Source organism: Aquila chrysaetos, chromosome 7, assembly GCF_900496995.4.
Source record: "Aquila chrysaetos chrysaetos chromosome 7, bAquChr1.4, whole genome shotgun sequence".
NCBI classification, from domain to species: domain Eukaryota; kingdom Metazoa; phylum Chordata; class Aves; order Accipitriformes; family Accipitridae; genus Aquila; species Aquila chrysaetos.
Window position 1 is genome coordinate 30,389,162 of NC_044010.1, and position 121,896 is coordinate 30,511,057.

A 121,896-nucleotide genomic window follows, 5' to 3' on the forward strand; every position below is an offset into this window, starting at 1 on the left:
ATTGCTGCTCTGACAAATGCATTTATCTCCATTTGGATAGCCTGCAAAGCTACACATGCATGGGAGAGCCCTACTGTATCTACGTACCCAGGCACTGGCAGTACTCCTGCACAGAGAGCTACTGCATCACTAATGTGCTTCAAAGCTTGAAGAGACAGTGACTACCTGCAAAGTGGTGTCATAGAATCATAGACTCATAGAATGGTTTGGGTTGGAAAGGACCTTAAAGATCATCTAGTTCCAACATCCCTGCCATGGGAAGGGACACCTTCCACTCAACCAGGTTGCTCAAAGCCCCATCCAACCTGACCTTGAACACTTTCAGGAATGGGGCATCCACAACTTCTCTGGGCAACCTGTTCCGGTGCCTCACCACCCTCATTGTAAAAAATTTCTTCCTTATGTCCAATCTAAACCTACCCTCTTTCAGTTTAAAGCTATTACCCCTTGTCCTATCACTATATGCCCTTGTAAAAAGTCCCTCTCCAGCTTTCGTGTAGGCCCCCTTTATGTACTGGAAGGCTGCTGTAAGGTCCTCCTGGAGCCTTCTCTTCTCCAGGCTGAACAGCCCCAACTCTTTCAGCCTGTCTTCATAGGAGAGGTGCTCCAGCCCTCTGATCACCTTCATGGCCCTCCCCTGGACTCGCTCCAACAGGTCCATGTCCTTCTTATGTTGGGGGCCCCAGAGCTGAATGCAGTACTCCAGGTGGGGTCTCATGAGAGCAGAGTAGAAGGGGAGAATCACCTCCCTCGACCTGCTGGTCACATCCTGCCCAGGGATGTCCCTGTCCAGGGAGTGGGAAGGCACAGTGGCTCAGGTCAGATTTTCTGGGCTGCCCAGGAGGGCACCAGCAGGACGACCCTGGAGGGTCTGCGTGAAACATGCTCCCACAGGGACAACAGCAGGGAACACCGGGATGGCAGGCTGCTTACCTTGTCACAGCTTCTTAGCTGCACCATCAGCCCCAGACTTGCAGGGACTGCATGATACACTCCCACGCTTGGCTCTCGCAGCACCTCCCGCAAGTTGGAGGTTTCACCATATCTCCTTGCCCCACAGAGGATCGGGGAGGTCGCAGCCTTTCCAAAACAAGAGCTGCACCAATACTGCTGTACAGCTATTATGCATCCACCTGAGCTACCTGTAACCAAGATCCTCTTGGATCTAGAGAAGCCCATCTGTGGTAGCAAGGGGCCACGAAGGAGCTAAAAAGTAGATGAGCCTCTCGTGGGCTAAGCCGCGCATCTGCCGGAGGGGACTGTTAGTTACAGTGCCAGCTCTGCCTCGTGTGGCCCCAAAACCTGTCCCATCTTCAGACTGTACCCACCCTGCTGCGCAATGCAGCCACATGTCTCTGGAGTAGCCACAGTCTCAGAGCGGGAAGAGCGGGTCCCTCACCCCTCTCCCATTGCCACCCGCAGGTATTGTGCTTGGAAAGATCTTTTCCCGCCGGCGCGGGCCTCCCACACGCTCAGCTCATAAAACTCCCTCTCCACTCCTCCACCCTCCCATCAACTTCAACTGCTGCAGTCACATGCTTCAGGGAGGCATCACAGCTTTCCCAGGTGATGCAAGTAATGGTGAAATAAATGCAGTAAAAACTTGATTAAAAAGAGCCAACTCCTGTCAAAACAGGTCCTGAGCTCTGAACAGACACTAGACTGCAGAGGGGTTTATATGAGAAAAGAAAAACACTAGCTTTTGCTTTTTCTGCTACAAAAATATATGAATAACCACACTTATACTAAGCATATAAGCACACATGTGGAAAGGCTTGCAGTAAAGTATGATTAAGACCCTCAGCATTGCTAAAGCAGAGCAATGGCAAGCAGATGTTTTGTAGGGCCATTTGGAACATCAATATGATGGCAGCAGGGAGTTGCACAGTCACTGAGACTCTTAAAAGCCCCTTTGTGCCTCGATTCTATATCCCTGTAAGTTTTGTCCCATTCACTCCTGAATGTAAAGGAGATCATGAAATGCAGACATACACCTTGACTTGTCCAATCCTGCACATTAGGTCAATATTATAGTCCAGAAACAGCCCCATGCATAGCTTCTGGGATGGGCAGTCTCTGCATGAACTGAAATAAATTAATTAAAGTGACAGCTTGGCAAAAGGGTCAGGGAAATTATGCTAAGTTAGTTTCCATAGTAGTGGCTGCTCAAGTACTGAAAGCTGAGAAATTTGAACCAAATACACCAAAACCAGCTACTGTTGAAAAAAAAACAATAATAGAGTGCAGGCAAGAGGAATAGGTATGTTGCTCAGGGTCTATGTTCTTGGCATTTGAGCTGAACTTTGAGTGGTTACACGCCAGACAAGGCACAGAAATTTAACCCAGTCTGTCAAGTCGTACCATTTGCTCCCAACCCATACTTTACTTCAAGGTCCCTGCCCAGTGCTAGCGGGGAGCTCCACCTCCCAGATTGCGTGGGCTACCCCAGCATGGACCAGCTGTACAGGGACATGTTGGGAACACTGTGTACCAGCAAGCTTCCTTTCAAAGCCCCTGCTGTCCTTGCAGCCTGGAAGGGCAGCCTGTCACCTGCAATGCAACTCCCAGGTCACTCTGCAGGGCCAGAGCAAAACCCTCTGATGTCAGGTAGACAGAGTGCCCGGGTGTACAGACCCCCTGTCTTTCTTTCCTGCGTATTTTTTTAGACTTTCTTGTGAGAGGAGAAACACTACATTCTTAAAACAATAAGTTTTGCACCTCTAGGGGCAGAAACTCTCTTTTCGACAGGCATGTAATCTCTTTCCAGCCAGATGTTATGAGTCAAAAATATTTCCCTTTTGGGTGTTCTTTTCTACTCCCTTTCTGTGGCACAGTAAAAAAATGACCACAATAACTTTCTGCCTCTGCTTTTGCTGGTCCCTGGTAAAAGGTATGCAGCTGGCTGAGATTCTGACTAGTTAATCACAGCAAGTGAGGCTTTAACCTTTAGATATCTGAGAAGGGGCCACCCGTAACAGATATAAGGCTTGAATTTATGGTCATGTTACAATTGAGAGCTTATGGCACTTTTTCCCACTGTTTTTGTGTGTTACTGCTCTGTTGAAATCATGCTACATAAAAACTGTCAAAAGACTTGCAGAAAATGGACAGGAAAAGGAAAAACAATTGCATTTTTAAAGTCTAAATTACTTAAGAAAACAAATCAGAAGATTCCAGTAATAACTGAAACCTTGGGTCAAAGGAACTTTAAAACATCAAGATAAATGTCAAGCATTCTCCCCCCAAAGTTAGAACACTTAGAGCAGGTGACTATTTTTTTCCAAGCAATAAAATCATAGAAAAATGTAGTTCTAGGTTAACCAAAGCTATTCACAACTTCAGGTCAAAGTATCATACATTGTTTCAGTTTAAAAAAAAAAAAAAAGTCAAAAAAGAGCATTCAGAGAATTTAAAATGTTTCAGCTTCTATTTTCACAATGGCATTTTCAGCTTCTTATTTCACAATGACATTTTCATTTCAAATTGACCTTAAAAAAGGTTTTCAAAAAAGGGATAAAACATTTGGATCATCCTCAGGCAATTCCGTCCTTTGTCCTCCCTTTCTTTACTTCCAAGGATCTAAATTAAACCCCCAAACCATTATTCCTTTAGCTGCATAGTTTTTAAAGGAGAAAGAAATCTTCCCAGAATTGGAAATCTTCTGCATACCAGCCACTTCATATTTTTTTCCTGAGTTACAGAAGTGATCAATACAGTAACAGTTCCCTTCGGACCATGGACAGACCTAGTAAGTGCCAAACTCATTTACTCCAGAATACTTGCAGCAAATGCCAAGGATGTCCTCATTAATATTCCACAACAGTTTTAGGATCAACAGTAGCATGCATAATAGTATTTAATGACAGCAGGGCTTATTATCAGAATGATTTGGCCTCATCTGGCCTCTTCTGGCAAAATAATGTGCATAATAAGGTATGTTAATGTTAGGCTCTTTGGCAGGTCTTAGAGATGAGACAGTACAGCTGGCAGGATGAAATAGGAGCAGCTGGAAGAGGAAGACTTGGTTTCTACATATTAAAACATTTGACATTTGGTATCTGAAGGGAACATTGTTTGTTTAGAGCTAATAAATAACTCTCCAATGATGACAACCTGCAATGACAGCTTTTATTATGGTCTGGTTAATCCTCAAATTCAGCTTTGTCCTATTAGACCATCTGCCGTTAATTTTTTTTTTTTTTTTTTGCTTTGTTAAGTGTCATGCACTTGAAAAGTTGTAGCCATGCAAATATGGAACGTATGTCTTGGAGTCATTGCTTGCACAGGGAGGGGAACTAGCAGCAAAGCTCAGAGGAGAAGATGCAGAAATGAGCGCACAGGACATCCAAGTGGGGAAGCAGGGATTTTGCCATAGATCGTCTAATGTTCCCGCCCAAGATGACAGTTGATGGATGCTGGCTTGTGTGCAGGTCTGGTTGAATGCACTTTTCTTCAAGCATTCACATTTCTAGGCATGGGACTTTTTTTCCCACTGAATGAACGTGGCCTGTTTCTGCCAGAGAAATTATAAGCCTCTCTCTCTACAAATACCAAATACGTCAGCACCAACGATTTCTTCAAAGCCTGAGGTGATAAGCAGGCAAGGCCATACATATTCCTTGCAGACACATCTGGTCACCATGGATGTGTTGTTACTATGTCTCTCACAGTCCTCATGATGTCTGATGTCACTTATTTTTGGTACATTGTCAGATCTAATAACTCTGCCTGAAAGACAATCATTTTCACAGATAACCTGCAAAGATGCCAAATGTCTGGTAAATCCAGACAAAACACCATAGTTCATGTTCAAATTGACTACAACACATGCACAGTGTATTGCATGCATCTTGGAAGTGATAGACTGATTGCAAACATGCTGAAGAGATGATTTCCAGGTACACAAACAGAACCAACAAGGAATGACTGCAACTCTCAGAGCAGAACATGTACTAAAGAAAAGAAAGAGCAATAAGAAAATTAAGAAAAGAGGAAAGTGGTCTGGAATGCACGACAGCTATAGCATGTCAGGAGGTGTTTGTCAACTTGTTAGTAGTTAAGATAAAGGCTTGCTTGGCAGCATGATGAGTTAGATGCACTCTTGTCTCAGAAACTTAACTTGCCAGGTTAGGAAGGAGGAATAGTAGTGCAGGGGAGTTTGGAAAGGAAGCTGGTTGTGCACAACTCTGGAAGTTGCCCATTTCATAAAGCAGCCCATTTCATAGAACAGGTGTAAACACTGCGGAAGGTAAAAAAGGAAAAACAAAAAAGAAAGACTTTAGGTCCCACTTAAAAATAACAGTTTGCTGAAGAGATTGCTTTGCCCAGAACTATGCAGACCATGATCTCTGCATTCAAAACCTTGGCTCCAGTATGGTGACAGGACTGACCTGTTTCCTTTATTCTCTGGGCCCATATTTTCTCATCTCACTGAAAAAAGCAACACCATGGATGCCCTCTCTGAGCCCCACAAGGGAGCTGCTGAAGTGCAGCCATCCTGGAAGTGGATGCTATCCACATCCTCAGGGCACTGTGGTGTGCTTAAAGGTGGCAGTTTTCTGGTTTTCAGGGACCTTGAGACAGGCCAGAGGCAGCCAAAGCCTTGAAGACCATGTCCCACAGCACATCTTCATAGTCCTATGGTGCCTCAGACACCTCAGCAGATCTCTCAGTGTTTTCCTGGCTCATGCTTCTGAACTATGTAGTTTGCACTTTAAACTTCCACTGGATCTCTGCTTTGGGAACCAGTGCTCTGCTCCAGCTTTGCTGGATCTCTGCTTTGAGAACCGGCGTTCTGCTCCCTGCCTGCGCTATAGATTTCCAGCATAACCTTGAGTGAAGTCTTCAACTTCTTTGTTCAACAGGGTTCCTACCTGTAAAATGGGAGTAACAACCTTTCCTGTCCCAGACAAGTTCTGTGAGGTTAACGTCCCTCACATTAGTAAGCACCTCTCTGCAGGGCATTTGGCATGTAGGATGTACTACAGAAACAAATGTTTTAGGCCAAAAAAGAGGGATTTATAGTGCTGTAGATAGTATATACTTTAAAAATATTCTTTAGCTTCCCTTAGGGAAGAAATTAAAAACTTCCAAATGAATGGTTCAGCCTTCATCTGTGTGGGTTTCCTTTTGTTGTTTAATGAGTAAGAACCCAAGGAAGAGCTGAATGCCCTTTTCAGATAGTGTTTCATGTAGCAGCATGTTTTTTCACCTGTTAATTGATTTCCATCACATTACTCACATTGTGAGGTACGCATCACAGCAGCCTTCTCTGAATATTAAGTGCAATGTATAAAAACAGGTCTGCCTACTGATTGTGCACTTAATCATATCTAATAATGCTTAAATATAACCACAGAGAGTAATTAGAATCAAGAGTTAACATCTTACTACTGATTTCACAGCATCTTTTTCTGTGAAGTTTCCTTTGAGATACTGAATGAAATGAATCAAGCAGAATATTTTAACACAGTGCTGCTTTATGAGTAGCATAGAATGACCAGCAGCTCTAAACCTATTCAGAAACAGGGTCTAATTAGGCCACTTACATTAGTCAGGCAAAATCAATGTTTACATTAAAAAAGCCTTCAAGTGAACGCAGCAGAGCAAAAAAATATTAACTTTTTTCCACTGGGGCAGATTAGATGGGGATGTCTGCCAGGTTATCTATTATATGCATTTCCATCAGGGCTGAGAAGTTGCAGAGCCAGCCCAACTCGGTGGCATCTGACCCACATCAGCGCTGTTCAGCCCAAGAGGAGACAGGCTGCGAAGAAACAGATCATGCACAGGAAGGCACTTACATCTCCTAGTGTATGGTTTCCTGATAGCACACAGTAGTCATCACACTAGGAGGACAGCAAACAAATGATACTTGTGCTATACCACTCCATTCTGAGCAGGCTGATGACTCTCCTGAGGAGCCTAGCTCAGAGGCAGTCTGGATCTGCTTCAATATAGAAGGAAAAAGCACACCGAAGCAGTCTGGTTGGTTGTCTTTTGCTGCGTCCTGTCTCCGGTGTCAGTCCCGCAGGGCTTCCCCAGCCACATGGAACCAGGAGAGCTCCCAGACCCTGAGTACGGTGTGGGGGAGAAGGTGCCAAGGGTCTGGAGATAACCTCCCCCATCACATATTTTAAAGTGAGAGTAATAGGGGAGTTGTCCTAGCATGCAGGAAGGACCCCAAGCACGGCCTCCAGCACTGTGTGCTGGGGAGGTTTGATGTCTGGGAAACACCATTATTCCAGCCTCTAGGACCAACTCAGTAATTCCTTTAAACTCAGGAAAATCTCCCTTTCTATGTGCAAGAGGGTCCACTGTTTCCCACCTCCGCTCTGACTTGGTAAGCTCATGGGGGGAAGAAGCTGGCACTGTGGTGAAGGCATTACCCTGTGTCCAGTGTACTCAGGGACATCATCTGGGACATTGGGCAGCTACCTGAATCTTTTTTCCTTTGGGTTCCTCTTTGTAAACCAGGCATGAGACTTTCTTCTGTCCAAAGATGGTTTAATTCAATAAAACTTGTGAGGACCTCAGCCAGCAGAGTTATAGCTGCTGAGAGACACACTTAAAAATGCATCAGCCCAGAGGTCAAACATATTTCTGCTGTTATGTCCATGTTTTTGTAGCCTGCTTTAAACCAACTATCCCAGCTTCCACAAGAGTGTGCAAACAGCGTCACTGCAAATCCTGCCTATAGCACTGGGCCGTTGCCCAGCTGTCCAAGCCATTCCACAGTCCATGGTGTCATGGCCACACTCTTACCAGCTCCCACGCTTGCTACTTTAAAGCTCGTTTGGATCTGTCTTTATAGGCAGTTGCTGCACCTCTGCCTGGAGTGTGGCCTTACCCTTCCAGATGGTGTTACTCTGGGACACTGGGTTTCTAGCCCAGCACTAGTGGCTTCAGCAGCACACAGCTTGCTGGTGCTGTCTGAGGTAGCTTCCTCTGCTCTAAAATACCTCTTATTAAAGTGCTGATAAATTGTGTGACAAACGCTAAGAGAAATTCAGGACACTGAAGGTTTTTTCACACTACTCATGACATGATCATTACAGAAACATACGTAGAAAAAAGCCTTATACTAGATAGTCTTGGCTTTTTTTACACTAGATGAGCCACAGATGTCCTTTGCAGAGTAAGTTATAAAATACATGTAAACATTTGTCACTGTGTGGGGTTTTTTTAATGTCTCACTCCTGTCTTTCAGTGGGATTTTGATTTGACTTCTCAGGAAAAGCAATGAAAAGCCTTAATTAAAATTTTGCTGCTCCCTGGACATCTGTTCTTGAGTGTTATATAAAATATTACACATCGTTATAAATACACATTCATATTTTATTTTAAACACATTAGTAATTGGGATTTTATAGGGCCATAGTGATTTATTAGGCATAGGATTGCAGCAATAGAGGCATATATGCACACATGTATGCACACTCTTCTATATAGATATCGACATAGATATATGCATGTGTAAAATTTTGTGATGTCAACAAAATTCTGGGAAAGCAGTCAACTTCCACATTTACAGTGCGTGCTTTGCGTCTGATGTTCATGCTAGACTCACCATTGCTCTTGCCACTGCAAAAATGACTCACATATCCTATAAATGAAGGGTATTCAGGGACAGGAATAACCCACAGCATTTTTCATCCTTTTTGTTGCTCTGTAAATGGCTATCTGCTACAAGCCATGCTATTTAATGAAAAGCAATTCCTGAGGATGCATTTGTAACCTCTAGGCAGTCAAGACCATCAATGGAGAACTTTACAATCAATGCTCCAATACTTAGAAATGATGCAAAGAAGGCTGTGAAGGCTCATTAGTCATTTATTCGCCTGCTCTAGATGATCCAATAGATGGGATTATTTCTTTTCCAGAAACTTTTGAAAGAACTTGCAATGAGTTTAAAAATAAAAACGTGCCTTCAGTTATGAACCTACTTACCATTACAGCCCTGATCCATTTCCAGAGTAAGTCTAAGGAATCTCAAACTTTCTGAAGCTTCTCTATGATCCCTGCACATCATATGAAAAATGCATTGCTCATTAATAGCAACTTGTTCTTGGAAACTGCTCCCAGTGTCGTTCACTCCCATTTAATCATCAGCTAGAAAGTCTAGAAGCAGAGGCTCTTGAACATGCTGCCTCAGAAGTGCTACTGCATTTCCAAGGCTGCACAGAGTACTGCTTTTGGCAGCAAAGGAGACAACGTGTGGGCAGTTTCTCTTTCGACAAACCTGAGCACTCCAGACCAAAAGCTGAAGGTGATGAACAGGCCAGAACAGTTCTAGCAGAAGAAAAATCTCAGTATTTCTTCCAATGTCACATCAGCCTACATGGAACAAGTGTAGCAAGTCAACCGCTACATGGCTTCTGTCAGATTAGTTGCTTGTTCAACTTGGGACTTTCCCTGAACTCCCATCTCTCTTCATTGTCATTCTTTTTCCCTTCTGCACCATCTTCAGAGCTTTCTGTCACATTGGCCTCTCCCAACCTGTGCAGATGCACAGAGTTTGCCAGCTCAACAGCCCGAGCTCAAAATGGAAACTGTGTGATGTTGTCGACTCACTGAATAAGGAACATTTTGTCTGAAACAAGCAGTTTCAGTGAGCTCATTATCCAGCCCAGTGCACAGGACACAGGGAAGAACCTGGGTTAGCTTCATGGCACATTGCCGTGGAGCTGGTGTCCTTGTGGGCTTGCAGCCTGGAAATCCACAACAACTAACAGGAAAATCATAACATCTTCAGTACCTCCTGGACCATAGCTGCAGGCATTCACACCTCTGGGGGTGAGCTGGGATTCTCCGGAGCTCTCTGAAAAACCCTCGTGCCTTAAGTTTTTCATTTCATCTCATAGGACTGTGAGCCGCTGGGCAGACTTTGTTTGGGACTGTTGTTTTGAAATTAAACTTCCTTGGAATTCCACAGATTGGAAAATTGGTAATATTTCTGAATTTGATCTGGTTTGGGGTCAAAGCCAACTTTAAAAAAAATTCCATAGCTCAGACATCCTGCTTTCTAGGCAGTTTAAGCATCTGTGATGAACAAAAATAGTAATTACACTTGCTGCTTAGGACAGGAAAAGACTTCCTCTTTACAATGAATATAACCTACCAACCAAAAAACCAACAAAGGGCCAAGTTTAGGATTTCAATTTGAATGTTAGCTTGGGCACATGCGATACAAGCCCTAGACCATTGGATTGTGTCCACCGTGCTGCCCTGCACTGCACACATAATATATGAAGCTCATTGACATTGCACTTGGCTGTTGCACAGTTAATGCAGTTTATGTCCATCCAGTTCTGAACTACATAAAGCTGCGGTTTCCAGAGCAGGGATTTGCAGCCAACAAAGCTGTATCAAGCTGCCCACAGACTTGGGAAGTGCATGAGCCCTGGGGCAGTCTTAAGTAGGAGTTTGACATGGATGCATGAAAGTCCGTAAGATATGTTGGCCGATGGTCTGAGGGACACACTGGACTATTGCATGTGTCTAATGCTGGATTTATCTACAGCAGAACGAAGCTTCACAGAATGTTTGCTCTTCCCCTTTGGTGGTCAACAGTGGGAAATCACATGTGCCTGTTGAGTTACTGCCTCTAGCTAACATGTGCCTCTGCACTGGCAGTATCAACAGAGGCCCTCTATTTAGTGTTATATTATATATTATTTCACAATTGCATACGAATTTTTTTCCTGTCCTCATTTCGCAAATACTTTTGTAAGTCAGAGACAAGAAAAGGGTCAGAAGAGGAAAGATCTGCCCCACAAAGGTACCTTAAGGAATTTCAGGGTGCTTCATAAAGTTCCCCAGCCATGTGAGAGAGATTTCTAATGATTCCTTATAGCTAAATGTCTTACCTGGGTTTTGCAGCTCAACATCATATCTGTACATGATGGAATTTGGAAGCCTCCAATTTATTAATGCGGCTTTTAGGAAAACGTGGGGCTGAGGCCTCAGAGCTGACATCAGTTTTGCTTATCATATCACTCTGGTTTAATTTGTATTACACAACCAGTGAGAAAAATCCATCCTAATAACACCCTGTCTCGGGAAACAGGTGTCTCTGGACATGATGTCATTCACAAGGGAGTTATTACAGTTTGCATCAGATATAGGAGATGCCTTGCTCCATGAAAAGGGATTAAAACATGAGTGAGCCTCCCTTTTTCGTGCCTGGGAAATGACTCCTGGAACCAGTGAAACCGCCTGAGCTGGTTTGCTGCACTCAGCTTAGCGATCTGAACAGTCCAAGGGGTGTGGGGTCACTCTTGACAGAGCAACCGAAACCTCAGACCACGTATTAGTTCTGGTGAATTAACACAGGCTCTCCTGACGGTCTGGCCGTGGATTTCCCTGTCCTTCTCCAAAGCTTAAGAGAAGCCCATGCTGTCTGTTGTGGTGACGAAAGCCAACTCACACACCCCATACGTAATGCCTTTGGGTATTGTAGCCTCCTTCTTTCTTGGCTGCTTCCCCAGCCTCTGAGCTTGCTCCCACTGAGTCTGTCCAAAACACAGCTGCCTCCCTGGTGTGCTTGGGCTTGCCTGCCCTTGGCCTTTTCCTCTCCACCTCCCAGTCTGTCCTTGCTAACAGCAGTGAGGCTGGGGAGGAGGCCTCACCCCTGCGAAGACTCGCCCTGCTCCCAGGAGCCATTTTAGACCATATGGAGTTATAATTTTAACAAGTGCTCAAGCCTTTGGGAGGATCGCTTGCCATGGCCCTTCCCTAGTCCCACCATGGAAACGGTGCTTGTGCCCAGTGCCAGACTGGGAGCACTGGATTCACTGCCACTGTGTCACCTGGACCCCCCCTCCAATGCATGGTACCACCAGCCTTGGGTTTGGAGACAGATGGCCACCCTCACGGGCCTGATGCAACCAAAACCCAGCCAGTGCACCACGGGGATGTAACTTTCCACTCATTTTCTCACCCGAGGCATCAAGGAGCCGTCCCTAAGCCCTAAAGCAGAGCAAAGCAGCCACCGGCCGGCAGGAAGAGCCGCAGGAGGCTGGCCGGACCCTGGCAGCGGGAGAGGCGGTAAGGATGTGCGCACCCACCCCCTGGGGAAGAACACAGCTTGTTTCAGGCAGAAGTGGACTTGGCAAGCCTGACCTACATTTTGGATGGCTCTGGTGCAGTCGACTGGAAACTCAGTGGCAACTCCAGATAAACTAAAAACGGGGCAGGCTTTTGTTGGATTATGGAAATGATTAGCGTGAAACATGATTCTGTGTCCTACTTAATTGCATTAATTGAATGTTCCCACATCATGTTTTGTATTCAACATGCTGCTGGATGTTGTATGGAAAACAGCCACACAGAGGGGAGCTGTATGTTTAGCCTAGCAGGAAGAGAAAGATTGAGATTTTTTTGACTGTGAAAGCTTAAGAATATACCTGGAATGAGCCTGTACATTGGATGTTTCCACTAAAATGAGAAACAGGGAAAGAGTGAAAAGTGCCACTATTTGCATTTTCATTGTTAGGTTCCAGAGTTAACTGCCACATACACTTAAACATGAGATTTAGGCCCAGGACTCGGACTCGTTATAGGGCTGTTTGCAGATTCGGACAAGCCTTGATGACAGATTGTTTACTGAGTTTCTCTGAGCCACATTTCAAGATTTTCTTTACAACTCTATTAGCTAAAAATTAGAGCTGGTTAAAAACTGGCATTTTGCACATTCCCACACAAATGCTCTAAATTTTCCTACTCTCCTTCAGTTTTGTAAGACTTAGAAGGTAATTTTGTCAAGAAGGATATTTGTGATGCTAGAGTTACTATAGTCATTTCAACTTGAATAGCCAGTAGCTGTTTGGGGCTAGTTTGGGTATTTTATGTGCACCATCTTCCTTATGAATGTGCCCATCAAGCTTGCAACTGGGCAGTTGTTTTAAATCTTCCATCAAGCTCTGCACAGACAAATATGTATGCACTTGTAAGGGAGAAATAATTTTTCCTGACAAGCACAATGACTAGCTACTCAACACAAGCTCTTTGTTGTCTGACTGAAAGGTCAAGTCAACAAGTTCAAGCCAGTATGACTGCTCCAGTCAATGCACAGTGCTCCACTGAATGATTTCCTAAATTAACCCATAATTATTTAAAATTGATGGATCTGAAAAGCAGTTCTATTGTAATATCTTTAACTTTACCAATTGCAAGGCTGATACTTGGATGTCAATTTTCACGCTCCTACCACAGGAAAATGGTGAACCATGAGCATCACACTCTGTTTCTGTGAACTAATGAGGGTTACTAAGCACATGGACAATGTGCCGCACAGGGGTCCTTAGCTGGACATCTGAAGTTATGAGGACAGAAAAGCTGAAACCAAGTTTCTGGAAGGAACTTGGGTGCCTGAGTTTTGGCTGTGGCTAAACATGGCGAGTTGGGCTGGTGGCTACCTGTGAAGGTGACTATGCAGTGAAGTCAGAGGGGTGCAAGCGTTGGCCCATCTATGCCTGCTCCAGAACAGGTCCTGAGTGGGTCACAGCATGCTTTGCCCCTGGGAGGCACAGCTGGAACAGAGCTGGCAGGGACATTGCAAAGCACATTGCTGCATAACCAGCAAATACCTTTTAACTGCAGCCTCTCTCTGACTAGGGAAAGCACGCTCTGGAGCAGAGCATGCTAAACTCCAGTGCTAGCCCTCAGAGAGGAATCGAAACTCTCCTTCCCTGTTGCTGCTCTCTCTGCAGACTCCCAGACTCTCATTTTTACTGCTTTTTTAAGTAGTTACAATTTTTTTTTTTTTTAAAGGGGCTCCCTGTTCCCTCTCCTTCAGCCCATCTCCTGGCTCATGAGCTGCTATTCTCATCACACAATGTAAAAAGTTCCAACATGGCAAGATGGTTTAAGCGTCAGTACCATGTAACTAAGGTCAAAAGCCAGATGCTGTGTAGCAATGGGGTGATACTGCTAGAGTGTTTGCTGTTGTGTCAGGACAGGATACCATCCCCCAAAACCAGGTGTATTGACCCTACTAGAGGCATTAGGACAGATCTCAGCAGTTCAACCAAATGAAATGCTGAAGCAACATGTGGATATTGGCCAGACTAGAGAGTTTACAACTGGCACAAAGCTAGGAAGAGCACTGGCTGTCATGCCAGTTGCCTTTGGTACAAGGACTATGCTGACAAAAGGGGGTGTTTCCAGGCAGCAAGTGATGTCTATACGTAAGGTTACTACATTGCACATCTATACCTTCTAATCTACATCAGGACCAATGCTGACAAGTTACCCACCAAAGGGTGATCGTTGCCCTTAGCTGGGAAATTTCCATTCCCTCTTGGCAAGCTCTGAGGTGCTCTGGTCGGAAGAGGAAATGCGTTCTGCAGGGATAATGGCAGCCTGTTAGATTTTTGTGTCTTCAAGCCCGTGCTTTGATTAGCTTTCTCCTTGCCTGTTCAAGATGGCAGTCTACAATTCTGTATCTAAACCCAGAAATAATATAACCATTACTGGCACTGTCTACATGTACCCAGGAGAACTGCATTGCTGTTTCCTCCTGGAATTGTTTGAATTGAAACATTCGTACTTTTAGATACACTTCAAGATCATCTTTTATAATAGTTCCTCATCTTGGAAATTACAATCTATTTCCACATCGTTCATGAGGAAGGCAATAGATCATCTGCAAAAATGTATCCTTGAGTTGTGTGTTTCCTTTCCTGGATTGCTTGCTCATTTTCTTCAAAAAGAGCAAAACACAGTCATGCTCTGCTCATATCACCTGCCAGATGCCACTGAGCACTCCTTGCTGTGCTGGCTCATCTTCCTCAGACGTTGTGTTTGGTCATAAAACATTGTCCTCCAGAGAAGGTAGCTGATGATGGTCAGCCAGATGCTCTCCTGCTGGACATGTCATCATCATGTTACCCACAAGAAGTTGTGTGAAATGATTAAGCCTCTCCTAGCAGCTGTGTGCCACTGAAAATCGTTCTATTGTCATATTGGATTTGACATGTTTTACGTATGAAGAAGTCAATGTTATGAAACTTAGGTGCACAGCATGAGTTTTATAAGCCATTGTTTGTGCCTCTAAATAACAACATGATTTTCAGAGGGGTCTGTCCTTTTCAGCTTTCATTGCTCCCCTCCTGTTCCTGCCCAGGAGCCCAAAGGGTTTCTCTTACTCCATAAGGATCAAGGCTAAAGGACAGAGCCTATGTGGGAAGGACTTCAGAGACCGGGGCAGACAGGTTTGCCAGAGACACCTCCTAAGCAACTTAGGGCAGAATTTGACCAAAGAGGTGAGACCATTAAGTTGATCTGCTGAGAGATCAGTGCCCAGCAAAAAGATGGAGACCTTCTCTCCAATTCAGAAAAGACTTCCCCATAACAGGGTCAAGGCACCTGCAGGCAGCACTGTTCACAAGAAATTCAGCAAGAATTCAACATGAGCAAATTGCTCCTTCTTTGGACACAGCTAGCTCCTTCCTGTGTCCTTGCCAACACCCCAGATTCGCAGCCAGAAGGATGTCATCTGTCAGAGCTGATCTTGTTTGCAACGCCTCAGGCTTTAGATAAAGGGGAAGGGATGGACACAGACCTCAAGGAGCATCCTGGAAGGGAAAGAGCAGAAGAGCTTCAAGTGCTGGGTAGCCTGAAGTCTGTGATCTCAAGAGGCACCCGGCTATTCCCAGGGTTAGTTGTCTCTCTTTAAAAATCAGTGGTGTTTTCTACTTCTTCCTGCCCCCAGTCCTTCCGAGAGAAAAGCCCCCTGCACAGTGCTGAGTGGAGGTGGACACCAGCCGCTCCAACACAAAGATTTCAAAAGGATGGGATGCTGACAGCCTGAAAGGAAAAACAAAACCCGTGGGACGTTTCCTCCTCACCCGTGAAAAGGTATTTGGGACTCACAGAGTCTCTTTTCTCTCCTCTTTGTCTGCAGCTGAAGAGGGGCTGGGGCTCAGCCCGTGAGTTCCTTTGCTGGGGAAGGCAGCTCATAATTGCTTTTCCAGCTGGATTGCTCGGCAGCATCCCCTGCTCTCCCCAGGCACCCTATGTATGAGGAGCCTTTACGGAGGCTTTCAGGGCTCTTTTGTTTACATGCCCTGGGCACAGAGGCACTTAGAGAAGGGCCAGGGCATAGACATAGTCCTGCTAGGTCTCTAACAGAAACCTGTGAAAAATTTCAGGTGCCCTTGCAAAGCTGGTGTCATTCCTGTTTAGATACCACTGCGGATGGGCTTAAATTCCCAGACAGGGCTCACACACCACTGCGGTCCTTAGGGTCAGGTCATGGATTTTGGGAGAAAGTACAGTATTTGCTTTGAGGAAGAGCTTTAATATTCAAATTAATTACGATATAGTGTGACAGGAAGGAGAGGTGTGCGGTAGGAGAAAAGGGGAGGAAGGCTTTTACCGGCAGACAGCGGTTTCCTCTGCTGCTGTGCCCAGTACGGAGGACACACAGAGAGGTTTCCCCCAGAAAGCCATAAATGAAGTACTGCTGTGGGGGCTGTTGAGGATTGTCTCCAAAGAGAAATGGAATATTTTCCTTATGGTGAACCACAAGAGAATGTTACTACATCCTGCTCCTTGCATGGTGTATAAATAGAAGGAGGAAAGGAATGACTAGTTAACTGTTTGACCTCAGTTTGGGGGAAAAAACCTCCCAAGAAACCTCAGGAACTCACCTCATTAAGCATACAGGAAAATGTCACAGATCTGGCACCTTAATTATATGCTAATGACATCCTACCAGGAAGAAAAGCTTCAGATGTCTGAAAGAAAAATATATGACTGAAAAGGGTTGTGTATGCTCACAGAGCATTTTCTGACTATTCCCTCTTTCTTTTAGCATTTGAAAAACAAAACAAAACAAAAAAGCAAACTGAAGAACTAGGTGAACCCTTGACATTTGTGTTTGATTTTCAGCCCCTGGGCATGAACTGAAAACAAAACAAATCATGCTGCAGAGAGGTTTGTCAAATGTGCAGGCTTTCAATGACCCTTCTGTTCATAATATTTTTCTGATTCATTTTTAGCTAAGATTGCAAATGGTCTTTACCCATCACCTGGTGAACTTGTCTGCAAAACACTTATTATTTTCCTATAAATTTAGTTGCTTCACATGGGAAAAAAAAATCTCAGCTAGTATAAATATGTAGCAAAATTAATGAAGGTATACCCAGATATGCAATCCAAGTATCTGGTATGATTTTTGTTGACTTACTGGTTTGTTCAAATTATTATTTCCCAAGGACTTCACATTACACCTGAATGCTTAGAGAACCCTCTACTGATAGCAGAAGCTAATGATGACATCTATTTGGACAGTTTTTCTGACTCATAGTTACATCCATTCACATGCGGCGCATTTATTGGCACTGAAATTATACTGTATTTGATTGTTGAATATTCTTCTGCAAAGCTTTTGGCTTGGGATCTTGGTTCACATGCCATTTCAAGCCTCAGTTTGACTGGTACTGAAAACTAGGCCTGAACCTGCTGATGAGGAAGCCCGTAACTCATCTGCTGGACCCCAAAGAGGTGGGAGGCAGCCTGATGTGCCCAAGTCTTTCCTTCAAGAAACCTTTGCAAGCTGGAGATACTTCACAGAGCTCTGGGGGGGACCTAGGGCAGGGTCCTCACCTCATGGAGCTCACTGTGGGAATGGAGGGGCCTCCACTTGTTTCAAGGTCTGCAAAAATGGTACTGCGCAGACATCAAATGCAAGCGGAGTCAAAGCTGTTTGCATATGCAATAATTGCAAAAACAAAAAGAAAGGGGTATCTCCAATCAATGTCTAGAAATAATTAGGAAAAAAGAAAAAAAAACCCAGCTCTGGAAGAACTACTGAACATTCATGGACAAAAAACATGAATAAAAGCCTCCATCATTATAAAAGCAATTCCAAAAATAATGGTAGAAAACTTGCCTTTGTCTGCACCAAGCAGAAAAAACGCTTGAGCCCAGAATGGCAGCTCCATCCTAGCTAGCAGGGGCTCACACGGCAAACGCTGGGCCTGCCTGCACGGGAAAACTAACAAAAATGGTGATGGAAGAACAGATACTGTTATAAAAGAATTAGTGCATTTCCAGAGAGATGTCACTATTCTGGAATAAAATCATTTCTATTCAACAAGAGTCCTCACCCAAAGTGGTTATTCCAGGATAGCTGTGTGGGACAGCTAATGTGACACTTGCTATTCCAGTTATTTTCTCCAAATGGGCAAGTCTTTACTTACAAGACTAGTCCTGCTGACTTCCCAGGGACATTTCATACATGGAAATGCTGCAGACTTGAGATCACTACCTTGCTTGTTACAAAACCATGAAACTATTTGGGGTTTGCTCCCATTTTGTTCCCCTTTTCTCCTCTGGGATGGCTATTTTTGCCTTTCTTTAGTATGGGGTCTATAATTCTCAGCAAAGGCTATGTGATAATCCCTTTAGGTTTTATTTAACATTTGGGAAATAGTCCTGATACTTGTACAATAAATAGGGGTTTGTTTTCTCCTGGAGGACATAAATTGCGTTTACTAGATTTAATTTATTAATTGAATGAAAAAAGTTCTGTTTAAATTATACTAAAAATATTAGCCTTGCATCTGTCACAAGGACTAGCAGTCATGGGATGCAACAGCATGGTTTCCAAGAGACATGAAAAGGAGACAGCTGAAGCTAACAAGACGTTTTCTTCATTGCTAAAGGATGTGCTGATGTGCTGTTTACTTCAATATAACCAGGCCATATGGGCTAGCCAAAAGTGAAACCCCATCAAAGCTATTTGAGGTGCGTTAGCTTTACTTTGAGATAGTCTTGCCAAGATTAGCCTCATCCTCCTGCCATCAGGGTTAACTTTAGCAGGTTTGTTTAAAGATAAAACAGAAGGACTGGGTTCCTCTTTGATACCTCTCAGGGGTGTTAGCTTTTCTCTGGCAAAAAAGATTCCCCTTTTGTATCCTCCCATTTTTCAGTCTGGGAGCACATTATGGCAGTACCTGAGCAGAGCTGCACAGTTTGGCGTGAGCAACCTCAGCAGTTCCCCTCCACCTAAGCGAGTACGTCCCAGCCCTCCTCCACCATCTTCCTCCTCCCTTCCTGCCCCAGGCCATTCTCTCTGGTTGCTGCCCTTCAGGTAGCCCTGGCACTCAGCTGAGCTGAGCTGGTCAGGCAGTCATCAGATTCAAACTCACCAGTACAGCAGAAGAGAGCAAAGCAGCAAGCTTTTTTTCCCAAGTTCATGACCCAGTTAAGTGACTCGCTCACCTGCCAAAGTGAGTGCAAAGGAGAGGAAGGATGACATGGCAGGGAGCAGGTGGAGAAGGAAGCCAAGACAAGGAAAGGAAACTCTTTGCCTGGCTGAGCTGGGCTGACCCCATCGCCTCTCGTACTTGGGAGTCCCTGCAACGCTCGGGAGTGGTGGATCCCAGCACCGCCTGCTCTTAGGTGTGCCATCCTCTGCTCTATGTCACTTCTCGCTACCCCTGCTCCACGTCTGTTCCTTGTGTTGGGGGTGGGATACAAATGCCTCTTGCAGTTCTACGCAGAGCCAGGCAGTTTCATATCTAGAGGTGCATTCCTCTCCTAATTTATAGCTAAGCAGCTCAAGGACAGGTAAAATAGGCAGATAGGTGTTTTTGTGGTGAGGATACATGGTGCTAGCAGCCCTGTTGCCTCAACCAAGCACACCAAAGATTAAGCTGACAATTAGACAATTGCTCTGTGAAATTCATGACCGGTCATGTATTATCAGCCTTTTTAAAAGAAAAATTGCTATGTGTTATTAACACCTGACAGACAGGTGTCATAGCAAGTTTCTCCACCTGGGCAAGCTTTTGAGGACAGGTTCTTCTGCCACCTTCATACCAGAGGAGGGGATGTGGCCCTCACTCCCTATAGGCATTATTTGATGTTCCTTTTGCCTATTAATAGGGAAGATACTGTACATATAGAGCCATCCCACCCATAGCATGGCTGTCTCCAGCTGAGGCTAACCTGACTGCTTCCAGCATGAGCTAAGAGCAATTGCTGTGCATAGGATCTATATTAATACTAAGAGAGAAAAAGTGCCTGCATGTGTCTGTGGGTGCATGGGGAAGCATGTGTATGCTTGTGGACATCTATGGCTGCGCATGCAACCGTGTCTGCACACAAGTGTTTACAGGCTTGTACGTGCAAAACAGAGAGAGAGAAACAGACTGTATGTTTGAAGCAGCTGGAGCCTGAGTGAGTGAGTGAAAACGAACAACAGGAGCAATCAAGACGGACAAATGGGGTCAGGGAAGTTCTCCCAAAGCCTCTGCTGAACACTTCAGCTCACACAGCAGCACTAAACGCACCGCTTTTCACTCACCTCTGCTTGATGGAACTGCTAACTCTTTCCAGATGAATGTTGTTTATTTAGCTTATTGATTAAACCAGCTGCTGCAGCTAACAGGAACCTCACATCTTCCAGAAAGACAGATATGAAACTTTAAAACTGGTGACTGTTCCCCTCCGCCCCCTTTCAAGAGGGTGTAACTGCTCTTTGTGAAGAGGGCCGACTTGCATTACACGAGGCTGCACAGCTACAGAGCTACAAGCCTGAAGAGGAAATGAAAGCAAGTTCAGCTTGAAGGAAATTTCTAGAGCTTGGGTGGCTGTTTCTTTTTTTTTTTTAATACAAAATTACTAATTTCCTTTAGAATGAAAACTGAGATGGCATCGGAAAATACAGTCAATAAATCAGCTTGATTTATAAAAATCTTTAGACTACCTTGCCACACCGATAAGTGATGTGATGCACTAGACAAAAGGCTTTGGACTTGAATGGGGAGAACAGGGAATTTCTTTTCTGCTGTTGCAGCACTGCCTGTGTTGGAAACACCGCTCTCAGTGACCATAAGAAGTTGCCTGCAGACTGACTTCCCAGCGTGTTCATCGCTGGAGCAGCTGGTGAGCACTCCAGAGCTGAGGTACCATCCACTCATGGCGTAAAGCTGTCTTCTTCTATCTCTGCTTCCCAAGTGGGGAACAAAGAGTGATTTGGACAAGCCAACAGTGCAACCTGGCAATGTACCTGGAAACAGGCCTCAGCTTACCTCCCTGTGTGGTGCCCTAGGCACAAAGCCACCTTTCTTCACTGTTAGCCATGCCTGTGGCCCTTGCTTTTTCGGTGGGAGGTGGCATGGTTTCTTTCTTTAAGGAAGCTGTTGACACATTTGTGCACCTGGATCAGTCAAGTCTGATGCAAAACTGCATTGCTTCTGTTTTCACTGAACTCAAAGGCCACTCACAGCCTTAGGTGGCACTCGGGGGGAGATGGTGGGGCAGCAAGCATTGCACAGCTGCCTCCTGGCCTGATCTGCCTCACAGCTGCACCCATCCAAACCGCAATCTCATTGTTGGCAGGTCAAAGATTGTGTACTGGCTCTAGCAAAGTAAACTGCAAAGTTTTCCTTGATTTTACCAGGAGAAATCAGAGGCTCAGTTCACTCAGTCTGCCGTTCCCTTCTGCTTAGGACATGCTGGTCTTACAGCATCCCTCTGGCATGTGCAAGCAAGGTCTTTGGTTCCCAACCTTCAAATGCCTTCATCTGCCTTTGCAGCATACTTGAAAACCTCTGGAGCACAAAGAGGCAAAAGGATGAGTATTATTATCAGACTGCTGAGTCTGAATAATGGCTCTGGAGCCATAAAGCTGCATAAGTACCTCACGCCCTGACATCTGTAAGGTGAAGCTGGACAGAATCTAAACCGAACTGCCAAGAACGTAATTTCTTATTAAGCCCCATCCACAAGACAATGAGAGTACATCCAGCCAAGGTAATCAGTTAGACATTAGGACACCCACCATAAAACCAAACATACAGTATAAAAGCTACAGAGTGATGTCCCTGATCCCCACTCCCTTTGCTGATGCTGCAGTAGCTCCAGCTGCTCCGTGTCCCCCATCAAACCCGTGCCAGATGAGAGCTGTCATGTGCTGCAGTTCCTCTGAGGCTATATGAGTCCAGAATGTATAATGATTTAATTCTGCCCACTTTTCCCTCAGTAGGACACTGTATATCACTTTCCTCACAAAGCTTATAGCTCTCAGTTACCTTGGAGATTCTTACCCCTTTCTGAAACTTGACTGAAATGCCCATCAAAAGTTCCTGCAGGGAGAGACAAATCAACAGGCAGACAGGCAAGCCCATCTCCATAAGTAAAAAAAAAAAAAGAAAATCACACATGAAGACTGGCACAGTGCACATGAAACACATTCAAATGCCAGCTTGTAGGAGACTCAAAGCCATGTGACGAGGCAGTGCCACCGGCTTTCCTGCGCACCACTCCAATGCTTGGTGAGGGAGCTCCCTGTGAAGCAGCCACCCCTTGCTTGTTACACTTCCAGAGGCAGGCACTGGGGTTGCTGCGGACAAATGTCGAACAGCCTGGAAGGAAATTTCCTTCTTGTTCCCTACTGATAGGGAGCTAACCTCAGAGAGCATCCAACCGAAAGCTATACATTTTGAACGTGCTCCCTTCTGCTAAGAAAACATCCAAGGGAGGACATCTTTCCTGCAGCTTGGAGAAATTCCAGCAGCCTGATAAAGCATGACAGCTGTGATATACAAAAAATCCCAGAGGAAAAGATAGCTCACAGTCATCTCCCTGCTGACTGACACGTGGCAGTGAGCATTGCACATTTCCTCGGGCTCCTACACTTCAGTATATTTCTTCTCCAAGATTTCTTACCACACAAAGCAGAGACACAGCAAACAACTATTTTGCTGTGAGATGCCAATTTATCTGTAATACATCTAATTGAAACTCTCACTGTCCTCATTTCTTTTTCTCCAGGAAGGAAGGAAGGGAGTTACGACTGTGCTAGAAACCAGTGTGCATGAAATGATTGAGTTAGTGAGCATTTTCAAAGTTCACTTCAGCAAAAGACTCAGTGTTTGTTCTTCCTTCCCCTGCCACCACTGGCAATATTCCCACTAGTTTCAATGGAAGCAGGAGGAGAGCTTCAGAGCTGACACCTCAAATGACACTGACCTAAGTTAGCAGAAAGAGAAAATAGAAATAGCCTGAATGGTAAGCAAGACTTACCCATCTTGGTTAAAGTGAGCAAAAGACACAGGTTAACTGAAACACAGCGAAGCAGAGAGAAGTAAATGAATGCACTGCACTTTTCAATGCTGTTGAAAATCAGGTAAGTTTTATTCAAGTTTCACGCAGGATATTTGAAAATTTTGGCACTTTGCAGATTGTCCTTCTGCAGTGTGCTCATGACTAGGCACACACACACAGGCAGCCAAGAACACCAACAAATATAGGTAAGATTTCTCTTCTCCCCATTTAGTACCTCCACACGTTGCAACTTTTTCAAGTCCCATCCTCAGCATAAAAGACTGAAAGGCACAGAACAACTTAAAAATAACCTCTCGGCCATGCCAACCAGGATGCTTCTCCATCACCATTTTCTCTGTCAGGCAGCTTTTACCAGGACAGAGCACAAGTGATGGGGACAATGAACAGGGCTGGGTTTTCCCTTATCTTTTTACATGGAGGCTCCACCAAGCCCTCTTGAAAGAAACAAGCCAAACCAGTAGCACAGTAGTGCAAGAAGAAACCAGGTTTGCACGCAATTCTTGAACCCTCCTGCATACCCTAACACAAGCTATGCATGGTTTTGGATGAAATCTCCCTCACAAAGCTGTTCTTTTCTTTCTTTCCTTTTCCTTTTTTTGAAAGTCATGAAGGATGAGAGCTGGCAGTGGTACCCAATCTGCCCTCAGTTCCTTCTGTGTGTCCTTTCCACCCTTCCAAAAGACTTCTGAAGAGAAAACAGAGTGCAGATATGTACTACTCCCATCTTGTGCTTTGTGACTGAAGTATGACTTGGAACTTGTTCATTTAGAAATAGGAGATGGATGAAGAAATGATGGAATGAAAGACAAGCTCTTTTCCACTCCCACAGGAAAATGCCCTCTTTGGTCTCTGAAAATCACTTTTCCGATATAGCATCCTGAGGCTTGAAACCACAGCAGATTTTGCTTATGTTACTCTATTCTTTTCTTGTTAAAATAAGGGGGAAATATTCTTGTTGGCTTTAGTGGAGCCAGGCCCTTGGCTGGCTGTTGTGAACCAGCACAGTTCCTATATGGGCAGACTGATTGCCCTAAAACTGCAGCTCCCAAGGACTGGGGTGCATTACAGAGGCAGCAGGTGAGAGGCACACTTATTAAAGGCCATATTGTTAATGCAAATGAAGGCAGATGGCATCTCCACTGCAGGGAACACAAACCTCTGAAGAGCTTCTGAACATCCTGTGAGTTTTAATGACCCATTCAAAGCTTTAGTGGGTTTGCCCTTCAGTCACAATTCAATAGCTTTAAACGTGCAGGAAGCCTACTGTCTATAAGGGAGAGTATTTCTTAGGTCTTTACTAAATAATAATTCAAGGTGTCTTGCTTTCTTTTTTCTGCAGTAAGTATGATTTTTGCAAGACAGAAATCCAGGAGGAAGATAATGGACTTCACCAGAATCCGTATAGGATTTGAAGCACTTATGTGACTCCTGTGTAAAAGTACTTTTTTTCAGGCAGTAACCCTATCCACGTGTGTATTTTGACCAGTATCAATGTCATCATCTGTGGGAAGGTAGCCTCAAGATGTCCCAGCCAGGATCAGGGTTTCATTCTCCTGCACTTTGGTGACAGCCAGCTGGAGAGCTGTAGCAAATGAAAAGGAGGTAACGGAGAGGAAGGATGGTGAGAAGCATGGATGATTGCATAGGAAAGCATAGGCACAACCTTGTGAAAAGACTTTCTAAACAATACAGTAGTTTAAAACCAACACACAAACCTAGTAGCCACCCCACCCCCACAGTGGGTTTTTGTTATTTGAACATTGAATGTCCATACAAACTCCCTTGAGGAAGGGAGCATGAGAAGAAACACACACAAAGCTGTGGTATAACCTCCTTAACCAGTACAAGGCACAGCAGGCTCCGTTATCAGTCTCCAGAGATCAGATGCTTCTCAGAAATTACACCAACTTCAATTCTCCTCCCTCCAGATACAACAGCCAGCTGTGGGGTCCAGGCTTCCAAACTACGTGAAGCCTTTTACTGACAGGCTTACCATGGTATTTTCTGGGTTTTCAAAGATAACATTCACTTCCTCCAGGCAGAGCAGAAAAACAAAACAAAACAAAAAAACAATCTTCAAGGAGATGTGATCATCCCCCAGAAAATCCTGTCATATGTCACCAGGGCAGACAGGTAATACTCTTAAGGGTAAAACAGGCAGTAATTTAAGAATTACTAGGGCTCCTACTGCAAATGATCTGAAGTATACTTGAGAAACAAAGGAGGAAGCAGAAACTAGGAGATGCCTTTTGGATTAGCAGTGAATAAAAATCTCACCAGCAGGAAAAGCATCATTAACAACTGAGGCAGTGCTAGCTCCATGCCAGTTCATGGTGAGATGCTGAAGTTGAGGCACTAGTCCCACGGGAGCTAGCTGGCACTGGGTAGCTTACCGACTCTAATAGATTCAGTGTCTCCTGCCCTGGTGGTGGCAGCTACTTGCTTAGCCGGATGATCAAGATGTAAAAAAAATTCTGGGAAACAGTATCTTTTTTCTGGCATTTAAGATATTTGGGGCGGGGGGGGGTCTGAGCTATCTGGATTAGATAACAACCCCATCTCAGTCTTGTTAATGCTGCTCTCTGCTGTGTTGGACAACCGTGCTCTGTGTCCTGTCAGGGTGCTATCTTTCTGTGTTTCCTGATCAAATTTACAAACACTACGTTGTTTAATAAACTTCTAAAGTGGTATTTCCTCCTGCCAGTGTGGAAATTGATCTGCCTCACCTGGATGACAGACCCTCATAGCCTTGAATTATTTGGGGCCCTGTGGACCCATTCCTTGCTGACTCAAAGGCTTTTCCTCTCAGCCTGATGTTACCTTCTGTTAGAAGTTGTGTTTTATCCCTGTAGGTGCTGGATTTGACAACAGCAAGTGCCAAGGGGTTTCTTTAGCTTGGGCCAGTAACTCTCTGCAAGGGCAGAGTAATCCGAAGGACATCACTGTAGCATGTTGCAAACCTTGCAGCCACTCTGCGACTGTGCTGGACCTCTGACCCCTAGCAGATGCCTACCCTTTGCCACCCGGGAAGCACCGGGATGGCTCTGCACGCTTTGGCAGACCACATCCTGCAGGAAGGCAGCTCCTGCAAACACTATGACCACAGCTGGTCCTGGCAGGAGCCTGGGTTTCTTTGCGTCAGAGACATTGTTGAGAATTGATACACTGGAAACACCCACCCTCCACCGCCATATCCAAGGTGTTTCCCAGTGGCTGTGCATGAGGTTTGGACTAGTGCACCATCAAAGCAAATAGTCCGCATCTGGGTAAAAGGCAGCAAAGGACTGCTATGATGGTGGTGAAGCTAGAGAAGAGTTGGGTCCCCATTAAGCAGTGCGAGGCAGAAGCACGTCCAGCATCCCAGACATGGTGTGGACATAAACCAGGGACAGAGGCAGTACCCAGACAGGAATGATGCTGGTGACAGTGGCCTGAGGAGGCCACAGCTCTTGGTAGCCAGGAGGTCACTGAGGGCCTACAAAGCACCTGGACAGCAGAGGGTAGACCTGATCCATCCCTAACAGCCCAGCTGTGGGAAGAAGGAGGCACGATAGGAGGCAAGCTCCTAAACAGCTCCCTGCCTTTATCCTGACACAACAGGATTACATTTTGACATCTGGCCAGGCTTGTGACTGGCCAATGGCTGTGATTGTTTACCCCTGAAGTTAATCTTTTTTAAAAAAAAACATTTTTAAATGCCAAGGAGTCATGTTTGGCCAGAAGCTGGACTATATTTAAAATATCTATTGAAGCTGACTTGTTATGCAGACTAATGTTCATACTGTATTATCTGACTTCTGTGCTGACGTGGTGTCCAGTCATGAGGCACCATGCCCATGGTTTCTCCTGTACATGTCCTAGGATCAGACAAGCCTGACCATTTCAAAAGGAAATTACCTGGCCCAACACCACGTCAGTGCACATTATCATGTAAACATGAGGCAGTTAAATATCCTAGTTTTCAGTGGAAATCAATAACAGTAGGTAAAAAATCTATCCCAGAAAAAATCTGACAAGTTTTTGGAAAGTAACATGGGATATACACGCACACTGTGCAAGTTTTTATAGCTCAGCCACTGCTGCAGTAGCCAGGGCAGAGGAGAGAACAAAAATGATAGTTTGGGAAAAATCTTTTTTTGCCTTTCTACAAAATGATGAATTCCAGATTGAATTTTACAGTTTCAGTGATGATTTCCCATGCACATTACTGCATTCAGTTGCACCATCCATCTTGGTTTAAGGAAGACATGAATGCTTGTGCCTAATATTGAGTCAGTAAGTGCCATCAGCAATTCAGTCATCCTGGTGTGATCTGAATCCGGAGTTTCACAGCTGGATACCATGGATTCAGCAAAGAGCCTGGTGACAGCAGAGAAGGCTCAGTGAGGTGGGAGAGGACTGTGGGCCATCTGAAGCACACTCACTCCTCCAGGCAGCTCTGAGCGCCTGTTATTTTTGCACGACTGGCTCACTGCTGCCCTGGCTTTTCCTGAACCCTACATGCTCAAAAGAGCCTTTGCGAAGTCTGTGGTAAGCAAATCACAAGCATGAGGGATCAGAGGGGCGCGCTGTGAGCTGCAATGCCGCATGGTGGGAACTCTTCTTCTGCAACCAGAGCCTCTCTAATGAGTGAGTGGTGGTGTCGGTCCTTCGCAGCTGGGACTGACATCCCAGGGAAGAGGTGCCAGCATGGAGGTCAGTGCCATAGCAATGTGTGTGATGGACCCCAGTTTGTTACAATCTCTGGCTGCAGCTCAGAGTCAAACTTTGGGCTGGTGAGTGTCCCCACATGGAGCGACATGACAGGGGCAGCACAGCCAGGGCTGCAGCTGTATGACACTGCCTATTCTTCTGTTTTGAATTCTGCAACAACACATAAGTGAGCGTGTGGGCAGAAAAGGCAGCCAGACTGGGGAAGAACACAACAGCAGCTCCCCGATGGAGCAGGGACCGAACAAATGAACTCACCACCACCACAGTGGGAGTCTGGCACCACTGGCGTTCGGAGGGAGAGAAGAGCCTCCGTGGACTTTTCTAGTAGCTACAAGTCCTGCTTGCAATTCCCCTGCAGGGGACTTTTGCAGCCACACAAGCCTCTCTGTGTTGAGGCCTCCTCTAGCTAAAGCTCAGGCATTGTGGTCCAGGCGACACAGGGTGCAAGGTGCAGGGTGGTGACAGGAGCACGTGCCATTGAGGGATGGAAACTCCTAGGAGGTGGCTCCTCCCTTGCTCGCCTTGTGGTAGTAGGTGCCACCCAGCCTCTGGCACGCGGGACCTCACAGCAAGAGAGACATGGCAGCACTGTGTCTCTGGGGTATGGGCATGGGGTGAGCAGAGCATGGGCAGTGGGTGGATCGGCTGCTCAGACCTTGAAGACTGACAGTCTTGCACCATACATGCGTCCACATGCTTTCCTTCTGGCTGACCCGCTAACGTTAATGGAGGAGCTTCAAAGTGGTTAGCGAGGACTCTCCCTTGCCAAATGAGCACCTAGATTTTTTTTGACTCAGGACAGCTAGTAAAGACAATCAGTAGTTTAAACCTGACTGGCCAACGTTTTACCAAGGAAAAGTGCCCTGAAGGGAAACTGGTCCCACCATCTTTTGGTGGGTTATTCAGCATGGCTTCCTTCTGCTGAATAAAGCTGTTGGGACTAACTAGCACTGCAGTCAAAACTCCATCCAGATAAGAAAAGTGGTTTGCAATTGTGTCCCTGAGCCCTGGCTCCAGCTACCCAGCTTTCACCGTGCCTAAGGGGCTGGGTTAGTACCCCAGCAAGGGGGCTAATGAGACACTGGGCTAGATGAAATAAGCAGCCTGAAGTTTAACAGCAGCATCATGAATGGGGATTTTCACAGCTAAGCCAATCCAGCCCTCTATTTATTGGGGTTGGGGAGGAGGTGCTTTAAGAAAAGACTTCTGATAGCAGCAACCAGGAAGAACTTGTGTGTTTGCAAACTGCTTCCAAGCCTTGCTAATTCCTGCTTAAATATGAAGCTTTGCAAGCTGAAACGTCCTTTCTCATCAGCTGCTTTCAGAAAAGCTCTGCTGGCCTGATATAATGCAGAGCTTTGCTTATGCAAGACTTCAACAACAGCCTTTAAAAAACAGCAGTAGTTTCAGAGAACCATCAGTTTTCAGGGGTTCACCTTAAATCTAGCATTCTTCCCTGGGTGCCTGCTACCACAGCTCAAAAGAGCATGCAGGAATTGGTGATTTGAAAAAAAGAATATGCAGAAAACAATTGAAGTGTGAACAATGAAGAGCCTCTTGTTACTCACGCAGGAATCACTGCATGAAGTCACTCTGTCCCAGGATATTTTTAAATACATATTAAGTGGGTAGATGTTTTGGTTCTTTTAGGAACTGTTTGAGATTTGCCAGCAGTGTTAATTAGCTAGTGGTGAACAGTGTGCAGTTTGTCATTCAAAATTTAGGCAGTGGGCCCCTTTTCTAGAGTATCACAGTGCCACTGAAAACTAGATTATGGTCTATTTATAAAATCCTTAAAAGGGTAAGTTTTCATGTTTTCAACCTTACCTTACTTTGCTTTGTAAAGATAAGCTAAATGGGTTTAGTTTCTGTCAAATCATGGAAATTTGCTCCTCAATATGGATTAAATGAATGCTTGCTACATTTTATTGCTTCTATAACATCTCATATATCAGAAACAAAAGACAGATGTGAGCCCCAATCTACTCTCAAGATTAGAAAAATCTGTCTTGTTCAGGTTTTGGGGTTTTTTTTTCATAGAAAGCATCACAGGAATAATAGCACATCCTCCCCAAGGAAGTAACAGATGAGAGTCCTACGGACTCCTTTGTGGCTCCGTCTTAACAGTTTTGAGTCTAAATGGTATTTATTCAACAAGCCCACACCTCCTACCTCGAAGTAACAAAGCAGGACAGCTGGCAGTCTCCAACTAGGCTGCAAATTCATCGTGACGAGCAAATAGGTGAAGAAAGAAAGGCAAAAAACCCCAAGCACTACATAGCGAGAAACCAAAGTCCTGAGTGAGCAGAATGAGCTGGAGAGGAAAATCCTAATTGTCCCTGCTAAGCAGCAATGAAATCTCTTATGGAGATGTGCCCTCTCCCGGCCTCACCAGGAAAGCGTGAAGGGACCACAGGCAGGTTGGGAGCCTGTAATATTAGCAAGCAAAGACATGAAATGCTTATCAGCCTGGCAATTACATATTAACAAGTCGTTTGGGTCAAGATTTAAATAAATAGAGGGGCTGCCCAAAGTTCAGCTCTCAGATGGCCGTTTAAGCACTGGTTTTTCACAAGGGCCAGAGCACCTGAGCCTAAAGCAGGCTTCAGCTCCCTAGGTTGCATTTGGACAAATGCCAGCAGCTTGCAAGTCACACCTCCTATTTGGATGCTTGAAGATGGTTATCTGAACTCAGCTTTCATCCCCGGTTTTGTTGGTTTGGTTTGGGGGGGTTTTGGGAGGGAGGGGGTTGGGGGGGGGGTTGTTATTGCTGCTTTTGTTTGTTTGTGGTTTTAAATTGGGGCCCGGGGTGGGGGGAAAGCTTTACCAGAACGGGGCCCAGGGAAGACTGCCCATACACAAGCCCTGCCGGGTGGAGCGAACCCTGGCTGCAAGCCCCGAGCTTCTCGGGGGCTGCTCTGAACCATGCCACCCCCCCCCAGCTCCAGCCCAGGGCCCACACAGCAATCCACAGCCAGCTGGGAACAGTGCCTATCTTACAGATTTCCAGCCATGGAGCACCCTTTATTTGAGCACATGGGAGCATAGGAGTTGGCTTACTGACTCTGTTAGAAGTCATACACTTCACTTCCAATATGATTTTAGCCTAGCCTGCAGTCCAAAGCACTGACCCCTCCTGTGCTGCTAGACTGAGGGTCCCTGCATTAACAGATCTCATCCCTCAGGGATGAACTGGCATACAACACTTAAATTTCCACTCCCTGGATAAGCTAAACAGTTCAAATGGTTAAAAATCTTTAATGAAATAAAGCATATTTTGTTATCCTTAAGAGATTCTCCCACCTTCTTCAGTATCACCACCCTCCTCAAACCATGAACATCAAGCAGGAACATGGTCTTCCAGGAGCAGCCTCCCTGTCCTAGCCTCCACTAGAGTTAGTGCTCACTATTTAATTCTTGCATCTGAGACACTGTGAGAAACACATCTGTGCCTGATCCTCTCATAGAAAATTCTTACTGGAGAAGAAAACTGCATGGAAAATAATTTTGAAATGTTTAAAGTGAAGTGGTTCTACTAATGGAGTGGATTCATGTGATGTTGTATAATGTCATAATGCCATTTTGATAGTCTAGCATAGCTATAAAGAAGTCAGAAAAGCTAAATGCATTTCTAGTTTTTAATTCCTTATTATTTGAAACTTCTATTTGCCGTGCTGAGAGATTTGGGAAGAGTTTTCTCTCAGTTTACAAAAGATTTAGAACAAATCTTTTCTGTCATCCCAGTAAAAGCACTACCCCTGAGGGGTTAGGGGGGAAATGTAGCTTTCACACCAGCAGAGAGTGAAAACAAGGGGATCTTTCCTGATTTATGTCCCCAGCACTTTTGTCCTAGCAGTAAACACAAAGCTTTGTACTATAAAATTACATAGGTTTAGTCTCCAGGGTGACTTGGCTGAGCTTGGAGTTCTTGTTAATTTAAAAGAAAACACGATTGTGTTTCTGTGCTCATTTTCAAGCTGACAACAATACTCCACTCCTCTTGTCACATGGTAGGAAGCCATGGGAGACATATGGAGAGAATTGCTGGGATGGTGTCACGCTGCTTGGCATTGCAGAAATGAGCCTTATTTCTATCATAGCCCCATAGCACAGTCAAAACAGCGTGGCCATTGCTGCTAGCAGGCCGCAGCCCTTTTATTGTCATGGCAATAACAGGCTTAAGGGTTTGAGAAATATGGTTGGTGCTTGTCTGGTCTTGAACTTCTTTAGCTTGGTGTTAGCTGTATCAGCCCATTGTCAATAGTCAGTTGACTGTATGTCAATAGTCAGTTGACTGTAGTCCTATTTGTTTTAGCTATAATGGCAGAACTGCCTAGCAGTTTAATTTGTTTTCAGCTTTAGATTAGTTTTGTGTAACTCCAATTATTACCCCAAACCATTATACCATATATGATCAAGGATTTTGCTAGCCTGTTAACATTACTGAATTTGTAGACCAATTGGAAAGATGTGTTAGCAGTCAGCTGCTTGGAAACATGCACAAATAGTATCAAGCTGTCCCAAGAAACCACCCACTACCAACATCAGTACATCACCTGGTGAAGAACCTGGACACTGAAATAGTTGCACCATCCCATCTGAGGAAAGAAAGACCCTCCACCACAGACCACAGGCACATAGGTGAACATCACAGCAGAAGAGGGGGAGATGGTAGAAAGTCTACATAATAGTTTTAATTGTATTATTAATGAGAATTAGCAATAATTGGAAAATCTGGACAATAAGTGCTGATATCATTGTAACTAGACTAATAATAGCTGCTTGCTAAAGCAATTAATTACATTAACAATACATTGCAATTCTTTGCTCCATATAAGAGGAGCAAAGTGTTCAATCCAAGTGTAACATTATCAGTTCATATAGATCATATGGCTATTGAGTAAAAAAAAAAATAAAATATCTATTAGTACTTAGCTCCTTTTGTTATTTTCTTCCTGTTATTTTTTTCACTGAGAATTTTCATTGACTATTTTTCATTTACTTTCTCTTTTCAATTATGGAATATATTTTCTGGAATCCCTTCCTGCCCTGAAGACTTACGAGAGGGTTTTCAAAGGATCTGTTGCCTTGTGCATATAGAGGACTTAACATGCATCTGCACTACAATGCCTGCTCAGGTGTTTCCTGCCCCTGCCCCCCCCCCCAAACACATCTTGTGAGAATAGAAGTTATTTTATTCCAGAAACAATCTGCTGTGTCAGTTTACCCTCCAGTAGCCATATCTGTCAGTTTGCATATGTACACAAGGCCTAAAGGAATCTGATGTTCAGATCTCTCTGGAACTAAACCAATTCAGGTGCTTTGCTCCTTTTGGAGTCATATCTATTTTCTTCATGCTTACTCCCACAGTATCATGCTTTCCTGTCAGGATAGTATGTGCCAGTTTTCTCCACCTTCTGTTCCTTCTACTCTGGCACATTTTCTCCAGTTCAGGCTTTTCTTCAGTTTTTCCTTGATCCTATCAGCTGAAAAAGAAAGGAAAGAGGCATTAATAGAGGTGGTTTTCCAGCTAGTGCATTCTCAAAGCCTAAATGTGGATAAACTACAGGGCATTAGGGGACACCAGGGGTTCCTGCCAAGTGGTTCATGCCACTTTACACATCTACCTCAGGTCTCTAAATGAGGAGGCCACCTTTAGTCAGGGAAAAAGCCTCTCTCCTTGTCTGTAGAGGACACAGGAACCCTAACTTCCTGATCTAGAAACCTCAGTCAAGGGGTGTTCTCCTTTCTCATGAGCATTCATAGTACAGCCATGAGAGTGTTTCCACCTTCACCTTGGTGTCCCGCCCCCCGCCGCAATTCCCTTCTCCCTGCAGGTGAAATCTGTCCCACCTTGAGTAGCAGGGTTGTTTTTACACTTTCACTTCTTCCCTTTCCTTGTGAATTGTCAGCTATCTTGCTTGCTTGGTCTCTTTCCAGGAAGCCTCAGCTGTATCCATGGCACTTTAAGCTTAACAGCAGCAATGATTGTTTGCAGCCCACTGCTAGTGCTATCTGCTGGACCTCTGCTCTACTGCACCTTGCCGTGTAGTGCACACTTAAATGTTTCCCTACACTTTTTCCAAGCCTTTTTTAGAGCAGAAATCACATCCAGACAAGAACATTAATTTTTGCTCCTTTCCTACTCATTACCGCTATTATTTTTATTACCAAAACAGAAGTTGAACAGCCAGGAGAGTTTTGAGACCCTCATCTCTTAGACCTCTCCTGAAACCAAGAATTGTCATATGGATTAGCCAGGAGCTACCACTCTTAGCAAAGAACATTGCCTGTTTGGGACATGTTCCCAGGAAGGTCTGTCCAGCCTCAGCTGCAGTGCCAAGTTTGGAAAACTAACAAACGCGACCTCTACCTAACTTAAGAATCTTAGCCTAACCTGAAATTTTAGTGCAATAAAAAAAAAAAACAAAAAACCAAACCACAATCTGTGGCTCTATCGCCTTGGCAACTTTGAAATCCTAACCTCAGCAGCTCGATCAGTGTCACCTGTAACAAAGATAAAGACACCTGGAAAGGTCACCAGATGCCAAACTCAGCATGGAGCTTGCTAACCATCCTTGTCGGACACTCTGCTTTCTAATGCAAAAAGGAGAGATTGTTCTCACGCTGGTTCCCTCGGGTTTCCTAGACCTTTATGGACAAGTACGTCTGTGCTGCTAAATGTTTTACAGCCCGTTCATTAATACGTCTACTGTCAACACAACTGTCATGCACAGCTTTCCCCCAACTTGAGAAGATTTAGGACCACAGTAGGCTAGATTTTGCCCACATGGAACATGAAGCATAGCACATATTTATCCTCCCCACACATACCATTCACAGGGCTATTGTCAAAGCTGACATGTTGCTATTTTACAAGGTAGTTACCCCCAGTGGAAGCTTTGACCAATGTCCTTTGAAGTCATACAAGCATTTCCAGCAAAGATCAGTTTGGGAAAGAAAGCTGTTAGGGACAGTTTTCAGGCACAGATACCTATGCTAGTACAGACAAAATTTATAAGAAAGGAGACAAATCACTGCTTTTTCAACCAGAAATGCTCTTTTTTTCTCTAACAGTAGCCAGGATGTCAGCAGGCCCTGGGTGGGAAGGTTCCTGTCAGCATTACCTGGGGCTAAAGCCACAGTGAAGGGGGGGGGTGGGGTGCTTAAGTTAAATAGTTACAGAATATAACCAGTATTTCAGACACATTGACACTCTAGCAAACAGTACTCTACAGCCATAATGTTGCCTCAGGCCTTCAAAAGACTGATTAACAAATAAGGCCCCGGTGATAGCTTAAAGAAAAAAACAACAAAAAAACACTACAACATGAGAAGTGTGCTATGCTTGCTATTCAAGGACTGTTTATGTGTACTCAGGGTAAATTTACCTAGTTTAAGATTTTGCTTACAATAGAGGATGCTGAAGGGGTGTTTGGATAATAGTCAAGGCATCAGATAATGGACCTTTCAGAGTCTCAGACTTTCTAAACAAAGGGTTGGCAAGAGAACAAAGACCCTGGTATCCTCAGATGATGCATGACCATAGAAGGATAAAAGAAGGAGGCCTATTCTTCTCCAAACGACCACCGAAGACCGCAAGAGACCCCCACGCAGGCGTAGAAGTCTCTTGGATGCTTGCTCAACATAACGAATATGCAATAGTTAGGCGGAACATAGGTACGAGGTAGGCATGGTGTTTTAACTGCAGTGTGTAAGTATGGACTGAAAACATCAGTAGGTGCGCTCGATTTGTGGAAATCTTCCACCTTGCACCCTGCGCAGAATAAAGCAATGTCTTCTCTTTAAACATACTTCATGTGTTTCGGGAGTTACTTTCTGACCAGGTAACAATAAGAGGAACACTAGGACTAAAATATAGCTCACCTGTCTATTCCCTATCCCCTCTTCAAAAACAGCTTATAACAACTCCAGTCTCATCTAAGCCAATTCCCAGTTTTCATCTTTCCTAAGCATATACAGAGCTTTTTGCATACCTGTAACAGCTTTTGTGTGTTTGCCACTTTTCTTCAATCAACAATTCCATGATGTGTTTATTAATAAGCTACAGAGAATACGTGCAACATTATCCATCCTTAAATACATTGTGTGTGGAATGTATTGTCTTCCCCATACTCTTTCCTTTCGCACTAGTGGGTTCTGTACATGTGAAGTTTTGCTTGTTATTCTTATCAGTGTCTTGGGGTCATTTTCAAGTTACAGAAAAGTGTTTTAAAATTTGAATCGGGAGATATTGAAGCCTTGATTTTTATCCTCCAAAGACATGTATTTTATGTATTTTATACCACCTTCTCTCTCTCTAGAGGGCATAATTAGAGTGAGCTACAAAGTACTGTTGTACTTGAACTAAACTCCTGCCATTATTAACTGCATACAAAGTTAAAGAACTCACCAGAAGAACTGGTATTTTTCACCCTCCCAGCACATAATGCACAAAGTGCCTAGGACAAGTATAAGGAAGTGTACCACAGAGCATGCCGATTCCCCCAAAGGAGAATTAAACTTCCTACTTATCCTGCATTCAAGGATAGAAACTGAGAAACTGGGTATAGAAGGAACTGTCACCCAGTAATACGTACTGCTTATTAAGAAAGGAGCAATACCTTTTACACATGACCATATACTGTACATCCTGCTGGCACACTAAAACTTTGCTACTGTATTTGGTTAAGGAACAACTACAGCTTTCCTTAATATTTAAAAATTGTTTAAGTATACCATAATACATATTTATATGTTTAAACAGAAACATTATCTATTATATTACCTTTAGCCCAGTTAACTACTCAAGATACTAGCTCCTAATAGAGCTTCACAGTAAAAAACTATTTCAGATTCTTAGAACAATATACATAGCCAAATACACACATTTCCCCATGTAGATATAAATATATCCACATCCACATGAAATTTATTCTAAATTTAGACTGTTCATTGCACACCTTAACAGAGCAGCAGCTGGCAACCCTTGAGAGTGTGGGAACACTATTTTAAGAGAGTCTGTTGTGTTAACATATTTGAGATCCCACCTACAATATGCTAAAAGACATTGTTCTAAATATACACTGATGCCAAATGCAGGTATTCGATTAAGAAAAGATACAGAAGACCATAACGCTAAATCAAGGAGAAAAATGCTTACTCAATACGCACTTGTAAAACCTGTAACCTGTCTATGCTCCATTGCAGGAACACATACTGTAACCCAGATTCTTTGTAGTCATTTCTGCCTATGAGTTCAGGGACATACTGGTGGGATTATGGTTTTTGGGTTCCTTCTTCAGCAGGTATTTGTCCCATAGTAGCTAGAAAAGAGGAATAGTTATGGAATTCACATGCTTATCTTAAGATAAGAAATCATTTCTTGTTTTGACTACTTGCTTACATATATACACTTACTTTCATTACACATAGTAGCACTATATAGGACATGGGTTGATAAAGATTAGGTTATTCAATCTCCCACCTCTTACATACCAATAATTTGGCTAGGGAAGCATCAGAAAAACAAACAAGTTTATCTTTGCACCTTTGTGTTTTGCTACTACTTTGTAGCAGATGTAAAAGATTATGCTGTCTTGTCTCAGTCTTTGGTTAAAAAAATTGAACACATTCACCTCTGCAAAAAAGTCTACAGAGATCCTTATGGGCTTGTGTCCCTGCTCCCATAGTTGCCCTTAATAGAAAAAGAAATTCACATGTTAAAAAAACACATATATATCTGGAAAAAGCATTATGTCTGAAAAGCTAGGCCTATCAAGCCATCAACTGTCAACATTCCCAACAAAAGCATACTCTGTATATAACGAAAAACATCAACCAACCTTCAATTAAAGGGCAGAGTTCATGGCTCTCTTCAGACATCCAGGATGAAGTCTATTATGTTGCTTACCAAGCATTCAAACACTTGTTAGAGAAGAAACTGCCTCAAAAATTACACTGGAGTAATTTGATTGTAAAGATTACTGATTATAACAATTCTTTTGGCAGGTATGCAAGTAACAATGTTTTAGTTACTTGAACATGAAAGAATACAACACCCATCACTACAGGCTAAACTTGAGTACTACATCAAAACAAAGCAGTAAATAGAGAAAAGGTAGAGGGACAAGCTTTTAGAAGAGAAGCAGTGCCTACCAATGGGGGAGAACAGTGGGAAATTCATTCTATGTTTTTGGAGAAAGCTTAAAAACTTGCAGTAGTAAAATAAAGTAGACTTGGGTAAAAAATCCTTTTCAAATTTATTCTTCCTCTAGACTACAACTGCTTGCTTTTGTTTTATTGAAAAAATAATTACTTGGAACATGCACACTATATAAGACACCCTCACAGTTAAACACACATATCAAAGACAAATAACATCTGCATTAAAACAACAAAATACTGACAAATGTTCTTAATCAGCATTTTGAATTCATTGCGTAAATATACATCAAGCTTTGCTTAAAGGTGTGCTGCTACCAGCCTTGTTTGTTTTCTTCCCCTTGAAGCTGTAAAACGTATTACCTTCAACACTGCATGGAAAGCCATTTTACCTGTTTTTGAAGCCTTCTTTTACACTGCATTTTAGCCTTGAGCTTTCAAAAAAAACAACAAACCAAACCACAGCCAACAAACCACCCCGTACAGTTATTGTGCCATTCCCATCTCTGAGCATGGGTCAAGCAAAGGCTGCGGAGACAAGAAAAATGACACGTTGTTCCTTCAGACATCACAAAGATTTTATTTTTTTTTATTGGTTTAGGAAGGAGATGCACACCCAATTCAGTAGATACTGAATAGCAGGGAAGTCAGGAGATAAATGCTTTGCTTTAGAGATAAAAATTAAAATAAATATTTATACATAAACCAAAAGTCTACAGAAACTTAAATTTTATTTCTGTCTGGGGTATCCTTTTAACAGAAAGGAGAACTCTGTGTCTACAGTGAAGACTCATAGTCAGCATTCTTCTACCACACCATGAGCCACCAATGTCTTTCAGCACTTTGCATAGCTTTTGCAGTGTTCCCACAAATTCCAGAGGATTACAAGGACAAGTGCCACACACATCATTTGCCTGCAGTTAAACTTCCAGCATGTAATTTCTTTCAGACTTTATTGTGAAGAGAAGCCATACTTGATTCAACAGCAGTCAGTCTTGTTTCCAGAGCCTTTAATACAGTGTCTGCCTGTAAACAGGGAAAGACACTCAGTTATAAACAGAACTTGACAATACAAAGAGCAAGTGTAGATGTTGCAAGTGCTCAAATTTGATCTTGCATCAATCCTATTTGATTCTATCCCTGCTACTTTCATAGTTTGAAAGTTCACTTAACTCTAATGTTAACTCTCTACACTTTCTCAAATCTGTAATTGTCTCTAGTCTCTTGGTGTCAGATCCACACATTCAGCTTTTGCCAGACAACCATCAGCTGACTTTATGACACTATTTGCTCCCAACTATCCCAACTTGTAATCAAAATTTTTCAGTAGAGCAAAATGTCTATTATGTAATATTTCAATACAAATTTACAGCAAAAGCATTAAGTCAGTTTACATGAAAGACAGAAGGGACATGACTAAAACAAAGTTAAGTGAAAATCTGGAGAAGTGAATCAGAACTAATTAGATACGAAATTTCTAATTACTGACAAACATAGATAAGAATCTAAAGCTGTGCTTGATAAAACACAGAATGCTAATTACCATTAAAATTGAAGGAAAAGTTACTGAAATCTTGCATAACACCAGATATTAATAGCATGAAGTATTACAGCATATGTTAAACCCCACAGAATAGATCTGGATGAAATAAGGATATTAAGATTTCATACAGGTGATTTAAACAAAGAATGATATAAGGCTAAATCTTACCCTTTGTAGCACGTCTTCCAAGACAGCTCGACTTTCAAGAGTTAAAGGTTCCTCATCAGTAAGAGCTTGCTTTTCTGAGGATCCTAGAATGTAACTGATATACTACAGTTTAGATCATACACTTTTCACTCTGAAGGCAAAAAAACAAGTGTAGGACTCATCCGTTATTCTCAATGATTATGAGATTATTATTAATACACTAACAAAGTGGAAGCATGATTCCAGTGACAACAACAACAAAAAAATCTGTTTGGTAATCTTGTAAACAAACTATATGGTAGAACGAAGAGTTTTAAGTACAGAACTACCAACACACCACTGCTTTATGAAAATTAGAACTTCAAGAGACGGTCAGGAATTCTGGTGCTACAGGATATGGTGAAAAATTATGCAGACTTTGAGAACAGTGTAGCACTAGCTGGGAAAACCAGCCATCACTATTACTACACGGTAAAATGCCATTTTGTTACCATGTTAGTATTTCAGATAATTTTACTGCCATGGAAAAAGCAAAGTATCATAGCTGCGGAGAGGAAAAAAAACCCCAAAACTGTCCAGACCCGGAAGGTGAACATACATATAGATACAGCAAAATAAACTGGAACTTAACAAAAAGCAGAAACATTAAAACTAGCCCAGACAGAAATAAAGGTAACCTATCACTGTTTACTAGAGTAATGCTTGGATAAAAGCACTCTAGTGTGGAGACTATGACTGCAGGCTCATTTTATGTTGTCTAAAGCAGAGCACATACGTAGTCTTTTCTGATCAAACGAGAAGGAGCCCTCCTGTGTTGTGTACCTAGTGTTATTTTCCTGGGTGGCACGCAATTTCTTGCACAAAAGGCATCCCCAGTGTTTTCTTTTTTCTAGGATTTGCCCAACATTACACAGGTGATGTTTCTCACACTTCAGCACTACGATGCTAACAACAGTAGTACAAAAAAACATGCTGGAACAAAGCAGCAGAAACGGCTACCTCTAGACGTGCCACAAATGTTAACAGGAGCATCCCTCAGTAAGATGCTTGGTGGGTGAAGCTCAGCTGGCAGGCTTACCAATAGAAATTCTGCCTTTACCTTTCAATTGAGTCAACATTGAAACAGAACAAATCCCTCTTGTAGTCGAGATGCTTTGGGGTGCATCTATAGATGTTGCCAAGTGTCATTGAGCAGCCAGAGCAGAATAATGTTTCAATGATGCTGTAAGTAAGATATGTAACATTTATTCATAAGAAAAGAAAAAGAAACACCTCTCCCCATCCCCTATTCAAAAAAAAATAAAAATCGTCCATTATGATTTTTTATAGAGCATTTGCTCCTGCTTTGCATCACGTAATTACGAGCCCTCCTCTTTCTGCCCGCGTTCCCAGCGGCCGGCTGCCCTCAGCAAGACTCATACACAAGCCTTTTGTCCAGACGGCCCGAAAAAAGTGTTCCGGGCCCAGGCTCCCCGGCCCTGCTCGGGAGAACACCGGGCACCCCGGCCCGCCCCCCGGCAGCACCCGACGGGCCGCTTATCAGGCTTTTCCTCAGCGCCTTCCCCGGGGCCCCTCGGCTCCCTCAGGAGCGGGAGGGAAGGGCCCAGGCGGGGCAGCAGCGGGGCTCCGGGGCCGGGCCTCACCATCCGCACTCGCCGGGCAGCTTGGAGAGCTTCCGCTCCTCGTCCACCGAGACGCTGGCGGCCGCACCTGCGCACAGGGGGGGAAGGCGGGGAGGGAGGTGACCAACGGCCGCCGCGCGCGGCGCGGCGCGGCGGGCGGGGGCGGCGCGCGCAGGACTCACTGCGCAGCAGGATGCAGCCCGACTCCTCGTCGTTGGTCACCCAGCTCAGCGTGTCGCCCACCGGCCGCTTGCAGCCGGCGCAGAGGAACACCATGGGCAGCAGGTCTGCGTTCTCCGCGCCCCCCTGCCGCTGCTCCGCCGGAGGCAGCGGCGGCACCCGCCTGCCGCCCGCATCCAGCCGCGACAGGGAGGAGTCCAGCTCCGCCACCAGGCCCGACGGCAGATGGAGCGCGCCCGCCATCGTCTTCAAACCTCCCGCGCCGGAAGCGGCAGTGATGCCCGCCCGCTTCAAGAGCGGCGCCACCCCGCGCGCGCCGCGCCCCCTCCCTCGCCCGCTGGGGCGGGGACGCGCCGCGCCGCCCGCGGCCACGCCCCTGCCCCTCCCCCCGCGCACGCGGAGGGCCCGCCCCCAGCCGTTAACGGCTGCGGCAGGGGCGGCCGGTCGTGCCTCGGTCCCGTGGGCCTCGGCAGCGCCTGCGGGAGCGCGCCGGGGGGGCTCGGGTGCTGTGGTGGCGGGGAGGCGCGGGAAGGGAAGATGGCGACACGTGTGTTGAAAGCTGCCTCTAACCGGCCTGGCGCTTTTTGTGCTGCGATTGCATACCTCGCTCCCGGTTCTAAGTGCCGCCTCGCCGCGCTGCCTGCCCGGGCGGTGTCCCAGGACGCGTGCCTTGCGCCCTGCCTTTCCTATGTGAGCCTGAACGAGTAGCCCGGGCCTCCCCAGCTGCGACGTACCCTGGGGGCTGTCGGGGCGCAGTCGAAAGCGGGCGGAGGGTCTGTCTCACATTTAGCGTGAGCAGTTTCGGTTCCGTGAAGCAGGTAGGCGCGTGTTTGCCTAGGCACAGGACTGTCGTGGGCCAAGCGCCTTCCACCGGTCTGCCTTTGCTTTGGGAGCCTGCCTTTCCATCCATTGCCTTCAGGGCGGAGGGAGTGAAGGAGTAGCAAAGCAAAATATATGGTTACTCCAGTACGCCCTGTATGTATGAAGGATTTTGTCAAGTGTTACCTACTTCTTTATGTCAAGAGAAGGTCAGAAATGTCTTTCAGCCCAGCTGTTCTCAGTAGCTCCAGAGCGCGCTGTGTTGCTGCAAGTTTCTGAGAGGGAAAGGTTTGTGACCCAGCTGGCACTTGTCCACCCCATTCTTAGGTTACTTGACATCCATCTCATTTTAAAATATGCTGAGGAATAATGTAATTGCCCACCAGGAAGCAAGGATTACATTTTAAGGGCTGCTGTTATGTATCTGTCAGACATTAATATTCATTACTGCTAGATGTTTTTTAGTACCAAGGCAGTCCTTGAGCTGCGGAACCCCAGAGTGATTTACATAGGCATCAGTTATGCAATCTCTTTCTGAGGGCGCTGAAGTACAATGAAAAAAAGTATTCGGTTGGAGTTCTGTGCTGGTTTAAAATGCACTACTGAAATGGCTAACAGAACAAACTCCTCTGAGTATTTTTGGTCGTATGAATATTATTGGGATTATATAGATCCAATTCCAGTAGATGGAAGCAAGTTGAAGGTTAATAAATGTAAGTATTGTAGAGTAGTAGGTGCTAATCCAGTACAGGAAAAATGTTGCATAGCTTGTCTCTCCAACTTATTTTTTGTTTTCCTTGCGATAGAGACCATGCCGGGTTATATGTGCATGGTTTGTACGGATGGGTGCCTGCCTGCCAAAGTGACTGTGCTCTAATAGCAGTTATTACTAATAGCAGTTATTACTAATACTGAAACTCTTTGCTTTATCTTAAAATATTTGAAACTAGAAGACTGCTGATACTAACTCTGATCTAGAAGGACAGATTCTTTTTTAGCCATTTGCTAAGTGGAAACCTAATGACTTGCAAATCTGTAGTTTGGGGTGTTAGTTACCTGTATGCTACTATCAGAGAAGTTGACTGAATGAGCAGAGTTTTTCATAAGACTATCGTGTTTTCATCTTGGGACGTAAGGCTTACATTACAACTGATAAACATCCAAAACCTTAGTAAAAGAAGAAGCATATGTTTCCACTAGCCAGGAACAACAAGCTGAAAACATACTCTATTACCTTGCCTCCTTTGATTTAGTGCTACTGAACTGTAAGATAAAGTAATAATATACATTATTGTCAAAATACTTTATTGCTGTGGAAGCTAATTCTGCTGGGTTTAGAAGTTTATTTTCAAAGTATATAATACGAAATAGTATTCACCAAATTTACCCTGCAACAGTTAATTCCGTTTCACACTTGGTTTTGCACAATGAGATAGCGATGTCTTTTTATGGTTACTTAAAGTGGCAAGTAATTATTTTTTTCCTAATGTAACTGCATTGGTTAGGTTTTGGTAAGATAAAATGACAAGCTATATCATGAGGGATTAACTTAACTACGTATAGTTGGATGGATTGACAAAGATCGAGGGAGAATGGGTAGGCATGTTTGAGTCACTTAGGCTATAGGCAGCATTTTCCCTCAATTTCTGCCAAGTCTCTACCTATGGTTGTATCCTCATTTGAGTGACAAAGCTATGGGCTTTACTGGTTACTATTTAGTTTACTGAAGACAACTACAACTGTTCAGATACGGTTTCAGAGACTAAAATTGCTTTCCCCAAGGTTATTATAGTGATGTGGTCAGCAAGGAAAATGTGATAGTCTTTGAAAATATTTCATGTCTCTCTAATTAACAGTGCAAGAAACTGTCTTTCTAATAGTGAAGATTGAACTGGACAATGCTAGGAGCTTCGTGTCCTTCGCTTGCCTTGTGAGAGCAGGAATAAGAAAAGGGAGCAGAAACTCTTATTCTGCGCTGCCTCTAGAAAAGCTTTTCTGTCCACTCTGATGAGCCTAGGGCTTATTGCCTCCAAACTTAGAGCATCATGCCTTAAAGAAGGTAGTGTAAATATCTACATCCTTTGATATATAAAATCTTGCTCCGCAATACTGTAGGGCAACATTTGGTGCTGCTGGGATCAGGCAGGTTATGAGCAGCTTCTCTAATTCTCTTAATTTTAAAGTTAGGGCAGATAATTACCCCCAAATTCACCAGGGAAACCCCAAACTGCTGAGTTAAGCTAGCTGTAAGTCCCTGGCATGTGGCTGGCTTAGCAAAAAACAAAAATCAGGAATCTAACCTTTTCCCTTTTTTCTCATTAATAACATCTTTCTAACATTTGGGTTGCCTGATACATAGTAGAGGTGGAGTTTGTGTTACAGCATTTCCCTCCATGGCAATTTATAGGATATTCCTCTTTACCCAGCTGTGTGTTTTCTTGAAACTTGTAGAAATTGTGCTTCTGAGAGAAGATGTTCATCCTCTGTTAAATTTAATTTCAATTTGTTGATAGTTTCATGGAGGAAATTACCACACACACCTGAGTGAGTGCTTATGATTGATCTCATAAGCCCTATTTCCATTAAAAAGCAGAGTAAACTTAATGATTTTTTTTTTTTTAATTTGTTCTCTTCCCCTAGAGAAGTCTGCTATGTTTCAGGTCTTCTTATATTGTAAGGAGATGATTTATGCAATCATACTTTGTGTTTATGCATCTCATCTGCTCCTACAGTAACTCCAACTTGATCTAGTTACAAAGGAGTGGAGGCCTCAAAGATAGAAAATATCTGCAAGTTCCTACAGCTGCTGACTAGATAATAGAGGAAGAACATTGTGAGTGAAGACCTTTACTGACAAAAAGGCTGCAGGGTGAGGTCATGCCCTGTTGGACACAAAAGGAAATCACCTTTGGGCTCAGCTTTGGGAAACAAATCTGCAGGAAAACAGGCTTCTGTATCTTAGCTGCTCAGCTCCCAGGCGAAGAAGGAGAAAGATGCAAGTGTAGGGTTTGGGATGTACTTTTTTTTCCGCTCAGCAGCTTAATGTTAAGGCAATTTGAGTTCCCTGGGGCAGCAGTTTATGTAAGATATTTCTAGGCAGCTTGTCAAAATGGAGTTCTGCTCCATGATTTGTGTCTTTTAAAGAGCCCACATTGTACCGATTTCTAAACTAAAAATGTTGGGTTTGGTTTTCTGATAGCCAGGGAAGTGAAACTGTTTTTCATTTTTTTTTTTTTTTTTTTTTTTCTCCTTCCTCTAAAAATAGACATTTTTCCATGTCAGCAGTCCAGGAGGAATGGAGACTGCATCATCTTGGTACTTTTATTTTTCCTTCTCCAAATACCAGTGAGAGAACAGTGAGTTACAAGTTATAAAGAAAACACCAAGGGAAATAATTCCACAGTTGGTTAGTTTTTTCCTTGTTTTGAATAAAAGCAGTAGTCAAGCAATGAATATACTTTGTAGGGTTTCCTGTCTTTGCATAACATTTACAGTCTTATACCTTCAAAAGCCACTGTTGGGATTATTGCCTTCATGTGCTTGGAAGTATATAGATGAAATAAGTTCAGCAAGTCCTTGCCCTTTGTGCTGAAGATGAAATGTGATAATTTCCCCTCAGATAGCCACAAACATTCCAAGTTTGGCAAAATGTAGGATACCTCCAGGATCACAATAACTGCTGTATTGATGTTCCAGAGGGCGTCTACTGATTGACTGCAGTGGGACCTGAGCGTTTGTTTAGGTGCATTGCTGAATCAGCCCAAATGAATCATGTGGTTGTCATAACCCCTGGGATGGGATTATAGCTCCCTAATTCAATTTTGCCTCTGTTGTTTGTTTTTTTTTTTTTTTAATTTAATGTAAAACAGAGACCTGAATCTCTGTACTTTCTTTCCTCTGTTATGTGGCCTATCCCTGAAGCACTGTGAGACTGTGTTTGTCTCATGAAAATGAATCTAAATCCAGCTATAAAGTCATGGTCTTGCTTTCTATTAATAGCATTGTGCAGCTCTCTCCCTTTTGTATAAAAATAATAAAAGCTTAATTGGCCCATGAACTAATAGGCTATTTAAAAACACATGCACGCACACAAAAGGTGACTAAAATTTAGCAGTAGAAAAGCTTTTTATAGATTGTTAAAATATGTTATCCCAGTTTAAAAAAAAATCCTAATTGCAGGACTTTAAAAACAGGAAGTTTCTGTTTATCCCTCAAGAGTCCAAACTCCCCCTGAGACCTGGAGCAAATTTGATTAGCTTCAGTGAATTCCATGAATCGTATTAAAGCTGCTTTTAACAGATGAAACCAAAACAGCTCTGATAGGGAATTCTATAAATCCAAATTCTTCATTTCTGTCCCAATGGCTTTGAACACTTCAAAACTTTGAGTTTTTCAAAATATCCCTGGACCATGAGCTTGCTTTTTTTTTTTTTTTTTTTTTTAACAGAAGTCCCCTATTCTGCCTTGAGGAGTTGGGGTTGGCCAGTAGCACCCCATCGCTTTTTCCCATAATAAGAAAGAGGGGGAAGAGCAGGTCAGAATATTGGCCCTCACGTGCTAATTTACCATCCTCTGAATTAAAGCTCAGTAAAACTTTTTTTAACAGAAGGAGAATAAAATAAGCTGACCCTCCACATTCTTATGTCTCAGTAGCCCAGCCAAAACTCAGCTTGCTTATAAGACTCTGGCTGGGTCCGTTCTAGTTTTAGGTTTAAAAGGAGCTGCGATAATTCCCCCTAATCTCTTTGTGGCTCTGATGACAACACGTTCTGAACTTTTTCACAAAGAAACACCTAATCAAACATATTGGACCTGTTTCAAAGAACACAATGTTTTCTGTCCTTTCAGATGGAAGATTTATTTTATCTTGATCAATATTTGTCTCTGAAGTCAGTGACCCTTCTTTTTCACCTCAGTCTGAGTAGCTGGTTATGAATTCAGGGCATTTCTCGACTTATGCCCTGCAGAACACCCGACCTTTTCAAGGCTTTAACTTGGACATTCACCACCACCACACTGATCCCAGGAAGGAGCATTTTTGAAACTGACCAAATGTGCTACTGGGGCAGGAGCAGATTCATCCCATCTAACAGCCTGTAACTGAGGCAGTCATTTCAGCAGCGCTGTAGCTTTCATTCATTAAAGATCAACTCACTTTTCTCCCCCAACCCGCTCATACTCCCATTAGCAGTGGTCACCCAGATCAGGGATCAGTTCATCTTTTTTTCTTTTATTGGTTTAAAAAAAAAAAAAAGTTTGCAGCTGAATCAGGGATAACAGCAGTGGCAGGGTCTTAGGCTGGTTTAAACCAATTGTGAGCCCATACTTCAGTGCTAGGAATCCACTTACTTGTTCCTTAAAGAAGCTGCTTAGTCCTGATAAAGTAGGCTGCATTTTGAACTATTTTCTGTTGATTACAGAAGTATTGTAGCTGAACAGGGGAAGGTTCACATTCTCTTCCACTGGACTGATGTGCTGTAAGGGTCACAGGCACTTTTCAACAAGCTTTCCTTGGTATTTCTCTTTGTAGAAAATGTTTTGAAGGCTAGAATTCCCTCCCTAAAAGCATCATCTTAAAGATCATGGATTGTACTTTTTCACCCAAGAGAAGGATTTGGCTATACACTGAGTGGTAATGGCTCAGTCTTGAGTACTGGATTGTTTACCGCACTGTGATTTTGTATCCCCTGCAAAGAGCTGAAACTGTGAAAACCATCAGTGGTCAGTATTACATTTTAAATATATGCATAGTACTAGTCACCATCACACTTACTAGATTTTTTTCCCCAACCTCTCCCCCAGCCCTGGCCGTGCCCTGTTACAATAAACTGCTAGGAGGCTCTTAAGACTTATAACAAATTGGCACGCAGATTGCTCTCTCTCAAGGGTTTAATTAAATTGAATTAATTAAATGACACACCTTTCTTAGAGATTGTAAATTATATTGCTGTGTTTTATATTTGCAATGGTATCAGTGACAGAATTACTGTGTTGTGTCCACAGATTCTATTGTCATAGCCTTTTGGGTTGGACTTGCTGCGTTTGTGATGTTTCTTTTCCTTATTTTACTGTATATGTCCCGCTCTGGATCAACTCCAGTAAAGTAAGTACAACCAGAGGTAAAGTAAGTATAGATCAGTGTGATAAAATAATCTGGATGAAACATTCATTCACTGCTTCAAGTGATCCAGCAATTACAACATTTATAATTGCACACAAAGATGACACTTTTTATGTTATTATTCAGTTTGAGTGTCTCTCAACCCACGGCTATTCGCTGTTTGTATTAATCACCTGGATAAAAATAAATCCATAACTGATGAGGTTTTCAGGTGACAGAAAGATGGGGGAACAGTAAACCACGAGGATAGGCAGAGCAGTCTGGACTGCTTGGTGTGTTGGCAAACAACATGCATTTTACTTGTGCCAGCTATTCAGGTTGCATACTATGGAAGTAGGAGAGTCTGTTTTACATGCAGAATGGGAAAGTACCTCTTGTAAACCACACCTGAGAAGGAAGTAGGAATCATGGTGGTAAAGCAGGTGAACACCAGCTCCCAAAGCAATTCTGTAAGCCTTGATCAAATTAAGAGAAAATTTATTCGTGAGATCAGGAAGATAATAGTATGTGCGCCATTGCTTATATCATCCCAAGAATGTTGTACTTGCGTTAGAATGTGCTCTTTAAAAGGGGTTTTAAAGAACTTGGGAAGAATAGGGAAAAAACTGATTTGAGTTCCAGAAACACATCCTACAGTAAGAGACATCAAATCAATTAGTTTCTCAAGGAGCAGTGGCTCAGAGATGCTCCTTGTGAACTGTCTGCATCTTTTAGAACACTGGTGTCCAATTCAGGAGCCCCATGATAACTATCAAATGGTAAAGTACTGTACTAAAATGCAATGGCTGGAAGCTGATGCTACACAAACTCAGATGTACCACATATTTTCTGTGAGGGTAATGATTCACTGGAACAATTTAGAGTAGAATATTAAATGGGTTGTGATTAATTCTTTTACTTGATGACTGAACATCTGAAAAACATGCATTTGTATTCATTAAAAAATTACTGTGAGGAGCCTGTGGTCTATCATTCCCTGGCCTGTTATGCGGAAGGTTAGGCAAGCTTCTTTCTTGCCTAAAATAAGTGTATGACTCAGTCCCTAAACACTTTTAAGTTCTTGTAGGTTAAATTAACTCAGTGAAATTACTGGTTTATAATTGGCTGAAGGTCTGGGCAAATTTTCTTCTTCCTTTTTTTTTTTTCCAAATCCTGGCAGGAGTATGACAATACCTTCCTTCCCAAAGATGCCCCATATCTGAACTTCTGTCCTTCAGCATAGTAAGCCCACAGTAAAACTACAAATACACTTAGAGAGAGTATTAGTCAGTTGGAAGCGTGGCTGTGAAATGACTTGAAATACCTGCCAACCATGGATGTATAGCATTCACAGTACCAGTCAGTTTAGGAGTGAGACAACATGGTCAAACTGGGTTTTCTGTTGGGGCAGAATCTCCTGGAATTAGCCTCAGGCCATTTCAGTAGGGATTAAAGTTTACAGGTGTGATTCTGTCACTCTTGCCCGAGTACCTTAATTTAAATTTCAGTAGAGTACTGTTGAGCATTAGGGAGACAGAGTTGGGTCTGAGCTAGCGAGTAGCCCAGTAAAGCATAACAGCATCTTCAGGCTCAGAGTGTGTGCAGCGTATCTAGCTCTAGCTCTACAGACAGATCGCAGAGCCCCACATTTGTGTCATCCAGACTGTTTTCACAGCTGGGGTTGATGAAACTGGGAAATATCCTCCAGTGGTGGACAAATGGGATAGCTAATCTATCCTAGTAGGGTGTTTCCACCTGAAACCTCCATGACTGAAAAAAGAGGCTGCATAAATAGCTCACTGTTGACAGGCATGTCCCTAGTCTCCTAAAATTACAGACCCTGTCCTGTGAAAGGTAGCTGTAGTGGATGTGCCTGATGGAGATGCAGTGCCTGCTGATGTGCAGCACCCACATGTTGTATGGGAATGTAGTTCTAACACTGCCTGTGATTTTGAACTTTGTCTAAGGACAGGTTTCTGTTTGCAGCTTTCTACATTTGGTTTACTTTGTTTGCTGCTAGTTTTTCTGGCAAACACATTTTATGCAAACAAGGATGCATTTGCCCACTGCTCCTCCTAATCTGATCAGGACACAGAAAATTCAGCTCAGCAGATTAGGCAGAGGTTCAAGATTAGGTCACAAACAAGCAGAGGGAAATGAGTGTAATATGGCAATAAAAAGGAGCACTAATATTGTAATTTATTGGCACCCTAAGGTCTCTGGCATGCTCACAAAAGGTAACAACAACAATAAAAAAGGCAACTTGCCCAAATAAACCACAGAGCAGGAGGCAAGCTAACAATACAAGAAACACATGGAAATGGACATAAAATTACAGGATAACAGAGGCATGTTCACATTAATTTACTGTTCCTAAAAAACTGGCAGGAGTCTATATACCTGAAAATATCAGAGTGTTTGGAAGACTTAAAAGTATTACTTTTAAAAAATTTTTTACTTTTGCATCATGTTACTGAGTGAAATACTTGGCTTAAAAATATCCATATTTATCCCTAAGATGTTCAATTTTGCCCATCAAAAGAGCTGTTGTGAACAAGGCAAGTCTAGGAATGTTTCATGGAGAGCCCAGGAATCATTAATGGAAAGCAGTATTGGATGAGATTTGCTTAGGCTTTGAAATCATTCTGTCTTATAATTTTTCTAGGTTTGAAATATACTGTAAGAAAAGAATTTTAGGACTGAAGAGACTATTCAATGTTGTCCCCCCCCACACCAACTTGCCCTTTTTGTTTGAGTTCCATTTGTTTTTTAACCCACACTCCAATTACACTTCTCCCAATTCCAGCAATAAAACAAAGTGAGGTGCCTGAAAGAAGTTCTTCCTGTTAACTTCCACCATCCTCCCCTATCATCTTCTTTGTTATGTAATCTATCCATTACCCTTGGCATGACAATCATCTAATTTCTGTACTGAAATCTCCTGTCTCGTTTCTCATGATAATTCTGATACGTTAACCCAACAAACGTACGTACACGTCACTGGTCAAGGCTGGAGAACTTTTATCGTCACTGTTTTTGTGCTCATCCATCTCTCTGTCAAGCCCTGGGGCATATAGGGCAGCGTGTACTCTTCCAGCTTGCTCAACCGCCTGGTGAAACAAGCATGCTTTCAGGTCTGGCAGTTCATGAGAGCGTACCTTCTTGCTTCAGTTGACTGTCGAGCAAACCCTCACTGGCGCATCAGCTGTCCTTATTGTCAGCTGGATCTCTGTGGGGTCCTTGAAGGTTACATTTTGGCCTTGTATAACATGCAGTGATTATATCTCTTCCAACACTGCGTACACAAAGGTCTTATTATTTTGGCAAGGGGATGCCATCTACCACAGTATAGTCTGCTGATTTTTATCTGCATATCTGCACAGAAAAGAAGTCAGTGTCAAAGTGTCTTCTGAAAGGCATATGCAACAACTAGATCTACTTATGCCACAGCATAATCCTTAGACACTGAGAAGTCCTGGACCTGAATCCATGATCTGATTGCACCACACTCTTCTCTGCAATACAAAGTAGTTTGGTGCCAAGTCAGATGAGTGAGTTTGGGAGAGGGGGGAGGGTTGATGCTTGCAAGAGAGCTGCAGCACGGAATCCATGTCCCAGTCCCTTTTGTCACCATTATGCTATCCCTACAGAAATAAATAAAAGTTTTGGGGCATGGGACCAATTATTTCAAACCCAGTAGCATGCCAAGGCAGTTGATTACCACAGTGCTGTAATCAAGAGCCAGTATTAACATTTGCTTCAACTATGTTTCTTACCATCCAAAATTATACAGAAAAATAAGGGTTAGTGGCTGGACACAGTTCCTGGTCAAGGCTGAAACTTCATGCAGTGGAAGAGGGACAGGGAAAGTTCCTTCCTGGACCGCTCAAGAGGACACACTGGTTTCCCATGCATTTCACTGGAGGCTCTGCATTCCTGACAGCTGTGACTGAAACCACTGTGGACATCCAAAATCTTCTGGCTATCACTTTCCTACCAGACAGTGTAATGGAGGAAAAAAAAAAAATTAGGTACCCAGAAAGTTGGAAGATGTGCATGTCTCATCCCTTGTCCACATTTCTTGCTGTCACAGTAACCTTAGAGAGGCTCAATCAAAGGGACTCTGGACCCCTTGGCAGCATGAGCCTTGCTGGCTTCAGGCAGATTTCTTGCAATAAAAAACCCAATTCAGAGCTTAGATATTTTTTGCCCCTGACTACCACCAACTTTTACCCAACATTTCTGGGGCATATGTTAACATAGTTTGAGGATACCACTTGCCAGACAGAGATGTGTGAGTTGGCTTGAAAACACTTGTTCTGCAGCCAGATTTCTTCTCAGTTTGCAGGTGAGAGTTTCCTTCATGGACAGACATATAACCACTGATTTGGTGGACAGACTGTACAATGTCCACGTACTTTTTCAATTTTTTGCTCCATTCAGATCAATTGCAACAGCTGCTTCATTCCTGGAACTGGGGAACTAATTTGGATATTTGACAGCTCAGGGGTTTTGGTCCCTAGGACAGAAAAAAAATCTATAGCCATATCCTAGATCTCACATGAGGGCAGATAGTTTTCAGAGAGTTTTTGTTTTTTCAGCTTACCTTCAAGATTGTCGTATTTGTTAGTGAACAACATAACCACCATATATATATATATTACAATAACAAAAAAGCACCTATTCACAAAGGCAGTGAATCTGATACTCAAGGCACTGTATTCCTCCAGATGACAGTATGACATGTAATAGCTCTACCTGGGCATGCTACCTTGTCTTTGGGGAGAGGAAGTCCTCTAATACTATAGTAAGAAGATCCTCATGAGAAGTACTTCTCTGACTAAGCAGACTATGCTCCTGTTCTCTACTTTCTTAAGACAGCTGCTCCTGTTCTCTACTTTCTTCAGCTCTCTCTTTCCTATCACAGTTGACTGTTTCCTGAAATCAAGGTAATTTGTCTCTCTATAAACTCACTTAAGATATACTCAACTGCAGTCTCTACCTACTATCTCACTAGTGGTAATCACATGTTCTCACACCCAGCTACCTTGAAATTCATAGCCAGGATTGGCAAAGAGCTCAGAAACAACCTGGTTTCTCAGCGGTACTTAAATCTCATGGTCAGGACACCCACAGGATCAGTATTTGAGGTCGACATGACTTGTCTGCATAGATTACAGCATCATTCCTTGTGTCAGAAGAAGCTGATACAGCTAAGTCTTTACAGCTGGCTTCTCATACAGTGTTCCTATGGCTCTATCCCAGTTTCTCCCCAAAACAGTTTCTGAATTTAATCTCAAAGAGCAGATAATAAATCTTGGTATTCTGAAGCCTCTGGTTTCAAGGGATAAGGCTGTCTTTCACACCTCCATCATTAGGAGATCTTTCTTTTTTTAAGTTGACAGAACCAGCTCCCTTTCATGTGAACAGCTGTCAGACCCACAGGAGCAGAAGCTGTCAAAATGGTTAGCTATGAATTGTCAAAGCCTGTTAACAAGACTTCAGTCACCAGAGCTGAAATTACAGTGTCTTCACAGGAAAGTGTTCTCACTCCTGTCATCTAAAGAAACATTCTCCATACCTTTTAGCAGGTATCATGCCACAGGAGAGAGGCCTGGGATTGGTATTACACTTGGTAGAGTGGCACTGAGGTTGTTCAGAGATAACTGATCTCCAAGTGAAAACTAATGGGCTGGGGTTTTATTTTGCGACAGCCACTGTGTGAATGTACGTGTGAACTCAAAGCCAGGAATAGAGATTGCTTACCAGTAGTCAGTGTCCCTCCAGAAATCCCATGCACTGAGACTCTGCAGTTGAGAAGACACCATTTGCTGAACGTGAGGTCAGAACATGCCCTCTGTGGCTGCTGCCCAGACATTCTCCAAGTCTGGTGCCACCAGGCGAACATCCATCCAGGTGGGCTGTGCAGCGGACTGCACTGCTCAGGTACTGGGAAGCAGGCTGGCTGTGCTAGCATTAAGGTGCTCTCCGTTGCTTTCTGAAGTTCTTCCTAGTTCTTGCCCTTTCTCCTACAAACTGAAATGATGGGGCTTTTTGTTTTCAAACTGTTAAATAGTTTTAAATTACACAAAAAGGCTTCCATCTAATAGTGACCAGACAGCCATTTACAAGTGACACTCAAAAGAGTGAAGTAATTCTTGAGCCATGCATTCAAATAGCATCCTATGACAACCATATTATCAAATCCAACATTATCTCCTCAGAGGGTGCAGAATGCCCAGTCCAGGCTGTCCTGAGATTAATGTCAGCTCACTCTCAAGAGACACACACCAAACCACAGACAACTGATGCACTGGAGGAGATCTGAGAGTGCTGCCCACTGAGGGCAGGGATGCAGGCTCCCGAAGTCTCTGCCCAGGTGCTATACCTTTGCAGAGGAGAACAAGTTCTTATATTTAAGTTGGTCAGTATTTCTGATTTCTCTGCCTAGTTAAATCACAATGCCTTGGCATTGCATCTTGGCTTAGCTGACAAACTTCAATAAAATTAGGGCTAAACATTTATTTACATAAAATATTCTGGTTGTTCATTAATGAAGAATACCAAAAAGTGATCATTGTGGATAGACAGTGTGATAAATATATGAAATTTTGGAATCACAGTATCACCTACTCCAAGCTTTTAAATATGTCTGTCCCCAGAAATCCATAAATACAAAATATTAGCTCTACTTTTTTTTTAATATCTCAAGCTTTTCTGTGTGCCACAATTCACTGTCTTTAGGGAGAATAATTCACGAAAAATCTGCAGTTCTCAGTGAAAAATATTATTGCCAGGGTCGAGGCTTTAAATTTAATATATAGTTTGACTAGGTCCATCTTAACTAGCTGTCCAGTCTGTGCTATATGACTGTTTGCTCGCCTTTGTATAACTGTATCTTTATCTGCATCTTTCATTCAGAGTGACTTTACATTTATTTCCAGATCACTGATGAAAATGCTGAACAGGATCGGGTGCTTATGGAGCCCTGCTGGAAACAGACACAGTCAGAGATCTTTCTCCAGTTACTTTTTCAGAAGCCTAACTCACATAACACCTGTTTAATGGGACTTGTGTATAGTTCTTTTTAAAGAAGGCAGTATGGAAAACTAAGTCAAATGCCTTATTGCAGTTTAAATAGCTACATATACGCAGCTACCTTTATCCTCAAATTGTGTTCCCCTCAAAAAACAACATCAGACACTTTTCACCATACCTGTCTTTCTATAAAGCCATACTGTCTGGAATTAGTTTCTCTGTCCTTTGAAATACTTTTTCACTTGTATCTTATCTTAGCTTTAATTCCATGATTTTGCCTGGGGCTGAGGTCAGTTGCACTGCCTTATAGTGTCCTGGCTTGACCAGTTCGCTCTCTTTGAGTACTGGGACATTATGGCTCTTCCAGCTGCCTCAAACTTCCCTGCTGTTACAGGGATGGTTAACGATTAACAAGAGCCAGCCAGAGTTCTCCTCAGACAGTCTCCAGGTCTCTGGGATGCAAGTTCTCCAGCTGATTTTAAAATACGGATAGCTAGCTGATGGTATTTAGCTACTTAATGGACTGGAAAGAAAACATCCTGTTTTGGTAAGAGTATTTTTGTCTTGCTTCTGTCAAACAGAGAGAAGAGCGATGTCTTGAATATGCCCGCATCATAGCAAAGAAAACCCCAAATCTGCCTGCCTGTGGTGGGCCTGTTGCTGAGACTTTTGGGGTTTGTTTCGGTTTTTTGAATTACCAGTAAGCAAAATCCCTGTTGCATTAAGTCTTGTCAGGCACAGATATTTTAAGCTTTCATTAGCAATTAATCAATATAAATTTGAAGTTATAAAGTTTATATTTCCCTTCCTCCAAAGTATAAAAAATAATTGTTTTCCTTTTCATCCCATTTACTTTATCTTGTTTTTTAGATTTTGGTTGTTATGTTTGTCTAGCCACTGAAACACCAGCTTTTAGTCAAAGATATCTTTTTTCTCATCTCTGAAGCCATGGCTCCAGGACATTAATAAGACTTTTCAAAAATTTTCCATTTTCATTCTCACTTTTGTGTTACGTTTTTCTTCCCAACGAAATTTTCCTCCCCACCATTGAAGCCCTAAGGATATAGTAGTAGTTGGGATCTTGTGTTCGGCCATACTGAATAGAACTTACCACTTCTAGGCCAGGACTCGCCTGCTATTTATTTTTTAAGGGTGAAGTTTAGGAAGCTGCTGGAAAGAGGGCTCAGGGAGGAGAAGGCAGAGTGCGCTCTGCTGTTCTCATATCATCGCCCCCTCCACCCCACCACTAACTTGTTTTTGTGGCAGAATCATACATCTTTGTATTGTTACTGTTTGTACACTGGCAATTTCCTGCTACCCTAGTCCTACCCACTCCTTTTTAGGTCTGTCCCATTTTCTTGCTTGGATCCCCACCAGCCCTTAGAGCTGTGTATTGCCTTTTCCCAACGCCAGTTCCAGGGAATCCCTCCCAAATACCACACATCCTTCTTGTTCTTGTCTCCAGTGACACCCATTCACAGTTATGCAAAGCTCTTATCCCTCTTCCCTTTCCCATGAGCAGCCATGACAGTTCCCTTCACCCTCTGGTACAGAGCAAGTCATAGCAAAGTTTCTAGTTTCCTCTTTAAAAATCCAGCTAAAGAACCAAGCTTAAGGGCTGGACTGATGGTCCCATCTTGAGGGGGAAAGGGGGAGTCACCACATATCAGCCACAGCTCACACTTTCACTGTTGGTCATACTCCATTTCCAGGTAAGGACATGATTCTCATGGTGGATAAAGAGGTCTGAAATCAAAAGCATCTCTCATGCTGCATTCAATGTCTTTTGTGTTAGAAGAACCATCTTCTTTATTTTTTAAAACTTTGATAATATACTTCCTTATGAAACTGCTGCTATCTGTCTTCCAAACAGATGTCCCTGATAACTGTACGGTTTTTTTTCTCTCCACACATTACAGACAAGTGATTGTAGGGAACCAGATAGAAGAAAGCAGTTCCAACGGTAAACAGCCTCACTGTGATGATCTCAGTAGTCCATACTCAGATGTGGTTGCTTCTCAAACACCTACCTCCCTTTCAGATGAAACTGGCATTCATGAAAGGATTTGAGCCTGGGTTAAAACTGGAACAGGTTAAACAAAACCAGCAGTACAGTTCTCCTGACTGCAGAGAAAAGCTCAGTGCTGTGACTGCCTATTAAACACTGATACCAAAACCCTTCAGGAGAAGAAGAAAAAGAAAAATGTCTTTCAACAAAGGACAAACCTGAAAAATCCTGGATGCATAAGAGGAAGTCTTAATGGCCATATTTGAGCAACGGTGCTGGAGTTGCCTGATCAACATTTTAGATCAACATTTTGGATCCTGATGATGATGACTGTAAAATTTCTCTCTTCTTTAAGTAAGGATTCAGATTCGAACTTCTCTCCCAGTTACATGGTGCAAAGGGTGTGCTGCTGGTTGAGTGGTTCTCATTAAGACCCATTTGGTGGAGAGCAGATTTACTCCTCCAGCAGAAAGTCTATACCAGTTTCACCCCAAGTCCTGTAAAGAGTTCTGCCTTGGTCACCTGAATGCCCACTGAGTCCTGTTATCCTTGGGGGTGTCTCTGCAGCATCACTTTTCACTGGGTTGTCTTGCTGTGAAAGAAAGCAGAATCCCGTTGATCTTACTGAACAGGCAGCATAACCAATATTGTTTATATATCATGAGAGCCATAAGTCATCTGCTTCTGTCTCTGTCCTCAGGTCACACTCATCAGCTGCATCTTAGTAACACCTCCATTCGGACATCCTCTGAAAAATGAGCAACAATGTCAAGTGCAACATCAACAATAAAACTTGGATTTTAGAAGGGTTATAACTTGCTTCACTAACTTAAAGCTTAGCGGTTCCCTCAAGGATAGAATATGCTTTTTATTTACTTTTCTATTGCAAACAGTATTTGGGTTACTTAAAATTTACTAAAACACTGTTTACCTAGAACAGCCTTTAAAAAGGTTATGGCAGCACTAATTATCTCAAGTGAGTGTCTTACTGAATAAAGTAATTAGCTTTACCTACTGCCCAGAAATACCATTTTGCTACCAATAACCAATTACTTTTTGCTTCCATTTTGGAATGGTAGATGGAAAAGAAACTGTTAATATTGACCAATCTTGAAATGGTATCTCCCAGCTACCCAGGCATTAGAAAAAGAGAAGTATGTTTACCATATTTGGTATCGAAGGAAAATGCTGGCAAAACCACAAAAGCAACATCACACTTCTGCACAAGTTGCCTGCTTTCAGCTGGGGCTGCAAATAGTTTGACAGAAGCCACAGGAGGGTCACAGCAGCTTTTCGGTGAGGTGGAGAGGACGGGATAAGCTCAGCTGGAGCAAAGTCAGAAGGGCCACTCGCACTCCCTCCCCCTTCAGCGCCCTCTGCTCTCTCCACCTCTCCTCACCCATGGAGCTCCACCAAACCCAGGCAGAACCAGGCGAAGGTCCACGAGAGGGTGCGGAGCCCTTAGAGCTCCAGTAAGCATGAAGCTGGGACTGCAGAGTCGGGCTGAGGAAGGCAGCGAGGGCTGGAATAGATAAAAGAGTGCATAGCTAGTTGCTGGGCTGAGGACAACACAAAACTCGCTTGAAACTTGAGGAGAAGCTTAGAAATTCAATGTCCCCAAGCAGGCAGCAAAAACTCCTACAGTGAAGCACTGCCAGAGCAGCCTTATGCTGTGTACAGGGAGTGTAGGCTATGATGTTACCAGAATGGGCGGGTTGGGCTGTGTTAAAAAAGCCTTAAACACAAGAGACAGACCAAACCACCAGGCATGTGTTTGTATTATAGGGTTGTTTTTTTTAATCTTCCAATTTTTTAATCTCTGAGATAAACACTTTGGCAGTTTGCTTTTTGAGCAAACTGACTACTACTGGTGTTGGGCTTGGAAACCTGTCAAGGTGTAAAGTCTGTTGAGTCAGACTGAGTCATGGGCAGATGGAGAAAATGAGGGAAAGGCTGCAGGAACTGAAGGTGCAGCATGGACAGAGATATATCACACATTTCCATCCATCAACTCAGATGGCCACAACAGCCTTCCCCTCCCCTCACACACCCTTACCTTTTGCTAGAGCTGAGGTAGTTCTCACAGGACACATGAATCAACTCCCTTGTTGGTACCAGCTTTCCTGCTGCAAATTGGGACAGTTACCTTTAACCCCACTGCAATCACACAGTATCATCAAAGAGAGTCTGAAGAGGACCCGACCATCTAGACCCATTTTCCGCCTCAAGGATGCAGCAACTGCCCTTCGATCATTCCTGCCACATCTGTCTACCCTGAGCTAGAACATCTCTGCTGCAACAGTTCTGCACTGCCTGCCAGCGCAGTCTGCTCCAGCATCCTCCTCCCTGACTCATGACAGACTCATATCACCCCATTTTTCAAGAACCAATTCTCTACAAATGGATTGCAAGGGGATTTCTGAAAGATGTCAGTCCTCCCATGTGTAACAACTGGTGTTCTTTCATTAGTTGCACTGGAACATGACTCAAAGTACGTAACCACTGACAAGACTTTTTATTTTCCCTTTCAAATTACCTGGAAATGGAAGGCATATATTATGACATATATAAACAGTAATAATATGCAAAATGCAAGCCTATCTTATAGCACCTAACTTGGGAGAGCAGTGGGGGAGAGAGAAATGCATTTCCTTCTGTGACATTTCCATATGTACCCATTTCAAGGCCCTTCCAGTGCTTTGCTCTCCACAGTGGGCACTTTATTTCCCCTTCCCCCAGAGTCCTCCATTAACAGAGGCCTCCCCTGTGTGGTCTGCAGCATTCACAGATGGTTGAAGTGCTGCACCCACCAGTCAACAAAGTGTGACCCACATCAGCTCATGCTGCTGATTTGAAGACATAGTTGACTTCTATAAAAATGTCACCCCAAACCACTACCCCCACAAAAGCCACATCATTCTGCCCAGTCGCTCACGCTGTGTGAAGTCCTCTCCTGCTAACCTGTCAGATGTCCTCATCCGAGCACTGGCACCAGCAGCCCACCGCTGAGACCCATTTAAAATCCTGAGGACCCCCACCTGCAACTCAGACTGTACATGGTCTATACACCAGGTACAACAGGAAGCAATATGTTCTTCTGGGCTGTTGACTTCACTGAGTTTTTGTGAATTTTGAGTAAAAGGCCTAAAAGGCCTGTCCTGACAATGACTTCTGTGAGGGCAGCCCAGACCACTGGGCCCGCTGCAGTGCGCTCTGGAGCTTCATCCACATGGCTCTCATCACACCACCATCAAAGTGAGTAACTTGTGTTAAATTGTAGAAACTCCTTGTATTAAAATGTAGGCCCATATATGGAGCAAGTTTTCCATTTCCAAATGCTCTCCACAATTTATTTTAATCGAGCTTAATTTCTTAAAATAATTACTCTCCATCTATATAATTTATTAAAATGCATTTTGAATATGTTGGCAGTAATTCACACATGCAAATCATTCGACTCCTAACCATCTATGGCTTTTAGAGATACTTGACCACTATTTCCAGGAGGACTTCACAATAATCTTTTAATTGCCACATTACTAGAATATACTGAAGCTCAGAGACGGTGAGAGATTAAGCCTTATTTTTAAAAGTTCCCACATGCACAGCTGTATTCTCTTCACTGATAAGCACATCTGAGCTACTTATCTTTTACATGACAGGCTAGTAGCTTTAAATTGTCAGTTTATTTGCATTCATTCTTTTTCTGTTTCCAAAACTACCATTTTAAAAAAAACAAATGTGTATGAACAATCCTCTCCTCCAACCTTGAGTATTTTGGTAATAGCAGTATTGGAGATACTAACAAAACATTACAGGCTAGGGAGAAAGTACTCACTGTTGGGCCTTTCTGAATACTTAAGGCCATCAGAAAATCATCATCTGAGTACAAACCCTTAGGGTGGATTCATGTGGTCAGGATTTAGATGCATTACTGTAAGGAAAGCATACCAACATGCATGACGCCCTAGTTGTAGTCATGGTCTCCTGATACTACTTTCCGCTTCTATAGCACTGTGTATCTCATTAGCTAAAGTCCACTATAGGCTTGAAAGTTATCTTCTTTATTTTAGCAGTGACAAAACTGCATTCAGAAATCACTACTTCCATCCACAGAGAGAAATACCAACGTGTGCAAATAGCTGCTTAAGCATAAGTAATTTAGCATGCCTGTTTTCATCTGCTGTACCTATTTCTAGAATCAGATCTCACTCAAGAATCACTCTTCCAACTGGTTGCGCTTCAACACACGAATTCTGCTCCTGCAGGTACCACAGTTACACAACTTATTTTTTTAAGCAAACATGGCCAAAGGGCATGTGAAAGGCCATTATTGCCAGGCATGCAAGTGCACACCCAAAAACATTTTGGGCTTGCAACTTGTTGGAGCGTGTGCAACAACTGGGTCGTGGCATTTAGGATTTGGGTTTTGTTACTTTATTAAGGGATCGCAAGGGATCACACTACACCACATTACATATTGGGGTGGATTGGCCTTGGCTGGCTGCCAGATGCCTACCCAGCCACTCATTCACTCCCCCTCAGCAGGACAGGGGGGAAAATGGGATGAAAAAGTTTGTGGGTCAAGATTAAGATAGGGCGATTGCTTACCAGTTACCGTCATGGGCAAAACAGACTCAACTTGGGGAAAATTAATTTAATTTATTGCCAATTAAGATAGATTTGTGTAGAGAAAATACGTTTCTGCATTACTGTCCTTAGGTTGGTTGAATGGTTTTACCTCATTTCTTTAATTCTCTCAAGCAAATCATACTATAAACCACTGTTAGATGTGCTCAGTCCCTCAAGAGCTGCAAAACTCCTTCCCTATGTGTCATGAGTATTTTCTTTTCCAGTTAGATGAGATGGAAAGACATCTTCTGTTTTGGAACTCCTTTGGTTTCATTTTGCCTGGTTTTTTTTTTTTAAATTAAGTAAAATAAGTTTTTTTCATCACAAAGCAGATTTTCTGATGTCAGACCCTAGGGGTTTTATATGACACAAAATTTAGCCTCTAATGGGCTTGCAGCTTTTTCAAGAAATATTTGTTATTTTTAAATCAAGTCTTGATATAGATATTATGGCTTCTTTAGGACAAGAATACTTACATGTAGAAGCAATCCTCATTATTTGCATCTCATGTTTTTTTCTTTTAAAAAAAAACCAACAACAAATTAAATAAACATCACCAGGAGTATGCATTTCTGATTTTTCCGTGTACAGAATCTGTACAAAGTACCTAGGCACAGCATATATTCATGAGTCAATTTAATAAATCCTGTTTTACATTTCAAAGGTTCAAGCAGGCTCTGCATATTTGCATATCTGGAATGGTATGTTAAACTGCCCTTGAGGCCACATTCAAGAAATATTTATCAGATTTCACAGAGAATTTCCAATAAAAAACATGTATAATCAATGAGCAGCAAGTCATTTGGGTTTTAGTTCCATCTCTCATTTTTTCAGAGCGGAGAGAAAATGGGCCTTTGTTGCAAGTCCCAGCAGTGGTGATGGTCAGGGCTAATTTTAATTAAAAAAAAAAAAAAAGGCAAACCAAAAAGTAGAATAAAAACAGACCAGCTCCAATATAAATGCTTTCAAAAGCCATTTAATTTAAAGCCACCATGATTTCAGTGTTCAGTCTTCTATTCATACTGGTTTTGGTATTATATATCATGAAAGAAACTGGGTTCTTCAAGAAATAGTAGGTCATCGTGGCTAAACCTCTGACTACTCATTCTTTGCACTTATACCACATTGTGGTGAAGCTCTGCAGCCTTTTTTCTCCATCTTGTATTGGGGAGAGGATAGATTTTAACTACATGGGGACTGAAATACAGTCCAGAGGCAATGCACTAATCAGTCTTTTTTGGTTCTTCATAAAGTTAAAAATGCCTATAATAAAAATGATATAAATAACATTGTGTCCCATACTGTTCAAGAAAAGGGAAATGAGAGCTTTAATATTCCAGTGAGAGATGACGAATGCAATTTTCCCTCTCTGAGTTTGCACACAGTAATAAAATATTGATCTTTATGACAAAACAAGTTAGATTTGTATGGAGAACAGCTCAGGAGGGCTTCATGGCTGGCACCAACAATGGCAGAGTGTATAACATTAAGGATTAAGTGTCAGTTCACTGAATTAATGCCCCAATGTAGCCAAGTAAAGGGTTTTGCAAAGAGGCGTGATAGTTTCTTCTCCTTGTTTATGAGTTTCCAAGTCATCATCATTTAATTTATCATCTGTACTACTGCAGATCAATTTGACATGGGTTATTAACATATCTGGCTCCTGTGCTCCAAGCCATATGTCCCCAATGTAAACAGAAGTCAGGAATACACAAACAGCTGTGGAAGAAAAATTAGAGAAAAATCAGAAGAGATATTCTTTTATTTCCACATAGTAATACAAAACCAAACCATTTTACCTCCAGATCTATGTTTTAAAATAGTTTCCTAACTCTTTTCCTATATGGAAAATTTGTGGGGTTTTTGCCCATGCCAAGCCAATGAATCTCCTCACATTAAGGAAAGAAAACAGTTTCTTGTTAGCACAACCTTCTGACCTCTTTAAATATAAAAGGTTGAAATCTGACCTGTGGATTTTGCTATCGAATTCTAACATTCAATAGCACATGGATCAGAACCCGTACCCACACGGACTCATTTGCTGCAGACTATTTTTCCCCTTGGAATTGTGTTTTTTATTCCTCACTGACCTCCATTTTAGTCCTTGAAAGGATAGTTTCTTTGAGGGAGTATGACTGTTGTACTATCAGAAACCCCCTATTGTGTGACCCTATTCTGTGCTAGCAACCCCTGTGCCCATACCACCAAAGACATAGCTTTTACTCTGTGAAGTTATGAGCACCAACGGACATGGGCAAACTTGAAACTGTTTTGATGAATTAAAAAAAACCATGGAACTACCTACTTTCTACCATTACTGCCTTGTAACGTGAGTGAAAAGGAAAAGACAAGTTACCTTTCTTGTTTGCATCCTCTTCCGTCATTGCTGACAGGCACAACGTTTTCACAAGTTCATGAAAGCCATTGTTCGTTAGGCCCTGAGCATCCATTAGGCGAAGCATGATTGAACTGAATAAAGAGAGCTCTTTGAAGAGTCCAGCTGTTCCACAGCTGGCCTCACAGATCTGGGTGTAAAACTTGAAGATGTTGTTCCTCAATGTCTCATCCCTGAGGATCTCCTGCACTGCCACTGGGTGTGGCAAGATGCAATTCTGTAGCCACCGCAGAGTTAATGAAACATTTTGCATATTGAGGCTGTGCTCAGCCATGGACTTTATGAGCCATTTAGTTACTATGTAAGTGGATGCACAGGTAAGACTGACTGTTTCATCCATGAAGTCAGCAGATTTGAGGGGCTCCCCTTGATGTTTGGCAGGCAGCATTGGGAAAACAGGCTCCCAATGAGCAAATACAGAGTTCAGATGATCTCTGCATTTCTCCAGCTCAGAGACTTCCAGGTCTGCAGCGCTGTCATCTTCTCTTTCTATCTCATTCTTTTTCCGAATGTGATGATATGCATGAGAAGAGGCTTGAGATTTGTTCTTTTCTTTAATATTTTCTGTGAGAAGAAAACCACCACCAAAACAAACATCAGATACTCCAAAGGATTTTCTTGGTAGAAAATTATGCAAGAAAGATGATATCATGTGTTGTTTCAGTTGCTAAAAGGCTAAGTACTAGCTTCATTTAGCAGCCTAATTGAGCCTATACAATTCAGAGCAAATGGGCTACAGGCAGCTCCCAGTGACTCACAGGCTGAAACACTTTTCTGAACTGGATGGCCTAACTTTGAGGTGAGCAATAATGCCACCCAGCCCCTGGCTCACAGCCCAGCGAAGCCAAGGCAGTATTTCAGAGGTCCACAAGATGCAGTTTTTGCCAGTAAGGCTACATTATTTATACCACCTCATGAGAAATGCTCAAGATGCTATTTTTTGGGCTAGCAAAGGCACAGCACATGCCTGCCTATGGAAGGAGGTATCTGCACAGCTACGTTGCTCTTGAAAGGCGAAGGCTGAAGCAGCGAAGTCTGCCTTCCTCCAGCACAGCCGCATCCCGGCTGAGTGTCTGGCTGGCGGGGTGCTGTCAACCAAGGGCACACGAATTTTTCACACCCCAAGGGAAGAGATAGGCAGCCGAACTTTGTGACACAGGGCTGCCCTCCGTTAGATGCTGCCTGTGTCACGGGGAGCAGCAAAGCTCCCAAACAGCAACAGCACTTTGCCACCACCATACCACACAGCATTTTATGGCAATCTGCTTTTGAGGAGTCATTGAGAAAATCATCAGAAATTTCAATTATGTTGCACTCTGCAGCTTCGAATGAACTAAATGCATTTCAGCATTTTTTTCCTGGGGGCTGTGGGGGATGGGGACAACTTTTGAAATGTAACCTCAGAAACAAAATTTCAGATAAGGATCCATTTTTGTAACTCCCTTATAAGCTCCTGATGCTTGGAGCAACAGGGTTTTTTAAAACCACATATATAGTAAGTTACAGAAGTCATCATAGTAACTCTCTAAAAATCCTCAGAAAGACACTAAAAGGGTGTGGAAAAACTTTAGAAAAACTAAAGCTTTTATAGTATCCCTTAAATACAGTGATACTTTAATAATCAGTTTAACTGATACAGAACATTTAAAGAAACCTATAGAAGTTGTAATGTGCGCCAAAAGCAGTTGCTGTATTTGCACGAAACCAGCATTGTTTAACACCTCCCACTACAAAGTTCCTTCTATATTTTATTCACAGAGATAACAAGAGAGAAGTCATACAAGTCCAAATGTATTTTTGCTTTCTTCCAACACTGATGACAATAAGAAAAATCAGCTATTTCATTTTTGATTGCTTTACTGCTAGTTTTTACTCATATTTCACTTTCAGATCCCCCATCTATACTCAGAATGGTTCAAATATTTGAGCAGAAAGCCTGCAAGCACCGGTTTTTTTAAATTTCATTTAAGAATACAATTTTTCAAAGCCTGACTCTAGATCTGTGACTAAGTTTCATTTTAAAGCTCTTCCCCTTTTTAATACTGTATTTCTCCAAAGCCTCCAGAATTGTGTTGAAGTTAGAAATCACTACAATGAAGACCTGAAAAATGGCTTTCCATTTCCGTTCCTCCTCCCCCAAGCTGTATCTGATTGTCCAACAAAAGTTATTAATACTACTTCCTATGAAGTTTGCCTCACTTGTATGATTAGCTTGTAACAGCCTCAACAATATTACTTTTCTGAAATATTTTGGTACTTACTAAGCAATTCTTTGATTTGGTATTTCTGAGCTAGAGTCTGCACATCCTCTTGTAGTTGCAGGTCTTTTCCGATGATGCTCCACTTATGCAGCAGCAGGAGGATCTCTTTGTTTGAGAGAACACTGTCATTCACAGTGAACCGGCTCATTTCTTTGAAGGCCTTAACAACTATAGCACGATATTCCAGCACAGAATTGAGTGTACTGAAAAACTGAGTCAGTTTGGCTAGATCTAAATTAGTCCTACGAAAAGAAAACAAAAGTGCCGTGTATTTTTCTGCCTGCTAATTAATAAAATAAAATAAGTATAGGCTTCTTCTCCTTACAGTCTCTTCCTACAGTTTTCTCCTGCAGTTCTCTAGACATATACTTTTGTTTCTCAGGATGCCAGCAATAATTAGTTTAACTCCCACTGAATCCCCAGTACTTTGCTCCATTAGCATCTGGCAGAACAGACCATGAAACATAGTCTTTGCCCTCCTGCCTGTAAATAGCAAAGGCAGATGGCACACAAGGAAGAGGACAGAGGTCTGGAGCTTTACCTATGCTTCTTTATTTTGCATGAATTTTCAAAATTTTGAGGAAATAAACATAGCTTCTCCAGGCTGTGACAATACCTGTCTGCACAATGAGCTGCAGGCGCTATTATGAACCCAAACAGAACTGGTTACTCATTTGCTTTCTACTGTCCCTGCTGCAAATGCTGTCCTTGGACAGGTTAAGTGCTCTAGATCTGGAGAGAAGAGATTGACTCCTTCTTAACACTGTCATGTAATACTTTGCACAGTTTCTCCTTGTACAATTTGCAGGCATCGTACAGACACAGAAAGTCTAAACCTTTGGAGAGTATGAAAGATCCTTGCAGCAAATAGCATTGTGAACTGCAAGCTCTAATCCAGCAGGAAAAAGGTAAAACATAGCAGCTTAAAAATAGCCAGTAATTAAGGATGTAGAACTTGACAGTAACTGCGCATCAGTTATTATTTTATGCCCCACGTATTTAAACAGCTAAACCTTCCTGTCAAAGAAATCTCATCAAAATTCACTACTCAACATTCAAACTGAAGGGGGGAAAAAAGCATTAAACTACCAGAGATCAAGAAATTCTTCTAGCCTTAGTAAATTTCCAGCTGGACAGAGGATGAGATGCAAACTGATGAAAAAGAAAAAAAGGACTTACCGAATGTGTTTGATTAATGTGATCAAAACATACAGAAATTCATTTACAAGCTGAATTGGAAGAAACTTCCTGTTCTCCTGGGACTGATTCTTGCCTTCTCTCTTGTCTCCTAAATTTGTTAGCCACAGAGTATGGAGTAAGGAAATAATTTTATTTAGCAGCTTGTTTTCCAGAAACCTGAAAAACAAAAAAGAGAAGCAAACACCCATTTGGAAGGCAGATCCTAACCAGGAACCAGTCCATCACTTAGAGGACTTTTGGAGCTGTGAATGACAAAAGGTGCCTCTCAGCCAGGACCCCATCAGGTCATGAGAGTGCACCCCTTTGAAGCCCCAGCCCCATGGAGGACCTGGTTACTGCCCTCCTCTTGCCATGCTGCAGCTGGGGAAACACAGTAGTGTATCACAGCCCCTGCATGAGACTAGTGATTTCTCACTTGCATCTTTCATTACACAGCTCTGCTAAGTATTCCACTACATGGCAGCCATTACCACCATTTCTTTAGAGCAGTTACTGTTCAAGACAGCTTGGTTCCTTATGTTCCTAAGACTAAGTAGTAACAGCAATGCTTACAGCACAGTATCAGGAGCCGTATTTACTCTGTTATTCTACGGGTGGGGGAGGAGCAGGGGGAGCAATCTCATTTTTGTACAGAGGATGCAAGAACACTTCTCAAAAGTACAATCACAAAGTATTGGGTGCTAGAGGCCAAATCCAGGCTTTCTCACTTCCAAATGTACCAAATTGTACCAACGAGAGGTGCACAATGGGGGAGCAGTATTGGGAACCTGTTCAGGCCAATCGCACTGTAGATGACCCTGAAACCTTGCTTGAACCTGCTAGGGGAATCTATGCAAAAGAGATGTTGTGTGCATGCACGCATGCATGCGTGTGTGTGTGCGCACATGTGTGCATGTATGTAAGGGAGAGGCAAGGGGCAGAGGAAGGAGTGGGAAGATAAATGTTATAGACAGCTCAAATTCATTATTGTGCCAATTACTGTGTAGGTAGTCCTATGACAGGATGTGAATTGTGGGTATTTGAAAATAAAGAGTCACGTACGCTAAAATAAGGTGCCATTTTGTTTTCTAAGTTTTTCAAGAAAGCGTTATCAAAAACATGAAGCCCCCACACACATAATCCCTCCTCCTACAACCTGAAAGCATCTTGATTTTGTTTTTAGAAACACAAGGGAATGCTTCAGAGTTCAGCAGTTCTGCCAGTACGGCCCTAGGTGCCAAATGTCACAACCACTGACGGGCCATCTCCATATCCATCACCCTTGTTTTCATACTCAGTTGCATAATAATTCTACTGCGGACAGTAAAATTGTTCCCATTTCACTAGTATTTCCCTAGTTACCTTTTCTCTAAGATATGCAATATCCAGGTTAGGAGGCTGTGATCTTGTATCAGCTCATAGGCAGCTCTGGTGACATGGGCAGCATTTTGTAATATCTCCAGAATATGACTCTGAAACAGAAAATAGAATTTCTTCTTTTACAAAATTAAAACATAGTCAGGATCTAATTATTATCAATCTTTTAGAAGGATATAATTAGCAATCTGACTGGTATCTGGGATCTGATCAACTTAAAGTTAAAATGTATTGCCAAACACCACACGTTCTTAACAACCCCATGGAAGAAAAGACATTCTCTTTTCAAGACTTCATACACACAGACGCTACTCTTAAAAAGAATTCTTAAGGTAGCAAGACAATTTTCTCTTTTTGTCCAAGATTTTGATACCCAACTAAGATACTTTTAACAGACTGGATTTCTCAGGGTGGATGTTTATGAACATGAGAGCTGCTGGCATGTGAGTTTTTTTCCTGCTAAAGCACTGTACAGGTAACATGCTGGTTAGGGAATAAGGAGACCTAAAAAAGCAAAGGCCTTGACCATATCAGCAAAACTGTGGTATCTGCAATATATTCCACAGAGCAGCAGAAATACGACTAGAGCCAGACCACCAGTTGATGAAACTGAGTGAGGTTCCATGATGGCAGGGACATGTTCCAATTTCAGGAGACAAGGATGTGACTCTGGTTTAGACATAAGCAATTATTTCCCCCTCCACACACACACAAAATCAACAAGGAACAGATTTTCAAGAGGGCAAGGGAAAAGTCAGCTGCTCCTTTCTGCTTTGTATTTGTTTAAGATCTCCAAACCAGGCAAACTTTTGTGTTTTGGGCTTTTTTTGTGGTTTGTTTTTTCTTTTTTTTTTAATTCTTACCTGGGAGCCCTCATCACACAAAGGACTGTTGAAAAAGGAAAGAATGACCTGGAAAATCCTCTGGTAGTCATAAAGCTCATAGCAATGTTTATCACGCAGCCCTTCTCCAAGAAATCTGAGAATCCACTCACGTTCTGTTTTGTACTAGAAGCCATAAGAAAGATACCACCATCAGACATTTCAAAATAATGCCTGCTCATAAGAGCACAAAAAACCTGGTTCCCTGGGAGTGCTAGCACAGTGCTTAACAGCTTTTTTGGACTTCTCAATTTTCAAATTTAATCAATAACAACCATCAGGAACAGTTACTCTGCAGCCCAAATATGCACTGATAATGGAACCTTAAAAGTTGCTGTTTCTAAAATGCCTCAGTTGAACTCAACATTAATAACCTAAACTCAAATATGAATGTAAGCTAGCTAGGGCAGAACATTCTGTTTGTTGTGCTTAGAGAGCATGCACAGCACAACTCATGATTTCATTATGTGTTACTATTAAGAAAACAACAAAGAAACCCAGAAATAAATACTGCTAATTCCAATATAAAACAAAACAAAGATGCCTCTAATTAATTGCCTATGTAAGAATAAGATTTCATTGCATTTTTATGGCTTTCTTCTATTATTTTCTGAAGAATTAGTGGATACTGAAGATGGGGTTCTTACATTACCTCAAAATCAAAACTGTAGAAAAGCTGGAAAAACCCTGGTACTTTCCTCAGATCCAAATACTGGTGTGACAGAAGAAATCTGTTTACCTTTATATACATGTGCTCCTCTGTGAAGAGAAACAATGGTTATTGTGTAGGAGGACAATGTTCACAATACACACCCACACAGAAAAATACATGGTACCTGTATTTTCCAGTGTTTCAGCTAGCTGTCACAACAGTACAATTAATTACAGTGACGAAGCCTTCTGCTCTAAAGCTGATTATATTGTTGGCCATCCCTCCTTTTCTCTTCCCCAAAATGAAAAGCTCATTCAGAGTGTGCACAAAGCAGGTGAGAAGATAAACATTCAACATGGCTCTAACTTCAGCAAATCCAATGCTACTTCATTGACAAAACAGAAATCTGCAGCAAAGTGAGAGGCAAATCTCTCCACATTTCAAGCCTAACGCTTCATGTTACGCAATCATACTTTTTAACCTTCAGACCAGACATGTCCCCCATGAGCAGTGGAACAAGTTGCCCAGAGGGACTATACAGTGTCCATCCTTGGAGGCTTTCTAGGATCAGTCTAGAGGTCTGGAGGTTTTCTAGGATAAAGCCCTGCGCAAAGTCGTCTGCTCTTATAGCTGGCCCTGCTTTGGGCAGAGGGTTTAGCTAAAGACCTCACAAGGTCCCTTCCAAACTGAACTACTCCCTGACGCTATGATTCTTCTTTGTAACAGTGACTTACGTTGATTCAGTGTCTAAGGACAAAAGGACACTTGGGCCAACCTACTCTGATCTGCTGAACAGGACCCGCACACTCACCTAGTCCTCTGCCCATATCCACCTCAAAATTACAAGGAGGTAGCGGCTTCATCCCTGATGGATCAGACTGGTTTTGTACACAAATTAAAATGCCACTTCCCACTTCTCCAGTAAGGCAGTCTACACAAGCACTGGAAGTTTTTCTTTGGAACACAGGAAAGCACACTTCATGGCCCCTACCAGTGTCACAGCTATCTCACCTTCCAGTATCAGTCAAGGACATTACTCCATGCACAGTGGCTCACCCCAGGAGTTCAACATGCACAGTAGGTCACAGTACCTGGCTTCAGAATCTGCTGTGCCACACGAGCAATGTAGAGGGTCAACGAGAAGGTAAATCTGAGGTTTGGCTGCCTGATTCCATTTTGCACAGCATCCAAGAGATACAGCAACTGCAGCACAAGAGCCCAGGGGAGAAAAGCTTGAACCATAACCCAAACAAATACAACAGGGGAGCATGAACACATAAATAAGCTTTTAGGATATTTCATAGGCCATAAAACAAATACCAATCCCATTAGGATTTCCATTCCTACAAATAAAATTCCTAACAATTTCTAAAAAACATTTCCCCCCCTTCTTCTGCCCATTGATTATAAAAGGAAGAAACACAAAGCAACAGAGGAGAAACAATGGAATAGAGGATAAAAAGCTTCTTTTAGCTCCCTCACCATGTGCAGGTAGATGGATGAATAAAGCAGTGACTCTCCTGTAAGTGTCCATGACCTAAAATGCCTAACCTGGCAAACTACCGATTGACCTCGGTCTTACCTGACTCTTCTCTCGAAAGCGAGCTCCTTCCAGATGAGAACGAAAGGAAGCCAGGACAAAATATGCTGCTGCTCTCATGTTGGAATCATAGCTGCTAAGGGCAGCTACTGTTAGACCCAGGGCATTGACTTCAACAAACTTGTGACATGCCACTACACACTCTGTATGTGAAGAGGGAAAAAAAACAAAAGAAAAACACCCAGTGCATTATACTGACATGTCATAGAGTATATAACAGCACTATAATCCTTTACAAAACTTCTATTCATAAACACCAATTTCTAGACCTACCCCTAAAAACTCTTACTTCACTGCATGCTGAAGGCTCCTTCAGCTAAGAAAGGCATTTTGCAAAACACTCTGAACTCTTTACCTGAGCTGAAATTAATGTGGTTAGTCTCATTTATGTGAGAGAGAGACAATTCTGCCTGCTAGACCATGCAAAGTTAGAAGTAAATTCTGTAAAGACATAACATATCTGACTGTTTCAGGAAAGTTAAGTACAAAGAAGAACAAGAGGGGAAATTCTCTTCCTCAAAACGTTTTCTGGGCACTTGATAAGTCTGTGCCTGAAAGAAAGATCAGCATAGCCAATGAAAAGCCTATCTGCATGAAAGAGCTTCTGTAATAGAACAGACGGGAGAATAATACATAAATAAGCCATTAGCCACACCAGTTGTTACCGTGCAGGCATGAGTGATTCTGCCGGTAAGGCATGTTCCAAGCAAAGTACTAAAGTGTAGCCCTATGCCCTTCTGGGACAAACAAAATCCAGCAATGAACAGTAACCAGCCAAAAAGAAAAAACACCCTTGACTCTAACATTTATCTTCCATAGCGTTTTACCGTCAGGATTTAGAGTTTCTCATTTAAGGGATTGGTGTTTTGAAGAGCTTGTGCCATTTCTACTCACTGATGGCTAGAAATGATGTAAAACCTCCACAATATCTCCTGTGCTATTTCTATTCCATTCACCAGTAATGGAATATAATGGCACCTCAGTGTATTGTACCAGCTGAAGTTCAAATGTATTGTAGTTCTGAGTTTAGCAACAATATTCACATATTTTCTTGTAATTCACACTTAAGGTCAAGAGGAAGTTTCTGAGAAAGAAATATTCCTATTGAAGAAGAGGCTGTAGTCTTACTAACAAGTACCTATATTTGGTCCACTGATTTCCTCTCCCACCCCCACCCCCAGCTAAAATATATATATATATAAAATATATATATATTTATGTAAAAAAATCACAGATTATTTATGTCCTTGCACCAGCAACTGGGCTGTTTCTCTCATCTTTTCCTCAACTGCCAGAATTCCTACTTCAATTTTGTGCCTGGCAGTTTCACACCTAGCTCTGCTATGGCAATGGCAGGGTCTCCACCTCCCAGCACTGCCTCCCAACCAGCCCACTGCTATGTGACCAATGCAAAGGCACCACTGAATTGCAGTAATGGATCTTTTCAGTGAGTGGTTTTACAAGTTATTTCAATACTAGCAATTACTGTACACTTCCCTACACCGGTCCTCACCAAACCACATCAAGTTTAACTGGCGTAATGCAAAACACCTCAGTCATCCTCCTAGTGAGCAAAAAGATCCCTCGTTTGTTAGCACGGGATACCTCTCACGTCACCAGAGCTTGTACAGATACTGCTCTACCCCCTTCTACTTCCAGGCACCGGGCAAGGCCACCACCTGACTGCCAAAGTAAAAATGGTGAGAGGAGTAGCACAACAGGGCAGGAGAAAGAGAAACAGAGACCAGAGAGACCCCTAATCTATGCCTTCTGCTACCTTCTGTCTGTGGCAAAGCAACTCCACACTGCCCACTCTTCAGGCAAGATGCAAGGGTGCAAGGTAAGCACTGGGAAATGGATGCTTTCTGTTGAATCCCAAGTGAACACGCAAAGATCATCTAAAAATCGTCTGCCTGCATGCAACGGATTCTCCATCACTTCTGGACATCTCGCACATAGCCCTGGCCTATATAACAACCTCTTCAGTACAGGATCAAGTATGTCTTGTATGCCCTTTCAGAGCAAGCCACCACATGACTCTCCTTCAGACTGTAGTTCTTGAGAACTACTAATGTACACCAATTAGACAGAGAAAGTGGATAATTTTATGGGGTGGTACCACATAGTGAAAACCAAAGTCCTCACTTCAGCAGTAAAGTTTATGCTGGTCACAGAAAGATTTATTTGGAAAACTTTCTTTCACTAAAAACATGCAGTGGAAATATTTTCCATCCAGCTGACCTTGAAGAGTGCATTCAATAACTAACATAAAATAACAAGCTATTATTAAAAAAAAAGTTAATTCTATGTCTGACATACAGTTTGTTTAAAGTACCTTGAGAACCATGATGGAAAAGCTTTCCACAAGATGCTTATCAGAGCTAAAGTTAGACAGAACTTGCTATCTGCCCAACTCTAGACTTACTTTTTACTCAGTAAGCATTAAGCACTGTGCAATAAGTCTATGTTTATAAATTCAGCAGTTATATAACATCTGTGCACAGGGCACTGTGCAGTCAGTACAAAGAGCAAATAAATAAAGAGGAATTGGGGAATTCCAAGAGCAGCTGACATGGTTTAGGAGCACCATGGGACGTGAACTCATAAATCACTTGGGCCCTTTAAAAATGCCCCTCTTAAGACACAGACTCTCACTCAGCATGGAGCAGTTAAGAGGACTATTTTTCCCCTCTCGAGTTTTGCAGTCAGCCTATGTTGGGATAGCCACTGCCTCCACAGCTCCGCAAGAACATGATGTGCAAGAGCTCCCTCAACCCCACTGCTTCCCACACAAGCAGTCGTCATCGCTGGCTGACTGTAGCGTCGCTGAGGCTGACCAACAGCCACCAAATCCCTCCCACCACTTAAGGTGTTTGCCTCTAGGTGGTGGCTGATGATGACAGGTGCATGACAGCACTGCTTTTTCCTACTATTACACCCAGGTTCAAAAGACACTGGCTGTCCATGCTCTTCATCAATAACAATCTCCACGACCCAGCATTAACTGGATTGTCCAAGATCCCTGCTACTGCAAAACACCAAATACTTCTGGTATCTTTTTTTCCTCAGTAGACTAAAAGACAGTTCTTTTTACTGCTGTCAAAATTATACAGAGCGGTTTACAACTATAGCTAAGTATAGGCTAAGAACACACAAAACAGGTACTGTACTATAAGGGTATACGTGAACAAAGAAGGACTGTAAGTTTGATTTCACTGAAAGACAGTTATCAGCCTGCCAATTGCTTCTGATATTGTTGTTGTGGAAAGCCAAATCCAGCTGTAACTACACAGTGGTTAACCACAGGGAGGGAGCTGGTTAGAAAATTCCTCATGATACTTGTCTCACTTTGATCTTTAAGGGCTCTCTAAATAGACAACATGCCTGTGAAGTACAGCAAGGATATGCATATGCAAAGCAGGGCCATGTCAAACAAGAAAAGTGAGGCTAAGCAACTAGTTTTCAAGCAACATGTAGATCTCATCAAACTTTCCAGCAATTCTGAGCACAGCCCTATTCATGACATACAATGGCCCCATGCATCTCTGTCTGATGGAAAATGGGTTGGATGAAGTTTCCCTATACTATAACCACAGCCTGGAACAGGCCAGATCCCCAGTCAATTCAGTCCCGGTGTCCCTCGCAGAAATCAATATCCCTGCAGAGATTCACTCTGGTCAGGAAACAACTTCACCCTTCCCCAGCAATGGTGGCTTCTGGTTTATGTCCAGAGAATTCCTCCAACATTGCAGGGCACGTTCTCTAACCTGCCCTACCTCTGCCGAGCTCCCACTGAGAGCATAGCTGAAAGGAGCCGATTACTGCTCCGAAAAACTCAGCCACAAAGCAGCCCCAGATCAGAGCAGTCCTATCAGCTGCAGGTGGGGCACTGCATGTACCAGCAGAAGGTACCACCCCTCCCATGCCTGTTTTGCTCATGCTGTGACACCATAGCTGAACAGAATACAGCTCTACATATTCACCAGAAAAAAATACAACCCTCCAGTGGGGAATATTCTTTATTGATCCCTCCTATGCTATTTTATAATTACACTGTGCTGTTTTTTGTGATATACAGAATGCTGTTTGATAGATCAGAGAACATAAATGTCTACTTTTTGTCTCTTCCAAGCTGTTTACAGTTCCAGTTTAAAAACCTCTCCTCATCTTAAGCAGATCAGTCCCTCTACATAGGGTTAACCCACTACATTTAAAAGAGCTATGAGGGAGCACCTAGCCATCTGGACAAGACCAGCTTGGCAGGAATACCTGTCTCCTGCTGTCCTAGTTTCAGCTGGAATAGAGTTAACTGTCTTCCTAGTAGCTGGTACAGTGCTATGTTTTGAGTTCAGTATGAGAAGAATGTTGATAACACCGATGTTTTCAGTTGCTGCTAGTAGTGTTTAGACTAATGTCAAGGATTTTTCAGCTTCTCATGCCCAGCCAGCGAGAAAGCTGGAGGTGCACAAGAAGTTGCCACAGGACACAGCCAGGGCACCTGACCCAAACTGGCCAACAGGGTATTCCATACCATGTGACGTCCCATCCAGTATAGGAACTGGGAAGTGGGGGCAGGGAATCGCCGCTCGGGGATTAGCTGGGTGCCGGTCGGTGGGTGGTGAGCAATTACACTGTGCATCATTTGTACATTCCAATCCTTTCATTATTGCTGTTGTCATTTTATTAGTGTTATCATTATCATTATTCGTTTCTTCTTTTCTGTTCTATTAAACTGTTCTTATCTCAACCCGTGGATTTGCTTCTTTTCCCGATTTTCTCCCCCATCCCACTGGGTGGGGGGGGAGTGAGTGAGCGGCTGCGTGGTGCTTAGTTGCTGGCTGGGGTTAAACCACGACACCTGCTATGTTGCTCCATTTCTGAGTAGCCAAATCTCATTAGATATATTGCATTATTTGGAAAAGTGCTTTAAAAAAAAAATCAAAAAACTTTAATGCCAATTACACCTTGTTACTTTTTAAGTCATTCTGAAAATTACAATGCAATGCAGTCAGTCGTTAAGTGATGTGTTTTTTCTCTCCAAAGCCAGGCACAAATTTCTCTGTAGTATTAGCTCTTAGATTGAGAATAACAGAGCTATAGATGGAGCCATGCAGCTCCTGCAGCAGAGTAAAATGACAGTAAATATGAAAGAGAAACATTCCCTTTACCTGGTCTGGTCAGTTCACTAAAGAGCTGAAGTAGAAAACGAGGATCGTAGAAGTCATCAAGACTCTTGACACTTTCATCCCTATATAGTGACTCTTGCAGCTCCTGAAACCAAATCCAAACCAGTATTTGTAAGGAACACCACCAATTTCCAGCTTGGTTTCAAACTTCCCCAACCACCTCATCCCATTACAAAGCAGCCGATACTAAACCTTACAAAATATAATGCAACACAGGGTGAGACATGCTTGTGTTTAGATCTGGCTTTCACTATCAGGGTTCTAAAACTATTTCCCCTGACTAGCGCCAACAGATACAGAAGCATGTTAGCAAACTGTATGAAAGACTGAAGAGCCCATTGTCAGTGGATCCTTGGACAGTCAAATTTAACAACTGTTTTAAAGTCAAATTCTGGTCTTACTTACACATGGCAATCTTTGCAATGCTGCACAGTCACACCTGCTGACAAGATGTGGTCCATATATTGCACTTCATTTGAAAAGTGCTCCTAAATAATTAATTCCAGCCCTCCTAGGAATTTAAATTACTCTCCTGATGTAAACAAATTGCAATGCAATACAGGAATGCAAGAAAGAAATTACTAAAATGAAAGGCCCTTTTTCTACATCAAAAGAAGGATAATTCAGCAATCTGAACCAAAGCACCTGTGATGACAGAAGACGGCGATGCTGAGGGAAAGACAGAATTGTCTTCATCATCTTTTCTCGATCCAGCAGACACAGAATCTCCTCCATGCTTGGCTGCTGCCATAGTGACTTCCCTAGACTCTTGCAGGTCTTGTGATGCTCCACAGCGGCTGGACCCCATAGTAGGATTCTTAAACATTGTTCAAAGTAAAGGCATTAGTCAACAGACTGCTAGCACTGAGCAAAAAGCAATCACAGAGGATATAAATTAGTATTTAAATTTTCCCTTCACTTGTACTTACTACCCTGTGGGAACTTGAAACTAGAACTTGTTTCCCTGGCAACACCTTTTTCATCTATCCAAAGGCTTTTCAAATTCAGTCAGAGTGTCTCATTAACTATTTCCTACTCTGTTAATCCAAGTCAGAACTTATCTTCTCAGAAAAAACGCTTTTATATTTAAGCTATAAATGCAGTTAAGTATGATAGCAGCTGCATGTAGAGACAGTGATCAAGACCTGGTCAGACAGGGTTGTCTCAAATGCAATCGATATTTCAGATCAGCATCACAGTGGTTCAATAAAACATAAATCCTTACTCTCCTCCTCCAAGTTGCTCCTTAGACCCCACTTACTTTGCCATTGTGCTTAAAGTGCTATTGATATTGTCATTTATTATATGGGTACTGCCAGCAGTATGCCTCACTGTCAGTAAGGCAGCTGGAGGGATGATGTTAGGCTTCTTATCACCCAGAACCTGAAGGCTCCCAAACGCAAGTTAGGCTCTGCTGAGTTGCATGTACAGCACTTTTTCTGAATGTTCTCTATATTCACTCAAACTCTTCAATGCTGGGACCAAGCCTAACGAAGTGTCTGGCTACCAATTCACTTCAGGGTATAGTACGAAATTGTTTCTCCTTTCAAAGGGCTACAAAAGTTTTAGAACCTAACTACCTCTGAAATCAGTCTCCTCCTGACATAACACCCTCCCATTTGCAAACACTTTCAGTAAAGATTTATGCAGGATGCAGCTAGTGCCACAGCCCTGGCTTCTGGAAGCCACTTTGATTCCCTGCTAACATGAACCTTCATTTCCTGTCCCCCTTCACAGGCTGCAAGGATTATCTATATTCTAAGACAAGGCTAAGGGAGGTTCTTAATTCAGAGTCCAGTCCTGCTCCCTGAGCCAGTACTCTTGCACTGCTGTTAATATTTATGCCCACACCTCAAAGACAGAAAAGTGCATTTGAGCAAGGCAGACCAAAACCATCAGTGTATGTAAGAACTGTTAGCAACAGACTTTCCTGTGGACTGCTTGGGCACAGGGCCTGAAAAGAAACTGATTATTTTCTACAATACATGGTTCTCTCTTATGAAGCATGTAGATGTACTGCAAGGTTGCGCTATAATGACAGCTACAGTCCAGACTGGTGAAAGATAAGGAAGGCATCGATACCATATTAGTACCCCAAAACTAACAATACATGTGTTAATGCAGGAGGCTATACATTGCTCCTCCACTGGTATATTCCTCTCCTCTCCAGCAAAGCACCAGAGCTGAATATCATGCATACAGGGGCAAGATCATTGAAAAGGGCATGGGCTGTGCCCAGTGGTGAATCCTGTATCCCAAGGGAACAGGGAAGAGCAAGGAGTTACACTAGCAACTTGTGCTTTGGCCTTCATCTGTGATGAAATCCCTATAGTGGGTTCTTACTACGGAGAATGAGGGACTACTGAAATGAGACAGTCCCTCACACAACCCACAGACACCCAGAAGTTTGGGCAACACACAAGAAATACTTTAAGAATAGGAAATACATATGAAAAATGTTTCCCAAAGCAACATTCACCTCTAGGTTTGACCTTGGTCACTGTTTATCTCAGTTAAAAATAAGACCCTGGAAAATGCCAATTGTGAGACTGCTTATTTGCGTGCAGTTAGTCGAACAAAGGAAGGCGGTCAGCTTACCTGGAATTTATAAGACTTTGATTATTCTTCTCATATAACTGAAGTAGTAGCAGTATCTTCTGATCTAAAAACCAAGATGAAACCCAAAGTCAGTCACCTATGAAGATGAAAACCAGATCTAGTAGGAGGTACTTTTCCCAGGCTCACACACTCACCTACAGTGCTCAGTGTAGCCCCGTAGGCACCCAGCAACACAGCAAGGTGACTGCTCTCACAGAGAGAAGGGCTGAGTTTCACAACTGTCAGCAGTATATCTACCAAGGCCTCTGAAATAAACACACAGCTTTAGCTTTGTTGCTCTCTCAGTTAGATAGTGCGTATATAAATACCCCCCCACACATACACCCTCTCTAAATAGATGCACACACAGTACTGTACGTTTTAGATCAAGATCTATCTCTATAAATACCAAAAAACGTTTCCCTGACTACACTAAAGGATGATTACGATGCATTTAATTCAAGCGGAACAATTTTTTTTTAAGAAGTTAAAACAGTATTTCCAAGCTGGACACACAAATGTTATTGTGAGGTAAGGTCCACAATGTGGCATACTACCCTACGGAAAGTTTCCACGTGTACACATTTGCCCTCTGGTTAAAAAGAAGTCCTATATGCCATCCTACCATACTGTGGCTCCCTCCTCTCCCAGGAAGGCATCTGAAATTAGCTCAGGAGTTGCACAGAGCAAAGGCAGACATCGTAGCAACCTCCCCAAGCTACTCAAGAAGTTACAGCAAGAACTTGTAAGTTCACAACCCAGCTGCAGTAACTTATCAAAATGCTTCTATACCGTGCATTTAAACAGGGGTCATCACTGCAGAATCCAATTAGTTAGCAAGCTACAGGAACTCTGTCGTGGGCCATACAAAAACTATCCACCTTTATTTTATAACTAGTTGAGAAACAGATCAAATATGTGATAAGGTTACTCAAAAGTAAATAGGGTATCTGTGGCAGATTCAAGACCTGAATCCAGATTTCTTTACTCCCAGTATATGAAAAGGCATGGGCTTTTCCCCCTAGTATCTACAAGAATATAAAACGTATGTCAAAGCAAAACAGATCATAAAAACAACAGCCTGAATGAATGCACTCTTCATGCCAAACTTCTGAATTACTGAAGTTAGCCTCAAAGAATCCATCTTGCTGCTCTACCGAAATACGTTCAAAAGGTAAAACGCATACAGTAAGCAGCAAAATCTATTACTTTTTTTTAATTTCACTGAATTTGTGACTTCGCAAGAGCTTTTGTTTACATGTTGCTCACCAATACACACAAAATTTGTTATCAACATGCTGCCCTGAGAATCTCCTCCCCTTTTCTTATGCAGCTCCTTCAGTCACTGAACCTCAAAGCCCTGTACAGTGGAGAAAAGCTGAGGTGTATGTAGGTTAAATGATTGGTTCAAGGTCAGGTAGTACTTCAGTTGCAGAGATGAAGAAACAAAGGCAATTCTACACATGAACTAGCACCCAATTTATATTCCTCATGGAAGGATATTCCTCATGAAAGGTTGTAATATCAAATACACATCGATTAATTTAACATTTTTGATATAACTTGCAAAATCAACTTAAAATCTTCTGTATCAACCTATTTTAAAATAGCTTTAAACATCACACACATTTCTAAGACAACCTATATGCACTTCAGTGATCTCATACTAACAGCATCACAGAAACCAAAAGAATCAATTCAAGATTTCAACAGGGTTAAAAAACCAAAAAACAACAAAAAAAACCCAAATCCACCTTTTCCATAGTTTTAGAAACATAAGTATTCAAAACTGGCAGCAATAAAATGAATGCAACATTTGGATCTAAGCAGAGGTAGAATTTAAAACCAAGTGCTAATATTCTAGAATTGTTTAATAGCTCTGCAAGTATATGCAGGTGGATAGGTTACTGGATGGATAGAATATAATGTGAGAAAGACAAGATTACTAAATATAGTTAAAGAGAAGAAGATTAAAATAAACCTCTTGTCTGGATGTTTGTGCCGTCTTCTTCTCTTGACCTCAGTATGGCTGACAAAAATAGAGAGTGCTGCGTGACCATCATGTGAAGTTTGGAGAGCTTGACTAAGCTCTGACTAAGTGAGGATTCTTTCTTGTATAATAACTGAATAGCAATGTTCAGGACTTTCAAAAATGCTTCATCTCTGTAGCGGTACCTTTAGAAATAAGGACCACAGAAAAGTCAGATCCCAAACCAAACCCAAGGAAACCTGCTTGAAAAAAATCTGTTTAAGAAATGAGAACTTTGCAAAGAAAGCAAACTTAGTAAAACCACAACAAATTAAAAAAACCAAAAACACATGCAACTCTTTCCCTGAGCTGTTTTGATTTAATTCTTTTTAAACTATACTGGTATCTAATTATAAAAAATAACGGAGAATCAACACACAGTCACACTCGTAGCTGCACTGATCTTAATAAAGGATTAGAATTTTGCCTACTAACCCTTCAGACAGCAACCCTTCAGAGTAACACTTCTACCTCCACAGAAGCTAAGATTATCTTAAACTATTTTTTCTTTCTTTTATTTAAATGGTCTACATTTAAAGGTGAAAAATCCAATTCTGTTTTCATATGAGTTGTATTTAAAAAATATCTTAAATAAAAAGAAAAGAAGTTATATGAGCATAAAGCTTCTTTATGCCAGTTGAAAAGAAGCTAGTCCAGCTATCCAGTTAGCTATGTTAGTTACGCTAACTGGAGCACAAATTTCAAATCTGCCTGCAGTTGTGCAGGTTCAGGCTCTAATGAAGCCAGTAGATGTGACATAAAGTGCATCCTGAGAAACAAGGAGCACCATCAAATCTGACTGAATTCAAGGGAGACAGGGCGTTTCCAGTATAATGGAGGACAAGGCCAAGTGAACAGAACTGTACCTCCTACAGCACCTTTGGTATATCTCAGTATTACTTACTTGAGTCCTGTCTTCACAAGGCTGTACCAGTCATCTGGGTCCACTTCTTCAACAAAGCACTGTGCATGTAGCAAGTAAAACCAGATGTTTACATTTAGCACACAGAGCTTCTACAGATCATCAAGACCAGCAATTTTTGTTCAACAGACAAACTACCAACATGCAAGCCAAACATTCAGGTGGAATGATCAAAGGATAACACGGAAGAAAGCTCTTGGATACAACAAACCTACCTTTTGATTCAAATGAAAACAACAGTCTTGTTTTGTTGGTCCTGGGAGCAAGGGAGCATTTGGGCTGTATGCAATTAAAAAGCAAGCTGGTCTGCAGGTACCAAAAAACCAAGAGTCTTGAAACTTTTCACACTCCCAAAGTGTGAAAGGAATAAAAAGTCAGTGAGTCAAAGCAAGAGACTTCGGTACTAAGTTTTTGTGTACCTACAATGTGCTTAAGCTAACCAACCTTTGCATGTGGCAAACAGGGGTGACTGGGCATACATGTTCTTTACAAAAACTGATCTTCCCTGAAACGCTATAAACCACAATAAACAACAATCAGTTTTAAGAAGACTGACAGCTGCACATACCAGCAGTCCCAGTAATAGTAGGTGCTAACCTCATCCGGCCTGTGAACACCATTAGGAAGAACACTGTGAGGTGGCCCCTCAGGTCCTGCAAGACTCTTGTCCTGCACAATCAGTCATGTCCTAAAATGGAGTCTCACCAGAAGACAGAAAGAGGTCAAAGGCATTCGCTGCCTGCAGAGACCTTCATTTTTACATCTTACATGAATCTGCCTACCTTGCTGAACTACAAAAAAAAAATGGTGGTACAGAGAGAATGATCAAGTAGTGTTATTTATGATCAAAGTCCTGATTTCTATCGATGATCAACCAAATTTCTGCCACAGACTTCAGAGGGCATGGCAGGTGGGTCTTGTCAGAAGTGTCTCTATCACTTTTTTTTTTTTTTTTTTAAAAATAAAAACATCCATTAACAACCTTTAACTCCTGAACATCTCAAACTCTGTTTTTCAAAGGGGACTGTTAGCAGAAATCCATCATCAACAACTCAACACTGTTTCCTATAAAGGATTAGCAGGGCCAAGTTAACCCTGCAAAAGCTATTAAAAGCCAACAGAAACCATAATCTATAAAATAGAAAATAAAGTCCAACTTATACTTCTCCAAGATACAAGAGCACGGTAACACATACGCACAGTCACATTCTGGCAGTGCAGATAAAAAGAAGTCTCACCAATAATTCTTCTAGCCTCAGCAGCATGGACCTCTCCACTTCTGGCTTGCTTTCATCTTTACTGCTGTTGTACATGACAACTAACCCCTTCAAGCAGGCTGATAACAGGCGTCTCCTCCAGGAATGCAGCTCTTCAGAGTTTTCAAGCATTCTAGATATGGCATCTGCCAGCATCCAACTGCAGGAAGATATTTATTCATTTTTTAATGTTGTAACATGCTTTTTGTATATGTTAAAGATGTCTTGTTGCCAAAGCATAAAGTGACAGATTCTCTGAGGAGAGGATGCTGTTATTGTTCACAATATTTGCATTCATGCGTATCTGTCACAAACTGTCCTAGTTTCAGCTGGGATAGAGTTAACTGTCTTCCTAGTAGCTGGTACAGTGCTATGTTTTGAGTTCAGTATGGGAAGAATGTTGATAACACTGATGTTTTCAGTTGCTGCTAGTAGTGTTTAGACTAATGTCAAGGATTTTTCAGCTTCTCATGCCCAGCCAGCGAGAAAGCTGGAGGGGCACAAGAAGTTGCCACAGGACACAGCCAGGGCACCTGACCCAAACTGGCCAACAGGGTATTCCATACCATATGACGTCCCATCTAGTATAGGAACTGGGAAGTGGGGGCGGGGAATCGCCGCTCGGGGATTAGCTGGGTGCCGGTCGGCGGGTGGTGAGCAATTGCACTGCGCATCATTTGTACATTCCAATCCTTTCATTATTGCTGTTGTCATTTTATTAGTGTTATCATTATCATTATTCGTCTCTTCTTTTCTGTTCTATTAAACTGTTCTTATCTCAACCCGTGGGTTTTGCTTCTTTTTTCCCGATTTTCTCCCCCATCCCACTGGGTGGGGGGGGGAGTGAGTGAGCGGCTGCGTGGTGCTTAGTTGCTGGCTGGGGTTAAACCACGACACAAACCAAGTCCTGAAACAGGGCAACTGGATTTGCTTACCTCTCATTATTTTCTGCTTTCTCAAGAGCAGCAGGAAGCTGGTCAATAAGGTTTCGCAGCCCTCTGCTTTCTGAAGATGGCAACAACTTTGAAAGAACTTGCAGTTTCACAGTGGTCTCATGCAATGCTTCTGTGTCTTGAAATACACCGCAGAGCTCCTTCCACAGAGCTTTCCTCAAAACAGGTGTAACAGCTGAGACAACTGTTGGGAGAGAACAGGGGGCACAGGTTCCACCATCTAAGTGTGTTAAGCAACAATAGACTTATAATTACAAAAATCCCAAATCACTTTTCTAATCAAGGCCCAGATTACTTAGTTTCTAGGAAATTATACTACAGTAGCTGCTAATCTGCTACAGAGAAGTGCACTCTGTATTGTTCCATAGCATCATTAGGAATTATTTAGCATATGTACCAGACAACCACTTGCTACACAGCTGAAATGATTAGACGTGGGCAAACAATGCAGACCTTCAAAAGAAGGACAACTTCCTGATAAGAAGCCTTGTCCTTGCTTCTCAGGAAGCATGAAACTTTACCAGTTCTCTGACCCTGGGCTCAAAGGAAATTTTCTCTCACATCAACAAACAGCTATCAGATACCTTATAAATCAAGACAGTCAGACAGCAGTTTCCCCTTCTATGGTCAACCATGAAACCACTGGTGCGCATTAGGTGCTAGAGAAAGGCTCAGTTCTTTAACCATCCTCTACTTTCCTGGGTGCTGACAAGGTCTTTTCACTACTTGAACTTCTCCTAGATAGAGCCAGCCTTCTCCACCAACAGCTACAGTCAGCCTGTTTCTGTTGCTATTTGCATTTCTATGCAATAAGAGAAATGAAATCAAAGTGAGCCTGTTCTGTTGAGTTGAATCCTAACTCACCGTTTGGCTGGTAGAAAATTTAGCAGTCTTGTCAATTTAATGCTGCTGTCAGTTCTGGAAAGTTTTGGACTGTCAGCTTAGGAAGGCATTACTGTAGGAAGCTGTATTTGGAGATTTATTTTAGAAGAAAGTTTTGGACTCTTACACTTGTAAAAGTGAAAGCTTATGTTCTGCAAAACCATATGGCTATGGCATTCCGCTCACCAGACAGTGTTCTATGTACGCCCGAGAAAAAGTTTTTACCAAGATAAGCATGAAGACAGATTTTCACATGCACTAAGTATTAAATAAGGGCTTCAAAAAAGAAAATGAGCAACAGCAACTGTAAGAGTACTTTGCTTCAGTCTAACAGCCAACCTTCACTACAGTCCTTTACCTTTTATGCTGCAGAGTTACTTATAAGAGAATCATTAGAAGTTAGACACACAAATTTTATCACCTCTACTTATTGTGCAGACAATCAAAGACTTTAAGGCCAGCAGAGCCTACAATGGGAATTTGGCCTCCCAAATCACAAATAGGGATCAGTTGTGGCTTTACCTGTGGAAGGTCGGGTGAAATCATACTGGTCTCTGCATTGCAAATACACATTAATGAGCGGAAGAAAGCTCTCCATGTTTTTCCTGAGGTACTTTCCAGTGGCACTGCTCAGACACCACAGCTCAAACTGCAGCAGGTGAGTCCTACAGTGTTTTATCAGCATGCCCACAATGGCAAGGGAGGTTTCTGACCTCTGGTTAAGGCAGTGAACATGCACCTCTACACTGACTGCATGTGCAAGGACTGGCTCGCTTTGGAGAGCCTGAAGGAAAACTTTCTCCAAATCTTCACTGGCTGATGCTGACATCAATATCCCCAAAGCTTTAATGTGTTCTGTGGATAGCAGTAGTTCTCCTCGTTGGGGCTGCCTTTGGTAGCTATCTGTGAGAAGCCGCACCAAAATCTGTCCATAGAAGCTTAATTGTTTCCCTTTTCTAGGGCATTTTTCAGATTTCTGAGTAGTCAAGCTCATCTCAGGAAGTCGCAGCATGGTTAAAGTGATCTCCTTCAGCTGAGCTGCAGTCATGTATATGTGCAACTCCTCCAGAGCCTCCAGCTGGTGAGACTTCTTGGGAGAGACCTGGCTTCTGCCTTTCCCCACAGCCTCTAGCTCTTTCAAGACACTTTTTGTGATAGCTTCAAAATACTTCGATAACACATGTTTGTGATCCATGCTCTGCAACATCGGGGCACCCGTTTTCAACAGCTGGAGCACACCGGAATTGAGGCAAGCCGACAGAAGCTTTACAGTGATAGGGTTTAAACTGTGCTGAGGAAGAGAACGTTGTTCTAAAGCCAGGAACCAACTCTCCAGAGTAGGATGTCTGAAAATCAACATGAGTGTATCTTCTAGTGTCTGTAACAAATGGTTGTAACAATATCACTGAATGGATAATTATATTTTGTGGGGGAAAAAAACCCAACCAAACAACATCATTCATCTGCTTATTTTCCAGAGCTTGTTAATTACAATTACTGAACATGAAATTGTCTATTAACTGGTCAGAGGATAAAAATATTAACGAATTACAAGCACATAAGCACCATTCTTCCAACATTTATGATGTGGGAGGCACGCCTCCACTGAACATTCTCCACATGTCTTAGCACATTTCCAGGGGAAAACTGTATATTCTGGGGTTTGTCAATACAATTCCATTCTAATCTCCACAAAATCCACAGAACAGATGAAAGGGAGGCAAAAATTCGCTCATCCAAGTACATAATTTTCATAAACAGGCTTTACACAAGGCTTAGGGAATAGAATTTCCTCTGCAGAGGTGAGTGACCTCTGTCAGGACCTCTCCTGACCATATTCCAGCTCAGGGGTGAGACTGTGGGTGATGCAACGTGGTCAAATCTCCAGACAGTAGTTTTATAACTGCTGGACCACATGCTCAAAGTTCCTAAATCCTCCTCCTAGACCTTAACGGCATCTCCCTGCATCAACCCGTTTCCATTCAGTACAACTCTGTGAAATACACAGTGTATGATACCCTGTTCACTCCCTGCCCTTCTGAGGACCTGGCAAAAGCTATAGTAATGCTTCTACAAAGCAGTAAAATCCTATTCAAGACCTTATACAGCGAGCACGTGACAGACACACTTTAATCCTAACTGAAATCCCAGAAATCCGCATGACTATTATCAAGGCACAAAGCCCAATCCCTGCAAGATCCCCTGTTCTCTGTCACCTTCAGCCAGTTCCATGTTTTGGTGATCAGTGAAAATATATCAACATAATTTGTGCTCAAAAATTGTTCAAGATCATTTGCTTTAATTAATGGTTCAGCAAAACTTATGACTACTTCCCTAGCGAATAAAAATTTACTAACAGGTGAGCTTCTGGCCTGTGTATCAAGGGATTTGGTACCTTGTCATTTGAAGATTCCTCTGTAATCAGAGATTGCTCGTCCATAAAGAGATCTGTTTCAGTCTGATGCTCTTCTTGTTTCTGCTGATTATCCAACTCTACTTGATTTCCCCGGCACAACAAGCTGTTCAGCAGGTCGACATAGAGGTCAACAAGGTGAGGACCAGAAGTTTTACTAAGCTGTGAAAATACAGACACCTTGGAAGTTGAGAAAAGAGAAGTATGGGAGCAGAAGGATAATTATCTGACAGGAACAGAAATTAACTAAGAAATTCTGAAATTACAACCTTTTCTAGGGGAAGGAATCACTCCCCTCTGTAGAAACCTGATTCTAACAAAAATCACAGGGTGCCAAACAAATATTTATAGATTTTCGTCTATACTGTGACTTTTGGTGTAACACAGGCCAGTGAATTTCACTCTCTGGAAAGGTTTCCTATGGAGACCCAAGAGCTGGATTAAAATCTGGAGTTTATTTGCACTACGCATAGATCAGTAAGGTAACCCATGCAAAGTAAATCCAAGACTCCTCAACAATTAGGATGGATGTTTGTTTACAAATTAGGTGCAGGTGTGTCTGGTGCTCTATAGTCTCAGTGAGAGCTGAGTCTGTGAAAAAGCTGCAGAACTGGATCCTTAAATTTTAACAGCCAAGTCACTTGTACTTTCTGGATTAAAATAAAACAAACCAACCCACAATATCATCACAATATTGCTCTTACACTGCCAAAGCTCTCCACTGTAGATTTCAGGTATAGCAACACATGCTTTACTCCTAACAAAAGCTGTTCAGGCGGGAGCTGGGAAGCCAAGTCTCTCAATTTTGTCTGGATATCATCTTCCAGTAAAGTATTGCTTCCTCTCTCATAGGCTTTCCTTAGCAAAGTCGTAAATACAGATTCCAGGGCCATAGCAGGTTCTTTGCATACTTCTTTGCATTTTTTAAACTGTTTAAAATGGAAAAAACATAAGAGAAAAATAAAGATGAGCATGAATCAAAAGTTTCTTCAGTTGCCTTTGTTTTGAAATTAGTTATATGCTGAAATAAGGACTGAAGTTCCAGGAGCCCATGTGTACAGTGCTGTTATCACAGAGCTAGACAAAGGTGTCCCATGGGGAATCTGCACATGGTCACTGCTGGACTAACAGAAAAACACATCAATGCCTAGCACAGCTGGTCTGTGCCTTCCCAACCCCTACCTGCGTGAACTCCAACCACTGTAAACTGGCTCCTCGGGCCACATCACACATTATGCTACGCTGTGCATGATGAGGAGCTGTAGCCTGGGTGATTGCGTACAACCCTTGAGCCCTGGCTTCACTTCCCAACCACAGTAAAGACCTCTTGTGTCATTAGAGAAAAGCCCTTGAGCAAATTTGTGTCCCAATGTGATCAAGAAGCAATACAGAATTAGCTTAATGTAAATGCACTTTCTGATGGAAATGTAACCTTTATACACTATGAGGTTTTATAGTAATACTGGCTCAAGCATTCAAGTGACTTCAGGTATTCCATACCACAGGATCCTGAGATTGCTGGGGTATCCAGAGTTTATAGTACTGGTTAAATTGGTAGAGCTGAGGATACTTAGAAACTTTCATGGACTGCAGATCTTTGTCATAGAGCTGAAACATCAAGCAGAGGGCAAGGGGTTCTCTCTGAGAGTGCAGGAGGTCAGTGAAAACGGCAACAAGATACTCTACGATGTGTGCTCCTAGAAAAGCAAAATAAAAAAATGAAAATTCTGTTGACCGAAGTAAGCTGCATGAGCACAGACATTAGGGCAACCCTCTTTCCTTAAGGCCTGGGCAACAAGCCATATAGCATCATTTAGAAAAGTTATTGAATAGGACTAAAAGGTGTTTGTGATAAGCTAGACAAGTGTTCCTGACCCACTGAGGTTATCTGGAAAAATCCTCCATACAGTAGTCCTTGTTGAAGTAAATAATCACTCCACTTCAAGACACATGCTCAGGTTGGCCTGTTTCCTTCCAGACAAGCATAAAACTAACTCTGCCTTTACTGTGCTGTGCTAAACCTGCCTGTATTCTGTTGGACAGCCAAGCACCACCTAAGAGAACTGATTTGTACTGGGGGGAACACATCCAGGTTAACACGCACTGGTTAAATATGGAGCATTTCCTTTCAGAACTGGGACTTTAAGTCCCACCCCAGGTGCTACTCAACAGCCAGATATACACAGGACTTAGTGAGGTGCTGCGGGGCTGGCAAATCCTGCTCTGAAGCCAACTGCTGCCTCTGTGACTCCTCACTCAACCAAATCCTTTCCTCAAGGAGGTGGTAGAACTTTGCAACACTCGCCCCTGGAGCTTCATCTCTGATGAAGTTTTCTTTGGAAAACACATCCGTTTTCTATTCAACAGTCCAGTCCTCTCTTCCCTACTGACTAGTGTCAGTGGAAGAGCTGCCTACAGCCATTGAAACCACCCTCCTCTCACAATTTGCATACTTTGTGCTTAAAACACACTGTTACTGAAGCACAACTGCTTCCAGGCCAAGACTGTCCATGCAGGGACAGTGTCTCTATACTGCTCCTCAGTCCCCTCTATACTGTCCTTAGAGCCTGGGGTCATTCTCCTCCTCCACTTCCCTACATCTCACAGGGGAAAGGTAGGCTCTCTTTTTCTAATGTGGGCAAGTTTGTTTTCCCACAATCTAGGAGCTCCCTAGATTAAAATGGCAGTTTATAGAATGCCTGCATTTCCATCTATTTCCCCTACTCCAGAAACCAAGAGTGAGCTTTAGGGTCAGGAAAAAAAGGACAGAAGCACCTCATAAGCTTTAACACCTCTTTTGAGCAGGGAAGACCATGGATCTGTACCTCCTTCTGCTTGCAATGAAGATAAAATGTCTTGAGGAGCTCATTGGGTAAAAATGATCCCACTTGCACTCCACTAGCATAGATGATACACAGAAACAAAAATGTCTGTACCTGTTCCATTTTCAGTCTGAAGCAACAGTATATTCCTGGCTTCTAATGCAGCAGGGACAACAGCACTGAATGGAAATGTTTGGATAATCATGTCTTCATTTAAAGTGAACCCAATTTCCTCATCTAAGCCATCACTGCCCTCAATTAGGACATCCACCATATCCAGGACATCTATTAAGTGAAGAAAAAACATAAGTAGAGGATTCAGACTAATTAGAAAACAACAGAGGTAGAATCAAACACTCCAGGAATACAAGGCAGCTTCTGAATTCCCAAAGCAGAAAAAAGGATGAGACACATTTGTCTAGCGATGTAACGGTAAATGCAACTGTAAAAATCACTGTCTCTTATGGTATGCTTACCTTTACTTTTTGCCTTTCAACACCGCTGTCCAGCTGACAGAAGTAAGGGAAGGGAATAGGTGCACCACCTACTGCTATCATGATGGCATTAGGTAAGGACTATCAGAGCATAACAGTGACAGGAAACATGTATGGGAAAGTACGAAGGAAGCAGCCACTTCCCCATTAAAAGAACATCCTGAGCAGTCCTTGAAGAGCTTCTCAGCTTTACATGGCCAGAGAACCACATCTGGTCATGAAAGAATCAAAGACAGCTTTAACATATGAAGAAGATACCATGTATTCCATGGCTGGCATTACATCCCTGTAATAGTCAGCTCAAGGCAACTGATCCATCTGGCACTCAGTGTTAAACTACCTCAATTATCTTACATTTATGTACTGCAAAATCCTATGCATGGACTATTATAGCAGAACAGCTAGCACATGGTAAGTTGTCCAAGTGTCCACATCTGCAGAATTTTGAGTCTGCAGTAAGGCTGTGACTGGTCCCAGAAAGCAGGAGCAGCAAAATTCTAGCTGTGTGCCTGGGAGTAAGAAACTTCCCTACAGACCCTAGCCCCTTCCTCCTGGATGAACAGATATGAGCAGCCCCAGGGAGAAGAACTGTAATAGTTTTCATTTTAGTTAGAAAATGCTGCTGCAGGAGCGCAAAGAGAGATTTAAAATACTGTTAAAACGGCGTAGCTGCATCAGAAATTACTTTTGGGGGTAAGGTGGTAACTTTGCAATTCAGACTGCTACTTCTGATACTAAATACAACTGGAGGGCTCAATCTTGTAGGTCCTTAGTTAAGCAGGATTTCTATGGTTATCAGTCATCAGTTTGCAGATTAGGGCTAGAAAATTGAGCATGAAGTCTTGGAATTCTCTGTTGAGGGAATCACCACATACCGTCAATGTGAGAGATGGGGATGCTGACGTTATCAGAGTCTTGTTTAAACATATTAACTTGGAGCACACTAGCTTCCTGAACAAGGTCTGCTGCTTTATCTGTATATGGATAGGGGTTTGTCACCAGTTTCAACAGGATCTGTTAACAAGGGTTGAGAGAGAAACGTAAGTGCACAGGCTATTAAGTCTACGGGAACCATATCTTGTTAAGAAAAACTATGTGCTAAAAGTGGTTGGAAGCTGGGAAAGTTTTAGGAAGACAACTTCCATATACTTCTGCAGGAATCTGCCTATGGTTACTGCTGCACATGGGACACTGGGTCTGATGGAAAAAGAAATGTCCACTGCAATTTCGCACCTAAAGTGCTACCACAGACTGAGTCCCTTGGGAAACTGCAATGAAAAGGAAGCAGTGGGCATTTAACATCCTGAAAGGTAAACAGGAAATGTCAACTTTTCTTGTAAAAGATTACAATTTACTTAAGTCTGATAATTTTGGCAGGTATGGCCACATGAAGAAAAGAGGAGATAAGAGCTACCCCCCCACACAACACTCTACCCTTATATCAACAATGCTGTAAAAACAACTTATATTTCTGGATTTAATTTTCCTCCAAATCAATTCATTGTCCTCCCACCCAAGACAAGAAAGGTGTCAGCTCTGTATGAAGAATTACAAACACTGCTTTTCTCAGAATTCATTCACTGATCTTTGACAGGTTTCTCAAAAATAGCAACAAAATAATTAGTTTCCATTAATGCTATTCTTGGCATTGTTTATCCAGCTAATTTGAACAGTTGTTACCCTTTCCAAAAATTGAATCACTGCTTCCTTTTTGTCTTCTCTTGTATTATCCAAGTGTTCCAGCCAAACTGAAAGTTCCTTCCACGTGTACTCAAACACCCCGCTGTCACGTAAAACCTGTCCGGAAAACCAAAGGGTGGGTTTAAAAAAAAAACAAAACAACTAAAATACAAAAGCCCCAAAAAGCACAGATCTTTTTGTCTAGCAACTTCATGTTTTCTTCTTGGAAAGAAAAAAAGAAGAGCAGGTTGATTAAAAGAAGTATCTGTCATTCTCTTCTCACCCCCTCAGTTCAGGAGGCCTTATTCCCACTGACTACTCTAACTGCACAACAGAGGGTAAAACTGAATGCTTTTTTTAAAACAGTATCTCCCAAGTCTGCTCTTAGTGTAACTAGGACCAAGGCCTAGTGTCTTCATCACGGCTGTTTGCTTACTGCTCTCTCAGCAAGAACAGCAAGAGGTGAGGCATGACTATGTTACAGTCGATGAATGAAACCCACTGAGCTCTGCCAGATACACACAGGCTCTGTAAGGAAAGGGCAAGAAGCAGTCCTGGGGCACAGAAAGGAGGGCTTGAAGAATGACCAAAATAAGAGGCAAAACATGGCTTACTCTCTCACAACTGGGAAAATCAGCTCAGAACAACTTCCTTCTGCTCCTGTCCTCTCAGAGCACTCCTCCTCTCACCTGCTGTCTGCAGCACAAACGCAATACAACTCCCCTTGGCTCTTGCCCTCACACTGACCACACATATGGGATGGATCCTATATGCACCCCATTCAAGTACACCTATACACCAGACTGGGCAGCGAACACATGTCGATCTCACTATGAATGTTCATTCCCATGCATTTGGAATACAAGACTTCTACAAGCACTCGGGACACAGGAACCAAACATGTGCCGGGGCAGTATGCAACAGACTGAGAGGCCGTTGTGCTACCTGCAGTGCTGCTCACTGCAGCAGCCTCTCTGTTGCTTCATTGCTCAAGGCCTACGGCGCAGGGGCGCAGAGGAAGACAGCCGACTACGGCACAGAGCCACAGCCAGGGCCAATCCACTTCGTGGTCCCAGCCTGCAAAGAGCCTTACATGTTGGACAGCTGCAACAGAGCTTGTGTGTCCCCTGTCCCATCACGCGGCCTGAAACACCAGATGTGTCCCTGCAAGAGGAGCTACTACAACACTGTCTCACACACTGGCAAGGAAGGTCCCCCTAAGGCACAGCCAAAGGTAAGAGCCAGGATAAAGGCTAGCAGGACTTTCGGTCCAACCACATCAAGACCTTCTGTTGTCAGTAGTCAGTCAGCACAAACCCTACTGAAGTCAAAGTTGCCTGGACACAGAGAATTCATTCCCTCCACCTTAGTAAATCTTATTTTTATAATTCCAAGGGAGCAGGCTATACTGCTTCAAGAGGGTTGTACATCTTTACACCATTACAGCAAGGAAAAAAAAGCACCGTACCCTTAAAACCAGCCTGTAGGGGGTTTTTTGAGAACTACCAATGTAATATAAAGGAAAAATCATTGCTAAATTAAATCTAAGTCAGGCTACCTGTACTTAAAAGAGTTGGGCAGATGGGTAAACAGTCAAATAACAGTAGGTCCTGACCACAGCAAGGTCCAGACAGAAGCGTAGGCATACTCACAGTTGCTGTGGGTGGTGAGGTAGACACAATTTTACCACAATCAAGTAACAGGCATAAACATATTTAGACATTTTTGCCTACTTCTATGCTCTCTAAATTCAGGCCCTTATCTGAGGCACCTAAATCAGGAACTTGGTGACCCTATGCTCCACCTGTAAAGGAAACAAAGGAGGAGGAGGAACAAGAAGAGGAGAAGGAGGAACGGCTGTCTGAAGGACAATCCAGACGACAGGCGATTTGAACTGCACAATTGTAGAACCACCTGCCCCTCACTCTCAACAAGAGAAGAAACCTTGCCCAGCTTCCTAACTCTGGCACCTACATTAAACGACTGTAATTATGCGGGATGAATCTGTGCCTTTGCTTCTCCACACACACAGAAAACAAAGGAAGCCATCATGGCTCATTTGCTCTACATTTACCCTGCGTACACCACCAGCAGCTACAAAAATAACACCGTTGCTTACACGAATCTGACAGGATAATTCATTTAAAGAAAGAAAGAAAAAAAAGAAAAAAGGATTCATTTTTAAATAATTAACTATTTTTGGCAGTCTTGAAATAGAAATACACTTGCAGCTCTAATGAAAACAGGCAGGAACAGAATGTGAAATCCAAAAACATGCCTTCCGATTATATAGCACTGTGTTGAAAAATAAGCAAAACACACTCATTAACATCTATTCTTAGGAGCCTCTCTGCTGACATAACTGCCCTAACTTCACTGCTCCTGTATTCTCCTCAGAGAAAATGAAACGGACTGAACCTAAAAGAGGAAACAAGAATGAGTCAGCCAGCCTACGTCTCCACTCAGCAAAAGAATCCAAATACACTAGAAAAACTGTACTGGATAGCTTTTGATTGAGATATGCATTACTGTGAGACAAAGTTAACCGGACTTTAATCCCTTGCAGGGATCAAGGGCAACTAAAACCTAATTCAATCACTGTAACTTTGGTTTAGTGAATTGAACATTGCAATTGCACCCTGTGATTGAAGCTAAATGCAGAAATTAAATGCACAAAGCTGTAAACAAACTTGTATGCCACTATTACTATGGGACACTGCATAAGAAACCCTGTTCAGGGCTTAGAACAGTTTTTGGATTTTCTCTTGGCGGGGACAGTTGTTTAGTTGGCTTTGTTTTTAAATGTAGATCTCTACGCCTACTTAGATAACTAAAAGATGCCCAGCTTTAAAAAGATACTGAGAACAACAGCCACTGATGCCTTCATGAGACTTGTAGTTGATCAGCACTTCTGAAAAGTCAGGTAACTTATTTATATGCACAAAAGGGGATTTTAATTAATTTTTAAGACAAAAGTACTCCTTGCATCAGAGGTTGTATCAGACTGTAATGAACAGGACTATTTTGCAAACTAGCTAAAGCTTTAGGAAGGCTAGAATGACGAAGTACAAATTAAGTAAATGAGAATAAAAAAGAAAAATCAAAAATAATATCTTTTTTGATCAATGTCAAGACCTTTGCAGGCACAAACTACATTGATTTATTACAGTATCAGAATTAATTCAGCCTAGGGGGGGCGGGCAAACATTAAATACATTTTCCTTACTATTTCATCAACTGTTGCAGCACATTCAGTTGACAGCATTTACTTCCACAGAACTGTGCTGGCTGTGGCTAGGATGGGGTCAATTTTCTTTACAGTAGCTAGTATGGGGCTATGTTTTGGATTTGTGCCGAAAAGAGTGTTGATAATGCCAAGATGTTTTCGTTACTGCTCAGCAGTGCTTACACAGAGTCAAGGCCTCTTCTGCTTCTCACCCCACCCCACCAGCCAGTACGCTTGGGGTGCACAAGAATTTCGGAGGAGACACAGCTGGGACAGCTGACCCCAACTGACCAAAGGGATATTCCAGACCATACAACATCATGCTCAGCATATAAAGCTGGGGGAAGAAGGAGGAAGGGGGGGATGTTCGGAGTTACGGTGTTTGTCTTCCCAAGTAACCGTTACATGTGATGGAGTCCTGCTTACCTGGAGATGCCTGAACACCTGCCTCCAGATGGGAAGTAGTGAATGAATTCCATATTTTGCTTTGCTTGCATGCACAGCTTTTGCTTTACCTATTAAACTGTCTTTATCTCAGCCCACGAGTTTTCTCACTTTTGCTGTTCTGATTCTCTCCCCCATCCCACTGTGAGGGAGGTGAGTGAGTGGCTGTGTGGTGCTTAGTTGCCGGCTGGGGTTAAACCACAACAAGAACATTTAGCTAATAGGTAGTTACCTGACAGAAAATTCCAAGAACAGTCACAGAAAACAGAAAGACAACTCTGTTGACCACACAACTATGCAGTAAAGGTATCTGCCTTAAGAAAAAATTTTACAATCCTGAAATTTCAGACCAATGGGATATAGTGAATATCTTCAAATTTCAGATCAAACACTTACCTTGATGATCAGTTTTTTGGTTGAAATTTTCAGATGAGAATGGTTACTTGTAACAAACATTTTCATCAGTAAGTAGAATACTGATTTTTCACCAGATACCTTCTCTGTCTCAGAGACATCCTAAAAGAAAAATATATTAAAATTCCTCTGGTACAGCAACACTGTACAGGATTATGCTGCATTGAAGTAGATATGTAACATATTATTTTATAGACCTGACCAAAAATACCAAGGCTAGAAATGAATGGGATCAGTTATACTACTTTACATTCAGTGAGCCAGGAAGATGAATACAATGATTTTTTGTAAAGTGGAAGAAGAGAGAAGTAACAGAAACACCAACTAATACAAGGGTCCAAGATAAAGCCACCTTCCTCCCCAGTCATCCATTCTACTTCTATTTCTGTTATCCCCAGGAATTCAGATTTCCTACAAGTACTGTCTGAAGAAGAAATATAATCATTTAAAAGACTGATCCCCAAAGAACAGGAAAACAATGGAAGTCACAGGGATGCTGAACACTACCGGAACATCAAATGACAATCCTTCAGCCACCTCCCCTGCTTTTATCACTGACTTGCATTTGATGTCTAACAACCACAACCCTCTGTAATATTGCCAGATTTGGCTTTTATCTTTTCTGTTAAAACTTCTTTGTACTAGAAGTGCAAAGCCACAAGAAGATAGCGTCTTTCCCCGTTGCTACGTTTTCCTTTGCTTGCTCTTAACTCTCCTCACTCTTTCTTTATGGCCAACTGGAGAGGACAGAAAATCTCCTACAAGACAGGGAGGGTCACAGTCATGACACCCATGGATATCTCTGCTTCCCCCCAAAGCTAGGCCCACTCTTTTCTCCAGACATGAAAAGCAAGCCTGCAGTAAAGAAGAGGGCAGGGGCCCTGAAGGTTTCCAGTAATTGTGGAGAAGAGGGACAGCCTTAACAAATAACAGAATCTTCCCTGGGAATCGGTGGGATGGCTCCCCTCAGCAGCTCATTTCCTCAGTCTGAAATCTCAAGCTTTCCAGACAAGTGGAAACCAGCAAATTCTCACTCGTGCCCCTCTCCAAAGACGAGAAGAGCTGAAGGAACCTTGTCTAGCCCTCGTCAGGGATGCAAAAATTTCTGCCCTTGTAGAAAAACTTTTCAGCTCAGAAGGGATTCTTCACTAATGCTAAGACTATTAATTCCTACTGGTTTTACAAAAGGGTCACCTCCTAAAACAACTGGACTGGGACTAGTTTAAAACTAGGCAGTGCCAGATGTAAAGATTTGAGGACAACAGGCTAAAGAAACATAAATCTGCCTTGAAAACTCTTACCTGTACTCTGAACCAGGCAAATTTATTTGCAGGAAGTTCCAAAGCCACTTTCAGTATATGGTGCTGCAGAACAGGAGGGACCTCCTCTCGGAGGCCCTTTTCAGTGACGATACCTGAGGATTGAAAGCAATACAGTCAACGTTATTTTTGTGTATATTCCTGAGATCTCGGGAACACTAATCATGTAGGGTTTCAAACCACCACTGTGAGATAAGCTGGCAATCCACAAATTTTCATACCGCAGACACTACGATTATGTTTGGCCAACCTAAGGTAGGAATCCAGCCCTCAGCAGGGAGAAGTCTAACACGTGCCCCTGGCACAAGCCATTGCTGGTGCATGGGAATACAAAAACTCTTCTATCAGTCTCAGCAACCCTGAGAAGCTGTGTCCTAGAGATGGATAAACTGGAGACCGAAACACAGAATTTAAGTCAATAATAAATCTTAATGCTTATTCTATTACAATATTTGCTACAGGCAATAGAACTTTACACTTGTGTCTCTCCCTACATTACTTTTATTATCTGCTCACAACAACTGCTGTGGCATAACCTCAGAATTATTCACCTTACAGGTCACAAAGCTGTGCAGAGACCTTTGCAGTGTGCTCCAAAAATTGACCTGCCCACACTTTAACTGCAGTTAAGTTACCTACAGAGATCAGCTGCATAAAGCTTAGATGTCAATGTGCTTTTCATAGTCTGTGTAGTGTCTTTGTGGTCTACATTAGAGAGAGAACAATAAATTTTAAAAACTCACTACAAAGTCTAGCCAACAGCAAGACCAAACAATAAAACTGTACCAGCTGTTTAAAGAACATATTGCTACAAGGTAGAAAAATATGCTGCCTTTGGAGTGTATGTTTCAATCAGGGTGAGGGGAAGGAACAACAGAACTCCCAAGCTGGCATCTGAGAGAATGAAGTTTCATGATTCATTTACGCTATCATTTTCCACCATATCATCTTTCATAAAAATTAATATCCAGGCTCACTTCATTACATTTAATTTCCAGCCTGTTCAACTTCATTATTTCATATTGTAACAAAACATACCATAAAAGATTTCTGCCTCACAAAAAGGTGTCCTCCCTTTTGTCCATTTTGAAGAAAGCAGACCAATGCAAGCAATAATGGGTTAAACAGGGTATGTGATTTGGTGAGTCACCAAGTATACAAACCAATTAAATATGCTTTGACAGAGGGAGAAAAAAACTCACACATGAGATAGTTGATTGGGGGGGGTGGTGGTGGTGGTGTTTAAAGCCCCTTTTTACCCTGACAGACTTTAATTAAGGTATTTGCATAACTCCCATCCTTATACATCCCAGACCTGCCTAAAACACAGATAGCTGCTCTAGTTTCGTGGCCTACAAGCTCTGGCCCACAGACAGCAATGACGCCCAAATAACATTTTGCTCTCTCCTACGGACTCAATTTTAAATGGCTGTATTTATTGTATCACCAGCAGTATTGGAGGATCTTGCTCACAGCCCATAATTTGTGGCTCATCATCCTTGCTGCATTAAGCAGGTACAGAATGTCTCTGTTTACTTCTGCTGTATGAACAGGAATACCCTCCGTGAACATGACAACAGAGACAAAAATACAACAATATTGCTAAAGTGCTTCCTCATACAGATTTTCCACAGGAGATAATACCATACAGAATTCTGTTGTTCTCCCCACACACTCCCAAACTATGATAAAATAATTCAAGACACAGCAAATGAAAAAAATACTTGAATGTTGAAAGATTTTCCAGAGGAGACTGGTGAATTGGTACATGCTTCTCCCCCACCCCAAACCTTCTGTGAACTACCCTTTTAAAAAAAATTCTGTATCACTGCAGCTAATAAGAGTTTGGAAATAACTTACTTATGTTGGATTGTTGACATAGGTCTAGGAGAATTACACACTCAAATCTCATTAAGAGTTGGACATAAGTCTTCCTCAGAAACATTAGAATTAAAACCCCATGAAGACCAAATATTTGCAAGAATATGACTCATAAAGAGGAAGACTGTAGCGCAACCTACCACTTACAACAATTGAGTGTAGCAGAGCAGCTATGGAATTTAAGAGGGCAGAGTGCCAGAGCACTGCAGAAATAGCAACAATAAATGCCAACACAATGAAGAAACTAAAATGGGTTACTTTTAGAAAACAGTTCTTTCCCTATATACACAGAAGGGCAAACATTCCCTTCTGCTGTGGACTTTGTAAATAGCCAGAGAAAACAATTAAAGGTAATAGAAATACCCATCACGTACCTTTTAGCAGCTTGCTAAAATCAAAGTTGCTCCGTGCTACCAAGTGGGGCACAACCTTCTCATAAAGGCATATGACCTGAAGCAGTGCAGCTTTCAGAAACAGTGTCTCAGCATCATCTGAACCTAAACAAAGTGTTTACATAATTAGTTCCTCCTTCTTTCATACCAAGAGAGCACAGTGTAGCACCTGCATTATCCAACGTAAGAATTACTAACTATATTTCCAGCAGACTTGCCCATGAAAAGATCGGTTATCTTCCTCATGAATAAGAAGAAACAGAACACCACCTCCCCCGGAATCCCCAGTTTCCTTCCCCAGCATTCCTGTGTGAATACTTTTAAAACTAAATCATCTTATTCGGTGCTTAAATTGGCAGTTGCCATTTCTAATTTGATTTGAAAGTGCTCACACGTATAAAAGACAACCTCAACATTTTAACACTCACTATAAGAATCCAATCAGTCCCACTACTGTTTAAATTAAGGCTGAACAACAGAAAAAAAGTGAAGGAAAGGATATGGTCATGCTGCTGGTTTCTGAGGACACTATTTTTACCTAATGCCAGGTAGGTTTGACTGCGGAAGTACAGGAGACAGTACACTAATTTGTTACTAATTTATTACTTCAGTTAAAGGTTTCTTCCCTTCCCTCTTCCAAAATAATACCTTCTCAATGTAACCTCTTGGCAAGAGGAAGACAAGAATCTGTATGAGAGAAACACCAACCCCAGTTAAGGCAGCTGTTTACTTCTTAGGAAAAGCTATCTCAGCAGTTACATATTCTTTTAGTTTATAACATGAGGACACATAAAAGCTACTTGTTATCCAGTCACTAATGAAAAGGAAGCAAAATAAATGGAGGGCAGCCAAAACTTTTTTTTAACACCTACTTTTTTCCTGTTAACTGGGTCTCCCTCAGGGAGCTATGAAGAACTGGATGGATGCCATGCATAAACTTTGTCTTTGTTTGCCTGAGTCTCAACTCCCATTAAAAAAGAATTCTCTAGTGGCCACAGTGCAAATAAAGCTGTAAAACGTGAGCTGAGAGTAAGTGATACTGTATTATCACCCTAGTATGCAGAGAAACTACAGCTACAGTACTTCAGAGATTAGCTGCTCCATTGGTTTCAGCAAGCAGTCTACCAATAAAGAGCCTTGGAGTGTCAGCGTTGACAACTATTTTGCTGCCTAAAGCCACACATAGAAGGACATACACTGAAAAACTCTCTGCTCCCTGAAGTCTCACTGTGGAATATGCCCTGTGAAGGACATGAAACTGGCTGCAGATTTATCTTCAGCCTATAAGTAAAATATTGCAGGCTGCTAGCCAAGCTACAGAGAGTACCAAAACTTCCAGTTCCCTGCAATGGGACTACGAAAGCAAGTCCTTCAGGGGAGACACTGATTTTGAGAGAGGAATACTGAAGCCTTTACTCCAATCCTCTCTGCCTCTTACAACACTTGCATGTTTCTCCTCCTGTGCTACAGCAACACAAGCATTTGTGTAGCCACAGCAACTAAGAGCTTCAAAAAAATGATCTCATGGTAAAATAACTTGGCCAAATGAAAATTCCTCAAAAAATTATTTTTCAGGCTTATCAGTTTCACTGCCTGTTTTATTGCGTGGCTGCAAAATACTCCTACTAGCACAGAAGGTCAAGGACAGGAGGGTTAAGTTCAACAAGGGGAATTGCAGAGCCCTCCACCTGAGCAGGAACAACCCCATTTGCCAGCACATGCTGGGGGCCACCCAACTGGAAAGCAGCTTGCAGAAAAGGACCTGGGGGTCCTGGTGGACACCAGGTTGAACATGAGCCAGCAACGTGCCCTTGCCACAGAGAAGGCTACCAGCACCCTGGGCTGCATTAGGCAAAGCATTGCCAGCAGTTCAAGGGAGGTGATCCTTCCCCTCTACTCAGCGCTGGTGAGGCCACACCTGGAGTGCTGTGTCCAGTTCTGGACTCCCCAGCACAAGAGAGATACAGACATACTGGAAAGAGTCCTACAAAGGCCCACAAAGACAATGAAGGGACTGGAACATCTCTCCTAAGTGGAAAGGCTAGGAAAGCTGGGACTCTTCAGTCTGGAGAAGAAAAGGCTCAGGGGGAACTCATCCATGTACATAAATACCTGAAGGGAGGGTGCAAAGAGGACGCAGCCAGGCTCTTTTCAGTGGTGCCCAGTGACAGGACCAGAGGCAATGGGCATGCACTGAAGCACAGGAGGTTCCCTCTGAACATCAGGAAACACTTTTTTACTGTGAGGGTGACCAAGCACTGGCACAGGTTGCCCAGAGAGGTTGTTGGAGTCTCCATCTTTGGAGATATTCAAAAGCTGTCTGGACACAGTCCTGAGCAACCAGGTATAGGAGGGGGGTTGGACAAGATGACCTCCAGAAGTCCCTTCCAACCGCAACCATTCTGTAATTCTGTGACAGCAGAAAGTCAAACTGCTTAACCTCCTAGTAGCAATGGCAACTTATTTGTCAAACTCTGTTCTTAGGCAATTCTGATGCTGGTCAGAATTAAACTGCCCGAAGAATTGAATAAAGCAAAGATGAATAGTAAATGCACAAGTGACATCTGGACTCTGCTGAAGTGAATGACTTTCCATGGGATGAGGATTTCACAACACCTATTCTATACATGTAAGAAGGGGTAACTCCACCTGCTTTGCCTACCATGCTGTTCAGAAACTTCTGGTGTCTCAGTCACTGCCTTCACAGTGGAGATAGCACTTTCCCTTTTCTCCTCTTGGCCATCGTGGTGTTCTCTCCCTTGCTTCAGAAGGGACTGCCAGACAGCCACTATATTGTTCATGTCTGGTAAAAGCTAAAAGCAGAAAGAGTAAATTGCAACAGCTCTCCTGCGTGAGACAAAGCTACTGTGATAAAAATATTCACAACAAACCAACACAAGGATTTGCTGCTCTTCACAAAGGTTGTAACTGACCTAGTATGCAAGCAGAAAAAGATCTGAAATCAAGTAGTGTACTTTCACTTCTGTAGAACATAAATACTGGAAAGAACATTTTACTGAAAAAGCTTCCTGTGAAAAATTTATGTTTGGTTCTTCATCCTCATGGTGTATTTCCAACTCAAGTGCTACCTTGTCTAGTAACTTCTAACTCTTGAGTGAACTCCGCTGGCTACAATTTAGTTGAAATCAGGAAGAGAATTTGCTTTGAGCCTGTTCTTGGAATTCATTTGCAGCACAACAGCTGTCAATGTTATAAATTTGTCTCACAACAAAATTTAATCTGCATTTCCATCAGCTAGCTGTGTTAGGAAATGTAGTCTACTACCACACCAGTTATTAACACCTTTTAACACACAGCCTTCCCCTCCTCCTACCCAAAGATACTATCTCCTGGCTCCCAGGCCACAACCACTTGGGGAGAAAGCGTAGAGTAGTTACCTGCTGCAAAATGACTCATGTTAGACCCCAATTTTCTTTTTACTTTGTACCTTGCTGATGGCTTCTCTGTACAGCTGTACGAATTCCTGCATCACTGACGGTGTGTAGATTTCTGACTTTTGCCAAGTTTCTTCATTCAAACAGTACTCAATATTCTTCAAGGCTCTTCTCAGAACCATTGATACAAGTGACAGTATGCTGTGCTTCACTACTATGCTGGGTAACTAAAAGAAGGAAGTTGAATTAACGACATTTCAGTGCTTCCTCTTATGTTTTGCACATAATCTGTACTCTGAATAGATGTTAAAATTTGTTAATGAATTAATTATTTCCTAAACCTTGGCTTGCAGGAAAGAATCTGTAGGTTTTCAGATTCCCAGCCTAAACCACTAGTGAGCGTTGGCAGAATTGGTGCTTGTGAATGTCTCTTGGAAGCAGTATCAATGGGTTTTAATTAATTTTCCAGTGCTTCCCCAAGCCAGATTTATGCTGGGACACACAATACAAAACATACGTAATTAATCAACTTAAGAAATTTCTTAATCAACTTAAGAAATTTCTTGACACTTAAATCAAACAGTATTAACTGGGACAGAAAAATCCAATGAAATACTATAGGCTGCTCTTACATTTAGACCTTGGGTGAACATTATTTTATTGCACACTGCAGGGACTGTTGTTACCATCACCATAGAAAGCAACCTGGGAAGAGGAATAAACTCTGAAGTCTTAAAAGAATTGGAGATCTCTGGTTGAGCCTCATAGATCTGAAATAAAAATAACAATTTAATCAACATTGATATAGCACTGGAGATAACAGCTTCTTCTGGGGAGAATTTTACAGAAGGGTTTTGACTTGTCAAAAGTAATGACAGCACTAAATGTCAGCTTTTACAAAGAAATGCTACAGAGCATCCCCCAGACTCCTATTCAACTAAACGGAACATCTGTATGTGACCTGCATCCCTGCTAAACGCCACCCCTTTTCAACAAACAGACTACAGATCCTGCTTGCCCATCTTAAGCTAAACAAAGAGGCAGAGAAACACTCAGAAAGGACAAAAGGTTTTTCTAGCTGAGCTTCAATGTTGCTGCATCTCAAAAAAAGTATCATCAGCGTGGTGTTTCTCACTGCTTCTTATGCCAATTCCTTCCTTCCCAGTTTAGTTAAATGTTTATACAGCCTCCTGCTCTAAGCATGGCTTTTTACCAAATGACCTTCCAACTCACTCTATGTCTACACTTTTTAAAGCAGCTGTGGCTCTGAGCCATGGCTCATTTTCCTCAGCACCCATAGAAAACAGGATGCCATTTTCCCCCCTCCACTTACCATCTTCAACATTTAACAGCATCCTGCTGCTTCTTTCCTAACATACCTACAGGAACTGATGGTGTTATTTCAGAACCATTAAGTCCTTTCTGTTTATCTCACTTAAACCTCAGTCACTTAACTTCCCAATGCTGGACTGGTTGGTTTTTAAAATCATTATTATGAAATATTATGCCTGTCTGCTTTTTCGTGATTTTAATGAGCTCTAAAGCACTGTGCATTTACAGCTGTGAACACAATACATCTTCAGACAAGTGAGTTTCCTCTGATACAGAACCACTGCTTCTGAAACAAAATAAAAAAAAAACACTCCATGATCCTCAGCTTATTTCCTCTGAAATCAGCAAAATCCTGTTCCTTGTCATTAGGAAGACCTCGGCTAAATTAATGAACTCAGAGTTAGTTCATACCTAACATGGCCACACCACAGGCTGGCTGGGCTCTGTACTGCACAGTACCCAAATTGTAACAAATTTTACATAGGAATGGCATTATATCTACCTGTAATAGCAGCAATCAAAGGCAGGCTTACCAATCTACTACCAAGTTCCTTGGCTTGGTAACTTTTCTGTAGGTCAGGAATGTTAGACTTTACCATCTTTCCTCCTACGGTTTTGTGTAATTCTGCACTACTGTTTAACAAAAACTACTTCAATTTTTGAAGGAAAAAAGGAGTATTTGGATTGCATATTTCTGTGGAAAGGTGGTGTGCATCATTCATACTCTTACCTTTTTGAGGAACTTCATATTGTCCATCCAAGCAGACTTCAGTCTAGGAACAAAGGAATACCGGGTCTCCTTAAAGTATCTGTTCAATAAATCTGGGCATACTTTAAGAATATTCACCATGAGATCAGCAACCATTTCATCTTCTGTTGCAGTTTTTAAACCAAGCAGAAAGCGCAGAAGCACCACATTTCCTCCCCTGTTGAAGACAAAAAAATACTTTAAAAAAGAAATCCTTATTTTGATACTTTACATGTGATGCTAACTCTGCAACTCCTCTAACCGTTGCTAGGGTAGATTCAAGGCAAGACCTCTCACACTGCTGGCATAATTTCTGAATTTATATTCAGAAAAGTAAGAACTGAACTCACTTCCAGGTTTTCCGTATGACAAACAGTAATTACTTTGAATTAAAACCAGAAATATGTTCTGGTTTCAGAAATATTCTAAACAAACTTCACAAATCTAAAAATGTAGAATTAAAACTTAAACTTGGAAGCATTTTCTGTGGTCTTTCAGTCCACCCACCCCTTTTTTTTTTTTTTTAAGTTTTCTTCTATATGTCCCTAAACAAAGTGAGAATACCGCAGATACCAGATGAATACCAGTTAAAATTTTGCTCAAAGCAAGAAACAACCTGCTCTAGCACCATGCAGTATTAGTACCTGCTACTACAATCTAGTACGTTCTTTGCCCAGCTAATGTGATGAAGCATAAACCCAACCAATGAGAACCCCTCTATGGAATTACAAGAGTCTCAGTTTATCAGTCATAATCTTACTGAGCACATATTTTTAACTAGTTAGCAAATGGAAACAGTAGGGCAAATAAGTGCTTCCAGACTAGGTGTTGCAGGCCAAATTCTGACAGTACTGAAATCAATGTTGGCATTTTGCCAAAATCTGGGATAAACCATGTCTGGTTCTATAAAATGTAAATTAGACTAGGTATTTTACCACCATCTAGTTAACACTGCAGTTTTGATGCTTTATCATCACATAAAAAAAAAAAATCTATGGTCCAAAATCACACCTTGCAACAAGAGACTTTGTATTAGTTATACACAGACATGGCTCAGAGAAACATGACCATTGCCTAAGCCCCTATGAATAGGGCAGAGCACTCTCTACTCTAGCACACTGAGGTGTAAGGAGATCCAATAGTTTGATCTTGGGAAGTTAAAAACAAAAACAAGAATGCCTATGTATTTCTTTCATCTGCCATGGATGAAAGAGACATGGAAGCAGAATTCAGCAAAGTTACTTGCAAAGGCCTGGAAGGACAGACAAGATAACTAGTGAGGTCTCTTGTTCCTAGCACAAAGTTCACATACAGTCTCAGCTGTCCAGTGACTTACTTGCCAGAAGTTCCAAGACTTGGATCATAGAAAGTTATGCCATGTTTCAGAGAGCAGCAGAGGTCCATTAAGAAGTTATGAACAAGTTCCCGTACCATCATCTTTCCAACCTCTTCAGAACCTTGAATCACCTATAAAAATCAAAAAGGAGTAAAAAACGCATACGATTTTTGGTATCACAGAAGAAAATCTTACATCAACTTCACTCTAAATTTTACAAAGCTCCTTTTACAGGAATGCTAAAAGACAATTTGGCTTTTGTTCAGATTAACAAAAGAAGTTTCAGTTTCTGTATTAAATACATTAATTATTACAAAACTTTTTGTTTCAAGGAAAGCAAACCTCCCAAATTTAGGTACATATGTACTATTTGCAGGGCATTACTGACTTAGGGCATTGGCTAAGGAGACAGACAGGAAAAGAGAGAGGAAAATCAAGCTAAAGAAAAGTAGTGATATAAAACTTACATAAATTGGGCAAGGCCATCCTAGGACTTTGAAGTCAAGGATCTAATATTTAATCTGATATAACCAACTTTCAGCTATGTAGGCCAGGTTCACTATGAGGAAGTTCAGAAAGACCAAAAAAAAGATTAAAAAAAAAAAAAAAATCACTGAAGCCTTCAGCACAAAGCATGTGAAACAAGCATGTGTATGTTTTTTGGGCCAATTTGGCAAAAGATGGAACCACTTTAATACAGGGCAAGAAAGATGGATAGCTAACAATGCACTGAATATGCCAACACTTCAGGGAAAGGTGGGGCATCAATGCAATTACAGTCACCACACAAAAAATGGAAGAAGTGACCAAATATCCATGTCAAGCAAAAGAAAAAAAAGTGAACCCAGATTCCATTACCCAGCACAACTCAAGATCCCTACGAATGAGAAGTCTCTTGACAATTGCAGTTGCAATCACAAACCATATGACTCACAAGGACTGCATGGAATAGTAAGAATTTAAAATTACTCAAAACTGAAATGCATGTTTATGAATAGGGTCATAGATTTGCATAGCTCCAAGCAGACACCTACTAAAAATAGATCTCCTCCAAAAGGTGTTTACAGTATATCAGGATTGGAATGGCATAGGCATAAACATCCAGTAGAGAAAGTATAAGAAGTCAGTTGTTCAGTGTTAGAAGTTTTGAGGAAGAATGGTTGGGCTTCTAACGATCAAGCGTTAATCAACACAAAGCTGAAAAGTCTGCAGCCAAAACCCCAGTGGAAGCATAGAAGTCTTTCTACTCTTTGCATTGGGCTTACAGCCACGTCTTAGATATTACCACACTGAAAGCAGGGAAAAAAGAGATTACGTGATTAAAAATAAAAAAGCAAAATTGTAAACTATTTATGAGGAGATGACGACAAAACATCTGCAGCACTAACATACACCCACCAGCTGCGGCCCTGATCCTTGCCTCATCTATGACTTTAGGAATGTGATTTCATGGACCAATAGAAGCAATAACAGCTCAACACTCAGAAACCCTGTCAACCTCTCAAACAATGTAAGCTGAAAAGGCTGGCAACCATCTTGGGAGTTTAGCTCTCATATCAGATCAGTGTGTAGGACAAGAATGAGGCACGTCGTAAGAACATTGCTCCTGATACATTCTCCTATAGAGACACAAATGTGTCCAGGAAACGGAATACAGTACAGGGAAACAAACCATCCTCCTCAAGCGGTGAGAAGCAGCAGAAAGTCAGGGCTTCTTTTTAAGTAGCCTCAGCAGATCCCTCTTCTTAAGCTCATCAAGGCTAGAGTAACTGGAAGCTATTTCAAAACCTGTGGGCTGCAAGCAGTGGGGAGGGTGGGGAGCAGGAAAAGCAGGACAAGGACTAGGAGTTACAAAGAAATAAGTTACCAGACCTTTAAATCCCCAGGGCTGACATCAGTAATCCCATTCCACCGGTAAAGTGAAGCAATGTGAATCAACACTTCGGCAGTAAAAAAGCGGACCTTCTGGGTTTTGGTGATATTTTTATTTTGAACCACCTGAAAACAATGAGAAAAAAAAAAAAAATCAAACAAACAACTTTTCTATTTATTGCAAGTTATCACAAAATAATGGCAAATTAGCAATATGCTTCATTCTTCTAGTACACACACAGCTCGCTCTACTCACTACAGCAGATAAAAGGTTCTGCCTGTCCTGTTAACATTTCTTTCACATGCTCCTGATCCCATCTTGACATGGTTGAAGCCATAGGGCTCTACACCAACTTCTGCAAACACTGCACATGCTGGACAGGACAGACTTTCAAGTTCAACTAAAGAGCACAGAACTTATTTAGAGTAGTGCAGCCACAGACTTAGGATCATGGAAACCTGCTGGTAGAGATGGTAGAAGCTGCTACAAATAAAGTTTGAAATGGAAGTGAAAACACAATGGAGGAAGTTCTCAAAAATTCTCCTACTGTGTTTTCCTGTCCACATTTTTTTAATTCTCATTCTCTTTGCTAAACTGAAGGAGTCAGACAGTGTGTTAGGTTTCATCAATAACGTAACAGTACATGATGTACAATTCCCACATGGGAAAAGCTTCATTTAGAAAACAAAGTTTCAAGGAGGTTTATTTTACATTTAAATGCTATCTTTTTTTTCCTTCACTTTCCAAGGTTATTGCAACAGAAAAATGAAAGAATATTTTTGGCTTTAAATTGACAGTTGTGAAAAGCCTGAGTCTGAGGCAGGCTCTTATGGTTACACTCTAAATTTGAAACTATTTTTTCTTCATTCTCTCAATTGGTCATACAACAGCTTGTGCAACATTGCTACAATAATTCAAAACAGAGATTCAAAAATCATAGATACTAGAACTAAAAATATTTTTTAAAACTTTTTTATAGAACTAGAATAAATCTCTCGTGCAGGTGCTCTACCCACAGCAGCAACAAGCTGGTGCATCACAGTGAAAGAGGCACAGCCATGCTCAGAAGCTAAGGAACAACAAAGCACAGGAAAGGCAGTCGAGACTAAACCAACTCTCACACCTTTCAGCAATTCTTGCTTTCAAGTTTTCTCTCTCAACCCTACTATATCACAAGGTTATTTCTGTCTGTTATGAAAGAAACAGAAAAAAAACACTTCAAAGGGGAGCAGACTTACCTCTCCAACTACTTTCTGGTAGCAGGTGGAATGTACACTTACTTTTTCACAAAAAATTCTCTGATCTTGGGAAGACAATTTTATGATAAGACTTCCCTTTACCTCACCAAGAAATACCTTTGACTGAATTTATCTCCTGCAGCAGAAACCTTGCCATCCTAACAGTAAGCAAGTCCAAAGACCAGCTAACCAGGACCACAGGATGTGGCCTCAACAGAGCCCTGCCAAGACTGGTTGGGGAACAGTACCAGTTCACTGTTGAAGGGCACCACCCTTCAACTGCAACCAGATAGCTCCTAGAAACCCATTTCATGCCACAGTCCCCAAAAAACACACAAAATCCTTTTTCTCCTGGAAAGAAGATTGTACATCATTACCTGGCTCAGAGCTAACAAACCTACTCAAATCGAGCTGACTTCCCCATTTCAGCATGAGACACGTTAATTGAAGGACCAATCTTACTGTCACTGGAAGCACCAAAAAGACTCCAGTTCTTCTGACCTTCAGGCTTGGCACTGATGCAATCGCAACCCATGAAACAATCAGAATGTGTTGGACACCGCACACTAGAGATGAGCTGAAATTAGCATCCACATACAAGCTATTGCAATGACTTAAAAGTGGGCATTGAAAAAGCGTTAACAAGCTTCAGTCCTGAAACACTAATATAGCCAAGCTATTAACCTCCAACAAATATTATCAGTAACGGACACACTGACAAACTTTCAGAAGCAGCACCACAGTGCCAACATCTTAAAGAGCGGTACATTTTATGAGAAATTACTGCAAAACTGTTTCCAGCAGCAAAGAAAATAGAAAACAAGCGACAACACAGTTTCAAGGGTATATCATACCTTAGTTCTCAGTGTGGAAAGTAGAAGATTGACAGTAGAAACTTTGTCTTCCTTTATTTCAGAGCGAAGAATATCTGGAATGAAATCTAAGAAGACATTCCAAATGTTAAGTGAAAACGTGAAAGCTATTTTCATACTAAAATGCTTCAGGGAATTCATACCCATTTCTCTTCAATGTCATATTATTTACCTTCCTGTTATATTTAAAGATGAACCAAAAGGCTGCAATCAGAGTTCAGAAGGAGGATGTGTCTGTAACCACAGTGACGAACAAGTAATGCTGCCAAACCTACTCTCATCATAACTTGCCAACTTCGTTATTAACACTTATTGAAACAGCATCTGTCAACTTCAGATATGTTTCCAGCCCCAGTGTGCTATGCAGTATTTAAACTTGAGTAAATGCCTGTCCTTTCCATTGAAGGACTCACAATTGTTTCACTGAGAGATTCTCAAATGTTTGAAGGTTACATCTCCAACCACATGCACCATCTTTTGGTTCACCTGTGCATCCCAAAGACAGAGAAGTTCAGAACCTTATAAAGAACTTCAGTATCTTACAGGGGAATGAAAGCCAGCTGTGCTGACTGTGTCTAGGTGTGCACTGCCACTCCCTGTCCTGAAAGAACTGAACAACTGTGAGCAATTAAAGGAAATCAGCAGCCCCCAGGGTAGCGTGAACAATAGAAGTAAATAACTATGGCCTGTTCTTACTCCCTCACCGTAGAAGAAATTAATTGCTGTCAGTAAATTACTACTTTTTTTTTTTTAGAGTATTTCTAGATCTCCTCTGAATTCTTTCATAACTTTACCAAGGGTCATAATTCACAACTTGAGAAACATTAGCAGTAGATTTCAAATCACTAAAGTCAACAGAAGTTTCACATCAACTTCAGCATGTAAGGGATCAAGTATTAATTAAGTGTATGTAAGATTCAACTTTCTGGATTCTCTTCTTCCGTCAGGTCAGTTTGACCCCATTCTCTAAGAGACATGGGTGTAACATACTCCTGGACTGCACTCCCATGTAATGCCTCCATAAAGGATGCAAAGGACATTACACTGGTCTCCTGAATCATTGACAAGAAGCAGTCTGATGGAGTACACAACAGTTGTCCTACATGAGGATAGAAAGGAAACCGAAGTACGTACAGTCTTTAACACTTTTAAAAAAAATTTTAATGCAACATATCCACTGTTACTGTGTTATGAGCAAGGCTGGAGGCCATGAAGTTGTTTTCTGCTTACTGCCTCTATGATCTCAAAGTTATATTACATTTACCTTTTTTACATCTGTGTTATCAAGGGCTTCCTATTTTTGCAAAGTTTTTGCAGACAGCAAATATTATTCTCACGCAGAAGAGGCACTCACTAGAATACTGAAGAAGTTAAAGCTTTTCAGGTAATACGATTAAAAATATGTATTTTGTACCTTATTAGTGCTGTTTAACTGGTTCACATTTTGAATTAGCTCATATTTATTATCACCTATAAAAGACTCTCTCTTAAAAAAAAAAAAAAAAATACAAGCAATTGTGAAGTACCTTTTAATTCCAGCACCCGTGTCAAGATTGCATTGTCACCAGCAATTAAAAAGGAGAGAGCAAACTGAATATAGGCCATACGGACATCAGTTCTCCCCTAAAAAAGATAAAAGGCACTGTTAGCATACAGATTGTACACAACTGCAAAATTAATACCACAACAATTGATTACCCTTGTAAGTACTATAAACAGGTAAATTAAACAACTTCTATAAACATGTTGCACACAGCCATACACATACATTTATATAGAACATATCCATAGTACATTCATTTGAAAAACTTCTTGTGTTAAGCAGATCACAGTCTGTTAAAGTTAACATCGAAAAGGGAGGTGTCCTAGTTCACATATTTTTCAATTCTCAGTATACAAAATAGGCCATAAATTAAAAAAAAAAAAAAAAAAAAAAGAAAATGTTAACAGTAGTTTCATGCCAAACCTTGTACACACATCACTGAACATCCTCACTTCTGCATCACTTGGTATACTGGTCAATTCACAAAAATACTCAAGAACGGTAATGGCAGTAGTGCTGCCGCAATTTCTTACTATACAGGCTTCCAGAGCAGCACCAGTCTTCGGGACTCTTGCTGCTCGTTGCCATCTTTGAGCTGCAGGGCATTACAGACATGTCTTAGCTATCACAGCTGCTCATGGAGCCACCCGGGTCATGTGACTTAGGCTAAAATAAAAAAAGCCTTTATAAAAGGGGCTAGTACGTTATAAAACTACAAATTCAGGCACAGTGGAAGTAGTGAAAGCTTTGCCTGGAAAAGGATCATAGGATATGAATACAGAATCATAGAATGGTTTGGGTTGGAAGGGACCTTGAAGATCATCTACTCCAACCCCCCTGCCATGGGCAGGGACACCTTCCACAAGACCAGGTTGCTGAAAGCCTCATCCAACCTGGCCATGAATGCTTCTAAGCAGGGGGCGGCATCCACAACTTCCCTGGGCAACCTGTTCCAGTGTCTCACCACCTTCACAGTAAAGAATTTCTTCCTAATATCTAATCTAAATCTACCCTCTTTTCAGTTTAAAACTGTTACCCCTCATCCTATTACTACGTTCCCTAGTAGAGTCCCTCTGTGATTTATAATTTTTTGAAACTTACTGTGCAAAATTAAGTTGCATGTAAAAATGCCTGAAAGAAGATACCAAGTAGGCTAAATATAAGGCAGAAGTGACTCATGAAAGTGTTGAAAGAAGAAATAAAGAGAAAGAAATCAGATTTTGCTGTAAGCTTTGGGCCTGATATTTTTTTATTAAAAAATCACCTCTGATAGCCAGTTGTGACATAATAACTTCACTGAAAACTGAGCAACAGTAAGACCTTCAATCCGTTTTTGGAAACCTCCTTCCTTGTACCTTACTTGCATATCTAATAAGCTTGTGGTGAAAAGACTACATCCAAGCATTTAAATTTAAGGAGTGGAGGTACTCCTAAAGAAAACTTCTGCAGCAAGGTCAAAACCCATGAAATTTGACATTCCTGAAATTGTAAAAGATGGATTCAGGGAAAGAGGGGTGTGTTTCCTTTTTTGCCTTCTACTTGATTGCTTTAAACAGTCTCATTTGTCACCACAGATGGCACAAACCCAAAACAAATGTACACATTCATTCTGCAAGTCATCTTTAAAAGCTAGAAACAATGTCTCAGCATTGAAAATAATACTGGATTTATAATACACTTCTATTTGGAATGACATATAAATATTCTTGTTCTAAAACCCTGGTTAAGGTCAACCCTGATTATTTTTAGCAAACAGAGAAGAAACAAGAAATAAAGTTCCTTTTGGAAAAAGAGGAGTGACTTCTACTTACTCGCATATCGTCTTTAAGGATTTCCACTAAGAGACTGTTTAAAACTCTTGGTTATATTTTCAAACGCAATTACTTTAACTGTACTAGTACTGGGCAAAATCCTCTCTCCATTAAAAATGCAGAAGCTCCAACCTCCATTTATTTCAGTGGGACCAAACTGCAATCCTTGGATTGGAAAAAAGACTGAGCTCTTCCCAAACACATCACTGAATAGTCTTCAGAAGTTTACCATCACTTTCACTCCATTTTAGACATTAAAAGGATAGCCCATAGAAAAAATACATTTATATTTCACCACAGCTTATTAGAAACAGACAAGGCAGTTCAATGTTTTGCAGTAAATTCTACAAAGCAGTGTAAAAACAAGGTTATCCTGAGGAGCTCTGCACCCTGACAAGACGAGAAAGACCAGCACAGGATGGAAAACAAAGCAAGCTATACCTCAAGGGTACAGGCCAGCTCTCCTACTATTGCAGATACTCAGAAACATTCCCTGGAGATTTCCTGTATAAGTAGCTGGGAAGCTCTTGCCCCATAGATCAGTTCTGCTGCCAGTTAGAAACAATCAAGAAGCATTTCAGCCTGACATAGGACAGCAAAGAAGAGGTAAAGTCTTGCAGACAAAAATACAGCAAAAAGAGACATTAGCAACAGCTTAGTTTTAAATACTTGGCAGAAGAAAACTGATGGAGCCATGGTGTAGCATTTCATGGCACACAGCAGCTTAATTTACCTTCTTGCATCTTTTTTTCAATAATCCAGGCAGAAACTTATTATTGAAATCAAAATGGCTATACACATCCCTTGCTGAATCTGGTCCCTGAGCCACCATTGCTGACAACAGGGTAAGGCACACTCGGCTCATCCTAAAACAAAATGCAGAGGAAAACCTGCAGGTTATTTCCAGGGTGACAGTTATACAAACAACCAAATTAAGAAATTAAAATTTAAAGACCTTTTTCCTGTAAAAGAAATTATCCACTCCACCTCCAACATCCACCCAAGCCTTCAGGAGTTTCAGGCAGGAAGCAGTTCTGAGTTAGTCCCAACACAAGCAACCAAGATAGCCATTAGGAAAGTATCCCTGGTCATGCAAAGCTCTTGCTCCAGTTGATGGGAGCTTTAGTTGAGTATGTAACCAACCATTTTAATGATAATCACAATACAGATTTAGGCCAAACACGAATGTTATTCCACTATTCACAAAGAACTTTGGTCATGTATTTCTACAAGCATATTTCTTGGACAGAGCTCCCCAGTCCTGCAAAAGCTTTTGCACTTTACTGCCACAAGCAGGTCCACAGGAGCTACAGCTGATGCTGAAGTTAAGGACACACACAGTGTAGGCTGAAGTAAGACTGCATTTTTTGTGTTTTAGCTGAATGACAGAGATTTTCTTCAGTTTAAGTATGCTACATGGTCTTGTCAAGAACTAAATCCCAAGATCTACACTCAGTTTTGCTTCTTGCTCACTGACCACTGGGAATATTTGCCTGAGAAAATAGAAGGGAAGTTAAAACAACCAAAACCATTATTTTAGGCAGTGATAAAGGCAACTGGAAAGGACAGTAGAGGGAAGAAGGGGAAAGGGAATGACTGATTATATTCTTCCCAAAAAATTAAGCTGTAATGAGAGGCTGGATATTCACTTTATAAAGGAAGAAAGTGCCAAAAATTAAGAACTCCTAAATTCATAGGAGTTTGCCATTTATTTCAATGGGAACATGACAAGGCCATCAGGTACAAGTCTGCAGACCTCCATCACCTGCATAGCCACTAGGGGCTATTCCCATTAGGGGTTTTGGAATCTGTCCATCATGTTTCACTCATGGACAATCTGCAAGAAGGCCATATGATTAAAGCAGACATCCCATCTAGACATACCACCATGATAAAAATCCCTTTGCACATCAAAGAGGTAACACAGAAAAAGCAGAACATATACCATCAGAATACCATCAGAAATCTGCAGCCTCCTCTACACAGGTTCTAGAAGCATTTCTCCAAAAGCTGTAATCGTTAAATGCTTAATAAGAAGTGCAGATCTTGCATAGTTTCGAACTTTATTTACAATATACCTATGCACTTGTATTTGGGATTCTATGTACAGTTAAAATGCTTGTTGCAATAATATAAACTGAGTGGTGCAGGAAGCGTGGTTGTGTCCATGAACTGGAAAGCAGAAAATGGTTTTCTAATTCTGGCCTGTCCAAAGACTGAAAGACAAGTCATTGGCCTTGGACAAGCCATTTGCAGTCTCTGTTTTTTATTCTTCCTTCCTCTTCCTCCCAGGTTTGTATTTAAATGTCTCTGGCACTTGGAACTTCTCTCACTCTGTCCACAGAGCATGAGAAGTTGTTGTTTAGACTAGACTAGATAACATGTGAGTGCTTCAATTGGCCTAAAAAGGCCTTAGATTTAAGAGACAGGAAAAGTTACAGAGGAAAAGCCAGTCTGAAAGAAAAAATTCCATTATAAACATGGAAATCTGACTACAAAAAATACAGGGAAATAAAACAAGAGCAGCTCTTTTTGCCATCACAAGACAGACTGCTCAGCCTCTGTGAACTACAAGAAAGCCTGTTCCTCCCTGATCCAGGCAGTACATTTCACTTCACAAACGAAGCAGCATTAAAATAATGGGACTCAAGAAACTATCCACTTTGCCTCTCACTAGGACAGGCACAACCAATGAAAACTACAGCCTTGGCAAAGCATCATATAGCATTAGATTGTGTATTACAGCAGACCATCCACCTTGCAAAGACTTCCACGTGCAATTATTTTATGAAATGTGGAACAGTATCATTAAATAAAGGTGGATTATTAGCAGTAGGTCAAGCTGAATTTTGCAACGTCTTGTACACATGCAAGACCCAGACAGCCCCTCAAGAGCAACTGACAAGAGATTCTCCACAACAGTACAGAGGAGACTTACCTGTGATTTTCAGAATACAAAGCAGCATAGACCAATCTCATGTAGGAATGAATCAACTTTTTAACTATGTTCATTCCCACAACAGAAAAATGGGAGAGGTCACTAGCTGTCCTCAGTAAAATGGCTTCTAGAGCTTGAAAGATTAACAGCATCTGTAAGATACAGAAATATGTTAATATCTGCCAATATCAGGTACGGCTTGAAATTATTAGCTGAGCAAACAGTAACAAACACCATTAAAAAAAGAGTAACCCCAGCACAAGAGCAGAGCTTCCACTCCTGAAGGCGAAGCTAACTTCTGAATTCTCTCCCAAATTAATGCTTCCTCTTCTAAGGGATTAGTTCTGAGAGTGCGAATTTTCAAGGAAGCCCCTATACAGATACTATACGAAAGACCAGAGAACCACAGGAGGTCAGCTGACTCCTCTTTTTTTCAGTTGCTAAACTCATGAAGTTCCATAGTAGGGAGGAACAACCCCTGCTGGAAGCCCAAGCCAACATGCCGACTGAAAGCCTGTACAATCCTGGACAAATAAACTGAATGTAAAAAAGCGTCCTTCCTCATCCATGAATTGAGACCTACATGCATATGCGTGATTCATCTGCGTATGCACAACAGCCACTTCTGGGGATGCAAACACCAACTGCAGTGCAAATCTCAGCACAGGCTGATAGATCTTGAAGGCCCTTTTCAAGCTGGAGGCTAAGGCCTAGGGCTAATGAACCAATGCTTTATGAGACAACTGCTAGTAAGTGCACAATGAAACGTGCTGGAGAAAACCATCCGAGCTGCTCCAGTCTTGCAATTAACTCCTTCTAGACAAATCCAGATTCCACATGGCACTGGGACTGCATTCATTACAAGCATTAGCCTCTATTAGTAAAAGGATCTTGAAGAAAGCATGTCATTGAACATGACACAGGTCATCATTACACTGAGAAAAATGGCAAAGACCAACAAGTGGAGGTTAAAGAACAGTATCCAAATTTACATTGTAAGCAGATTTACGTTAATAACGCTGCCCCAGTATTCACAGTGAAAAGAGGTTTTCAATTCTTTAGTTCATTCATCATATTCTGATGAGGAAAAATTGTGTCCAGCCCAGATGGGAAAAATGAGGTCAACTTTACCAGTGGCTTCCTAGAAATACTGAAGTATCAGGGAAATGTCTAGTAATGTAAAAGGTACTTTCACTGGACTTTTTTTCTTTTGTTTGCTTAACTGCTTCTGTTGAACTCCTCATTTCATAAATCGTCTTTTAATAACCTTTAAAGTACCTTAACAGATTGATTTTGGCAGGACTATTGGTTGTGCATATCATTAAATCCAGGAACATCTCTGCACTGAAAAGGAGATTTCCCACTTGATCAGTGCTTCTGCCACTGTGTTATCACAGTGTCAAATTATCAGTTATTTATGCCACAAAGCATTTATTCAGCGGTTCCTCTCCCAGCCGGGATGCCCGCTGCCAGTCATTAACCTAGAAAACCCATGGCCAACTTACTTCACTTTCAGGCTTCCTTTCTCCATCCAGAAGTTTGAATATTTCAGCACACTCCATGGAAATTTTTACGTATCCCTCCACGACATCATATACTTCAGGTGATGGCAGCGTCTCAGCAATGGAAACGAAGGTCTCCAGACCTGCAACGCGAGAGTTTCACCCCAGGAGCCAACGCCTCGCCTGTGACAGGCTACGAGCCGCCCCCCAGGGCCGGGACACGCCGGCTCTGCCGCCCGCGCTCTGCGGCGGGCCCACGCCGTACGAGAGCAGCACGTGCCCTCGGTACCGTAACAGCAATCATCTTCACCGTCATCCCCGCAACGTCGCTCTCAGGACAGAAGACGTCTGCGGGCTCCGCGGCGAGCCGCTCCAGCCCCTGCTGCGCCGGCGGAGCACGCTTTTTCCTCACGATCGCACCGCCCCGCCGCGCACCGGCAGGGCCGAGCACCACCCGGCCCGCCGGCCGGCCGCCCCCCGCCCTGCCCGGCCCGGCCCGGCCCGGCCCCTCACCCTTCCCGGCGGTGGCAGGGTCCCGCAGCAGCGCCTTGAAGAGGGCGCCGTTGAACTCCTCCTCCTCGCCACAGGCTCGCTTGGCCGCCGGCGGGCCGGCCGCGGGCACGCCGCGGCGCTTCACCGCCATGGCGCTGCCGCCGCCCCGCGAGGGCCGCCCCGGAAGCGGCCGTAGCGGCGGCGCCGCGCCCCGGCAGGAAGCGGCGGCGGCGGCCTCCCCCCGCCCCGCCGCGGCCCCGCTGCCAGCGGGGGGGGGGGCCGTGGTGCGCCGTGCCCGGGGAGGGGTGAGCTGGAGCCGGGCCCCGAGCGCGAGCTGCCGGCTGGCAGCAGCGGGGCTGCGCCTCTCCCGCCCTGAGGACCCGAGGCCCGGCTGCAGCATGCGAGGGCGGCCTCTCCAGCCCCCGCCCGCCCAGGGACCGGTCTGTCTCCGTGATGTTTCCCGGCCTCGCTGCTCCTCCCGCCTCTGCCCCAGCTGCCTTGCGGCTCGCGCGGAGCCCACTGCGCCGCGGGCTCTCCCGGCCTCCCCCTGGGGGCTTTCCTGGTGGAAAAGGCCCCCGCTCCGAAATGCCCCTCCGGTGGCGCGGGCGGAGTTTTGCGAGGCAGCCGTGGGCAGTTGGCCGCTCGTTTCTGCTGATGGACCTGTCCCTGTCACGCATTTCAGTTGGCACTTCCTTGCCCGAAACTGCCCTGTGCGTGGGGTTGTTGCTTGCCAGAGAGCTGCCCTCCCAGCGGGGCATGCAGTCCCCGGGGCGAAAAGCAAAGGCCCTGGGTACGTTTGCGTGCATAAAACCGTGGACTACCCTTTGCGTGTTGTGGGTGTGCATTTGGTTGTCAGCAGTCGGTGCCCAAGTTGACAAAAGGAGTTAAGAACAGTTATCACACCTTTTCTTTCCTCCCACTTCTCTCTCAGGATGCTTCAGTCGCCTCATTTGAAGTGCAGCCACGCAGTCGCGACTGGCACCACTGAGGGGTGAAAGCTCCTGGAGTAGCGGGACTGCAAAAGCAGATCTCCAGCACCCTGCAACAGTCTCTCATCTGTTGCTGCTTGCAAGGCCAAGCAGGTTTTTGTCTCCACTGGCATCGCAGTTTCACAGGACTGCAGTCCCATGCAGTCCTGAACCAAGGAGACACAAACTTCGGAGTGGAAGGGGAAAGCACAGGGTGCCAGGAAGCAGGGAGAGGAGAGAACTTCAGATACTAGAGAAAAGGTAAAATGATTGTCATTTGCAAAAGCAATAGACATAGACTGCTTTCCAATTAACAGGCTGCGTTTCCATTACATTTTTAAATCTGTCTGGTTAAAATGTCTTATATAAACACTAACCATTACAAACAAATAGTGAGATGCTATACAAGGGTACTGGTTGCCCGTCAGCCTGTTAAACACATTGCTCAAGGTGACCAAATATATTGTTCTTTAGACTTAAATTGAAACCAGAGATTTTGCTTTCAGCAAGAGTTATTCCAGGAGAAGCATGGTGATAAGGA

The 121,896-nt window shown here is 42.5% G+C and overlaps 3 protein-coding genes across 9 annotated transcripts; 1 reads left to right on the forward strand and 2 right to left on the reverse strand.

The window, feature by feature from the left end:
* Positions 1–38,522: 38,522 nt before the first annotated feature.
* Positions 38,523–41,801, reverse strand: MIS18A (MIS18 kinetochore protein A). Of its 2 annotated transcripts, XM_041124742.1 has the most exons (6): positions 41,457–41,801; positions 41,296–41,362; positions 40,752–40,874; positions 40,475–40,624; positions 39,674–39,767; positions 38,523–38,988 (listed from the first exon to the last, which is right to left on the reverse strand). In XM_041124742.1, the coding sequence occupies exons 1-6, from the start codon at positions 41,695–41,697 to the stop codon at positions 38,908–38,910; spliced, it is 756 nt and encodes a 251-aa protein (XP_040980676.1). In that variant the 5' UTR covers positions 41,698–41,801; the 3' UTR covers positions 38,523–38,907. The 2 variants fall into 2 exon arrangements, with proteins under 2 accessions (XP_040980676.1, XP_029875370.1); XM_030019510.2 differs by lacking the exon at positions 40,475–40,624.
* Positions 41,802–41,910: 109 nt separating this feature from the next.
* Positions 41,911–58,222, forward strand: LOC115343521 (melanocortin 2 receptor accessory protein). 3 transcript variants are annotated; one of them, XR_003924164.2, is made up of 5 exons: positions 41,911–42,986; positions 44,130–44,332; positions 48,277–48,376; positions 55,318–55,958; positions 57,331–58,222. XR_003924164.2 is itself a non-coding variant. In XM_041124743.1 (3 exons), the coding sequence occupies exons 1-3, from the start codon at positions 42,827–42,829 to the stop codon at positions 57,479–57,481; spliced, it is 411 nt and encodes a 136-aa protein (XP_040980677.1). In that variant the 5' UTR covers positions 42,766–42,826; the 3' UTR covers positions 57,482–58,222. The 3 variants fall into 3 exon arrangements, 1 of the variants encoding a protein (XP_040980677.1); XR_003924161.2 differs by lacking the exon at positions 44,130–44,332; XM_041124743.1 differs by lacking the exons at positions 44,130–44,332; positions 55,318–55,958 and having other exon boundaries at positions 42,766–42,986.
* A 4,125-nt stretch (positions 58,223–62,347) lies between these two features.
* On the reverse strand, positions 62,348–120,821 carry URB1 (URB1 ribosome biogenesis homolog). 4 transcript variants are annotated; one of them, XM_041124740.1, is made up of 39 exons: positions 120,409–120,821; positions 119,899–120,038; positions 118,394–118,545; positions 116,189–116,321; positions 113,628–113,724; positions 112,084–112,169; positions 109,991–110,116; positions 108,119–108,249; positions 106,765–106,960; positions 105,335–105,472; positions 104,756–104,929; positions 103,970–104,120; positions 101,290–101,412; positions 99,017–99,129; positions 97,698–97,817; positions 93,632–93,748; positions 92,827–92,965; positions 91,572–91,742; positions 90,136–90,332; positions 89,340–89,567; positions 88,618–88,815; positions 86,745–87,600; positions 85,323–85,524; positions 84,370–84,547; positions 83,114–83,172; positions 82,162–82,355; positions 80,336–80,446; positions 80,181–80,244; positions 78,228–78,399; positions 77,565–77,667; positions 72,379–72,539; positions 71,888–71,999; positions 70,797–70,903; positions 70,127–70,270; positions 69,249–69,358; positions 67,887–68,063; positions 66,708–66,949; positions 64,408–65,010; positions 62,348–63,770 (listed from the first exon to the last, which is right to left on the reverse strand). In XM_041124740.1, the coding sequence occupies exons 1-39, from the start codon at positions 120,785–120,787 to the stop codon at positions 63,565–63,567; spliced, it is 7,110 nt and encodes a 2,369-aa protein (XP_040980674.1). In that variant the 5' UTR covers positions 120,788–120,821; the 3' UTR covers positions 62,348–63,564. The 4 variants fall into 4 exon arrangements, with proteins under 4 accessions (XP_040980674.1, XP_029875368.1, XP_040980675.1 ...); XM_030019508.2 differs by having other exon boundaries at positions 88,618–88,797; positions 89,340–89,564; positions 120,409–120,820; XM_041124741.1 differs by having other exon boundaries at positions 89,340–89,564; positions 120,409–120,820.
* Positions 120,822–121,896: the final 1,075 nt, after the last annotated feature.

What these genes read in the sequence shown, in the direction of transcription:
- MIS18A (XM_041124742.1), bottom strand. Translation starts at nt 41,697, where the DNA reads ATGGCGGGCGCGCTCCATCTGCCGTCGGGCCTGGTGGCGGAGCTGGAC. An exon ending in GGGCTGCATCCTGCTGCGCA is followed by an intron (nt 41,363 to 41,456) that starts GTGAGTCCTGCG and finishes CCCTGTGCGCAG; the next exon opens with GTGCGGCCGCCAGCGTCTCG. An exon ending in TGGAAGACGTGCTACAAAGG is followed by an intron (nt 38,989 to 39,673) that starts GTAAGATTTAGC and finishes CCCTGTTTACAG; the next exon opens with GCAGACACTGTATTAAAGGC.
- LOC115343521 (XM_041124743.1), top strand. Translation starts at nt 42,827, where the DNA reads ATGAAAAAAAGTATTCGGTTGGAGTTCTGTGCTGGTTTAAAATGCACT. An exon ending in CAAGTTGAAGGTTAATAAAT is followed by an intron (nt 42,987 to 48,276) that starts GTAAGTATTGTA and finishes TTGTGTCCACAG; the next exon opens with ATTCTATTGTCATAGCCTTT. An exon ending in TCTGGATCAACTCCAGTAAA is followed by an intron (nt 48,377 to 57,330) that starts GTAAGTACAACC and finishes CACACATTACAG; the next exon opens with ACAAGTGATTGTAGGGAACC.
- URB1 (XM_041124740.1), bottom strand. Translation starts at nt 120,787, where the DNA reads ATGCTGCAGCCGGGCCTCGGGTCCTCAGGGCGGGAGAGGCGCAGCCCC. An exon ending in CAGTGGAGAGCTTTGGCAGT is followed by an intron (nt 88,816 to 89,339) that starts GTAAGAGCAATA and finishes TCAACTTCCAAG; the next exon opens with GTGTCTGTATTTTCACAGCT. An exon ending in AGGAATCTTCAAATGACAAG is followed by an intron (nt 87,601 to 88,617) that starts GTACCAAATCCC and finishes CATTTGTTACAG; the next exon opens with ACACTAGAAGATACACTCAT.